This window comes from Chlorocebus sabaeus, chromosome 10 (assembly GCF_047675955.1).
Source record: "Chlorocebus sabaeus isolate Y175 chromosome 10, mChlSab1.0.hap1, whole genome shotgun sequence".
NCBI lineage: Eukaryota > Metazoa > Chordata > Mammalia > Primates > Cercopithecidae > Chlorocebus > Chlorocebus sabaeus.
In genome coordinates, this window is record NC_132913.1 from 63384103 (window position 1) to 63523169 (window position 139067).

Sequence of the window (139067 nt, forward strand, 5' to 3'; positions counted from 1 at the left end):
AAGAAGAAAAATAATGATGTTTCTGAAAGTGATGATAAATAATTACTTTTAAAGTGCTGCATATTTATGCAATTGAGAGATTATTTTTGTAGATGTAATGTCTGTGAGCTGGAATACATAGGCAGTGCTTCAGGCATTTAAAAATCACTTTTTACTCCTAGGGAGATGCCAATAAACAGAACTCTCTTGTTTCTTCTGAGTCCTTATACATTTGTTTTATTTTTTCAAGTTTGTGTTTCCTCTTGAAATGATTCTTATTTATTACAAAATCTTGATATCTTGAACACAGTTATGTTCTCTGTGGATGAAGGAAACTCAACACTAATTCTGGTTTCTGGAACCTTCATGCTCTCCACTTTTGCCCCCTTCCCTCCCTTTTGCCCATGACTTTAACGTAAGTAGTGATGTTTTAAAATGAGGATATAATTTGCAGTGTTTAAAATGATATTTTATACCAGGCCAGCTAAAAAAACAATAAAATTTTACTTTTCTTTCACTATTGTCAATTTATTTATATAGTTCTATTTATTTTTTTAATCCATATGTATTTGTATGCCTGTGCATAGAAAAACTTACTTGAAAATTTTTAACCTAGGAAGACCATTATAAATATCTGGACTAGGAAGGTCTTGAAATTAGAAAGACATATCCATATTTGGCAATCGAAAAAGAAACATTTCAAACTTATCCCATATCACCTTCTCCGGGCAGTCTGCACAGAGCAGTTGACAACTGAAAACATAATTATAAAATCTAAACTTTCAGACGCAATTTTTAGGCACTAGAATTTTCTGTTTGAGGCCTTTTTGCCACTCAGGGAAATGGCCGCTGAGGAACTGGATGACTCCTCACGGTTAGCTCCCCACGCAATCAACTCAGTTGTTGCTAACGTTTTCGTGTGTAAGTTAGTTACATACTGATATTTAAAACCTCACTGAGTGTGAAAACTCTCCTGGTGGGAGGGCTCCCTCATGACTTTGAGAGAGAAAACGCAGAGACCTAAGACTTGGAGCTACTTTCGTTTTCTCTGTCCCAGCTTGATTTCTTTCATATCTTACTGCCGACAGTGGACAGCTAACTTCGTTTTTGAGGGGGAGGGACAGAGACGGAGAGACAGAGAGAGAGATTTGATGTCGATTCAATCTCTGCAGAAGAAATAACCCATGTACAAGGGGCCACGCCATCCCCCACCTTACACTTCGGCAAGCATCGTTAGCGTTTTTGTGGTTTTTCTCAAAAGATATGTTTTCATCGGAAACGGGCACGTTTTTCCTTTCTCCTCATCGCCAACCTTCCCCTCCATTTTTTGTGAGTCCCACACTCCAGAACGTCACTCCATTTCCAGGTCTATTTCTCGGGTTTCCCATCGTGGGTAGGGGAGATTGCCTCGAGGTTTTCCTTTCATCTCTAGTTTGCATATCAGTTCCCCCACTCCCCCCGCCTTGGAGAAATAGTAGGTTTGCTGAAGATTAAAACTGTACTCAAACGCTTTCTGGAGGAATTTGGATTCAGAGCTAAATCAATAACAGAAGGAGGTTTTGTTATTTATATGCATTCCCTTTATATTCCAAATTGCGGAGAGAGGGAAGGAACTGGAAAGTGACCCAGGCACTGGGAGGGAGGCCCTTGGGGAGCCCGGGAGGCTAAGAGGGCTTGGAGAGAGGCCTTTCCTTCTGTTGGAGACAGGCGGCCGGAGGGCGCCTCAGAAACTGGGCAGGTTTTTAGAGCCGCGGGTGGGGGAACAAGGCCCCCGTGTCGCGTGATTCAAGAGGCGAAGGAAGCACTGGAGCCGGGACCCACGGCCAGACAAAGGGCGACTGCAATGCTTCCCCGCCTCTGGCAGCCCCCTGGGTCCCTCTGGCTCCGCTGTCAGGGAGCCAGTGTCAGGGGCGGCCTTGCCGCCAAGATCTCCGACTTTCGGAGGCGCTCGGCTGCGTCTGAAAGCGCGCTGTGACCGCGCGGGCTGGCGACCCCAGGGCGGCCGCACCGCCCTTCACTGTTGATCTTGACCGTGCGGCTGCGCCTCGATAGGCATGGAGCGCGCTCGCCATCTCCTGGGCGTTGAGCGGCATTGGCAGAGCTCGCTATTAGCTCCTCAGCCAAATCCTTTCCCATTCTCTAAATCACCAGCCAAGACGCCTCCCGCCACTACTTTCCACCCCGACCCTCCCTCGATCCGGGTCCACAGCTCGCATAAGACTTTGTCTGCCAGACCTCGAAAGTCATAAACCCGGGGAATGAAGTGGGAAGACTGGGCAAGGAGCAATGGAGGGAACCCTAGTTGTTCCTGTCTTTCCAGTTTTTCACTTAGTTCTTTTATGCCTTTAGTCCTAAGGCACAAACAGCTGTTGTAGGGTTGCCTAAAGGTCCGAAGGAGACACCCCTCGGCTTGGAAACAACGAGGAATCGTCTTGCACTGAAACGTGAGGAGCAGAGACTGCAGGGACTCCTGAAGCTGGAGCTTTCGGGAGTAACGAAGCTGCAGCTCCTCGAAAATAGGATGGGTTCCCCAAAATAAGAGCTCTTAGGGATCTGAGGCTTGTGTTCCCTTAAGTGTCTAGGAACTGGGGTTGCAGCTTGTGCTTGCCCCCACCTCCCAAGAGAGGACGCGAGAGAGTGAGTCTGTGTGCCTGAGCTCCTAAGGAAACCCTCTGGCAGAGCCAAAGGAGCCTCAGACGTCCCCACCCCCACGTCCTCACTCCCTCTCCCCGCCCCCCCCCCCCCCCCACCAGAGCAGGAGGAAGAGGCCGATTGCGTTCCCCAGAGCCACCCAATTGGTCGCCATAACTCACACAATAAAGTCGCAGCGCGGTGGTCAGTCTTGCCCTCCGGCGGCGCCTGTGTGGTCTCGGTGCGGGAGCCCGCGATCTAACCAATTCCAGCTTGGCTCGCAGACCGAGGGTCCTGCTGCAGGCTGAGACTGGCGCCGGTCACGGGGTCTCCAAGGGTCTTGGGATCGGAGGCAGGAGGGGGAGGACCCCTAGTCCGCTGACCGGACTAGGCAAGAGGGCCAGTGGCGGGGTCTGAGCACACCGCTCCCAGCTAAGAACTGCTGCCCTTCTCACTTCGCTGTTTGTCAGACCTGTGAACTCCCTATCCCCGGCACCCCTGGGGGCGCTGAGGCGAGGAACTCTGCTAGCCAGCTGCCTCCGAACGCCCGCTCTTCCCCGGCCAGGTGACTCTGGCTCTTCTGCCTTTCCACACCCAGTCAGGGGAGTTCGTCCTGCTTTGCCCTCCACTTGGTGGATGGGGACACCACGGAGTTCTGGTTTGCAGTGTGTAGTCCCGGAGAGGACTCCTGACGATAAAAGGAATGTAGCCATTGGCCACGATTGGTGGATCAAACTGATGGGTTCCCTGGCGGACATTCTCCATGGACCTGTATGGCAACTTCCCTGGGATCAGAGTTCTTAGCCATGGGGACACAAACCAGGAGTAGTGTGGCCTCCTTCCTGGATCCCAAACTTGGGTAGTTTGTGATGCCCTTTTTGTGTCTGCGGCCTGGGACTGAGGGCTCAAGCAGTGAATGGGTCTTTGCTGCCAGATCTCCAGGCAGAGATCTCTGGAGAAAGCCTTACTGTGGGAGTGATTGGGGTAGGAGTGACATTGCTTAGGCCAAGGGACAGAGCTCCTGGTGCCGCCGGACCGCGCCCTCTCCGGACAAGTCGAGAGGCGCCGGTTAATGGAAAATGCCTCCGCTGGAACTTAAAGCCGGTAGAAGCAAGCCGGGCCCAGAAAGCCTGCGGAAAACGGATCGCAAAGCCAATCACAGCCAAGAAGAGTCCCAAGGGACACTTGGGCAGAAGCACCCTCTTGCCCGATGTCCCCAGCTGCCGAAGCCGGGCTTGGAAACCCTCAGAGAGTTAGTCTTCGCTCAACTTGATTTGGCTCTTCTGGCAGCCTCGTCTTTCGCCATCGAACATTGCGGGTGTTATCATAATACTCTGAAGGGGGGGAAAACGGGTCGGGGGGATGTAGGCGGTGCTGAAATGACCGGCTTTGAAGAACCTGCAGGCAAAGTTTCGTCCAATCGTCTGAGCCTGTCCTCTTATTCCCGGTTGTAACTAAATACTGTTGCGAGCGCAGCCGAAGCCCTTTGTTGGAGATGTGTGAGCGCAGTCTCTACAGAGCGGGCTATGTGGGCTCGCTTCTGAATTTGCAGTCGCCAGACTCTTTCTACTTCTCCAACCTGCGGCCGAATGGCGGCCAGTTGGCCGCGCTTCCCCCTATCTCCTACCCGCGCGGCGCGCTGCCCTGGGCCGCCACGCCAGCCTCCTGCGCCCCCGCGCAGCCTGCGGGCGCCACTGCCTTCGGCGGCTTCTCGCAGCCCTACCTGGCTGGCTCCGGGCCTCTCGGCCTGCAGCCCCCAACAGCCAAGGACGGACCCGAAGAGCAGGCTAAGTTCTATGCGCCCGAAGCGGCCTCTGGGCCTGAGGAGCGCGGTCGTACCCGGCCTTCCTTCGCCCCCGAGTCTAGCCTGGCCCCTGCAGTGGCTGCTCTCAAAGCGGCCAAGTATGACTACGCGGGCGTGGGTCGTGCCACGCCGGGCTCCGCGACCCTGCTCCAGGGGGCTCCCTGCGCCCCCGGCTTCAAGGACGACACCAAGGGCTCGCTCAACTTGAACATGACAGTGCAGGCGGCGGGCGTTGCCTCCTGCCTGCGACCTTCACTGCCCGACGGTAAACGGTGCCCATGCTCCCCGGGCCGGTTTGGGCCGGGACGGGAGGTGGGGTTCAAGGGAGAGTGTAAGGGGAGGTGAACCGCCTGGGGGCGGGCAATAGACAGAGAACGGGCTGGGCTGACGTGGGTTGGGGCTGTGTTGCAGGCCTGCCGTGGGGGGCGGCCCCGGGGAGGGCCCGCAAGAAGCGGAAACCCTACACGAAGCAGCAGATTGCGGAGTTGGAGAACGAATTCCTCATCAACGAATTCATCAACCGGCAGAAACGCAAGGAATTGTCCAATAGGCTGAATCTCAGCGATCAGCAGGTCAAAATCTGGTTCCAGAACAGGCGTATGAAGAAGAAGCGCGTGGTGCTGAGGGAGCAGGCGCTGGCGCTCTACTAGCCGTGCGCATGGCCAGGGCCCGGCTGGGTCTGCCCTTTTGGACAGAGGCCTTGTTTGGGGAGGGGAATCTGGGGCTAAGGCTAAGGCTTTTCCTTTGGTTCCTTCTCTGCTAGTCCCAGAAGCCACCAAGAGATTTAGAGAGCAGGCCAGCTGGGCCTCCTTGCTTTCCTCAGTCCCTGAGAAGCCCGTGAGAAACGTGCGGCAGTACAGTGCAACTCTGGCTGGCCTTAAGGCTTCCACGTGGGGGCACTGAGGCCACCTCTCCTTGCTCCTGGCTGGGGCATTTGCACCCACCGCTCATTCTTGCTCCCTGGTACCTGGATTTTTCTGTTTCCACCCAATTCGTTCTACCTTTCCCCCTGTCTCCAGCCCCTTCAGCCTATAGCAGTTGCCTAGTTAAGGCTCAGAGTGGAAGGCCTCCTGAGGGAATGGAAAGGACGGTGGGCACAATTAGGTCTCTGCAGCAGAAGCCCTTTGTGGCAAGGCCAGTATCTTCACTCTGGAGAAAGGAAAGGGCACCATCTACCCTCCACCCTCCTGTCTGCCCTGGCTGATTTGAGAGGACAAAAGCCACACTAGATCTTCAGACTTTGGGAGGAAAAGGGAGAGAAGAGGAGGGGCTGGGTATTGGGGTAAACTTGGAGATATCTCGAAATGAGAAATGTGAAATAGGCTGGCCCCTCCAACTGGGTAGAATAGAGTGGAACCTTCATTTCCTGAGATTGGATGAGAGAGACTGGGGCTCCAGACAAAGTGCCATCTCCAGACAAGACTGGCAAATATTGCCCTACTCTCACCTTCTCATACATGCCTAGGCCAGGCCCATGAACCCTGTAACTGGATACCCAGAGCCTACCTCTGGGGAAAGGAGCTGCTGGTCTGCTTGGAAGCTCTGTTGCACAGGGAGGAGGGAGAGATATCCAGGGGGAGGAGAAGGGAGTGAACAAGAGGAGGAGGGGTGCTACACTCCAGCTGTAAATATGGCTTTCCAGTTGAGGTGAGTAAAGGTGTCGGCGCATCTTTCTTTCTTGAATTACCTTAATGGACTCTCAAAAGGGTAGGCAAAAGATCCTTCTCAAGAGTCAAGGGTTGGGGAAGGAAATCTCTTAGATTCTCCACCCAGCTAGCTGCTCTTGACAAAGCAAAGAGGACCAGAAGTTCCTCTCACCGTCTCCACCATCTGCCAACTCTACCAGAGGCCCAGCTACTGTGCCCCTTCTGAGGCATGTCTGGCCTGTCCCAGTGGAGACTTCAAGGCCCTGGACCCTGCCAGGCTTGCCTCAAGGAGGCAGGGGTTCCCAAATGCCAGGTGGAGTTGTTCTGGGTGTATTGGAGTGTCCCACCTTAATCTCAGTGAACAAAGCCTCCCTCTGGCCAGCTCATTCCACTATCCCTGCCTCTTTTCCCTCTCCTTCTGACATACAGCACTCCTCCTTCGCACCTCCTAGCATGATGCACAACAACCCAAGGATTCAGGATGCCTTCCCAAAGTCCAGTGATTTCTTTTCAGTGGAGGACCTGGCCCCAAACCTGGAGTGGGCACCTCACAGAGAGCCCTGAGCCTTAGCCCAACTGACTTCAGTTAATGTTTAGACTAATTTCATTTTCTAGGCTATCTAATAGTTATCATGCATGTTTTGTTTTGATTTTGTCGAAAACAGTAGCTTGTATATATCAGACACAATATATACAAATGTTTTGAGTGAAAATAAATATTCAGGTCTGAGCCAAGCTGTCAAGGGGCTGAAGTCAATTTTTCAAAGTGTTTTGGATTACCCCTTAATGTTTTTCAGGCCACCAAATTCGTTTTTCTTTTCTGACTGTTATTTCACCGCGGGTGTTGACTGTTCGTTAAATGAGAAAATGGCTTCCGAGGCGGTCAGGAAATGGTGTGTAAAAGCCTCGAACCAAATATGTTTGGAATATCCAAAAGGGAAGGACCACGGCAAATGTGAGTGTGTCTCACACATTAAGGGGACTCTCAGCTTGTTGCAAGCTGGGACTTCTGCACTTAGCCTAAATTCTCAAACTTTAAAGCTTGCTGTTATTCAGGGTCTGTAAAGATTTGAGGTTCCTCAAATTTCAAAACAAAACGTCTGTCTCCACAGAGTTTTGGTCCAGCTTCTCTGGAACCGGCTAGGTCCTGCTAAATCCTTGATACCAGCAGGTTTACCAGGAGCCCAGCAGACTCCCTTGGGAAATGGGTCCTCAAAACTCCCTAGCCCATCTGAACCTCTAGCTCAGTCCAGGAAAGTCAGGGCCTGCTTGCTACTCATCTTCTTGCAAACACCAGCTCCTAGCTGGTGGAGGTATAAACTAGCTTCTAGCTAGAGGAAGAATTAGCAAAACTACTAAATCGCTAATACTAAATATCCGACATTTCAACTCCCCTTCCCAGAAGCAAATTTTTAATTGTTCTTTATAATTAAATTTTTAATTGTTCTTTAATTGTATATACACACACAACTATATATACATATATGTATATATATTCAATAGGAGAGAAAGAAGCAAGAGCTGCCAAGGCCCTGTGGCTCAAAAGGATTCCCCACCTGGCTGGACACATAGAGGCTATGTTACCCAGAGCAGGATCTCCAAGTCTGACTCTGCATTCAGAGGTTTGCCTGCTCAAAAACAACTGAACAAAGGCAGAAGGCGCACTGAGCCCTCGGAAGGCTGGGGAAAGGAGGAGGAAAGCATACGTACTCAGATCCAGGCCTTAAGACAGACAACACGGAGGCCGTTTCTTTCCAAAATATATCATTAAATCATCGTGTTCTTTTCCTTTAGCCTGGGATGAGTGGGGGGAGGGGATATTCATGGAGATCACTCCTCACAGAAAATTAAATTATTCTAAATATAAAAGCGTATCTCTTGGTTCAGCAGTTTTTTCCAAATCTATCCCGTTTGCTATTTGACACAAATACAAAGACTCTGGTGTCTCCTTCCATAGCCCGGGTTCCCGCAGAGATTTGGAACCACTAAGAAATTTGTAAGAAAAAAAAATGCTGAAGAGAAAGGACGCTAAAATCTGAGTGCTCAACATTTCCTTCAGAAAGACAAATGTGTCCTCTGAAATGCTGCAGTCCAAGCGGGCCTCTTGACTAAGAAAACGGTTTTAAAAAGAGAAAAAAACCAGCTTCGTCTGTCATTCAATCAGTTGCGAACTCAGAGGGCGGCGGAGGACGGGGGACGCTTTTAAGGCCTGGGGGTTCTCCCCCAGGGAGGCGGGCTGGGGAGGCTTCCGGGATGCCCGCGGGTGGAAGAGAAATCCGGAATCGTTGTAAATATTCATGTGGGGGGGATGCCCCTTTACCCGCCTCTCCCAGCTGCATTCCCCCCTCGGTGATAGTGGGGGAGGGCAAGGCGACTGCCCCACTGTCCTTAGACAAAAGTGATCTCCTCATATTTTTGTTCTCCCCTCGCTTGACTTAAGGAGTCCATTCCGAAGACTCTGCAGGGAAGGAACTGGCTCTGGGTGTTTTCCCTGCGTTTCTCTTCTTTCATTTCTTAAAAGAGCATAAATAATTAAAGTTTGGCAGGGAGGAAAAGCTTTCTTGCAGAACTGTAGTGGCAATAAATGAAATGACTCAGAATCCCTTCCCCAGTCAGCTTTTACGAGAGCTGCCAGACAGTGTCTGTTCACGTTCTCCAGATACCAGGGGCGCCCTGACAAAGTTAAGGTCAAGTTAGTGTCTTATCTTGGGTGGCTCAAAATCACCGCATCGCGTCCCGTCTCTGTGCGGAAAGCTCTTCCTCGCGGAGCTGCTGGCTGCGACCCGAAGGCCTGGTGCGCTCCCTGCGTTTCGGGTGGGGCCGCGCAGGCAAGGACAAGGCCACAGAGCCGGGGTCTTCACGGTAGGTTCTCGAGCGGGACGCGCGGGTCCGGAGGCTGCGGTTTTCCCTGGGTTTGGGGAATGGGGGCAGGAACTAGGAGGGAATTGGGGCCAAAGAGCCAAGCGGGCTGGGACTGGAATGAAAGCGCTCTGGGTTGTGGAGTGGGTCGGGGGGCAAGGGTCCGCGCTAAGGAGCCGAAACGGACCGGCCGCCCCCTTCCCCTGTGCATCGGCGCGCCACTGCAGTTGGCTCACCCTCCCCCGCCAAATCGCTGCTCCCGCCGGAGCTGCCGTCGCCATGTCGTTGAACTTGAATGGTTCGTCCTCCCCATTTCCCTCTTTGGCGGTCAGCAGGCTCCACACTGGGGGCGCCGGGCTGCCTGCGCCCCACCCCGTGCTGCCAGCAGAGAGAAGGTGCGAGAATTTTTGCGAACCTCCAGACACATAAAGACCCGGATTGAAGTCATCGCCGCTGCCCTGGGTCCTGAGCTACCGCAGGGCCAGTGTGCAGCGTCCGGGGAGCCATTTTAGGAGAGAGATCTAGGGGCGTCGACCACGAGTCCTAAAGGGAGAGGCTTGGGCCTGGGATGGAGATGGGGAAGCAGATACGTGTGCTGGGGGTCTGGGTTGAGAAGAATGTCAGCTGGAATCTGGGCGGGGGTGCCAGTTGTGGGGAAGGAGCACACAAGATGGGCAGTTCTAGTTGGGGGAGGCTCGGTGCCCTCCAGTCGCCACAGACCTATTTGCGCAGTGTTGGGGGAGGGAAGCAGACATGGGAAGGGGCGGAGGAAGGAGAGAGGAAGGGAGAAAGGGAGGGAGGAGAAAAAGAGGAAGGGGGGGGACATCAGCCAGAAAATAGATATTAGCTCAGACCACCCGCCTTTTCTCTGTCTGTCCGCACGGTGGGCAGAGCGCACAGCACCGGCACTGCAGCAGCCCGGGCAAGGGAGGGAACCAGCATCACAGCCAGCGCCGCCTGCCCTGGGTATAGGACTGAGGCCCAGGCCCCAGCACTGGGATTGCCTGGGCGGAGGAATCTTGGGGAAAGGGGCAGCCTCATGCCCTCGGTTCTGGGATTTGGGTTTGGGAAGGGACGGTTTACCTTTGAAAAGCGTCTTCTCTCTCGGAGGTGGGAGCCCAGGCCTCGCCTGGACCCATGGGCTAGGAGAGGGTCGCGGCAGGCTGGGAGGAGAGTGAGGCCTCAGGGGAGTGGATGGGGTGCCCCGCGAAGAGTCTGCCTCAGAGCCAGGTGACACAGAGGGGCTTCAGTAGGAAGTCAGGCGCCGCTGAGAGCCCTCAGAGAGACAACCTATTTTGGGGGAGGGACTGAAGTGACCATGCCAGCCCAAGGGTGCCAGAAGAGCCTCGGGGAAACGCAGCGTGGATGCGCAGGCCTTGGCGGGGCTCCGAAGCAGTGAAGGGTCTGGATGTAAGGCGGACACCCAGGCCAGGCCTGAAAGCAGAGGGGTGAGGAGGACGAAGGTGCGAGTGTGAGGGGGTTGTCTCTTGTGGGGAGCCAGCGGGAAGCCAGGCACCCTGAGAGCAGGACTCCAGATCCTTTTGTTCACCAGACTCCCCAGATTCTAGGGAGGCCAGGGGCCACGGGCTGAGCTCGCTCCTGGCCTTAGTGCTAAAGGGGAAGGCAGAGAGGCAACAGGGAGAGAGACAGAGACAGTGACACACAGCTTAGGGGAAAGGAGGGGAGAGGATGAGAGGGCAGAGAGAGACAGGAAAAAGGAGACGGGAAAGCAAGAGGAAGGAAGAAGGAAAGCGGAAAAGAAGGGGAAGGAGAGAAGTGAAGACATGAGAGAGAAGGGAGAAGACTGAAGAGAGACCAAGCAAGGAGAAAGAGAGACAACAGAGAGGGAAACCAGAGAAGAGGGAAGAGAGCCGGGTGGGCACGAAGGCCCCGGCCTGGGTGAGTGCCTAGGCGGTGAGTGGCCTGGGTTTTTCCGAGGTCAGCCCTCGCACCCCTGGGGGCAGAACCGGAAAGAGCCAAGTCACTCGGCGCTGAACGCGCTGGGCAGAGAAATATGTAAATCAGGGCTCCCTGCGCCCTAGAGAGTGGCGAAATTACGCCCGCCCGGTGAACAAGAAGCAACAAGCTCCCAGGCGGGTGAGCTGCAGAGGGTGGCAGAGTCGCGGGGGAGGGAGCGGCTGCAGTAAGGGGGTGGGGTTCGGAACCTCACACCCTCACACCTAGTTTCTAGCTTCTAGGGAGCCTGGAGCCGGGGCTCCCCCCCCCCCTCCGCTCGCAGCTTCTCTCCCTTCCCCCTTCCTCCCCCTCTTCCCCCTCCTTCCTCCTCCCCACCGGCCTCGGTCCGCGTACTTAAAGCGGCGCGGGAGGGCGGACACGGGCGGGCGGCCCGTTCGGGCGGTGGCAGATGCGCCCAGCGGTGGCAGCGGCCAGCGACGCGCAGGTGACCGGCCTGAGGCGCAGCCTGGTCAGGGAGCGCCCTGGGAGAGCTGGCGGGAGAGGGCAGCCGATCCGCCCCCAGCGTCTCGGCGCCAGGAGCCGTCCCAGGGCGTGTTGGCGAGCGTTGATATAGATATAAGGACATTTCTCTTCATGGCGTCACGTGACATAATTACCACCAGAATCAATCAAGATGAATTGCACGTCAGCGCCCGGTGGGGATTTTTGCTTAGTTGATCCTGGCCCAAGCCTCTTGTGCAATCGATGGCTCAGGTTGGCTGCGCGGGGAGCGGCCAGGGGCTCGCTGGCGCGCACGCCGCTGAGCCATGAACGACTTTGACGAGTGCAGCCCGAGCGCAGCCAGCATGTACCTGCCGGGCTGCGCCTACTATGTGGCCCCGTCTGACTTCGCTAGCAAGCCGTCGTTCCTTTCCCAACCGTCGTCCTGCCAGATGACTTTCCCCTACTCTTCCAACCTGGCTCCGCACGTCCAGCCCGTGCGCGAAGTGGCCTTCCGCGACTACGGCCTGGAGCGCGCCAAGTGGCCGTACCGCGGCGGCGGTGGCGGCGGCAGCGCGGGGGGCGGCAGCAGCGGGGGCGGCCCCGGCGGGGGCGGCGGCGGCGCGGGGGGCTACGCTCCCTACTACGCGGCAGCGGCGGCGGCAGCTGCGGCGGCCGCGGCGGCCGAGGAGGCGGCCATGCAGCGCGAGCTGCTCCCGCCCGCGGGCCGCCGGCCGGACGTGCTCTTCAAGGCGCCTGAGCCGGTGTGCGCTGCTCCGGGGCCGCCGCACGGCCCCGCGGGCGCCGCCTCCAACTTCTACAGCGCGGTGGGCCGCAATGGCATCCTGCCACAGGGCTTCGACCAGTTCTACGAGGCGGCGCCCGGGCCCCCGTTCGCCGGGCCGCAGCCCCCGCCGCCTCCCGCGCCGCCACAGCCCGAGGGTGCAGCCGACAAGGGCGACCCCAAGACCGGGGCTGGTGGCAGCGGGGGCAGTCCCTGCGCCAAGGCGACCACTGGCTCAGAGCCCAAGGGGGCAGCGGAAGGCAGCGGTGGCGACGGCGAGGGCCCCCCGGCGGAGGCGGGGGCCGAGAAGAGCGGCGGCGCAGGTAGGCACCGGGTGCTGGGAGAGCGGTGGGCCCGGGGGCCGCGGGGGCGGGGGGGCGGCGGGGGCCTCCCTCTGCTTGCGCCGTTTTATGTGCTACTTTATAAGCATTCGAAGAGGTTTATACATCCTATAAGATTTCCCGGGCCGTTGTAAAGCGTGTTTATGGTAGGAAACCAATTTAGGTGGGCTTAAGGTAGACTTGGAGGAGGACATTAATCGCTGTAGAGAGCCTTTTCCCAGTTTTGGGCAGGGGGGTGCTAGAGACCATGGAGGGAGGGAGGGAGATTTCAAGCCAGTGTGAGTGCGTACACCCGAGCCTCCTGCTTTTAAGGGAGAGAGGCGGGGGGTGGGGAGGGGGGGGAGTTTGATCCTTGCACTGGACTTTATCCAAGCCGCTAGCTGACGCGCGCCGCTGGAGTCAAGCAGATGCCCCGGCGGGCCCGCTCTTGTCTCTCTTCCCTCAGGTTCCACTTTAGAGCCTGCCTGGCCCTCTGCTTCCCCACCTCCGTGCCAGGCTGTGTGTGTGTGAGTGTGTGTGTGTGTGTGTGTCCGGGCGTGAACACATGTCCACGCCCGCACTCTCTCCTGTGCCCGCCCATATATCATCCCCCACGACGCAGGCAGGGCCTTTCAGCCGCGGCAGAGAACGTCCCCAACGGGGCCAGGGTCTGGCCCTCGCTCAGTGGCCCGGGAGGGCGGATGGGGGCTGGCAGGCAGCGGCCTCTCTCATCCCTTGGTCTCTTTGCCTTGCAGTGGCCCCCCAGCGGTCCCGGAAAAAGCGCTGTCCCTATACCAAGTACCAGATCCGCGAACTGGAACGCGAGTTTTTCTTTAACGTGTACATAAACAAAGAGAAAAGACTTCAACTCTCTCGGATGCTCAACCTCACTGACCGGCAAGTCAAAATCTGGTTCCAGAATCGCAGGATGAAAGAAAAGAAACTGAACAGAGACCGTCTGCAGTATTTCACTGGAAACCCCTTATTTTGAGAGCTCCAGGAAGCGCCCCCTCCCCAGCCCCACTCACCCACCCTCCGTCCCACCAGCCTGCCCTCCGCAGGCCCAATGTCCTTGGGTTTAATGACGTCTCTTCTCTGTGGAACTTCACGATTCCTTCCCACGGTCAACTCGGGACCTCCCAGCGACCACTGCAGCCTGCGGACGAGGCCGGAACTTGGCCGAGCGGATCCTAATAAGGGGAAAATGGTAAATGCAAACGTCCCTTTACAATTTTACCGCCAATGTGCTGTCGTTCCCCCTCCCCCTCTCCGAGTCCTCGTGGGGACGCGGCGGGGTCTGTAGGAAGTTAGGCCGGGTTGGGTGTGCTAGAAGGCGCTGGTGTTTTGCTCTGAGTTTTAAGAGATCCCTTCCTTCCTCTTCGGTGAATGCAGATTATTTAAACTTTGGGAAATGTACCTTTAGTCTGTCATATCAAGGCATGAGTCGCTGTCTTTTTTTTTTTTTTTTTTTTTTGTGCGAATAAATGGTTTCTAGTAAAATGGAGGTTACAGCTTCAATACACTGTATGAATTCTCCTCTTCGAAGTTTAGTGCCTCATTAGGATATTTTAGTGGCCAGAACCCATGCAACTGAAAATCGAATGAAATACTTTTTAGTCCCACTAAAATAGTAGTCATTCCCTCCCACCACCTCTAGGTTACTGGTTTTAAAAATCATGTTAGTGATGAATTTCTGAATTGACGATGTGACCAAGAAATGCTGGCGCTGCCTTCTCCAGACAGTAAGGCTGGGGCAGCAGAAACCTAAGAAGCAAACTCCCACTCCTACCCCTAGTCTAATGTACTTGGGATTTCTGAAAAGACAACAACCATTTTTAAAAACTGGTTAGAAAATCCAAATGATCTCTTACAAGCTAACAAGGAGCCACAGTCCCTTAAAAGAAGAAACCAAAATTAGAACTTTCCATTGAAGGGAGAAGTTTTTGAAAAGGAAGTCATCAGTAGGTGAAGAGGGCTTGCTGGTATCATCAGTGAACCTGAAGCAGGGAAGGTAAACCCTCCCCGCCCCCACTGAAATAGGGCCAGGAGTTGCAAACCCTCTCGTGGCATTTATCGCTTCAAGTTAAAGAATGTGGTGAGGGCTGTACTGCACTTTATGTTGCAGGGCCAGGCAGGCTGTTTACAAAACCTTGAACTGTCTAGACAACACCATAAAAGCCAAAGTTCTAAACAGCTTAATTGGGTTATATTATACACCTTCTGGTGGACCCAAAAGAGATTTCCGCAATGTGCAATAAACTGGAGGAGTGAGAAAAGCTTCTCTCTCTCTGAAAAGAGTGAAGTGAATCTTATGACTCTTAACCTCTCCTAAGCCCAAAGACAAAATATAAATCTGTAAATGCACAGTATCCCATGCATCTTCCAAGGAGTCATGCATTTCAAAATGCAATTTTAAAAATTGCTAAGCCTTATTTGGGAAGGAAAAAATAAGTGCATAAATGTATGCCTTTGAACTTCCGAAATGTCAAGGTCATCACCTTTAACCTTTCTGAATAATTAGGCGCCTTAAGGTTCTTCTTGATTTTCAGCTGCCACCCACTCTCACACATACATGCTCACACATAGCCAGAGCCACACACACACTTATGACCACACAAAATCATACCAGGAGCTCACCATAAATCTAAGAAAATTCCTAATTTCAGGATCAATAACCTTAATTTCCCTGCAAACGTTTGTGTAATGCAATAGCAGTCAACTTCTTTTTAAAAATACTGATTAGATTAAAATGCCTGCTAGCTGCTTTCACTACAGCTAGGGAAGGCTGAGAATTTTGGCGGGGGGTCTTAAATAGTGATCCCCTTTGCTTTAATGAAGAACTGCAGTTTTAAAATCAAGCATTTGAAAGAGGGAGTTCTGTGCACCCTACACCTTCATTAAATTTGAAAGCAACTTGCCACCCTGTGAAATAAATTATTGCACTTTCTATAATAAGGAACAAAAGGAAATATAATTATATTGCTTTTAAAAGCATCCTTTGGTGAAAGATGCAATGGAAACAAAGCCTACAATCAAAAAATTTCGTTAAGAAGGGGATTCCTTTGTTTGGGATTCTAGATATCGGTTAAACTGTCAGTGCCACAATAGTATGATCGTTACATGAGCTTAAAACTGTTTTTTTGTTTCTTTCTGTTTCCATCTATTTTTTAAAAACTTCATCTAAACACAGCAAGCTTGTGTGCCCACCACCCAAGGCAAGCCGAACCCGAGATACCATTTCCCGTTTGCAGGGGCCTGGAGATCCACACGAGGGCGCGCTCACGTTCCAGAAACCGCGTTTGACCAAGAGGCCGCGGTACCTTATCTGTCCAATACTGGATTCTAATAGGCGACCTCAACCCCTTACAAACAGGCGGCAGCTAAGGTGTTTGCTAGTTTATTTGTTCTAAGCAGCCATGAGGTGTGAGAAGCTGTATAGAGACAGAAGACGGAGCAACTAGATTCAAGAAACAGATAACCTAATCTTTGTCTTTTTAAAGATAAAGCTATTGCAAAAGAATAGCTTGGTATAACTTGATGGTGTGGAGGAGAGTTTTCAAAGATAAATGTGTGCATTTTGAAATACACCATAGCCACTGCTAATTAATTAAATTAGGGAAAATCAGTTTTCTTGGTTTCAGTGTGGTGAGCCTTGTCTAGGGTTGGACACCCCCCACTTACATCCCCCTACCCGCCCCCCCCCCGCATAAACAAAAATACAAAAAACAAACAAACAAAAAAAACCCAAAAAAACCTTCCTCGGTTTTGCCCCCTCTCAGACCGCCTGGGATGATTAAAAGGCTTTTGTTTATAACAGATCAGGGCGCGGTCAACTTAACCAAATGTCTCTCAGAAAAAAATAAGACGAATGGAGGACTGGGAGAATCGTTCTGGTTTAGGGAGCCCGGGGCCGTGCCTGGCGTGCGCGGCTACCAGTGGCGACCAGGTGGCGCCGGCAGGACTGTGAGTTGGTGTGCCCAGGCCGGGCTGGGCTGATGCGGCCACGGGAGGCAGCAGGCACTCGGGGGAAACGTTTATACTTCAAGGCGTTGTGGAACGGGGAATGTATTTGAAGCAAACGGGCTTTGCGTTTGACAGAACACTCCACCCTTCCAAACTGCACGCCGGTCTTGAGCAGAGTTGAATTTTGACTCTCAAAAGCAGTGCATTCGTTGTGTGCCCTCCCTCCTCTAGCAAAGCCCCTGACCTTGGAGAGGGCCTGTGTCCCCGTCCAGAGTTCACAAGAGAGGAGACAGGGCTCCCGGACATTGGCCTCTCTAAGGGAGGATGACTGCCCCCTTTCCCTCTCCGAAGTTCATTGTGAAGAGCCTGCAACCCCCAGAATTAGCGCCAGCCTTGTTGACCCTCCAAGCCCTGGACCAAAGGCCCTGGGGCCTGCCGCTCGCCCGTCTCCCGGAGCTGGCCTCAGCTTTGGTGGGGAAGCTGGGGCGCCAGTGAGCCCCCCGGCGAGGCTCCAACGAGTGGTGTGGGTGTTCCCCGTGGGCAACCTTGGCTCCACCAGTCTGACCGCCGGTCCAGCTTGGCCATAGTGAGGCAGCCTTTCCCGAGGCTGAACGGGGTCCTCGGTCTACGTGGAGTGAGAACTGCCCTCCCTAAATGTCGTTGTGTTCCTCCCAAGGCGGCCCCAGCGGCTGCACATCTGGCTGTGCGGGGGCCCCTTGTACTTGGCTGGCAGCCGCCTGCGAAACACCGCTTCTCAGCGGTCTGCAGTCCTTTCCTCCCCGCGCCCAAGATGGGCCTGACAAGGGCCGGGAATCAGACCAGGACCTCTAGGGGCTGAAGATCTCTCCCTACCCCCATCTTTCAGAGTGTGTGGGGCTTGCGGAGAGTGGCCTTGGATCCTGAGGCGCCAAGGTCTCAGACTCTGAAGTGGAAGGGAAATGCGCGAAGTAGGAGTCTTTTGTGTCTGTGAAGAAAGAGGCTCTCAGGACGCCGGCCCTTGTTGCACGTCTCGATAGATCCCTTATTGCATTGGTGGTAGACTCCTCATTTGCCCACTAGATTTCCTTTCACCTTGGCTTGGAGGTGCACAGTGCAACCCGGAGCAGAGCCCTGGGAAGACAGCTTTTCATTGACCCCATCCGCTCTGTCCCCAAAGAGTGACACAGCCCAGAGGTGGCTCGGCACCCTAATCCGGGGTGACCCTAAGAGCCCACAGGTCCACTCAGGCCCAGGGCTTCAACTTTTCTTCCAGGAGACAAGAGTGCAGATGCAAGTCACTTTTTGATTACAAATGCTAATTTCTTGCTCAAGTTATTCTTTTAATTTTTCCCTGGAAAGAACTGTGGCAGGAAGACGGGCGTCTTGGTACAAATATGGGTATTCATCTCCTTTATGGTGCAATATTGATTTATTATTAATGGTAACTGCTCCAACTGATCTAAAGATGATCAAAACCATCAGCTACATTAAATACTCATAAGCAAAATAAAGGCTGGCCTTGAGAGCACTGCCTTTTTATTCCATTTGTCTCATCTCAGCCTTAGAGTCTTAGGCACACTTTCCATCCTTTGGGGCTCAGATCATTCTTTTGTATTATTTCTATCTTGCTCGATTTTTAAATGATAAAATATCTCAAAATATTGACAGTCTCTGGTCTCAAGGAGAGGGTATGAAGGCAGAAATTTTAAAGATAAAAATAGAATTTTTTTAGAACAGATTCAGAACTACATCTGATATACACATTTTTGTCTGTGAGTAAAAACCTATGTAACTCTAATATGGGAGTGACTTTGCGCTCAAAGTCACTGAAAGCTGAAATGGAAAGGTCCCCAAATTCTGAAGACACATCCTGCCTATTCACTGCAGACCTACCCGCCCGCAAGGAATTGGTTGTTTTTAGCCTGTATGTTTTCTTCATGTATAAATAAAGATTATGAAAGGGCATTTGATGGGCATAAAATTCCCGATTAGATTAAGCAGTCTTGCTTTGCTTAGGGTAGGGAAAATTGGGCAAACGAATTCCCAGCAGCTCTCTTGGCCGAGAGGCAAAAGGGAGACACTCCATACTGCTGGAGCGCCAAGCTAGTGTCAGGACGCCTGCGGCAAGCGAGTGCAGCGGGCACTTTATCCAGCCTTGGGCACGTTTAGCCCTGGCTCGGAACAAGATCTCTACTATGTGAGAAAGCAAATTTCAGGGCGCTGATCAGTGGTTGTTAGCTTTGAACAGTACCTTAGCAACCGAGAGTCAAAAGTTACAGGTTTTTTTTTTTTCCCTGCGTCCTCAACCCCCACCCCCAAGCTCAAAAACAGCCACCCCTGTGGAAAGGTAATGTTTAAACCTCAGGCTATGCTGGGATGCCGCAGCCAAAGCAGTTAGAGGCGCCAGGCTTTTAACCTGACAATGATGTTGTATTTGAACAGCTGCATAAAGGTTTAAAAGGTCTGTCTCATTGCCACCGCGGAGTTTTTTAAAAGAGGTTATTGTTTGGGCGAGAGCACTGAGAGGGAACAAGCGAAACGGTCCCAAGGCCGAAAATAATGTTCAATGCTTGTTTCCACCAGGCCAGGGGAGATTCCTTTTTGGGAAGAGGGACAAAGGGTTTGTTGGAAAAGGGTTTTGTAAAGGAGCGGGAGGGCTACTAGGTCCCCCAGAATGCTGAGGCGCTTTAATGAACATCAGGCCCCAAAGAAACGTTCTGTTGAGGCGGAAACCCAATTTACCCACAAGTTCAGTCTCTGGGCCTGAAATCCAAGGCCAGCCCATGCCCCAGCGAGTGTGGGGAAAAGAGAACACAGATGCCCTCCCAGACTGAGAACTGGTTCACGGTCAGAGTTTCTGGGGCTGCTTTAGTTTCTCGGCTGGCAGGAAGGGAACCTGGCAGGCTGAAGGATGGCTGCAAACCCTGGCCAGCCCCTCACTCAGGGCAAGTCTTTGGAAATCAAGGTTAAAGCTCCCCGCTGCTGCCCCGAGGCCCGGGCTTCCGCAGGGCGGCTCACCCGCCTGCAACCAGAGAGGGAGGGAGGAAGTTGTTGAAGTTTCTCATAAAACTCTGAGTTTCCATGGTGGTAGTGGTGGTAGTGGTGGTTCTTTAATGAGCTGGACCACAACATCAGACCATATCCTCTTTATAGAACTTCCCTCACCAAAGGAAACAGAGAACTAAGATTCCCACCGCCTTCCCTTCCCTTACCCAAGTAAAGCCTTGTCAAATAATTTTAGGAATTGTCCAAAACTGTAAAACTCAACTTCTGACAAAAGTACAGCTTTTAATATTTGACAATTTGTGTTAAAACAAAAATTGACCTTCTTGGTTAGCAGCGAAGGGAAAAAAATCAATAGTATAATTTTCAATAATTCATAAAGTGAACGCCATTATGCTAAATTTAACTATTAATCTTATCCTTTACAAAGTCTCGATTGATTTGTTAATAAAGTATCTTCCCGTGTGTGGCAACAGCAGGCATAACTCTTTAAAAACCTTCAGAAGCAAGAAAATTACCAAGTAGCCCAAGAATGTAGATGAGAATTTTATTGATCGCCCTGATTCTTCTTAATATGTATTAATAAATTCCACAACCTTTTGTACCTTGCACTTGTCAGAAACCAATGCTTTTACAAAATCCATAAAAGGAAAACATTTTTCTTTGCAGAAGAACCAAATGACACCTTTGCATTTCTCTCTGTCCTCCTTGGCCCAGTCAATTTTCTAAAACTTCTGGATTCTGAGGGTCAGACTTTCTCCTATTCTTAAATTTTTTTTTCTTTCTTCCTTCCTTTCTGCCCTCCATTATCAGGGTGTGGGGAGAGAAACCTCGATTTAGTTCTCCTGCCGGGAGCCCGAGGGACGCTTTCGCGGATAGTGAACTGTTAGCAAAGAATTGTCTCTGGGCTGAAAGCTCCCAGAGGTCCGGCCCGCAGAGGTCAGGGTGTGGTTCCTCTGAGAGCCGAAGGCTCGTGTAGCCCGCTGGGGCGCATAGGGACCGGGAGCCAGGCAGGAGGACCGAGGGGGAGGACAACGCCGGGACCCGACCCATCCATGGGGATCTGGGCCCGGCCAGCTGCTTGGCCTCCCGGCCCTCTCGGCCCTTTTTTGCCTCCACCCTCCGAGAGACACCTTGGCCGCTTCTTTGCCCCGACGGGTCTTTCCTTTGGACCCCTGAGGTGGGATGTCTCAGGACCCGCGGAATCCGACTCACCTTCCCCGCTGGGCTGCCCGGAACTAAATTAACCAGCCTGCGCCCCCACCCGCTTGTCCTGGACCCGGCCCTCTTAAGCGCGTTCTGCCTGGGTGTGTGTGGGGGGGATGCTTCTGTGCGCTGGCGCCAGGGCACTCTGGCTTCCCTCCCCGTCCGTGAGTGTCCACTTGGAGGCCCCTAGAGCTGAGCCTTTCCTTCCGCCAGTTGGGTCCAGTGACCGAAGCGGGGGACGCGAGTGGGGCGGGCTGGCCTGGCGTGCCCTGGAGAGGCGGACTGGAGGGCGGCGGAGAGCGCTGGGCCGGTTGTCTCCAGCGCGCACTATCGCGGGCGCGTAGTAGATGTCGCTGTTGTCCGTGCTTACGCGGCTGGCCGGCCAGGCTCTGGAGCACGTGACCTGAGAGGAGGCTGCGGCTCAAGGCCATTTTCAAATCTCATTGGCTTGGTTGTCATGTGGTCGGCAGAGGCATCCACAATTACACGGGGAATGTTTTCCTAGAGATGTCAGCCTACAAAGGACACAATCTCTCTTCTTCAAATTCTTCCCCAAAATGTCCTTTCCCAACAGCTCTCCTGCTGCTAATACTTTTTTAGTAGATTCCTTGATCAGTGCCTGCAGGAGTGACAGTTTTTATTCGAGCAGCGCCAGCATGTACATGCCACCACCTAGCGCAGACATGGGGACCTATGGAATGCAAACCTGTGGACTGCTCCCGTCTCTGGCCAAAAGAGAAGTGAACCACCAAAATATGGGTATGAATGTGCATCCTTATATACCTCAAGTAGACAGTTGGACAGATCCGAACAGATCTTGTCGAATAGAGCAACCTGTTACACAGCAAGTCCCCACTTGCTCCTTCACCACCAACATTAAGGAAGAATCCAATTGCTGCATGTATTCTGATAAGCGCAACAAACTCATTTCGGCCGAGGTCCCTTCGTACCAGAGGCTGGTCCCTGAGTCTTGTCCCGTTGAGAACCCTGAGGTTCCCGTCCCTGGATATTTTAGACTGAGTCAGACCTACGCCACCGGGAAAACCCAAGAGTACAATAACAGCCCCGAAGGCAGCTCCACTGTCATGCTCCAGCTCAACCCTCGTGGCGCGGCCAAGCCACAGCTCTCCGCTGCCCAGCTGCAGATGGAAAAGAAGATGAACGAGCCCGCGAGCGGCCAGGAGCCCACCAAAGTCTCCCAGGTGGAGAGCCCCGAGGCCAAAGGCGGCCTTCCCGAAGAGAGGAGCTGCCTGGCTGAGGTCTCCGTGTCCAGTCCCGAAGTGCAGGAGAAGGAAAGCAAAGGTCGGTATGAGCAGAGTTGCCACCCCAGCGGGGCGCGCAGCCCGGGAACCCGGCAGAGAGGGAGTGCCGGGGTGCCCAGCGCCGAGCCGGCGCCGACTTGGCAGGTGCTGCTCCGCCTGGCTTTTAGAGGGGTGATCTCAGCCCTGAAAGAGTCCCCGCTTCTCTCCTGCTGCCCTGGCCCTCCCCGCCAGTCCTGGCCCCACACTGATGGCGCCCGGGCAGAGGAAAAGCTTGCGGGTTTTATTTTTCCTGAGCTAGACCTGAAACACAACAAAAGAGCGCAAAGGAGACCTGCGGCTCGTAAACACGACCCCAGAGCCTCCTTTCTCCTGCTCAGAGTTGCAGTTCCAGTTTTGCCTTGAGCCCAGTGATCATGTTAAGGTGACCCAGGGCACCGTGTTCGTGTTCACGTGTATGCACCCCGCATCCTGCGAGCTCGGGGATGGTGAGGGGAAAGAGATGGCTGGTCTGGTTGGTGCTTGAGTTGGGAAACAGGGCTTACTGCCTTTGCTGGGCTAGGTAACCTTGGCTTTGTTTAGGAAAAGTGCTGCAGGCTTTGCAATCCGTCGGCTAAGAGGGCAAAGGCGGAGGGGGAGAGTGGAACCCGCATTGCCCACCCTGCAAGGCCAGCCTTAGTGCTGGGCTAAGGAAAAGAGCCAGGGATCTGGCTTTTTGAGAAGGAACCCCGCTCCTCTCCCCCAGTGCTTAGAGGTGGGCCACAGTAGGGGGCTCCATTTCTGGGGGAATGCTTTTGTGTGGGGGCAAGAAGACATGAAAATTAAGGAAATTCTGGGGAATGCAACAATACCCAGGCAAGGTGGGAAAGGTGCTCTAGCTTCCCCATTTATCTTTTGAAAGAGAATGAGCACCTATAAACCTGACTGTGGGGCTCCCTGACTGCCTAGGAGAGGTGGGGAAGAAGCGGCGGATTTGGGGACTTGAGGCAGCAGTGGGGTTGGTAGGCTTGTCCAGGTTGTGGCTTATTCCCCTCGGTCCCTGTTACGAGCTGAACCCTTAGAATGTTGCTGGGGTGATCTGGAAAGTTTACTATTGTACTAATGTTTTGTACAAGTCAGAAAGTTGAAAGAGAGAGAGAGAGAACCCAAATGCAGACTGTCCTGCCATCATGTCATTTATGTAATGAGGCATCAGTGTAAGATTCCCTTCCGGGGCCCACTTCATATGAGTAATGTTTAATACTAGCATTTTCCAAAGCGGCCTGGCTGCCAGCAGGGTCATGGCCAAGGGTACATTTGAACAGACTGAAGAAAAAAGCCAAAACCAAAAAAACACAAAAACTCTTGATTTTTTTTTCTTCTTCTCCCTTTAATTTTGTTAGAGGAAATCAAGTCTGATACACCAACCAGCAATTGGCTCACTGCAAAGAGTGGCAGAAAGAAGAGGTGCCCTTACACTAAGCACCAAACGCTGGAATTAGAAAAAGAGTTCTTGTTCAATATGTACCTCACCCGCGAGCGCCGCCTAGAGATCAGTAAGAGCGTTAACCTCACCGACAGGCAGGTCAAGATTTGGTTTCAAAACCGCCGAATGAAACTCAAGAAGATGAGCCGAGAGAACCGGATCCGAGAACTGACCGCCAACCTCACGTTCTCTTAGGTCTGAGGCCGGTCAGAGGCCAGGATTGGAGAGGGGGCACCGCGTTCCAGGGCCCAGTGCTGGAGGACTGGGAAAGCGGAAACAAAACCTTCACCGCTCTTTGTTTTTTGTTTTGTTGTATTTTGTTTTCCTGCTAGAATGTGACTTTGGGGTCATTATGTTCGTGCTGCAAGTGATCTGTAATCCCTATGAGTATATATATATATATATATATATATATATATACACACACATATATATTAAAAAACTTAGCACGTGTAATTTATTATTTTTTCATCGTAATGCAGGGTAACTATTATTGCGCATTTTCATTTGGGTCTTAACTTATTGGAACTGTAGAGCATCCATCCATCCATCCAGCAATGTGACTTTTTCATGTCTTTCCTAATACAAAAGGTCTATGTGTGTGGTTAGTCCACGAACTCATGGCATTTTGAATACATCCAGTACTTTAAAAATGACATATATATTTAAAAAAAAAAAAAAAAGATTAAGAAAACCCACAAGCTTGGAGGGAGGGGGACTTAAAAAGCACATTACAATGTATCTTTTCACAAATGAATTTAGCAATTGTCCTTGGTGAGATGGGATATTGATGATTTATGCCTTGTAGCCTTTCCCTTGTGGTGCATCTGTGGTTTGGTAGAAGTACAACAGCAACCTGTCCTTTCTGTGCATGTTCTGGTCGCATGTATAATGCAATAAACTCTGGAAACGAGTTCGCTCCCTCTGCTTTCTCAAATGGAAATATGTTATGGTGGAAAAGAAAGCCTATGGTGAGATTATCTTCTGGTTACACTCCCTTTTTGGGGCATTTGGGCAGGGGAGTGATAGACTAGTAGGGAAAGGGAGATGGGGGAGAAAAGCTGGAGGAGGCCTAGGGTATTGGATTTTGGCAGTGGTTGGGGGAGAGGAATGATAAGCTAGCCCGAGAGTGAAGTTTTCATAACTGGGAGGAAGGGGAGTCTCCTCTTTCCTTTCCTAGTCCCCAGTGACAGTAATATAATTGCACTCTCAATGGGTGTGAGCTTTCCTCTGGCCTGAACCTGGTAAGTAAGCCTATACCCCAAGCCACTTTCTCCTTAAAGCTTCCCATTTGTGTGTTTTTCTCCTCTTTGGTTTTGGTTGTGTTGTTTTTAATGCTTTCAGTGGCATCTTGGTGATTTCTGGCTGGCGAGCAATCATCAGGGGCTAGGTTGAAGCTAGTCTTGCCCACCTGGAAGTTGCCTGCCTTCATTACAGGAGCAAGGACAAGCAGCAGTGTAGCACTGCAGCGGATCCAATTCTGCCCCCTTTCCCTCAGCCCTACCCCCATCCCAAGCGCAAGACTGCCAGACCCCAGAGAAGCCGAGGATGGGTGAGTTTTCCCATCCGACTTTGCCTTGATCTCCTTGTGGACGGGTTTTATGCTCAGTCATTACCTTTTAGTGGCCCACATTAAATTTTTTTTAAAGGAAGAAATGAAAAGATTTCCCCCAGTCTTTCCTCTATTTAATTACAAAATGCTGGTGGCATCTGGGATGCAAGAAAATGCAGAAAGCGTGACTGAAAATTTTGCAAATGAACATAACTTCCTATGAAGTCTAATGTTCCATTCACTGCCATGGCCCGGGAGACTCCCACCAGCTTCCACCAGCTTCTACAGGATCCCACTAGAGAGCCCAGACTTATCTAGTCCTGTCGGGGAAAAGGGAGAAGAGGGCCTGCACGGGAAAGCTAACAGAAAATTCGTTACCCCAGGTCCTGCCTGCGGTTTCAAACAGCTTCCAGCAGTTTCACAAAACACATCCTTTCCATTTCTTCCTTTTAAATGTTTCCCTAAGAACGATCCATTTAGGTGCTGTAAGTCCTCATCCAGGGAGTCTTTGGGACACTAGCATTCAGAATTTTAAACTTCCTCCTCCAAACCAGGAACATTCCAAGACAGAATTCTTTTAGGGGGTCATTTCCTGGGGGTAGGGGAGAGGGCTTGGAATGAATGCTAGATTGAAAACGTTGTAATAGATTTGCCCCAGACTTAACACCGGTTGGGCAGGAGGAGGGTAATTTTTATTTAGCCGTTTCTCCGATCATGTGGGGAGCGCCATTAGTTGTTGATAGTGGGCCATGTCTCCGAGGAAAGCCTGAGCTACAAGGCAAAGGCATCCCCTCTGGAACAAAATCAGAAAGCTATTGGCAAAGGTAATCAATCAGGCCATTTACCCTCTTCCTTTTCGGGGCTGGAGGTGGGCCGGGAGCCCTCCAAGGGTGAGCTGGGCAACTTGTAGAGCGAGGAATATGCCCACCGCCGCCGGCGCCCCGGCCGCTTTTGTCTCGGCTCCCAGCCGGGCTTCCGAGGCTTTGTACCATGGATTTGGGAGTGACAATGGGCATTTCCCTCAGATTCAAGGCTGCTCAACCTCACCTCTGTAAGGGGGGGAAAAAAAATCAGAAGGGAGTGGCCCAACGACCTAGCCATTCGGCCGAAATTTTTAGACATTTTGGGAGTCTACTCCGAGGCCTCTAAGTGCGAACCACGCGAAGCGGCCCTGCCCGGGGAGACTCACTGAGGCAGGGCTGGGGCGGCGGGCGGGAGCAAGCTGCTCTAGCATTTGGGTTCTGCCCTGTGGCGTGTTCTCTTCCAGGGCTTTTCCAGCAGCACCGGAGAAGATGAGGCACCCTGGCCGCCACTGTCTGTGCTGCGCCAACTCTCCCGGCCGCCCGCCCTTCCGAGGGCAGGCAGAAGCCCCTCTGTGTCCTCCGCCGCCGCGCCGGGCCACCCTGGCTCGGCCATCGGGCCGCGGCGTGTGTCCAGCCTCACGTCGGGGTGTGTGTGGCCGCGCGGGCGTGTGTGAGTGTGGCAGGGGGAGGGGGGCCCTCCGAGCTGCTCCATCCGTCCGTTTTATTAGGGACACATTAATCTATAATCAAATACACCTCATAAAATTTTTATTGAAAGGCATAATATCATTACAGAGGTCTTCCACCTGTTTTAAACAACACGACAAGCTGTGAGCAAGCGTGTGTGTGGGGAGGGATGGGTGTGGGTAGGAAGAGAGGCAAGGGGAGAATAGCTCCCCTCGGGCGCCAGGGGCCGCCCCCGAGGGCCCTCCTGCCTCGGGCGACACCGGCCTGGCGAGCCCCCGGCCGCTCCCTGCGCCCATGATACGCCGCCCGGGCTCGGAAGCTGGAGAGTCAGCGCCGGGGCCGGACTGCCGGACCGAGGGCTGCAAGAAGAAGCGAACAAATAGTCCCCAGCGCCTCCTCCGGCTGCGGTCGCGTCTGTGGTCCTGGCAGCACCTGGGCGGGCCAGGACGGGCCGGGCCGGGCCGAGCCGGGCACATGGACCAGGCCTGCGGGCTCTAATTGCGGCGCTTATGTTGATGATTTTTTTTTTTTTAATCACAGCAGCCCCCAGTTTAGCGGACTGATTTACTCCCGGTATTGGTAAATATGATCACGTGGGCCGCGCGACCAATGGTGGAGGCTGCAGACTGCGAACTAGTCGGCGGCTCGGGCGCCGGCGGGGAGCGGCTCGGAGGCGGACAGTGTAACCTTGGGTGGGAGCGCGGGGCGCCTCAAAATGTCTTCCAGTGGCACCCTCAGCAACTACTACGTGGACTCGCTTATAGGCCATGAGGGCGACGAGGTGTTCGCGGCGCGCTTCGGGCCGCCGGGGCCAGGCGCGCAGGGCCGGCCTGCAGGTGTGGCTGATAGCCCGGCCGCCGCCGCCGCCGAGTTCGCCTCGTGTAGTTTTGCCCCCAAATCGGCCGTGTTCTCTGCCTCGTGGTCCGCGGTGCCTGCCCAGCCCCCGGCGGCGGCGGCGATGAGCGGCCTTTACCACCCGTACGTTCCCCCGCCGCCCCTGGCCGCCTCTGCCTCAGAGCCCGGCCGCTACGTGCGCTCCTGGATGGAGCCGCTGCCCGGCTTCCCGGGCGGTGCGGGCAGTGGCGGTGGCAGTGGTGGTGGAGGCGGCGGCCCGGGCCCCGGTCCCAGCCCTGGCCCCAGCGGCCCAGCCAACGGGCGCCACTACGGGATTAAGCCTGAAACCCGAGCAGCCCCGGCCCCCGCCACGGCCGCCTCCACCACCTCCTCCTCCACTTCCTTCTCCTCCTCCTCCAAACGGACTGAGTGCTCCGCGGCCCGGGAGTCCCAGGGGAGCAGCGGCCCCGAGTTCTCTTGCAACTCGTTCCTACGGGACAAGGCGGCAGCGGCGACGGGGGGAACCGGGCCTGGGGCAGGGATTGGGGCCGCGACTGGGACGGGCGGCTCGTCGGAGCCCTCAGCTTGCAGCGACCACCCGAGTCCGGGCTGTCCGCTGAAGGAGGAGGAGAAGCAGCATTCGCAGCCGCAGCAACAGCAACTTGACCCAAGTAAGTGCAAAAGAAATTGCCCCCTGATTTATTGCTGAAACCTGTAAGGCTCGAATGTGCAAAACTGATAGTTTTACTAACCTATAAAAACGTCTAGACGCCTACCCAAGCCTAGGCAAGCAACATGCATCCATAAAAAGAGCTTCCCATAACCACCTACCCTGGGCGCTCGGTTTGTACGGTAAACAGAGCGCTGGCATTAAGGCTTTTTATGATAATTCCCCCCAAGTTGTGAAAAGCGACCATCCTTGGTGAAATTAATTTAACGATCTCTCTTCCCCACCCTGTCATCTCTCCCTGCCTCCCCTCCGCCCATCTCTACCCGTCTCCAAACCCCCCTCTTTGTAGACAACCCCGCAGCGAACTGGATCCACGCTCGCTCCACCCGGAAAAAGCGCTGTCCCTACACCAAATACCAGACGCTTGAGCTGGAGAAAGAATTCCTCTTCAACATGTACCTCACCCGGGACCGGCGTTACGAGGTGGCCAGGATTCTCAACCTAACAGAGAGACAGGTCAAAATCTGGTTTCAGAACCGTAGGATGAAAATGAAAAAGATGAGCAAGGAGAAATGCCCCAAAGGAGACTGACCCGGCGCGGTGCTGGCGGGAGCGCTCAAGGGCAGCGGTTTTTGTTGTTGTTTTTTTTCCTTTGTGGGTGCTTGGTGCTTGATTTCCAGAAACTCTCCAGCGACTTGGACTTTTTTTTTTCTTTTTTAGATAGAAGTGACTGTGTGGTTGGTCTCTGTGAGGTATTTGGGGGACTCTGTATTTGCTCGTTTATGTGTTGGAAAAACCAAGTGGCTTTGGGGTTTCGCCCTATCCCACTCCCTTTCCTGCTCCATTGGTTCCTTAGGAAATGCTATATTTTGTGAGTGCACGCTGGCTTGGGGAGCCCTCTCTTTGTAAATGTCCCCCATGTTTCTGAAAAGTGCTGTAGTTTAGTCCCCTCACCCCCAGCGCTGCCCAAACAGGGGCCAAATGCGCCCTAATTCCAAGAATGAAGGCCGAGCGACAACAGTGCGGACACGCCGGCTGCTAGCCCACGCTGAAGCCCGGCCGGGTTGCCCACCAGTTGCGAAAGCCCCCTTTCCTCAGGGAGCCCGCGGGACCTCGGCGGAGATCTCCAGTGAGGCCTAGAAAGGAGCCCAGGGCCTCGGGCGGGTTGGGGTTTGTCCTCAGTGCATTGGACCCGCTACTCTCTCCCCCGAAGGCTGGGCTCTCGTGGGCGGCCGCGGATGGTGGCCGTCCCGGTTCCTGCCCGAGGACCAGTTGTAACTGTTACTGCTTCCTACTAATAAATGCTGACTTGATCAAATGGAGCCCAGACGCTGGCCCTAAACGTTGTGTGCCTGCTTTTTCTGTCTCTCTGCAAAATTTCACACTCGGAATATTTCTCCTCTACCCCTGGGAGGGAGACACTGTTAAAAATTCAGGGCCCTTCCACCTGACAGATCTCTCTGATGTGTCTCTGCCTCACATCCCTTTGTGCAGGCAGATGCGGCAGCACAGACCCTGGGGGGGGACATTGGTGACTCCCCAAACCTGGTTCAAGCTCCTCCACGAACTCTGTGCTTGGGCCCAGTGTTAGCTTTGCAGCAGCGCCCAGAGGAGCCAGTAGACCCCAGAAGCGAGGCACTTTCAGGCTAGGGCTTGGGTACACAGCACTCTAACCTTCCCTGGGCTCTTGGAGCCCCAGATGCCAAACCCCTCTCCAAACAAGGGAAAGGCCAACTCTGCACTCTGGAGCAACTGTCCGAGCTTGGCGCGGCTGACTGGCTCCGGGAGGTCCCAGCCGGTCAGTCTGTAAGCTTCTGCCCCTCCCACCAAAGCCCCAAAGTGACCTTAGCGATCAAAATGGTCAAGGCTTTCCTCCCCAGCCACCCCCATTTAACCGCCCCCTTCCCCTCACCCAGCTTCTGTGTATGTTTAGCCCCCAGCTTGGCCCTCTGAGGGCTACATTCAGGGGCTAAAATGAAGGTCATTGTAAGTGAGGGTTCGGGTGAGCACAGCCTTTGCAGGCCGAAGAGGCACCACCACCAGGTGGCCTGAGCTGGGTGGAAGGTGAGGGCAGTGGCAGAGATCTTGGGGGATCCCAATGAAAGAGGAGACTCGAAGAAAAAGCAGAGGGGGCTGGGAGGGAAAGCCAAGGAAGGCTCAGATCCGGCAGAAGGTGCTGCGTACCCCTGCCCCTGTGGCCAGCTCGGTACCTAGGGCTCTTTGAAAACAGGAAGAGCCAAGGTGTCATAAAGCCATCTAGCCGGCCAGACGTCTGGAGGTAATGAGTTTACGACAGGCCCGGCGCTTTGCTTTGAAACCATCTCATTTTGATGTTTGTGTTTGTGGGAGGAAAGGAAAAATGCAGACAAAACTAGGTCTTAAAATCTAGACAATAAAATATAAACAAGACTGTGCTGGACCAAGAAGGCAGGGGCATAGGAGCCCCCAGGTGAGGTGTGAGCACCTAGGAAATAAACATGAAAGAGGTAGGAAGGAAGAGGTGAATGAATTTCTGATTTTTGGAATGAACTGGATATTGGAAGTAGCCTAAGGCGATGGCATTTTATAATATTTTGACTATGACCACGGTTTAGCTGGTTCTTTAGAAATAAAAATATTGGCCTGTTACCTGTGGGTAGGGTGGTTACTGAGCTTAGGTCATTTACCCAGTTGAGAGTCTCCCAGAAGTGTGGTTGGTGGGAAAAGATGAAGTTAAATGCCTATTCACAAGAATTTCTGACCCTCCACTCCAAACTTTGAAGCAAAATATTGTTTGAATTTATGTGTATTCACTTATTTAAAAATACAATTGTTACACCTAAACGGGAGAAAAGCAGTTTTGAAGATGAGTAAAAAGATTAACAGGAAACACTTAAGCCAATTGAATAATCATTGCTTTAAAAAAAAATTCTAGTGAAATGCTTAGTTCAATGACTTTTGATAAATATTTTTAAAATCCCATTTACTGTCCATAGAAATTCAAACGAACCCAAGCCCGAAGGGACTTTCCAGACAGCCACTCAGAGATCCAGCAAAAAGCTTTTGATTTGGCTTCGATTCCCCAAAATTGCCACCTAAGTGGGCCCAAAGCATTACAGTGTTAAAATAGCAAATATTCATGATTTAATCCTAAAAGCAACAGCTGTAAGAGAAAAACAAAGAACATAACAATACTTGACTTCTGTAATTTCTTGGTTGCCAAAGTGTCTGGTTCCTCTGGAAAAGAAAAAGCCTCTTGGCAGTTGATATTTAGAAAGTTGAAGGTTTTGTTAAATCTAGCCTGTCGCTATAATTGTTTTAAAAGGCACAGCTGGGCGGTTACAGCATGGGGACTTTTGGTGTCTGGCAAAAGAAGGGCTGGAAGCTTTTGGAAAAGACACTACTGGAAGCTGTTGGGAGCACTGATTAGAATATTCTAGACATACAGGAGCTCCTGCTTGCTGCTCTTGAGTTGTTGACAATCACAGGAATGAAGCATTATTAGTGTCAGCAGTCCAAGCCCCAAACTAAAGAACGAGATTAGAATTGGTTTGAGATGAATAAAAGGAAGTTAAATTCAACGGACTGGAGGTGGCATTTGGCCACTAGAGAGCGCTGTTGCTCCACTTTCTGATCTCCTAAAGCTGGAATTGCTGCGGAGAAAGGTTTTGATTAAAAATATTTACAATCTTATTTTTAATCCTAAGTTAGGATAAATTTAACCAAAAACAAACAAGGTATACTATTAAGTTTTCCGGCAGTGTTTGCTGGGCATAAAATTTTGGGTCGGTCAGGGCTTCAGAAAATTTGGAGTATGGCACAGCTGAAAATATAAAACATTATGATAAATGAATGTGTTATATAAAACAGAAACCTGTAAAAGGCATAGATCTTTGCTTACCAAGTTAATCGCGCTCTTTTTCTACTCATATTATAAACGGAATGCTTAAATAAATGTTAAAAACTGTTCTGTCCCAAGAGGAAATGTGTTGTAACGTTTTCTAAATTTGGCCTGAATAGCTATAAATGAATTTTCTGGTGTTCATTTTTCTTTTATTCCCCCGAGGAATCACACAGTTCTAGAAGATACCTGGTATTGTTGAGATCCGGGCTCTTTCATTTTTTCCCCCATTCCATTCCAAAATCCACTCATTTATCCAGGGTTCAAACACGCGCGCGCGCGCACACACACACACACACACACACGCCAAACTGAAAAAAGGGGCACAATTACAAAGGTAGCTCCAAGGCTTTATTGACAATAATAATCTTTTAATTGGGCATTTGCAAGATTGAAGGACAAATCCTTAACTGTCAGAATCAATTTGTTCGCCTTCGGATTTAAAGAAAGTCATTACACTTGGCAATCACCAGCAGAAAAAAAACCCCACAAAAACAAACAAACAAACAAACAAAAAAGACCCTTGCTCTCCACCACCCCAAGTCTGCACTCCTTACTAATTTAAAAATTAAATAAAGCACGCCTTTATCATCTCCAGGTTCATTAACGATTCCTTTACCTTTCAGTCATTCCCAGTAGAAATAATTGAGTCAGACATTATCACCTTGCTATGTCAGTCTATCTCGATCTCATTTTCTCCATTTGTAAAAATGATATTTCAGTCCACCCGGACACAAGTCAGGATCGCGCTCGCAGGCTGGGCCAACCCACAAGGGGAGAGGGGTAGCTGAAATCACTCGCCAGCCTGCGGCATCTCTGAGGCGGTCTGGGGCTTTCGGAAATTTGCATTTGGTGTGGAAAGCCGGCGTGGTGCGTTTAGCTTGAGCAGGGGCGCCTTGGAGGTCTGTTTCCAAGGCTGTGGGCCTGGCGCCCTCAGGATATTGTACCTATCCCGAAGGAAACGTGGCGCAGTCACCCAAAGAACCCACGAAAAAGGCCGAGCAGGAGAGGGGAAAACACACACATAACAGAGAACCATTGCATTTATTGGACATTGAAACGGGAGCAGAGAGGGAAGGGAAGTGTGTGGGGAGGCGGCTGGTAGGTAGGGTAAAGCCAGACAGCTTTGGAGAGAGCTGCTAAAATCAGGAATATTTTGTCGATTCACACTCGACTGGGCCACATGACTCGGGCTACTTTTCTTCATCTCTGCTCACAAACTAGCCTGAGCCTTCCCTTTCTCTGCTTTGGGAAAAATTCGTAACTTTGAGGCCTGCGGCTCTCTCGGCAGTAATTTCACAGGCTTGGCGGAGGAACTAGGATCATTAGCAGAAGATGGGCCGCCTGCAGCTGCCTGGAACCGGTGCAATCTGAACGCCGGCTGGGAGGCTCCTGGGGGTATCTCGCTGGCGTCTGCCCCCAGCGCTCCTCCGGGAACCGCAGCCGGCCCTGGTTCGCTGCGCGCCGGGGCCGAGACCCGGGAGCCGCGTCCTGCCCGAGGAAATGTCACCCTCCCCAGCGCGAGCCCTTTTTCCCGCCTCAGAATGTTTGTCCGCTCTTCTATTTACTCGCTCAGCAAGCCTAATGCCCCTTCCTGCATTCTTCAGCCTCCCCCTGCGCCCATTGCTGACGTCTATCGAGGGTGAAATGATGGAAACTATATTCATGGGCATGATTTCCATTAAATATCAATTAACCTGAGAGCCTCGGCCAGGCTTGCGGTACGTCAAGGGTAAATGTACATCTCATTTCCACAGGGCCCACTCGGCTGGAAAAGAAGGGCTTTGATTTGCTTTGATAACGCCAGGATCTGGGGCCACACTCGCGGCTTTTAATCAAACCACTTCGATATGCCCCAAGTCAAATGCACGGTCTGGTCCTTCAACACCTCTTGTCCACGTTCCCTGGGCTGCACCCAAGTGTCAAGAGCTGCAAAAGCCACGGGCAACCTCTGCTGGGCTAAACCCAGGGGCTCGGGGAGGGAGTCATTTGCTCCGCAGCCTCCTGGGAGTGGCCTCCTTGCCTCCCCCAAGTCTAAGGCTCCGCTGCAGCCCCTCCCTGCCGGTTGCGGCCCGCGTTCCCGCGGCCCCGGGGCACACAGAGCCCTTGGCAGTGCGTCTTTATGGGCCCCCTTTAAGGCCGGCGGAGGCATCTCGGGCCGGGCGCGGCGCTCCGTCCGTCGGCAGTAGCGGTCGAACTGCGCGCGGATCCCTCCGCGGGGCTCCTCGCCTCCGTCACGCTGCCTCTCCGTGCAGTGCTGTGGTGCGAAAATGCCTCGTTGGTGCGCACCGGGGCGGCAGCCTCGGCGGCGGGGGCGAGAGCGGCGGGAGGGGGCCCCGGGGGGGGCGCGGTAAGAGGTGGCGGCGGACAGAGGGTGTTTTTTTTTCTTTTCTCTCCAGAGCGGGGGTTTGTAAACCGAGACCAGAGTGTCCCCGTGGGCCGGGCGCACTTTTTTCTTGTCCGGGTGCGCTCAGGCAGTTTTGGTGCCTGAGAGGAAACAGTGGAGGCAGCGGGGCAGGTCGCCCGGGGCGTCGGCGATTATATTGCGGCCGAGCCGGGGCGCGCCGGGAAAGGCCGGGAGGGCGGCGGCGCGCGGGGGTTGGGCGAGGCCTTGCGACCCGCGAGGGAGGCGGCGCGAAGCCGAGTCTGGGGCGCAAGAGCCGGGCATGAGCGCCCAGTAGCTGAGCGCCCGCGGCTGCCCGGCCTCAGAAGCGACGGTCGAGCGCGGGCGGGCGGCAGCAGCGACGTAGCCCGGCGGCCCTGGCGGCGTGAGCAGCCGCCCCAGAGGCCCCCGCGGCAGTGCGGCCGAGTCGAGGCTCGCTCCCTGCCTGCTTAGCGCCGCCCGCCTGCCCCGGGCCGCCGCCGCCGCCGCCCCAATGAGTTCGTACTTCGTGAACCCGTTGTACTCCAAGTACAAGGCGGCCGCGGCGGCGGCGGCGGGCGAGGCCATCAATCCCACTTACTACGACTGTCACTTCGCGCCCGAGGTCGGCGGCCGTCATGCCGCCGCCGCAGCAGCCCTGCAGCTCTATGGCAACAGTGCAGCCGGCTTCCCGCACGCGCACCCGCAGGCGCACGCGCACCCGCACCCGCACCCGTCCCCGCCGCCCTCCGGGCCGGGGTGCGGCGGTGGGGGCGGCCCGGGCCAGGACTACTTCCACCCCGGCGGGGGCAGCCCGGCCGCTGCCTACCAGGCTGCCCCCCCTCCTCCTCCGCATCCTCCGCCTCCGCCGCCGCCTCCCCCCTGCGGCGGGATTGCCTGTCACGGGGAGCCCGCGAAGTTTTACGGATACGATAACTTACAGAGACAGCCGATTTTTACGACCCAGCAAGAGGCCGAGCTGGTACAATATCCTGACTGTAAATCGTCCAGTGGTAATATTGGCGAGGACCCAGACCACTTAAATCAGAGCTCGTCTCCTTCTCAAATGTTTCCCTGGATGAGACCACAAGGTTGGGATGCATTTTTTTTTTTTTTTTTTTAAAGAGGGGAGAGGGGGAGAAATCTGCTTTCATCTCACGGTCTGGCTTTAAAACTCCCCTTCCCTCTCCCCTTCCTTTTCCTTCTTGTGTAGCCACAGTGGCTCTTATTCATAAAGTAATACAGACTTTTTTTTTTTTTTTTAAAGTAGAAACCATGTAAAGATGATGGGGACAGAATAATTGTGAAGACCTTCTCTCTGCCTCTCTTGCCTGCACACCCTATATATATTTGAGCTAAAAAGCGCTGTGTATATTTCACCCCGTAGGCCCCGTTCCACAAACCTCCAGCAACATGCAGAGGTACCATAACATTTTTAAAACGTTTATTCCTCCCCCCCCCCTTTTTTTTGTTTTAATCAGCAGCTCCTGGTAGACGAAGAGGAAGACAAACCTACAGTCGCTTCCAAACTCTAGAGTTGGAAAAGGAATTTCTTTTTAACCCCTATCTGACCAGAAAAAGAAGAATCGAGGTTTCCCACGCCCTAGCCCTCACCGAGAGACAGGTAAAAATCTGGTTCCAAAACAGGAGAATGAAATGGAAAAAGGAAAACAACAAGGACAAATTTCCCGTTTCCCGGCAGGAGGTAAAGGACGGGGAAACGAAAAAGGAAGCCCAAGAGCTGGAGGAAGACAGAGCAGAAGGCCCGACAAATTAACTTCTACCTTTAAAATTTTACCACAGACTATTAAAACTAATGATCACCATATGCTGTGGACACCACCTATTTTCTTTGTTGGAAAGGACCTTACCTGTGTTTCAAGCTACCTTCATGTCACTGCTCTTGAGGCTTCTGCGCTTTGAGAGGGATCTGAGTGTTTAAAAAAGTTTCTAGTATCACATAGAAGCAGTCCTTGAGCTGTCCTATGGAAGGGTAATTTGATACTGACCTTGTAGCTATATTTTTATAATGGTTTTTAATGTCTGAGCTGGTGATTTGCCTGAACAACGTAAACTTCCTAATGATTAGCACTTAATAATTGAATATAAAATGCTTTATTAATCAAACAAGTGCACTTGAACATTTTAATCTTTGTGGTGAGTAAATTAAAAGGAGTCTATTAATTTGTTTAAAAAATTATGTCTGCAGAATACTTTATATTATTTGATTATAATGTATTATTTATGGATTTTTTTTCTTCTTTTATAATGAATGGTTCGGGTGCGTTTTGTTTACTCCTAAAAGGTTTCTGTGCGTATTTTCTAAATGTTGTATCTCGGGGAAAAGGCTGGGCTAAACATTCGAAAAGCACATATTAGCTGAAGAGTGTAACGTATAGTCCAGCTCTGCAGCTTCCTTAAACTTAAGGAAAAGATTGGGCCAGTGACAGGAGTTTAAAGGCAATGTCCAAGGTGACAATTATTTTTCTATAGTCCATACAAATTAAATAATCTGGCAATTCTGGCAAATCGCCTTGTAAAATGCGTCTCATTTTTTAACTTGCTTTCGTTTTGAACCGCCCCTGAAATCGCCTGAAATCGCTAGTTCTTTATGCAGTGGCTGCCGCTGTGTTCCGTTATTTTCAGTAGGTGCCATATTTATTTGTATTGCCTTCGTTTTGTTCGCCGCCGGTTTTAAACTAGCTTGCTGTGCGCATCTTAGACGTCTGTTGGTACGTCCTCCGCTGTTCTTCAGGAAAGCGATAGCCTTACCTATTTGAAACAAGCCCTGAGAGGAAACGCAGAAAAACCTGAGTGTAAACAACTCCAGAATGTCGCTAGCTCCTTAATAAATAAATGAATCTCTTTCTGGAGTTAGTGTCTTTGAGCGCGGCAAATACCCCTTTTCCGTGAATCACTAACAGTCGCCTCAGGACTCACTCAAGGCTTCTGTTTAATAAGAAAGGGGTGGGGTTACACACATTCTGCGCTGTTAAAAAAAAAAAAAAAAAAAAAAAAAAAAAAAAGCCGCAGGGGCCCCTTCTTTTTCCAGAGAGGACTGGCTAGTCTATCTTGCTCTAAATAATCTTGCTAAGATGCTCTGAGAGCTTTGATCCTCTTAAAGGATCAAATTGTGGGCCCAGTGGGGGACAACCCAGAGTCCATGTTACACCACAGCTTATTCCACTGAGCCAGCGTTGATGCTGGGGTTTGGCATCTGTTATTAACAAGATATCCATTTTCCATTGGAGGCTGCTCCTGCAGCTGCCATTTTACAGGGGAAAGTAGGGGGAAGAGGAGTGGGAGAAAAGAGGAAAATTCAAGTAAAGTAACATTCATTCCCGAAAAAGGAAAAAGCACCTTTATTAGGTAGTCATCGAAGAGCTCTCTGCTTTCTCTAACCGTGTTTATTTTCAAAGGGATACGTTTTTATTTCCAGAGTTGCTTTTATTACATAGGTAAGAAAATGGAAATCCTATAGTTTTGCACCAGGGTCACCTCATCAGGTTTTGTCAGGCTGTTTGCCTGTGGCTTCACAGACCACAGAAATGTTGCCACTGGCCAGGTCAGAAGGAAAGCACCACCTGGCTTTACATGCTGGGAAGAAGTGATGGCTGTGACATTCTCCGACCTGAGCTAGGAAAGATAATTTTAAATCACAAGTGGCCCAGGACTTAAACATTTGCACTCCAAGAGACAGCTGCAAATGCCTATGCTGGATTTGAGAATGTTTTGCTCTGTGCGCTGCTTAAGATTCTGCTGTCGGCTGGTACAGAGTAAGGATGCCAAGGGCCAAGAGGCTGGGCCTCCAGTGTAAACCATACAAAGACCAGTGCTGGCTGAAATCCAGCTGCCCTGGATTTAAGGGACTCAGGACTCCTTTGTATATTAGTAAAACTGGCTGTCTCCTGTTCAAGGATGCTCACCAAATTCTTTTAGAACCCTGAAATAATGTTGGCAAGACTGTCAGGTGGGAGCACTGTGTATGGGTGGGTATGGAAATCAAGGAAGGAAGAGGAGGTAAAATGTCATTTCTTCAGCATTCTGTGCTGGTCTCGAAGTGTAACTTTTTTTTTTTTTTTTTTTTTTTTTTTTGAAACGGAGTCTCGCTCTGTCGCCCAGGCTGGAGTGCAGTGGCCGGATCTCAGCTCACTGCAAGCTCCGCCTCCCGGGTTCACGCCATTCTCCCGCCTCAGCCTCCCGAGTAGCTGGGACTACAGGCGTCCGCCACATCGCCCGGCTAGTTTTTTGTATTTTTTAGTAGAGACGGGGTTTCATCGTGTTAGCCAGGATGGTCTCGATCTCCTGACCTCGTGATCCACCCGTCTCAGCCTCCCAAAGTGCTGGGATTACAGGCTTGAGCCACCGCGCCCGGCGAAGTGTAACTTTTGGCCCCACTGGCCCGCTAAACCATGGTAAATTCATACCTCATGTACAGAGAAAGACTGTTGCAATAGCTGGTGTATTTTAGAATATGAATTTGTATGTATACATAGCTTACACACCCAGAGTGTTAATTATACATGTAGGTAAATGTTTCCTTTTGTAGCTGGGAAAGAACATAGATTTGTGTTCAAATAAAGACCTTGGGGAATTACACATCACACACATTCGCCACCTTCTTTCTTACACTGACTAGACATCCCCACCCTCCATCATGGTGTTTCATGCAGACAGACTGGCAGTGACTTGCGCACAAGATGCCCTTCTAATTGGCTCAAATGTTTCAACATCCAAGCGTTGAGGCAACAAGCAAACATTTTTTTGCTGCAGAAATTAGCATAAACCTTCAGAGAATGCTTTGCCATCCCGGACAGTGCTTTTCAGCCCTGGACTGCAGCAGTCGGCTTAGAGAGGTCTGTAAACCATTTAGAGAAAAATAATACTCTCCAATGTTAACACTGAATGAAAGAACCAAGCCTTCTGAGTGATTTAGGCTCTCCATTTGCAATGACCAGAAACACACAAAAGAGGATGTGGGTCTCAGTGGTTTTCAGAGAAGTCAGTTCAACGATGCCATTTTGTGAGGTTCCACAAAGCCCAGTACATCGCTTACCTCTGGGCACAAGAGGAGAAAATGCAAATATGGCTGCTTTTTCTGTGCAAAGTCTCTTTGCAGCCCTCATTCCCCAAATTGAAAAGGAGGGTCATAAAGCTCTGCTTTTATCTGGGTAAGATGGGGAGAGGATAATGAGGCAAATTGACTACTGAGATTATTTCTCAAAAAACTTTGGAATTAAACAACTTCTTTGCTCAGTTCCACATGTATATACCAGTATACCTGTGTGAAGTCTTCTGGGCTTGTGAGGGCCCAAAAACTTGCCCCATCTGCTTGTATAATTTAAAATATTGTTTTATTCTGTAATACAGAAGGAAGTGCTATTTCACATCCAAGTTTCTTGTGTCCTCTGCTTCCCCAGTATTTGCTGAATCCTTGGGCATCTGGGGGTGGACAAGGGAGGAGAGAGAACATTTTAATGGGCCCTGGCTGCTGCTGTGGTTCCTTCCAGCAAAGTTAGGGCCCACTGGCTTTTTTCTAGAAAGAATATGACTTTTGCTGACAGATGGCAGCAAAAGTCCTTTAATCAAAAACATCCAAGGTCATCAGAACTTTTTCAAGGGATAACAAATGGCCTGCTCCAGAGGGTGCTGTGCTGCTTCCTGCTTCAGTCCACATCCACTTAGGTACTTACTGGGTGTGAAGATGTTAATAGCAGAGAACTTATACACAGATATCCAATGCAAATATTTGTAACATAGTATTGGAAGTTTAAAGACACTGTCTAAAAGGATGGGGGGTGGTGTTACCTCTTTCAGGAAGGTTCTGAAGGCTGCATGGCTATGCCCATGAGGGGAATGCTGGAGGCCAGCCAAGGACATTTACTTTCGGGAGTTCACCAGAGCAGCTCCTGTGAAAAATATAAAGGGAATGTGACGCCGGCCTTTGAGGAAAAGGAATTATTCTTTTTTCTAGGCTGATCTGAGGAAGTCACTCTTTTCCTGAACAAATGTCTTTTCAGTATTGCATTGAACACATTTTTCAGTTGGGAAATATTTGGGGGCAAGAGGAGAGGGGAGAACTAGAATTAAACTCCATAAAAATGAAAATTGCTCTTAGTGGGGGACGTAGAGCAAGGAGTTTCAGAAGGGATCCAGGAACCATAACCCTGTCCGTCCAGAAAGATGTTTCTGTGGAGAAAGATCAGGTGATGGACTTTCAAACGGGTGTTTCGGGTATTTCGGAGAGGTTGACAAGTACCTAAAACCATTTCCAGCCTTTAGGCTGGTTGGTGATTATCCTACTGCAGAACCTCCCGGGAATGGGAGGGACCCCAATTTACGATGGAGTGGTGTGGGGGGGGGGCACACTTTCTTGGCCTGCAGAGCCCGCATTTTCTTCCCAAGATAACTGGGACTGGCTTGCAAGGAGATGAGAGGGAGGAGGGGAAACCGAAAGTGGTTGGCTGCCTTTGGGGACAGGCCTTTTCCTGAGGGGAGAGGAGGAGAAGCCAAGTGACTGGCACAGGGTGAGAGATGGGGGGAGGTTGCTGTGGGGATCGCTTCCCCAGAGCGTGAGCAGTACATTGAGTTCATTTCCCTCCTTCACAATGGCCAACTGCGCAGAGGTTTTGAGCCAAACCAAAGAACACACACACACACACACACACACACACACACACACATCCTAGAAAAAGAGAGAAACAGAGGTAGGGGTGAGGGAAGGAAGAACCACGAAGGGAAGAAAAAAGGGAAAGGTGAAGAGGGACAGAGAAAGAGGAGGGAGGAAGGAGAGAGAATGGGGAGAGAGGAGTAGGAGAAGGAAGAGAGGAGGCGGGGGAGAGAGAAAGCAGGAGAGGAAAAAACATGGCGCTTGCGAGCTGTATGTGCAAAATCCGCAAGGAATTGCAGTAAATTCCTTTTTGTTTGAAGAAAATTTACAACTTGGTAATAGACCTTTTTATGACCTATTTGCGGCCGTCATTGGCTGCGGCTGGTCATGTGCAGGCGCCGTTCGCCTTCACGGCCTTTTTCCTGATTTCCCAGGCGAATTTCCCCCCGCATTCTGCTTTCCCAGAGTCTCACCCCCTCTTTTTCTAACCTTTGTCTCTGCAGAGGTGGGCTTCAGTCGCCGGCTGCGGGATTGCGGAGTCTGCCGCGGCCTCGGCTCCCGCCCGGCGCCCGGCCTGGCCCCACCGCCGCTCACTCGGTCAGCACAGCCGCCACCTCCGGAGCTGGTGGGGAGCCCGGCGAGGGAGGGCCTGGAAGGGGCCTTGGGCGCCAAGCCCCCCGCCGGCGCGGACACCGCCTGCCAGGAGCAGCCGGCCTGCTCGAGGTGACTGCAGCCGCGCGATTCCGGCGCGGTTTCTTCACCAACATGAGCGGGTATCTGCCGCCGAGAGCGCGCGCAGCCGGGCAGCGCCTAGTGGATTACGGCAGACGCCCGGACCGACCGCCGCCTGCAGCTCGGCAGCTTTCGGGTAAGAGTCGCCCCCTCCCCGCGCCCCAGCATGCCACCAAGAAGCCTGGGGCGCCGACCCCCTTGGTCAGCTCAGTTCGGCTGCTCCCCTACATTTCCCGGGGAACTGGGGGTCGCTGTCTAAGCCCCTTCCCCCCATTACTTGGTTCCTAGGGCGTCCCCTGCGGCCCGGGGCGGGGTCCGGCTGGGTTCAGAAGTCTAAGGGGACAGTATTATTTCTTCCAGAAATTCTGAGAGATGGGTAGCCACAGACAGGATCCCAATGTCTAGATGGAGAGCCCCTCAATCCCACCCTGAGAAAGCGTGTAGACGGGTTACTACTGAACATCTCCACTTGCTGGGGGTCACTAAAGGCATTTTATACAGAGCTGTGGTTTTTGTGGTTTATCTGTGGTCGTGGCCAGAGGTTCCCGGGAGAATAACAGGTGTTTTTTGAGGGTTGGGGCTTGGGTGGGGGTGGGGTGAATTCTCTGTTCCTAGGATGTGCTTGGTGTTTGAATCTAGGCTTTAGTGACTGATGCTGGTTAATTTCTAGGGTTGATGGTTTATTGGGCCTTGTGTTGTATGAGATGGAATTTTAAATATTTTTAAATGTTTCTCTAGTTCTTAGAGAAATTTTTAAACAACTCAAGATAGGTTCTTCCCACATATGATAATCTGTCAGGTGAATTTGGATTATTTTATATCACAAAATGAATGCATGTTTTGGGAAGTAATGGTATCAGACTATAGGGTCCAGATCTTGGTAAAAACCCAATAAATCTTTGAGAAATACAAGACATCTCTGTGTTCAAACATCGTGTGTTTCTTATTTGCCAGAGTAGGAAAAGAGTAGATCTTTTTGCTCTCTAAATGTATTGATGGGTTGTGTGGTTTTTTTTCACGCCTACTAATAAATATTACATTGTAACATTCTTCCCTCAACTTCAAAACTGCTGAAATGAAACAATATGCATAAAAGAAAATCCTTTGCAGAAGAAAAAAAGCTGTTTTCTCCCTCTGATTTTGAATGGCACTTGAGGATGCAGTTCGCAAATCCTATTGCCTATTCCCGTCATGAACATTGTGAAATGAAACCTTTGGACAATCTGCCGCATTGCGCATGAGACTGGCCTGCGCGAGGCAAGGGTATGGTTCCCAAAGCACCCAGTGGTAAATCCTAACTTATTGTTCTCTTAAAATTCCAATGTAACAACGTTGGCCATAAAAGCGTTTCTGAACAAAACATGTCATCTTTGTAGAAAGGTGTTTTTCATAATTAATGATGGAATCATGTTCATTTCAAAATGGAGGTCCACGATTTGTGGCCAGCTGATGCCTGCAAATTCTCCTGGATCACTAATTCTGATCACTTACAAATAAGAAACTTGAGTGATTCTTTTTTTTACTTGGAGTGTTTGTATTTTGTAATTATTTCTCTATTACGGTACAATGGTCTTTGAGGTCGTTGTTTGATCGGGGTAAAAAATATTCCCCATTGAAAAGCAGGCACCTGGACAGTGGCTTCTAGGCCCTGCCGGGTAGATCTGGAGCAGGAAGAGTCCCTAGGTTGGATGGTACCCGGCTGGGGGTGGGGGTGTGGCCCTGATGGCCAAGCTCTATGTTAAGAGCTTCAGTGCTTTTCCCTGGGTTCTGTAGCCCAGCGCGCTTGGGTGACTAAAAACCTGGGTTGGGTGCAGGTCCGATTATGCAGCAGAGGTTGATGTCATGGGCAGATTTGGAAGATTGAGGGGTTCTTTGTAAGCCCCGTGGTAGCATTAATTCTTATTAGAACGAAATGGTCGATTGCATCTAAGGGAAATAATCCGCAAATCACAGAAACTTTCGGGCCATTAGTCTTCAAGGAGACTAGTTCGTGCTGTTGCCACTACCGGAAATAACCCCATTGTTTCTGTTAACCTAACAAAAAAAATGAAACGAAAATTTAAAACGCTGGGACCCTAAGAGCTGAGAAGCCCGGAAGTATAACTCCCGGTGTCCTTGGCCCAAACCTCTGTTCTCTCATAGAGCAGGGAGCTGGTAGCATGTCCTGACCTTGGTGACGACGGGTCAGGCCATGAACTGGGCTTGAGATCTCTGCGAGGATCAGGAGAAAGAGCGAAACTCGAAATTATAAATGTGGCCAAGCACGAGAGCTGAAAACAAAGCGTATTTTCTCGTCAGATGTTTCTACAAACAAGTACATTTTGCCAGAGTTCTGTTTTCTGAACCAGAAAGGCAAGGGAAATCGAACAAAGACAGTATTTCACCCTGGGCTGGCAGGCAGCTGTTAGAGGTATTTACGGCCTTGCCGCAGTGCGGCGGCCAGGCAGCCGGGCAGGGTATACGGGGGCACCGGAAGCTGGGGAGAAGCCACCAAAAACTCAGAATTCCAACTTAAATTCAATTTAGGGTCACGTTTTCGGAAATGGTGTGAACAGATGCCCTCTTTCTAGGGACTGGTCCTTTAGACTTGATAGTTTTGCAGAATGAGGGAGAAGTTGTGCTCTCTGAATGTAGGGTGGTTTTCCCCGCCTTGAAGAACGACTCAAGGAAAGCGGTGCCCTGTATGTGACATTTCTGATCCACATAACAACCTTCAGAGTGTTCATTGGCAACGAGGAGATACTGCTTGTTCGGCGGAATAGGGCTTGCAAATCAGAAAGGACAGCTGAAGCTTTTAATACAGGTTTTACTGAAAAACAAAAGTATGTTTCCTGCTTCTTGAGATGAGGTTCCCAAGCTCCTCTGCATCCAGGCATAGAAGCGGTGCGCGGTGCCTCATCCGTACTGCGCGGTGCACGCCGGCGGCACAGCTCAGGGCCCCACAGTGCCCGCCACACACGCGCGCCAGGCGTCCAGCGCATGTGCAGTTAAATTGTCCGGCCCGAGGATTCGATCGGCAAAGCACGGGTTGTGGGGGAGGGGACGAGTGGACTCGAGCAGGGAGATACACCCGATCTTTCCATTCTCCCTCCGTCAAGGCTCGCTACTCATCTTGTCTTTATCTCAGCCTTCCCTGTATAGCTGAACAGTTCTACCTTTGGCTACATTTCCAATCATTATGACTCATCACCTCACCCCAATTTAAATGTACGCTAGACATAGGCTGCAAATACGAGACAGGGGCCAAAGGAAACATTCTTCTTTCCAGTATATATATAGCATATATTTGCCCCTCGGGGAAGGGTATAGATTTTTTTTTCGGCCTGGTGCTACTGCTTTGGGAAAAGGCCTTTCCTCCTGGCGCCTGTTCAAACCGCCAAACGTCGGGCCAATCCTTCAGCCCGACCATTCCCGGATCTTGTTATGCCAGCACAGCACATTCGAGGGCTCTGGGGCGCAGCAGCTTGGCAAAGAGTAGTCAAATAAATAAATAAACAAACGGACAAATAAGGGCTTTTCCCGCCTGGGTTCGCTTAATTAATGGGACCCGAGCTTGTTGTTTGTGCTGGGGTGGGGGGTAGGGGATGAGAGGTGGCCTCAGGTCCCTCTTGCTCCTTTCAGCCGCCCCAGGGGACACTGTAGAACCAGCCTCTGGTGCCGGGAGACCTCCGCCCGCTGGAGGAAGTCCCAGCCTCAGGTTTCCGGGGCTGGTGGTCGGCCTGCTCGGTTGTCTGGCGCCTCGTCCAGAAGGAGGCGCTGTAGGACAAGCGTCTCGCCGGCTGCTGCGGCCGGGAAGGGCGGGAGCGGAGGGATCGCTTTCCGCGCTTTCCGCGCTTTCCGCGCCTCCCGCGCCTCCCGCGCCTTCCCCACCGATTCCCTCTACCTCCGCGCGCAAAGTGTGTGGGGCCTAGAACAAGGGTCGATGGTGCTGCGCCCCACACCCCCAGGGGTTCCCTTCTCCAGACCCGCAGTGGAGGCAGCTCCGAGGCCTGGGAGCCTAGGACCGTTCCGGATTGGCAGACCACCTCGCTTTCTCCGCCCTCCCGGAGGGGGCGCGATTTCCTCGTGCTGCGCTTTCGGAGCAGCAAGTTGAATCCTGTATGGGGCAAGCTGGGCCCAATCCGCGGATCCCAACCAGCCCCTCCCTCTGGGCCGCGGGTCCTGTCATTTACCTTGCCCAGGATTCCTGGTACCCAGAATGGACAGCCTTGAAAAGAACATCCTTTAGTACCCCCTCCAACAGGCTGATGGGCCTTGCCCTTGCTCACTTAGAACAGGGCCTGGGTCCTGGGACTCTCTGAAGACTCTTAGAGCTTAGGTAAATCCCATTTGCTCTGCAGCTTGAGAGAACTAGCCAGATGCGCATGTCTACTCCACACCACCCAACCACTCTTCTACCACCACTTCGCGCATTTCAGGCCTTTTGTGGGCTCCACTGGGTACTCCTCGCACCAGCTTCAAGAGCTAGCGACACCTTACTTAAATAATGCTCTGACCCAATCCCACTGATCCTCCATTATCTCTTGGCAATGCAGTCTTTTGTCCCCCTCTCCCCACTGCCTTCTCTAGGGTAAGGATTCTCAGTGGAGACCTGCATCAAATTTCCTGTTTATAATGCAGGTTTCTGGGTCCTATCCCAGATCTACTGAATCAGAATATCCAGATACGGTACCCAGAGACCTGCATTTTGTAAACATCCTCCCCCCAGGGCAGTTGAGAACCACTGGTCAATTATCTCTCCTGCTCCTTTTATGATCCTTTGTTCTCCAAAGATCAAGTTCCCTCTACCCCTACAACTAGGCATCCCCCAGAGCTCCTAGGCTTCCATCCAGGGTTGTGTTTTTTAAGGTCACCACCCTATAGGCTGAGTACTTTCATTTTAGGGAAGGGGCCATGGATCCCTTACTTTTGGCTTGGAGATTTCAAAGACAGTGGGTTGTGGGTTCAGACTGCCATTGTCCCACTTAACCTGTTGTGTGACCTTAGGTGAGTACTGCAACTCTCTAGACGTGTTAATTTCTTTGAAAAGGAGGGATAAGAGTACCTTCAAGGGTTGCTATGAGAATTTTTACTTACTTGCAATACTATATGTCAGGCACTATTCTAACTGCTTTACGTACTTTAACTCACTGGTTAAGTACTTAAACCAGTGTTTTGCCACATACCAAGTATTCAATACATACATGTTTCTTATTATCCCCCTCTTGCTGAGTAATCAGGCCTAGACTTTTAGAGCAAAAGACCCCTGGTTCACTCACCAAATTTTTAAATTCTATGGAGGACAAGACAGGTTTGAACACACAGGAAGTAGCAGACTCAGGAGAACATAGTTCTGGGACCTAACCTATTGCTGTTATGGGCCACATAGTCCTGGCCCACTGGGTCTGAATGGCACCTAAATGTATCAGCATTACACCAGGCAGAAAGTGGCCCTAACTCCTCAGTGGGCAGGTGTCAGGTAGGGGAGGCCTCACACTCACACAGACACATCTTCCACTCCCACAGATGGCTTCAGGTCTTTCCTGAGAGCAGGCCCGTTTATCCAGCTCCTGCAATCACTTTCTCCATCACCACCCTGTCCTGTCAGTCACACCCACTGGGCTGGTTGTTCCTCCTGTTCTCCTATAGCCCCAGGGCAAGGACCCTCCTTGTCTCTTAAAATCTAGGGCAGGGTAGGAAAGCAAAAGACCAACAACAGCCAAGGAAGCTGAGGAGCCCCACCTCCACTTTCCCCAACCCTCCTCAGCCCTTCAACTGCTTGTGCCCCAGGATCTGGGCTCCAGGGCAGCAGCTGAGCCTCTCCCCGCAGCATGTGTAGGGGCTGTAGCCAGAAAGGGTATTTTTATAATTCTTCATAAAACATATATGGAATTTCAAAGAATTGGAAGGGTCAATGGAGAATTGAGGGTTAAGTCCTCACCCTTAGTTCTGGGTCCATGACTTCTGTCTACAGACTTTTTTCATAAGAGCCTTAGTAGCTCTTGGCCAAGCTACTTTGCTTGGTTTAACCAGGAAGTCCTCCTGGGTCAGATTTTTCTCTCAAAACATACAGTTTCTTCTGCTACCAAGCTTGTCAGGCAGTGTTCTGCCTACAGCCTAGGGCAGCACCTCCTGTTCGAACAAATCTTGGTTCTCCTAGTACTTAGATGGCCACCTCAGCCTCTTCTGCCCTTCTTGGGACCACTGGAACCTTATTTCTTGCCTCCCTGCTCTCAGACATCTTGCCCCAAGCCCCCTCCCCTTTTGTTTTGGTCTCTTCTCTCACTATTGGCCTTTTTGTGTGGGGTCACCTCTGCCTCCCTGGGTCCTCAAGCCAGAGCTCCAATGAGTGGTGACTCCACTAGGGTGGGGGGAAGTGGGCAGGGAGAGAAATGTTTCTGTTTTGGTGATAGAGTATAGCGCCAGGAATTTAGAGTTACATTTCTGTCATGCTTGGGACTCCCTGTTCAATCCTTCTCTGGCTATACCCCCAGACTATGTCCTTAAATACCAGCCCTGGGCAGTCTTCTTTCTCCACATGCACCTGGCCAGGGAGCGTATTCAAAGCTCCACCTATCTCTTCTGGTTGTACAAACATTGAGTTTAAGAGGAAGGCTCCACCCTCTTCAGGCAAAAGGCCTCTTAAGAGCCAAAATGAGACTATTCTTTCCTGGAGCCACCTAGCAGGGGCCCTTAGGGTGGGCAGAGGGGTGACTTTCATTACTTTTGGAGTAGAGCTGCTCCCTCCTGGGACCCCTTCACTCTCTCCTCCTTCCTGTGAGCTACTTTGACTCCCAGGTGTTGGAGGAGCCCTACAAGGTGCCCTATCTCATGGGAGCTTGCTAGGCTCTTTTTAGCCACATGGGGAAGGACAGTACCCACAGTCCCACATTACCTATAAATTAATTCCTTCCAGATTTTTAAGAAGGCTCAACTTGCCCTTCCCCACTGCCTCTTCATTATCACCACAACCATTGCAAGCTCTTGGGAAACTCCCCAACAAACTGGCACACGCTAGCTCTGCTTTTCCCACCACTCAGCTTCTCTCTCCATTCCACTCTTTCTTTCAACTACAGAAGACCAGGAGGAGGGGAGGAGAAAAGGAAGAGGGGGAGGAGAAGACAAGAGAAGATTATGGGAAGGTGGACACTTTCTCTTAAATCACTTTGCCTCGCTTTCCTAAGATCAAGACATAAATGATGTCTGCCTCAATATATTCCTTTCGTCTCTCCTTTTCTTTACTCACAGCTACTTTTCTGTTATTATCTAAATATACAGAGTAGGCTATGTAATTTTATCTTTTTGTGTAGGCCACAGTAAAGGTTGCAGGCATGTTTCAGTCACCAGGCTTCATCACCATTTGTTCAAAGAATGTCTACCTAGCCCTGACTAGGTACCCATCACTGTTTCAAACACTGTTTCTCCTCAATCTTGTCTTCTCCTTACCCCATTCTCATAAAAAGCTCATCACAATTGCCTGGAAACTAATATGTACTGTGGACTCCTCTCTCCTTCCCTCCCCTCCCCTCCCCTCCTCTTTCTTTCTTTCTTTCTTTCTTTCTTTCTTTCTTTCTTTCTTTCTTTCTTTCTTTCTCTCTCTCTCTCTCTCTCCTTCCTCCCCTCCCTCCCCCCCCTCCCCCCTCCCTCCCTCCCTCCCTCCCTCCCTTCCTTCCTTCCTTCCTTCCTTCCTTCCTTCCTTCCTTCCTTCCTTCCTTCCTTCCTTCCTTCCTTCCTTCCTTCCTTCCTTCCTTCTCTCCTGACAGAATCTAGCTCTGTTGCCCAAGCTGGAGTGCAGTGGTGCGATCTTGGCTTACTGCAACATCTGCCTCCTGGGTTCAAGCGATTCTCCTGCCTCAGCCTCCTGAGTAGCTGGGATTTCAGGTGCACCACCACGCCCAGCTAATTTTTGTATTTTTAGTAGAGATGGGGTTTCACAATGTTGGTCTGGCTGGTCTCAAACTCCTGACCTTGTGATCTGCCTGCCTCAGTCTCCCAAAGTGCTGGGGTTACAGGAAAATAAAGATAGCTCTTCTCAACCCCTCAAACTATTATTATTATTATTATTTTACAGCTGCTCATCTGGTGCTAACCAGAATCAGAAACTATGTTTTGAAGAGTTTATCCATTTTTAAAAACAGATGCCATCAACCATAAAAGAAAAATATCTTTCTACATGGCTAATGAAACAGAAAAAGGAGAAATGGATGCCTTACAATCCAGGCTAATAACCCCCTGCTTTCTAGCTAATGACAGTCAAATCAGGAAATGGGTTTGGAAATGCATGTAGAATGGGTGGAAATTGGGATGCAAAGAGATCTTTGTATGAAGGGATCTCTTTTATGGGTTTCATGGGTCTTTCTGATGGGAACAGTTGCAACTGAATTTGATTTAGAAATCATATGTGTGTGTGCTCTACAAATCTCCACAGAACATCCATTATTTTCATCAGAATAGTCAAAACCACACATGTTTTTACACTGTTTGGTGGCAACTCTGGTGGGCTATTGAAGGGTGCTAGGGGGTCAGTTCTCTTTTTATTTATGCTCCTTGGTGGGAGCTGAGGGCATCTTTCCCTCTCTCTTACCCCCACCCCAGCCTCGCCCAAGCAGAGAATGCCACATTCTCCTAGAGAGTAGCTTCAGGCCCAAGCTGTTTCCTTGGTTTTCTCAGCAGGACAGCGGCAGTGTACTACTCCCTCTTCCTCTCTTAGGCTCTCTCCCTGGTGGGGGCAGCAGTGTGGGTGTGGAGGTAGGCCTCCTAAAACTCCCACGCAGTTTTGAGCCCCCAAAGCTCCTGAGCCTTAATCCCTGTGCTTGGAGACACTATGGGAGTGGGGACATCTGACTTCCTAGGTTTGAGAGTCTCATTTGCTTCCTCACACCCTTTCTCCTTCACACCAGGGCTGTTTTATTGTTTTATTGTTTTACTTCTTTGGAGTTTTAGTTGCCAAAGATTCTAATGAGGCTATTCTCCACTTTCTCACTTTACCAAACCCCAAGTCTTGCTGTTTTAAGCAGTTTGGTCACTTGCAAAGGCTTCCCTTTCAGATCTAAGCAAATTATAGAAACCTCTAGGCATGTGGCTACCTTCGACTTTCTCCAAGCCCATCCACAACAACACCGAGGGGGCCAAGTGTTAATTCCAACTGCCACTCCCACCCCCAAACCCACCGAGCCTCTCCCTAACCACCCTTTCTCTATTGAAACTTGAACAAAATCTCAAATAACTTCCAACTTCTGTCATAAGCAAATAAGAAGTGGCTTTTGACCTTTCTCTATCACATCTAGAGCTAGAAAATTATTGAAATAAAGGGGTTAATGGTACTCACAGTGAATGCAGCCAAAGAATCATGAGACATGCCCACCAACCAGCCTTATCCAAATAGAACTATCTCCCAACTTAAACAGTTTCTCTGAAAAGATGCTATTTGAAAAGTCTGGGGTATTGATATAAATATGAACTCCCTTGCATCTTGGATATTTGGAACTATTTAAATCTGAGGAAACAGTTGCAGCAAACCTTTATTTAGTGAATAAAAGTTTAAAGTCAAAGGTTATTTATGGTTCTGTAGAGATGGGACCTGAGTGGCTATTTATGAGCACGTGATTCCAATAAACTTTGTTTTATGGCTTGAGAGTTGACAAGCCAAAATATAATTCCCACCATAAATTAGGTTAAGAGCATACAAGTGCAGATGCTGGGTTCCTGGAGCAGCAATAGGAACGTGAGAGGCTCCAGCCAGCGCCGGGCTAAGAAGGAGACAGTTCTACTCCCAGCTCCCCTGCCCACTAGGAAAGAAAAACAGTAAGTCACTTATTACTTTTTCCACAACAACTTCAGAGGTGGGAGATTTCTCTATTCCTGACTTTTCTGCCTAGGATGGGGATAAGTCTCACCGAAGTTAATTCTAATTTTAGCCTAAACCTAAATTAACAAATAGAATAAGCATCTCGATGTCCTATGCCCTCCCTTCTGGATAGGGACAGTTAGGAATTGAGGGCTCTCACCTCACAGGAAGGACTTATTGCCCCTCTCCTCCCCATAAGAGCATCTCCTTCAGAAGTGGAATAAAACAGTGGTATTCTGGGTGGGGAAAGAAAGAGAGGATGAGGGTGAAGATGCTTTGTCCCCCAGATTTCTGATATTGCCTTCCTATAATAATATCAGGAAAGACTGAAAACTTAAAACTGGACACCAGCCTCTGGGAGGACCACTGCATAGTAAGATTGTCTTCTGGGCTCTCAGCAGCAATCCTGAAAAATTGATGTCACACCCTAAGAGCTGGATAACAATCTAAAGCATTACCATTCACCTTTAAACTCATTGATTTTCCTCCTCCTTGGTTATCATTTGGGTCCTCATTTTTCCCCCTGGAAATTGCTCTTTGTTTTGAATTGAAGTAGAAGTGGCAAGTCCCAGCCATGCCTGATTCTTCTTTGAGGAGGAGAAGACAGGTTTGGGGGGCACTGGTTGGGGCTGAGGAATTTGAAACCAACCTGAAGCTGGAATGGGAGGCTGAATTGCTCCCAGGGTGGGAGAGATAGGAAGCTGGGGTGAGGGGCAGATGGAGCGGCTACCCCTCCCCAGTGTACCTGCACCCACCCAGCCCGATTGCGCGGAAGGAAACACACAAAGGCCCATTTTCTCTTCGCTTCTTGTTTTCCCACTGGGAAAACCCTGTTACGGGCGACCTGACTCGGACCAAGTAACCAGTGAGGTTTTGCCCAAGGGTGCGTGGAGTGGGGCAGGCGATGGAGACGCGGCTCTCCTCTTGAGCGACTGCGGTCTTCGGCTCCGCGGAGAACTTTGCGCAGTTCCCGGGGGCGGGCACCTGAAGCAGGGAGGTCTGGGTATTGGTGGGGTATCTGGGCCTTGTCATTTTTCTGTGTGTTATGTTTCTGCTTTATTATCCTGTGGAAGTTAAGTGATCCCCGTTTTCATTGCAACAGGTTCAGGACCATGAGAGAGCGCCGCTGTAAGTACCTTCCCGCTTCTTCCGAATCGCGAAGAGGCGGTACTGATCGCGGGGAAGTGGTGGGCTAAGGGCCGAGCCAGTGGAGTGGGCGGATTTGGAAGAAAGGCCCTGCCTCCACCACCCCACCCCCACCCCACCTTCCATCCCCGGCCTCGCTCTGCGAGGTCAGTCCGCTTCGGGAGGTGGAGGCGCTAAATCGAGGTCCTGGAAAGCTCTTCTGGGGCCTGGTTCACAGACACCTGCCTGAGGCAACGGTCCGCGGGGTCTCGCCCTTGTCTCCTTGAGCCTTCCTGGACCTTCGCGGCCTTTCCCTGCTCTGCACAGGTGCAGCTCCGCCAAGGCGCTCGCTTCTGTTAAGAGCTTGCTAATTAGCAGCCCGTCTTATTAGCGGCATCAAACCAACGCAGTAAACACCAAGGCAATGCAATCCCCTCCGCAGCCCAACCCTTAACCTGTTCTAGCCTGGCCAACCTTCTGTTTTTAAAAAAATTCACTGAAAACAAAAACTCAATCCTCTATGGCATGGGTGTGTTGAGCTACCCGCTTCTGAGCTTTACGTGGACATTCCTTCCCCGCCCCTCCCCCGTTCTGCTTGCAGCGGTGTGGGCCCTGGGCTTGGGACACTGGCTGAGCAAGGAGGGATACGGACCTTCTTTTCACCTCTGCTTCTCTGTAACTGCAGCTGGAGAATTTCTGCCCCAGAGGCGCTGGTGCTGCAAGGAGGCATAGGACGGTGGAGTGGGTTGGGTGCGGAGGGGTGGGGCCAGAGACTCGTGGGGTCCTTGGCTTGGATGTTTGGATCTTTCTGAGCTGCCTGTGCCGCGAAAGACAGGTACATTTCTGATTAGGCCTGTGAAGCCTCCTGGAGGACCATCTCATTAAGACAATGGTATTGGAGGGAGAGTCACAGAAAGAACTGTGGCCCCTCCCTCACTGCAAAACGAAGGTGATTTTATTTTAATGGGAGTTGGAATGCGAGGGCTGCAGGAACCGGGCTCCCTCCTTCATGGTTGGAAAAGCTACGGCTGGACTCAGAGACAGGTTTTTTGGCCCCGCTGGACTGGGCAGTCTAGTCGACCCTTCGTAGGCTGTACACACCCCTAGAAGAGCAGTTACCCCTATACACCAGGCTGGCTCAAGTGAAAGGGGCTCTGGGCTCCAGTCTGGAAAATCTGATGTCCTGGGGACCTCCTGGTCTTGCTTCTCTCCTCCCCTCCACTGGCTCTGGGTGCTTATCTCTGCAGAACCTGCTCGCTAGCAAACCCACATTCGGCGCCCTGTAGCTGAACACAGCACAAAAAGCCCGAGAGATCAAAAGCATTTAGTATGGGCAGTTGAGCGGGAGGTGAATATTTAACGCTTTTGTTCATCAATAACTCGTTGGCTTTGACCTGTCTGAACAAGTCGAGCAATAAGGTGAAATGCAGGTCACAGCGTCTAACAAATATGAAAATGTGTACATTCACCCCAGTCCCCAGCCGGCTCAGCAGGCTCCCTCAATTTGTCTGGATAGAGCCTAGGCCCAGTGTCCCAGGAAGGTGGATACTTGGGAGTCCTTGGCATTCCGGGAAACTGGGGGGACTCTCCCGGGATAAACAGATTCTGCAGCCTCATAGCCCTTGTTAGAACCGGCACCCCAAAAATCCCTAGGAAATAGGTAAAGTGGTGGAAGCAAAGGATGGGGGGATGTAGTGCCAGGCTTGAAGGGGAAGTATCCCTGCCCCACCCCACCAGGCCCAGGCCCAGGCTTAGGCTTGAAACTAATTTTTGAATTATGTTGGAGGTAGGAAGGGCAATCAAGACAGTAAAAAACAAAAAACAAAAAACTAATACCTTCAGCCTACAGTTAGGCACCCAAAAGCCCCATTCGAGCCAGGGCATCCCTGTTCCCCTGAAATCCATCCAGGCTCTGAGTGAGTCTGCGCTCTCCATGCCCTGAACTGAGGAGCAAGCACTGCACAGTGCCGAGGCGCTGGGGCGGGTGAAATTTGTGAACTTTTGTACTCTTGTGTGCTGCTGTCGGCAAAGCAAAAATAATGAAAGTTTGTGGTATGTTTGTAAATGATTTCGAATGACCCCTCGCCCTGCCCTTCACCATTAGCGCGCCGGCCTCAGCCCAAGGCGGCTCGGTGCCTGTGAGCAGCGCCTGCCTTGGGGTCTGCAGCAGCAGCCAGCAGCGGAACGGAGAGGCCAGCCCGGATCAGGACCCATGAAGGTAAATGTGCGACTTCTTGGAGAAGTAGCTTTGGCAGACAACCTGGCTTGGTCAGGCAGTAGGAAAAGGAGTGGACAGATGATATTCCCCTCTCGCTTCTTTTTCTTCTGCCGCCAAGGACATTTGTTCTTTTCTGGAAAATACCACTTGATAAGGAGGGGGGCGGTATTTGGATCCTGGGGGAGGGGGTTAATAAAGCTGCTATCCTTGGGATGGATTATTTTTCTTTCTTTCTTTCTTTTTTTCTTTCTTAAGAAGAATATTCTGGTTGATCCCGTTCTTGGTAACCCTGACCCTGGCCGAAGAATGAGGAAACTCATTGCTTCAAATTGTCGCCAAGCCCATCAGGCTACCTGAACTGTTTCAGAAAGTGCGGGTGGCTGCGTCCAACGGTGGTGGCTCAGAGGCAGAGGCTGGGGCCGGCAGCAGCCTAGGTACCTCACTCTGGGTGGGACCAGAGGTTGTAACGTTGTCTATATATACCCTGTAGAACCGAATTTGTGTGGTATCCGTATAGTCACAGATTCGATTCTAGGGGAATATATGGTCGATGCAAAAACTTCACGTTTCTTCGGAATAGCCAGAGACCGAAGTGCGAAGTGGAGACTAGAAGCAGCCGGCGCTGGTCAGCCTCCTCTGTTTTATTACCTTGGACTCCAGGAGGATCAGCTGCGCCTAGTGACATAGAGCAGCCTTTTCCTCTCCGGAAGCTCCTCACCTTTAAACAGAGGATCCTCTGGGTGCTGAAAAGACTGAAAGAGAAAGAGAAAGAAAAGGAAAGAAAAGAAAAGAAAAGAAAAGAGAAAAGCAAGCCTAATTGGTTGCATGGATGCAGGGCCAAAGGGCTAGGTTTTGGGGTACTAGGGAGTGAGGTGCAAGGCCAGCTTGCCTAGTCCCAGCTCTGCCCTCCAGGAACATGAGGTGCAAAGGTACCCAAATAGGGGCTTGCTTGTATTTGGGGCCCTCCTGTGGGAAGAAAGCAAGCTTCGAAGAAGCCCAGTGGGGAGCTCTAGGGTGCAATTTGGCAAGGTGGGGGTGCCCTTGCCACCATCCCAGCCCACCCCCAGCTACATGGGCAAGGGCAGCGAGGGCCCCCTGCTATTTTGGCAGGGCCCAGCTTTGGCTGGGAACCCCTGGGCCTGGGCACTGGTAGAAAGGATGGCGGTTACTCATTGCCTAATTTGATTCAAGCTGGCCAGATTCTGGTAACTTTTGGGTGACCCTGATGAAAACAAAGCCAGGACGGCGGCCTTTGTATGGCAGAGTCCCCGCTCCCGCCGGCTGCAGGCAGGGCAGGCAGGCAGGAACCCTCCCTGCCTGGGGCACTCTGCCCAACTCAAAGGCGACTTCACCCACCCACCTTTTATTGCTCTGTACCCCAATAGGAGGATTCATTCTTCCTTGAGCTGTGCCTACTTGGTGTGGGGGGGGGGTTGCATTCAGCTGGGGGTGAGTGGAAGGGGTACGGAAGGTTGGCAAAATCAGTGGCAGACAAAGCTGGGATTACCTGAGGGGAATGGGGTGCTGGGGACTGGAACTACATTAATATCTGGCAGGGCTCTCAAATGTGCTACAGCTAGCTACTTGATTATACGTATGTTATTTAGTTAAATTTGTGAAAATTATGAGATGCTCACCAACCCGGTGATAAACTTGCTCCCTCGCCATTGGCTGGCCTGGTCACATGGCTGCCCAACTTTATTCAGTTGACAGCAAGTAGGAGGGCCCTATGGAAGGAGAAAAAAAGACAACACGAGAAAAATTAGTATTTTCTACCTTCTGAAATTAATGGTCATGAGTTCGTATATGGTGAACTCCAAGTATGTGGACCCCAAGTTCCCTCCGTGCGAGGAGTATTTGCAGGGCGGCTACCTAGGCGACCAGGGCGCCGACTACTACGGCGGCGGTGCACAGGGCGCAGACTTCCAGCCCCCGGGGCTCTACCCACGGCCCGACTTCAGTGAGCAGCCTTTCGGAGGCGGCGGCCCCGGGACTGGCTCGGCGCTGCCTGCGCGGAGTCACGGACAAGAGCCAAACGGCCCCGGTGGTCACTACACCGCCCCGGGAGAGCCTTGCCCAGCGCCCCCGGCGCCTCCGCCGGCGCCCCTGCCTGGCGCCCGGGCCTGCAGTCAGTCCGACCCCAAGCAGCCGCCCCCCGGGACGGCACTCAAGCAGCCGGCTGTGGTCTACCCATGGATGAAGAAGGTGCACGTGAATTCGGGTAAGGCTCGGATCCAGGAACCTCTCTATCTACATCCCAGCCCGTTGGCCTGGGTCGCCTGGAAGGGGTTGCGTGTAGGTGGGGGCGTGTGTAGCTTCCGTGGGTGCCACAATTTCTCTCCCCATAAATTTTTATAGCTGAGGGAGCAGGTCAGGACCATGTGGCTGGCTGCTCGGCTGTGGGCGCAAAAGGGGGTGGGGATGGGGGTGGGGTGGGGGAGGACTCCATTTTCAGAGCAGGGGGAAGGCTGTGGAGGAGCGGGGGATTTCCAAAATGCTTGAGGGTTCCGGACCTGGTGGTGGGCCCGGAAGAAGGAGCACATCTGGGGATCCCGCAAGCCTGGGGTATGTGGGTGTGTTTGAGGAGGTGGGTGGGAGGGAGCGTGTGCGCTGGGGAGAGGGCGGGAGGGAGGAATCAAGCGAGCTCAGGAGCGCGGGGAGGGCCGCGGGCCTCGGGGCGCGCCAGGAAGTGAGCGGCGGAGGCGAGGGGCCTAACTAGTGGCCAGGCTCTGACCTGCCTGTCCTGTCTGTTTTGTCTCGCAGTGAACCCCAACTACACCGGTGGGGAACCCAAGCGGTCCCGGACGGCCTACACCCGGCAGCAAGTCCTAGAACTGGAAAAAGAATTTCATTTTAACAGGTATCTGACAAGGCGCCGTCGGATTGAAATCGCTCATACCCTGTGTCTGTCGGAGCGCCAGATCAAGATCTGGTTCCAGAACCGGAGGATGAAGTGGAAAAAAGATCATAAGCTGCCCAACACCAAAGGCAGGTCATCGTCCTCATCTTCCTCCTCATCTTGCTCCTCCTCAGTCACCGCCGGCCAGCATTTACAGCCCTTGGCCAAAGACCACCACACGGACCTGACGACCTTATAGAAGTGGGGACCCTGGGCCCATCTCTCCCTGCGCACCAGGCTGAGCCGAAGCTGCGGGGGCAGGCCGGGCCTGCTGTCACCTCGCTGGGCTCTAAGGTACTGTGGGGTGGACCTGGGACAAGCAGGCCGCCCTCGGACTAGGTTAGCATCCTTCCCGAGGGCAGCCCCCTCCCTAGAGCGGGATGGGAGTGGGGGGGGCGGGATTCTCTCTCTATTATATGGCAGGAGCTACTGAGAACATAAAATATTGGCGAGTCATTAAACTCATGAAAATCACCGCTCTTGGATTTTGAATTTGCAAATGAAGGATGGATGCTGTATCCCAGTGTGAATTTGGACATTCTCCCCCACTCCACCCCTCCAGGGAGCTTTGTGGCCTAATAATGTGGGGGAGTTGAGGCAGAAGGTTGGCCACCCCTGTGCTAGGTGCTTTCAGTGTAAGCCGGAGAGCTGGGTCAGGATTTCTGAACTTTCTGGGTTGTCTATGGAATTTCGTGTGATTAAAAATATATATATTTTGCTCCCAGTGGCCCCATGTCCAAAGAAAAGGGTCTAAGAAGGAAGTAAAAACGGGTTATTTTATGTTTAGATATTTGCTTAAATATTTATTTGTTGGGAAATGTGGTACAGAAATAACTGACACCTTCATGCCAAAAATCTTAAAAAGGTGAAAGGGGCTGAACTTCAGGTAGCAGAATCAGAGATATGTGCACTTACTTCTGAACTCCACCCCTCCCCACTCTCTGGAAATGTGTGTGTGGGGGGGGCCCTTAACCCTTCCAGAAGGAAGCAAAGGATTCACTCAAAGTTGTGTTCTTGAAAATATATTTCCACATGTTTTTTTTTCAGCACTGCGCTTACAACCAGTTCTGGGTGATTAAAGGAAAGGGAAAAAAAGCAACAAATGGTCCAACATTTTCCTTCTGGGGAAAGAAAACAAAACCTCTATGCACTGGGTGGTTAGATAATGACTGAATTTTCTGTTCCAACTGGATTCCAAATGCCCTAAATACCCCCATATAGCAATGTTTTACAGGAATTACTATATGGCCTGTGTAGGGGAGGGGCTGTGCGGTGGGGAGAAAGTGGGAAGGTGAGGAACTCTTGCTTTAAGAAGGAAAAACAAAAACAAAACCCTAATTGAATCTAGAAAGCCACAAAAGTTAGCCTTAGAGGTTTTTTCCCCTTGAAGTTTTAATTTTTTAAAAAACAAAATCTAAGGAAGTTTTCCTCAGCTCATTAATTAGAAGCAGAATTTGTAAAAGTATAAAAGTTTTCAAGCACTCATCTTTGCCTTGAGAATAGTGGTTTTTTAAGGAATCACTCTCAACAGGGGAGATGTCTTTTAGTTCATTTTTCTAAAATGCTGACCCTCAAGCATAAGGAGGAAAAAGTCAAAATTAATGACCAGAGGTCATATACTGAGATGAAACCAGTCTTCCCAAGGCCTCAGGCTCCAAAAAATGTTGTAGCTATCAAAAAGTGACCAAGGTGGGAAAGGGAGAAAGGATAAGCTTAAAACTTAATTTTAAAATCCAGAAGGGGGTATTTTTTTCAGTACTTCAAAAACACTTTAGAGGGTTTCTGTGGTAATTTAAAAAATATATGTAAGTGGGAGGGAAAAAAGAGTTTCTCTGTAGGCGTGTTCTTTGGCTGTGTCTCCTGAGAGCTGAGGGCAGGTATTCGCTGCAGTCTCTAGGCTGAAATTCTGCTTCTCTAAAGTGTCTTCCAAGCCTTGGTCTTTTGTATTAGACCCTGGGGACTGCTCTTTGTTCCTCCTTGGGGTGAGCCTGGCTCTCAGACTTGCACATGGCAATACTTGAATATCACCATGTCGGGATATTAAAGATGGATATTCCTGCATTATTCACATCATTGTTTCTATGACAAAAAGCACAGAGTTCATACATAGTCAAGACATCTTTTTTTCTGACGCCCTCACGTTGAGAAGCTGAAAAGGTATTTTACTGAAGTCCGGGTAAATTACAGAATCAGGTTCATCCAGAGGACAAATTTTCTATTCGATTAGCTGTATTTCAGCCGGGAGGACTGACCTCTAAACCCTTAACCTTTTGGACTCTAACTACCCTTCTCTTCTTTTTTCCTCTCTAATATGGAGAGCAGTCTTTGGATGTACCATTTGAAAGGAGCCGCTATCCTTAGGCAAATTGGAAAGTTGCTAAGCTGCTTTCCTAAAACTCAAATCTGTGTATACATTGAACCTTCTCCTTGGGAAACGGAAAAAGGTATATATTTTCACAACATCCAACTACATATATATAATAGAGATTTGTTATATAGATTTTCCCCCACCTCAGAAGTTCAGGTTGCTCACCCCCAGCTTCATACCAAATGCCACAACAGTTTAACTGACTTCATCCCTGCCCCAGAGGAAAGCCAAGAAACATGTTTTCATAAGGAAAACCCAAGCTTCTTCTCAAACGTAGCCCCACTACTTTGGAAAGTAACTTAATCAGAGAAACAACTTCTTTGTTTATAAGTCTCAGCTCTCCTTCTCAGCTTCAAGGGATTCTTTTGAAATGTTAATGGAGCCTGGATGGCCCAGAGTGCAGCCCCCAACCCTGAGGTCCCAGCCGGACCCCAGCATCCATTTGGGCCCACAGGAGTGGGCCAGGGAAGGGGTAGGACCCGGCAACCACTTAGGGCAGGGAAGGAAATGGGTTTCCATCTGAGAACGTGCTTTGGAGAAAATTAGGTGTGGAAAGCCTCCAGTGCCCATTTGCTATTATTTGTTTCCAGTTTGTTCCTTTAAATATGAGCCAGAAGTGTTTGTGTTGGTGTTTTAAAAACAAAAACCAAAACCGTGTTGGGGTCCTGACCGGGGGAGGGGGAGGGGGAGAGTGAAGTGTTTGCTGAGGAGGTTGCTCCTCTGACTCCCATCTCACTTTGTCCATCGCAGCCTTTTGTTGGGAGATGACATTGTCAGTCAGCCTATGATGTCTGTTCACACGAGATGCTTTTTTAATAGAATTGACCAATGTTTTGCTGCCACTGATTAAAGTATTATTTATACTAATTGTTGCTTGTAGTTTTGATGTAATTCATTGATCTATATTTAAAATAATAAAAAGTGTAGCAAAATCTCCCTCCTGTTTGGTGCCTTAACAGAAGCATTCATTCTTTGTTAAGTCTTCTAAAAGCTAACACTTAACATAAACAATTTATTATTTTCTGCAATAAATTAGGCACCATTTTTTGGGGGGTGCCTAAAATGTGAAGGTTAAACCATGTAAGGCTTAGCAATTCTATTATTACCCCCTCCCTCATATACACATACTCCCAATTGGCCCTCATATTTTGTGAGCATTGGGAAGTCTGGGGTTGAATTCAGGGTGCAGAGTGTTGGGTGTTAATTTTTTGAAGAAAAAGAACTGCCCAGGTTAATAAGGGGATCCAGATTGGCATTCTGCTGGGCCCGGGCCAGCCCCCAGCCCCTTTTGGTCTGGAAGCCCTTAGAGGAAGTCTTTGTGAAGTGGTGGATGAGACACCTTACTGGTCCTCCATCCCCAATGCAGGGAGAGTGCTCTGGGTTCTGGGCTGACCTGAGGCTCCTGGGTGGCTGCTCTGACCTGATCCCTGGCCTCCACTCTTGGGCTTCTACTTTTCCGGTGCCGCTCAGGTCCTGCACCTGCCCCTCCTTCTCCCGCGCCCCCTCCATCCCTCGGGCAACAATAAACACTCCCCACTATAAAAACTGCCCTGCACTACATTTACCGCAAGGGCTTCTTCACATCTTGGCCTCGCCTTGAAGAAGGGGCCAAGACAGGAGTCCCAAAATAGATGGGGTGCTTGTTCCAGACAGGAAATGAGTAGAATGCATAAAATCAGACATGTGTCCTTAATACATGGAAGGGCTCGCCCCAGACGCGTGGACATGTGTATTTATAAGTGCACAGGCAGAAGTTTTAAATATTCAGACACATTTTATGATTGTCCTCTGCCCGTCTTCTGGTTAATGGCTCCTCCCGTGCCCACCAATACATCAATAACGCTGTGTGTATTGAATCGCAGGCAGGGATGAGGAGGAAGCGCGTCCATAGCACAGCCCGCTGAGTATACAGTACAGTAAATCGGGACCCTCGGCAGACGGCGCTTCCCGCCCGCCTGCCCGCCATGTTGGGGAGCACTCCCTGCCCCCCGCGCCGGGTTGGGCGGCCGGGGGCTCGCTGGCAGCCGGGGGAGGGCCTTTCATAACCCGGAGAATTTTCTAAGTGCGAGGAAGATGATAAGAATAGATTTCTACAAGTCCCGACCACGTGATTGGCGAAATAATTAATTCAGCACGTCTCTTAAGAAACAAGGAGTCGTCATTAATCTGCCACGCAAAGGGCTCTCTCCGACTTGGAAAGTGCAGGGATCCCAAGAATATCACCCGCCCAGGGGGGCCGCGCGGTGCCCCCGGCCCTCCACCCCCGGCCCCCGGCGGGCGCGGGAGCGCGGCCGCAGGTAAATATTTTGGCAACTTTTATTTCATCAGATTTAAATCCTTAATGAACTTAGCTGTCACGGCCGCTGACAAATAGTTCCCTTTGCTTCCTGATTTGGAACTGCGCGCCGGCGAGAAGTTGTTAGTGGCTTGGATGGTGACCTTTGGTTCAGCAAAGCTTTGCACTTATGAAAAATTACTGAGAGCGGCCGAGTGTGTGTGTGAGTGTGCGTGCGTCCGCGCGCGCGCTTGTGTGTGTGAGAGAGGGAGAGACAGACAGAAACAGGGAGTGGGTGTGTGTGCGAGGTGCTAGGGTGCCAGGGGGCGAGGGGTGAGGCGCGAGGTGCAAGCGGGCTGCTCCAAGACAACAGGAGTTGTAAAAAACCGGCCCGGCTGGGGGACGCGCCTGGCGCACGCGGGCTGAGGTTGCCCGGTCGCCTGTGTCTACCGGGAACAATGGTCGCTGTCACGGCATCTGCCGCCTATTCTTAAACCAGTGAGAAAAGGCCCTGGCCCTCTTTTCAAGCGAGGGTCGTAAATTTTTCTTTGCGTCATAATAGAAGGCTATAAAATCGAGTTGAAATTTTACCCCAGGCAGATTTTAACCAACAGATAATGATTTCCGAGTTGCTTCTCCCCGGCTCCTCTCTCCCCACCCAAGCTCTGCTGCCTCTGTAACCCCAGCGAGTTTCCTCTTCTTTCCCCTTTGTTTTTGTGTTTGAATTTTTTATTTCTATTTTGGAAGAGCTAAAATAAACGCGAGGAAAAGTCCCTGCAGCCCGACTGGGAGACCCCGGGGCGACTGGAAGCCTGGGGAAAGGATGATGGGGGAGAGGCCAGGGCGGGCTGCAGAAGGCTGTTTCTCTGTTCGCTCCCGTTTCTGCCTTTTTTCAACGGCACTGCAAGAAAATTGGGTGTCCTAAGAGCCACGCCGCTCCGTCCCACCCCACCCCCAGCTTGCCAGGGACCTGGGCTGGGGCAGCAGCGGGCATTCTTTTCTTTCAGCTTGCAGCTCCGACCCGGGCGCCTCTTCATTTGCCTCCTTCCCTCTTGCTGCTGTGAGATGCCTCCATTGGCTTTCAGAATCATTTCAGCGAGCAGGGGCTGGCTGCGCGTGGTGGTTGTTTTGGAATTGTGTGTGTGTGTGTGTGTGTGTGTGTGTGTTTTCATTTCTTTTTTGGTGTGTGTATATTTCCCCGTCAGGACAGAAACAAAGTTTCCCCCGTTATGAATTATACATTCAAACAATAACACATTAATTCAATTATTCAAAGATGACAAATGTTTATGTGCTTTGCGAGTGACTCGGGCGCAGATTCTGGGTGCTTTCTCTGAGATGCTTGCATTTTTCTCAATGAGAATCGTCTCCTCTCCCACCCTCATTCACTCCAACCCACCTAGATATCCCCTTGTAGACCCAGGAAGGAACCCACAAAAAGCTTCCCCAGCCCTGCTGTCAGCCCGGCAGCCAACAGGCTCCCAAGGCCCCGGCTTGGCGGGCACCGGCCCGGGCTATTTTATCAGTGTGACAATTGCCCGGGTTGGTGTGATAAATCATCGTAAGTAATTCCTGAAAGGGTGCGAGACTGTTGGGGGCCGGGCGAGGACTGTAAATCTTTCCGGTTTATTGCTCTATGAACATATGCTCCGATTGAAGAAGGCTTAGATCCTTTCCTGGAGACAAATTCCCGCAAAGTAGCCCCCCTCTTTGACTGGGTATTAACACTTGCTGCTGACCGTCGGCTTGGCCTCTGGCAAGAGACTGGGGCGGGGTCCTCCGGGTGGGGGTGGGCTGGGGTCACCCACGATCCGGCTTCGAGAGACGCCCCGAGTGGGCCTCTGGCCAGGCCCGGCCAGGTGAACAAAAGGATGGGCTCGTGGAAGGTTCTGGGGGCTCGGGCCTCCGGGACATTCCTGCGCCTCTGGAGTGGGGATGCGGTGGACCTTACCCACTCCTCCCGGGCTCGTCTATGGCTGCGCTTTCACCGGTCTCAGACCCTGCAATCAGCAACAGAGCATTTCACTGTGCCTGATGCCGCTGAGCAGAGCTGGCAACGAAACCAAGACTTCAGGGATAGGGTGGAGAGTTCCCCGTGGTGCCGGATTCCCGAGTGCGGGTCCGGCTGGGGGAGGGTCTTGGGCGCTCATTACAGGCCAGGAGGTCCGCTGCTGGCTCTGGCACGCTTAATTCTTTTTCCCACATTCACAACTGTTCCCATCAGCCACTCGGAGAGTGGTGGGAATCTGTCTTGATTTAATATTTCTAAAATATAAGTTTCATTGTCCCCCAGGTTAGCCCAGCCAGGACTCATTCCGCTGTCCTCCTCGCCTTCCTGGAGGCGCCGCAGGAAGCGGGAAGTCGCGGCTTGGCGATCGCTGGGCCTATGGGATCTGCGGGTCCTGCCCAGATCTGGAGTCGCACAGATCACGGCGGGCAGTGGCTCAGCGCCTAGGCGGCTCCAGGCCTCGAAGGACCAGGTTGGGGTGCTCAGGGGTCAGGGAGGGGAGGTCGCTTTGGGTCTGGGCCGCCTGCTACGCGCCTTTTCTGTCTCAGAAGTGGCGGTGCCTCGGCTGCTGAGTCCGCAGAACGAGCCACGGAGTGGTGGTGGTGGCAGGGTTTTCTGAGGTGACTGGCCAGTGCTGAGAGCCGCGGTTTCCACCTTAGGGCCGGAGCGGGTCCTCGCCCTGGGAGGAGGAGAGCAGGGCTTTGGCGTCGACCTCGGCTGCGGGGAGGCCGCCTTGCCAGGGTGCATGCGGCTGCGGAGTACTCCGCGGGCCCGGGAAGCTAGGGGTACCCTCAGCCTCTGCTGCTCCACGGCCGTCTGCAGAGACGCTTCTAAGAGAGGAAGCTTCTAAAATTTCCAACTCCCGGGCCAGTCTGGCAGAAGGCCCAGCCAGGGTCAGAGGTCGTTGTGGGGAGAGACTCTCAACGCCCCCAACCCACTGAGGGCGGCCAGGCCAGGACTGAGTCACCCCGAGCTGCGAGAATGAGTTCTTTCCTTCCTCCCCACACCCATCTGCGTCTGCCCTAGGAATGGGGCCCAGGTCCCAAGCGTCCTGCGCCCTTCCTTCCAGCCCCCAGGCCTGGCTGCGCTCCGGGGCTGGCTGGCGTGAAAGTTTCAGCTTCAATCAGTACAATCTTCCCTCGGGGTCACGTGAACAAATATGCTTGCATTTGAAGGCAGCGTCTGTATTTCCCGACTCCGAGGGGGTTTCCGGGGCTCTCTCCAAATCCAGAAACGACCACGTTCCGCAAGCAAAACAAATCCCAAGCTCTGGGGGGCCTGGGAGGGCTGGGCAGAAACCCAGGAGTGGGTGGGGGCGCGGGTGGCTGCCTCTCTGGGCCCGGGAGCGGACCGGCGGGCGGGCGGGCGGACCGATGGGCGCGCAGCGCAGGCGAAGCCAGCTCGGGGACTACGAACTCGTTCCTCCTGCGTTTATTGGTAGTTGAACCTCAGCCTGGTTCCGTTCTACCGGGAATTCCGTGTGCTCGAGTATATGGCAGTGTCTGCGAGCGCGCGAGACCAGGGTTGGGACAGTGCTGTCTGCAGACAAAGGGGGAAGGCTAGCTCTGCCCCCCACTGGCGCCCACTCTGAGGCCGAGAACACCAGGTTTATGATAAATTGGGATCCAGGTAAGCAATTGCATGACAAAATGGAAATCTTTGGGCACGGGGCTGCTTGCTGCCCTGAGCGGGATACTAAATATGATTTATTTTGTGTAATCTGTGATCTTGATTATTGCCAATTGGTGAGGCAGCCCGCGTAGACCTAGATACACTGCTACATATACATCGAGGACGGTGATTAATCGTAACAAGGCGCGCTTTGTGGGGACGTTCCCCGCCTACCAAAGGGTTAGGAAGATGCTACCTTGCCAGGCTTGGAGGGTGGCCGGCAGCATTGGGGGTGGTAGTAGCAGTTTAAGAAGGGGATACGGGTGAGGGGATTGGGGCTGGAGGAAATATTTGGGGGCTAAATGTGCAGTTAGGAGAATGGGCTGAAAAAGAAATTAAAACTTTTTTACACTGTCACTGCCAAAGTAAGATGGAGCGTCATATTAATTCTGTGTCTTGAGCTGCCGGGCTGGGTGCAGGCGGGTTGATTTATATGTATTTAAAATAAACTCGGTAGGCAGCCAGCTCCCTGCATTGTTCAGGTAGCAAGCTCTACACACAGTCTTTACCACTTGCTGTTGGCTTAATTTTTTCTTGGGAGATTAAAATGCTACTGAGCTTTTCTCCCCAAAATTTGAGAGAACCCCCAAACTACCCAGAAGAGTTTGGGAGGTTCCTCCACACTTCCCTTTACCAATCTAGGCTTTTGATTACCATAGTGTCAGAGAAAAGGTTTAGGGTTCTGGGTTCTCCTCCCCAAAGAGCCCTGAATGAAAGCTAAATCGTATATTGGTTCCTGAATCCCATCTCTCCTTTTGTTTACTTGGCCTCTGTGGCTGCTGGTTGGGAGAGGAGAAGACAACCCATCCCGGGTCTTTTCGGTCCAGGGACGGAGTGAGCAGCTCCATGAGCTCCAGCGAGTGGTTCTATGCTCATGGTAATGCCACTGGGCCAGACCCAACCAGACCTCTTATGGGGAAGGAACCTCAAAAGCAAGGAGCATTCCCTTAGCTTAGGTTGGGACAGGCCCCAGCAGGAACCGACTTCCAGGGGCTTCACCATCATAGGAGAGCAGTAAAGTTGTTTTGTCAATCGCCTGCGCTTGGCTTCATCAGAACTTAAAAGTCGCTGGACATTTTTCTTTGCTAGCTGCCTTGAAGCTGCGCGCCTGCCAGCTTAGTCAGCTGAATCCAATTACCGCGAGTAGCATTTCATTTGGCCCCATGGAGCACTCACTTATAACTTCCCCCGAAAATTTCAATAATCCCTACCAAGGCTCCATGCTGGCCCTATCCTAAAGAGTTTTCCTAGGGTGCTGCTGAGGAATGAGGTGTAGGGTTGGGGCTGCCTGGACTCAGCTCTTCCTTGACAGCTTGCGGAAACAGCTCCCTCCTGCTCTCCCCGTTTTTGGCTCCAGAAAGGGCACGAGTGCTGGTGGCCCAAACCCAGCCCGGTTAAGGATGAGAATCTGGGCAAACAAGGAGCCAAAGTTGGACTCGCGTGGGATGGTGGGTGGGCAGGGTAGGGAGCGTGGGAGAAGGTGCTAAAGGCTTTTCTAGTGGTCCAACTTTGGTCAACTTGGGGTCCTCTTTCCTTTCTCTTCCCAAGCTTCTTACGCCAAGAGCTCAAAGCGCACCACGCACCCAGGAATCCCGAGGCGCAAACTTACCCTGTTCCTCCGCGGCTGGAAAAAGAAAATCTAGCTAGAGGCATAAGGGGATGGCGGCCCCAGGTGACCTCCCAACTTAGCTCTTCTTTTGAGGGGATGCTCCCACTTCTAAAGAACTCTTTTTAAAAAATAAATAAATAAAAAATAATCAAGCGGCGAAAGTTGACGTCCGCCCACGTGAATGTATTATATAAAGCAGCTTCAGGACCAGCTGGCTTGAGAGCCCTGGTACCTCGCACCACCCTCAGGGCCCGGCCCAGCCAAGAGTGCTTGGGGGAGGGGGGCAGGCAAGTGGCGTTTCTCCCTGGGTCCAGGCCGGCTGGGAAGCTGAAGCTGCGGCGCGAAGTTAGGAGCCCTACCGGGCTGGGATCTCTTCGAGGCGCTTCTGTTGGGTGTTCATTACGGGGTGAGTTATTGCGGTGCAAGCCAAAGGTCACTTCAAAGGCTTATGGCTGCGCGCTCTAGTCTTTAGAAGCGCCGGGAACGCTTTGTGTGAGGCTTTCCCGGGTGTAGTTTAGTGTTCGCAAACTACTGAGTCGACAAATTGCACAGGGCAGATGCAAGAGGGGGACTCTGTCTCTCTCCTTTCACCTGACGGGGGTGGCACCCGCTGAGCGGTGACAGTGGTGGGGGAGCTTGGTCTGTGGCTTTGGGTGGGGGTGGAAAGGATATTTGTTTCTTAGGCGATTTGCAGTCTGATCCTGACCCAGAAGTGGGCAGCCCAGGGCCAAAAGTGTGGTGGGTACTTACCGGAATGAATAAACTCAGGGAAAGCATATGAGATATTTAATGTATAAACAAAGAATTAGCGCCCAGGTCTTCTTCACTGAGGCTCTGTAGAGCAGCCCCTGACCAAGATCCACCCTATTTATCTTCCTTCCTGGTGTCCTAGTCTGCAGCCTCCCCTGCCAAACCCCCACCTTAATTCTGCACAGTCTCTCTCTTCTGCCCCTAGAAGGGTGTTTGGCTTCCGGGATTGGGACCTGGAGGAGCATTTAGAATTTGGTGGGGGCAGAAGGAGAGCAGACTGGCTTCCCGGCACCTCTGACCCACCTGGCTAGAGGGTCTGGTGCTTCCCTCAGGTCCGGGCCTTCCCCTCCCCCGTCCAGCCATGGATTTTGGCGTTAAAGGGGCCCTCGCTCCCCAGGAGCCAACTGAGTCTGCTTTCTGCTGGGGAGAAGGCGTCTGGATGGTCACGGGTACCACATACAATAATCACATTGACTATGACATACTTCAAGTGGGAAAAACCCTTCAACATGTAAGTGTTTGTAAGCAAGAACCGGCTGCTACTGAGAGTTTTCCATTTTGTTCCAGATTCGCCTCCACAGATATCAAAAGAAACCTGAAGAGCCTACAAAAAAAAGAGATAAAGACAAAATTCAAGAAAACACACACATACATAATTGTGGTGAGTGGGCATCATTTAAAAAATAATTTCCACTACATTTCCATCTGTCCTGCAACTCAAGGTGGCCATCTCAAAATTCATACATCAAGACATAGAACAAAGGGCAGCTTTGAAGTGGGTCATTTCAGTACGAACTGCCACCCATTACATGAAAACCGATCATTGGTCTTCAAATTTATGGCGCTTTAATGGGGCAAGCCCAGTGCCTTAAATACAGGGTGCATTACAGTATTGAGTTATCTGGGCTAAATAAGAGTGATTTAGAAGGCGCGTCCAGGGCTTCTTATAGAGCAAAAGAGACTCAAGCTTAGAGATGGGAGAACTTGGGCAGAAAGCAAAGAAGTCCCCTTTCGAGCAAACCCGAAAACCAGTGGTTTCGAATCCCGAAGTGGCAAAGCCAACAGGAAAGGAAGAATCGTTGCTCGGTTCCAGTGAACTCGTGGGGATGCTCAGCAAAAGTGTTGGCCGCCAGAAAGAGATCTGTGGGCTTCTGACCCTGTTAGGCAAAACGGGGAGAGACGCCAAGACCAGCTCGAGCACTAGCGGATTTTGAGAGAAACTGACCGCAACCTCCATCTCCTTCCCCCTCTCTTTCAACTTGGATGGGCTGACTCTACCCATCCGTGATTTACAACGATTGCAGCGCTAGTCACAGCCTGGTGCCTGGCGCCCCCGCCCTTCCCAAGCCCCCTCAGCTTTTCCACTGCCACGGGCGGGCGTACTAGCGAGCCCCAAGCCGGCCTCCGCGAGTCAGACTAGCCTCCCGGCGTCCGAGGTCACGACGGGCAGCAGATTTTTGGTCCCCGGCAAGGGTGCGCATGTTCGTCCCGCCTCCGGCCGCCGAGCAGAGCTGCTAGCAGAGGCAGGCCGCAGGTCACTTTATATAATCCTGCTGCTCGCAGGGTGCAAGAGCGGGAAAAGTGCGGAGTAGGGAATTCTTTTGCTGTGCTGCCTCCTACGCGGAGCCTGCTTTCCACTTCTGAAAAGTGCCGGGCCTTGGGAAGTGTTTTTCTTTTCATTCCTTACTGAAGCGTTTACTGCTGCCGTGGTCGCAGTCATAAATTTTGCTACAAACCACAATGACAGGTGCATTGATATGCACCGTGAGAGCTCCAGCTGCTTAATAACCCCGTCCCCTGGTCGCTGTGAGCGCCTTTTATTTATTTGGTATCATATTAGGTATTGATCTCTGGTAGAATTAAGTGCAGTGAGCAAGTATCAGGGCTCGGCTGCTTCGGAGACGCAGTGGTTGCGGCGGACCGGCGGTGCCGGGGAAGCGGGTGGTGGTGGCTCAGAGTATACCTTCCTTCCGGCGGGAGACCGTTTTGCCCTGTATTCCCGGCCTGCGGTTGGGCCTCCAAGCTGAGTTGGGCAACTTCCCAGCACCGCAAGAAAGGGCGAGCCAGACCTATTTGGCACCCCTTTCCCAGGAGGAGCAGGGGATGGCGCCGGCGGATTTTGGCGAGGCTGCCCTGGCCAGTTCCCTGGGTTAGAGGGTGGAGGTGAGGAGGAGGGAGAGGAAAGGGCAGCTGAGGACTTGGAAGAAATGCGAAGTCCTGCTCGACCATCCCTCCCCCAACACTGGCTCATCTTCACCCCAAGGCATTTGGGTCTTGGAGCCCAAATGAGCAAAGGTACCAAAGGGCGAGAAAAGAAAGGCTTTAAAAAAAGGGTGAGGGGGTGATCGAAAAGATGAGCCACTGAACAGTTGACCATTGTCCAAGTGATTTATGACCCGTTCCTGCTTTTTAGGTTCAAGCAGAGTTCACAAGGAGTAGGGATTTTTGAAAAGAAATAAGCCTTTTTACCAGTTTTGTAACTATATTCTCAGGTTTTGTTTTAAGAGGGATCACTTTTGGGAAGCTGCATTTTTGGGGGGCTGCAAAGCCATTTCCAGTAAGGACAGCACCACCACTGGCTCTTGCTTTTGGGGAAATGGACATTAAGGTGGTGGATTGTCATTGAGTGGGAAATTTCTTAAGACAGTGTAAACAGGAAAACAGACTGATTTTTCAGGAAGCTGCCCAATATTTGTACTTTTGAGGTCTGTACACAGAACTTTTTCTAGGAATATGCCATAGGAGCAAATATATATATAAAGCCATCTGTCCCAGAAGAACTGGTCAGTTCCTAAATAAGCTATTTTAACGTGACTGGTTCACCTATCTATATCAACTTTGTCAACTTGGGAGGCAGGAGGGGGGATGTTTTGCTTCCACAGTTGTAAATGGAATGACAGAGCAGCAGCAAGTTCTGGTGGTCTGAGTGTCTCACCATTAGGCTCCAGAGGGTTAAGACTGAAAGCAGGATACCAGAAAAGCCTGAAACACAACCAAATTCAGAGTGCCTCTTTTTTTTTTTTTAGCAGGGGGCAAACATATGTAAATATTAGTCACAGAATGAAGACTTAGCTGTCCATTTGACACCCAGTAACTGTTAACAGAGTATGATATACAAAATTAATCAAAAGAAAGATTAAGTCCTGCTTTGTTAAGTAGATATCCTACCTACATACATTTAAGAACAATAATGGAAACAATTTCTACAACATAATATCTTGGTATTAAGAGCCTGTTCCTCATCAAGACAAATGGCATACTCACTTATATTCTAAAACCAAAATAAAAAAAGGGCAACAACACTACCTACCAAAGACTATTTAGAATAATTTTAAAAATTGGGTTAGGCTCTTTGGTGAAGGTGGAGGGAAAACTAGTGAATCATTTTGGTACCTGTGGTCAAATCCACTAGGTCACATAAGCTGTCTAGATGATGTGGTCCATCACGATGACCAGGATGGGAACCAGGAAGTTTCTAGGAAGGAAAGTTGCCTGAAAGACAGATAAAGAATTGAGACCAGGGAGCTGACCTATGAGTTTTCTTTATCAAACAGACAAAGTGATTGAATGGTATTAGTTATACTTTAACTCTTTAGGAGCCTTTCAGAAGAAGTAGGGAGGGAGGGTGAGAAGGGAAACCCCCATCAAGAAGGGAATACAAAAGGGGTAGAATTTTTCTTAGCTTTTTTTTCTTCTTCTAATTCTGGGTCCATTCATCATGTCATGAAAGGTTCTCTCATTGGTTGTGGTTTGGGTGGGAGGTGGGGTAGAATAGATTATCCAGAGCAGATGTCAATAATAATATCTATTTATACAATAGATCCAAGGCAAAAATAATAAAGTTATAAAGCATTCTCCATTCACCCATGTTCCATGCATTTCAAATTCTAGATCTCTTTGCCCATTTTCAGTGGTATCCATTTAAAAGTAGTGGGAGGTCAAAAGTAAAAGGTCTAGAAAAATGTAGATGAAAGAGAAGAAACATTTTCTAGCCTCAAAATGAGTCTGGAAGTCTGCAAGTCCTCCTGTTGGTTTTTATCCCCTAGTTTCTACATTATAGATTTTACACTGCTGATTCATAGAGCTAACTCAGCTGATTTTCACCCTGTCATTGCTAAGTGGACTATCTGGATGATTTCATGAAAGATGCTGTGATTTTGAAACAAGGTGGGGGAGACACTTTTTTTTTTTAAGTTCTGGCTGTTCTGAGCATGTTATAGGACTTTCATTTCCCATCAAAACTTTGTGCTGACCCAATGATTGACTGATTGATCCACTTATTAATTCACCTATTCAATAAGCATTTATTGCACTAACTACATGCAGGGCACTGTGCTGGATGTCCGAAATATACAGACGAATGACACAGTCCCTCCCTGCAAGGAGCTTACAGTTTAGTGGGAGAATCAGCCAACAAAATGTCTGAGGCTATCAGTGCTTTTCCGCACAGAAAAAAGACTAAATGGACAATCTTGAAGAAAGTAAATTGTATCTGGAGGTAGAGGGAAGCCCTTTCCCTCAGCTAGAGTTGAGCTAAAAAGGAAACTCTTCTTACATTTAGGAAAAATTCCTTCTGATTTTTCCAGAGGTTCAAATAAGTTAAACTTCATAAAATCTGCCAGATGCAGTGGCTCATGCCTGTAATTCCAGCACTTTGGGAGGCCAAGATGGGTGGATCATGAGGTCAGGAGATTGAGACCATCCTGGCTAACTACGGTGAAACCCTGTCTCTACTAAAAATACAAAAAATTAGCCGGGCGTGCTGGCGGGTGCCTGTAGTCCCAGCTACCTGGGAGGCTGAGGCAGGAGAATGGCATGAACCTGGGAGGCGGAGCTTGCAGTGAGCCGAGATTACGCCACTGCACTCCAGCCTGGGCAACAGAGCGAGACTCCATCTCAAAAAAAAAACTAAGAGCCAGGTGCAGTGGCTCACACCTGTAATCCCAGCACTTAGGGAGGCGGAGGCAGGTGGATCACCTTAGGTCAGGAGTTCAAGAACAACCTGACCAACATGGCAAAACCCTGTCTCTACTAAAAATATAAGAAATTAGCCAGGTGTGGTGGCAGGTGCCTGTAATCCCAGCTACTCAGGAGGCTGAGGCAGGAGAATCACTTGAACCCAGGAGGCGTAGGTTGCAGTAAGATGAGATCATGACACTGCACTCCAGCCTGGACAACAAGAGTGAAATTCCATCTAAAACAAAACAAAACAAAACAAAAAACTAAGGCATGTAGCCAGACGTGGTGTGCTCCTGTAGCTACTGCAGAGTAGCTGGGACTCTGAAATACTCTGAAATAGCTATTAATACTGCAGAGTAGCTGAGACTTTGAAATACTCTGAAATAGTTATTAACACCAGGCTAAAGTGGGAGAATCGCTTAAGCCCAGTAAATTGAGGCTGCAGTGAGCCACGTTCAAGCCACTGCACTCCAGCCTGGGCAACAAGCAAGACACTGTGCTAATAAATAAATAATAAACTCAGATCCAGCACCTTGCCTGTCTCCCCACCATGAAGTGGGTGGGAAGCAAAGAGCATGGGCTAGTCCTTTTATATTGACTGGTCTTGCCAATGACACTCCCTCTGGGGCCTCTTGCTTTTCTTCTGACAGGTCACCTGGAGCCTGGGGGCTGGCCCAGCTCTCTCAGGATTTAGCAGACATTGGAGGTGGCAGTGAAGAATACAGTGGTAGTCAATGTTATTTGAGCAGGGTCAACAGGCCCTGGAGCTTCCTGAGTGCACAATGCAGAAGGCTGCTTACTATGAAAACCCAGGACTGTTTGGAGGCTATGGCTACAGCAAAACCACTGACCCTTATGGCTACAGCAACCCCCACCAGCCCTACCCACCCCCGGCTGCTGCCAACTCCCTGGACACTGACTATCCAGGTTCTGCCTGCTCCATCCAGAGCTCTGCCCCTCTGAGAGCCCCAGCCCACAAAGGAGCTGAACTCAATGGCAGCTGCATGCGGCCTGGCACTGGGAATAGCCAGGGTGGAGGTGGTGGCAGCCAGCCTCCTGGTCTGAACTCAGAGCAGCAGCCACCACAACCCCCTCCTCCACCACCGACCCTGCCCCCATCTTCACCCACCAATCCTGGAGGTGGAGTGCCTGCCAAGAAGCCCAAAGGTGGGCCCAATGCTTCTAGCTCCTCAGCCACCATCAGCAAGCAGATCTTCCCCTGGATGAAAGAGTCTCGACAGAACTCCAAGCAGAAGAACAGCTGTGCCACTGCAGGTAGCTCCCTGAGGTGGCTCACCCCCAGACCAAGCCCCCTCCAGATTGACCCAAGGAAGCCTAGTCAGGGCTGGAAATGCAACCTTGGAGGTTATATGTCTAAATTCCTACTTATGTCCAAATGTTCTTTTTTTTAGTGTTCCTGATTGGGGTCATGACCTTGCAGTGACAGGGTGCTCCCTTCCATTCCAGGCTGCTGGTGCTATTGGTGGACAGGTCTTATAGCTATTAATAGAGAGTGCTTCCTTATATGGGCATGTCTGTTTTCCTGGGCTGCTAATTATAACTCTGTTCCCTCTTCCACCCAACAGCTCTTCAAGATTTGAAGATAGGTATTACAATCCCCAAGACTAGGTGGTTATATAGCCCATATCACATGAATCTCATTCCCTTAAACTCATAAAAACTAAAGTCTTAGAAAGTACTATACTAAGTACTTTCTAAGCATCATCTAATTTAATTTTTCAAAGAAGTTTTTGAGGTAGGTATATGATAACATCCCCATTTTACAGATAAGAAAACTGTTAGAGAGGACAGGCAACTTGCCCAAGATCATGAAACTGCAAAGTTTGAATCCAACCAGTCTGGCTTTAAGGGCTGCTAAGCATAACCACGAATCTCTATTTGGCCCACCTTGGCCCAGTTCTCCCACTCCAGCAAATCCATAATGGGGAGGTGCCTGTCCTAGTAGGAGAGGATATTCTGGAAGAAATAACAGCCTTGGATTTCTCTAACTGGAAAGGGAGACCCTCCAGTTGGGGCCTTCTCTAGGTCCACCCTATCTTGTAGAAGATAGGCATGGCCAGGAGCTCTGAGGGCCATTCCTTCTCTCTGCTTAGACTGCTTGGTTCCTGAAATTTTCTGACCTTGTGGTATCTGATGTGGTTTATCTTCAGGTAGATGAACTTGCTTCCAGGTCCAGGGCAAGTTTGGGGCCTGGGGTGTGGCTTGTTATCAGGGATCTGGTTTGCCTGATGCTTTCTGGGGCTGCTGCTCCTAGGGGGAAGGTATTCTCCTGCCTGCAACCTCCTTCTCCTGCCCCTCCTTCCTCAGCTGCAGGCTCAGGCCCTCCCTCCCAGGAGAAATCCATTTGTCTTCCCTGGGAGGGAGTGGACAAGCAGCTGAGAGGTGGCAGGGTAGTAAAAGCCAGTGTTGAGGCTGCTGCTTCTAGCACTGTGAATACTCAAAACGCTTCCAGCCTGGCCTTGGACTCCCGAAAACACCCAGGCAGTGTTTTTGCTTGTTTATTTGGTTGGTTGGTTTTTATTTTTTTATTTTTTATTTTTTGGTTTGTCACCTCCCTGGCTTTGGGAGCAGTTGGGCTGCAGTGGGGTGCCAAGATCTCCATCCCCATACTTTGCTGGGGGTTGGTGGGGGGCTTTGCCCAGGAGCCAGCTCCTAAGCAAGGCAGGCTGGAACTATTTCCTCCTCCTTTCCTTCTCCACACTCCACCCCTGGCAGCAGAGGCTGGGAGGAGTGTTCAAAGGAGTCTGGCCCTTCTTTGACAGGGGGAGGCCTTACCAGCTGTCCCTGGTCTCTCATTAAACTCTTTCATGGCCTTTGGGTGGGTATGGGATGATGGACTAGGCTGCAGGGGAGAGGGTGGGCAGAGTGAACCGGATCTCAGAAGGTTGATGGGGGTTTCAGGTGCGACTGATAGGTAGGCCTAGTAGGGGGTTGGTAGGTAGGTGAATTCCCCCTTGGAATCATACCTCTCAAATAATACCTCCCCACCCCAGCCAGGATTGGAGGTGGGGGGAGGGAGGAGGAAAAGAGAACCAGGGAAGCACCCCTCTCCAGTCCTGAGGGTCCCCACCCACTCGCTCAGCGCCCTCCCTCTCTCCTTCCCTGCCCAGGAGAGAGCTGCGAGGACAAGAGCCCGCCAGGCCCAGCATCCAAGCGGGTACGCACGGCATACACCAGCGCGCAGCTGGTGGAATTGGAAAAGGAATTCCACTTCAATCGCTACTTGTGCCGGCCGCGCCGCGTGGAGATGGCCAACCTACTGAATCTCACGGAACGCCAGATCAAGATCTGGTTCCAGAACCGGCGCATGAAGTACAAGAAGGACCAGAAGGCCAAGGGCATCCTGCACTCGCCGGCTGGCCAGTCACCTGAGCGCAGCCCACCGCTCGGCGGCGCCGCTGGCCACGTGGCCTACTCCGGCCAGCTGCCGCCAGTGCCCGGCCTGGCCTACGACGCGCCCTCGCCGCCTGCTTTCGCCAAATCACAGCCCAATATGTACGGCCTGGCCGCCTACACGGCGCCGCTCAGCAGCTGCCTGCCACAACAGAAGCGCTACGCGGCGCCGGAGTTCGAGCCTCATCCCATGGCGAGCAACGGCGGCGGTTTTGCCAGCGCCAACCTGCAGGGCAGCCCGGTGTACGTGGGCGGCAACTTCGTCGAGTCCATGGCGCCCGCGTCCGGGCCTGTCTTCAACCTGGGCCACCTCTCGCACCCGTCGTCGGCAAGTGTGGACTACAGTTGCGCCGCGCAGATTCCAGGCAACCATCACCATGGACCGTGCGACCCTCATCCCACCTACACAGATCTTTCCGCCCACCACTCGTCTCAGGGACGACTGCCAGAGGCTCCCAAACTGACGCATCTGTAGCTGCCGCCGCCGGCCTGAACTCGCGGCGCAATTACCTCTCTTGCTGTAGTGGTGGGGTGGCGGGCGGGGCCCGCGGGGCAGTTCGGGAACCCACTTTCCCGCTCTTGCCCTGCCTCCGCCTCCCGGGTCTCAGGCCTCCAGCAGTGGAGGCGCAGGCGACCGAGCCTCCCCTGCATGGACGTCTTCCTTTGGGTGACTCGCCATAAATCAGCCGCAAGGATCCTTCCCTGTAAACCTGACAGTGCCACATACTGCGGACCGAGGGACTCTAATCTGGTAATGGTGTCCCAAAGGTAAGTCTGAGACCCATCGGCGGCGTGCCCTGCAGAGGGACCAGAGCTTGGAGAGTCTTGGGCCTGGCCCACGTCTAGCTTAGTTTCGGAGATCTTAATTTATATTCTCCTTCCTGTCCTGTAAGGATTGCATCGGACTAAACTATCTGTATTTATTATTTGAAGCGAGTCATTTCGTTTCCCTGATTATTTATCCTTGTCTGAATGTATTTATGTGTATATTTGTAGATTTCTCCAGCCGATCTTAGAAATTCGCTTCCAGGCCGTGGGGGCCACATTTTACCTCCTTAGTCCCCTTTGGTCTGAACTAGTTGAGAGAGTAGTTTTGAACAGTCGTAACCGTGGCTGGTGTTTGTAGTTGATGTAAAGCATTAAGACCGAAAACTGTCCTTCATGGGTAGAGTCAGGAAGCCCGGTGGCGTGGCACAACACACGTTGGTCATTTCTCAAAAATCACAGCCCTCACCACAGCTTATTGATTTCAAATTGTCTGGTACTATTGGAACAAATATTTAGAATAAAAAAATTTCTCAGTCGGAAGTGTATCTGTGTTAATCACGCACACTTGCAAGCAGATCACTATGCCTTTATCTCGCACAATCCCCATGGAAGGCCCCAAAACAGACTGACACTTTGAAAAAATTATTTATTTGGAGTCTAGTGCATAAATTGGTTCTGGGGATACTTGATTACTTTCCAGCTATTGAAATTAGGGGAGGGGGAAATGAGGATGCAAACCTAAAGAGGTTCTGGGCAGGATGATTTGGACAGGGCTTTTTGAAAGCAGCGCCTGCTTTGCTGTTTTTACTGCCCTCTTTCTAGACACAATTGACTTTTACACTGGGGAGGCCAGAGCTCACTTTTCTGCATTAAGTAACAAAAAATAAACTTTGAAAGAAAACTGACAATCAAAGAAAAAACACAAGAGAAGTTGTAAGAAGAATTGAGCTATGAAAAAGCTAAGGTGTAGAAAAAGAAACCATCATTTGGAGACGCGCACCTAAGCTTTTTCTCTAGGAAATGCTGTCATGAATTCTTCCTTTGTAGTGATCATTAGTTCATTTCTAAAGAAAACAAACATTCCCCATGATGTAAAGTAATAAAAGTTTCATTAATGAAACATAATAAGTATAAACACCTTGTTTACTCCTGTTACTTTGTACAAAATGGGCAAAAATGTCTTCAAGGATTTATAACCATTTTGTAAATAATATGGCTTCTGCTAGGGGTGGACAACTTCCCTGCTTCTATGGGAGGGGCCACTTAGAAAACGCCTTCTGATAAGGTTCAATTCTTTTGTATTTCAGCAAAGTCAGCCCACGCATCTCTATTTGGTTTGACAAATAATGCAACTCCTACTACATCCCCGATGACACAAGGTGAAATTCCTATTGTGTGGAAATAATTTAACTTCTAATCTTCTGGTGGAACAACAATCGTTTCTATTTGGATGTTTGTATTTCACTAAGTAATGATGGCTCAAAATAATATTTAGTTTCCTTGTTCCTTTGTGCTGTTTTTAAAATGGCATGTTAGATTTGAGGGTGGGAGGGGATATCCTTTTGCTAAATTTTACTCTGTCTGAGCAGGTTTAAAATATATATGTTGTAGAAGTGTATCAACAGAATAAATGACTTCAATCGAAGGCATATTTTACCCACTTTCAAGGCTTAACATTGTTTTCTATGAAATTTGCATCCATAGGCAGAATTTCTAATTGTCTTGTAAGAAATTATTTTTTAAGCAATTAGCGAAATCAAAGAAGAGCTCACTGCCTTGCAGAGATTACAACCACCTTTCTTAACTGGCTAAATATTAAATAGTTGAATTGTCAGGCTGCTTAGATTCAGCCCGATTTTCCCTCATCTCCTCTTCCTACCATAAATAATAATAAAAATACATAATGTATCATGGCTCCAGGCGTTTTCCAGCACAGTGTGTTACCGCAGGAGTATCTGCTGAGTCTGCGGGTGTCTGCAAAGCCCCAAGTGTCATTTGCGGCTTAGGGTTTCATGGATTAGACTTTAAACGGTGTCTAGCCCGGCTGACATCAGCTTCCTCTCACACTCAGGCTCCAAGGAAGTGTGGGATCGGGGGCTTCCTCTCTGGGCAGCCGCAGCCTTCCCTGATGCCCTCCTCTCGAGTGGGGTGAGGGCTTGGACCAAATCTGCCACCTTCTCTCACCTTTGGAGGTTCCCGAGACTTCTAAGGATGGCTCGGATCTGTTCCTGTCATTGGCGTGCGACTTATCTGAGGGGCGTGGGTGGGGGTGGGCGGCGAGCCGTGGGAGGGCTCGTTTCCGCGCGGCTGCCAGCCCAGGAGAAAGTTGGGGCCCGCGGCACAGCCATTTAAAACTTCATAAATTATAAACAAGCCGCCTTGGCCTTCGCTATAAATTCCGCTCCTTTTGAGCCTGCAATTAGTGTTAGAAAGCACCCGAGTCTAAACACAACCAAACGCCTTCTGAAGGGCCCAAGTGCCTGAGGTTGCAAACCTTTATTTCCCAGTGCCACCCCCTCTGCGACTGAGGTTTGCACACACAGTCGCCTCCTCCCCCGCCACCGCCGGCGGTACACACTCGGCTGGGTTCCCGCTCTGCAAGGGAAGGTCACAATAGCTGCTCTATCGGCTGTGGAGGCGCCTGCCGCCTCCCTTCCGAGTCTCAGAAGCAGAAAAACAAGAGAATGGGGGAGGGGAAGCCTCAGCAACAGCGCCCTTTTCGGGAGGCAACTTCCACCCTAGCCAGGGTCTCTCTCCCGGGACGGGTGCTCGCGGAGGGTTAGGGGGAGGGCAAAGGGAGCGCACCAAGACCACCAGGCTGCTTCAGGCCTTGCCGTAGGGCGCTGGGTTGAGGGTGCCCGGAGCAGCCGCGCCATTGTGTGCCAGGTTTTCCCACGGGTTCCGTGATGGGGGAGGCCATATAAAGGGTGATCGGGGCCGGGCCTCTCCGGCATTGGTCTCTGGGAGGGTCTACCTCGTTTGCCCAAGGGGAAGAAATGGCTCTGTCTCAGGCCTTAGCTAGCTCTGCTTTTTTCCTATAGAGACCACTCTGGGGAAGGTGGGGATCAGGGAGACTGTGGGTCCTCCTGGGGTCTGAAGAAAGGCATCAGGGCAGGATCTCAGGCCCATGGGTGAGGGGTGGCAGTCGTCTGGACATTCTTGGTAGTTCTGTCCAGGCAATCAAATGTGAATTAAGGCAGAAGAGCTGTGAGGCAGCCAGAATGGCCAGCTGCAAAACAGAAGGTGGGGGTGGGGAAGGAGATGCAGACAGTGAGAGCTTTCCCTGCAACCAAGAAAAACCCAGGATCCCACCAGGAGTTGAAGTGCTGAGACCCAGCTGAACTAGCCAGGGAGAATGAGGAAGTGGCAGCAGCAAGGCCTGGAGAGTAGTCCTGGCCACTGGTAAGCTGGTCAGAAAGGGCAATTAAGTACATATTCTGCCTCCTGGCTTTCAGATCTGTACCTCATCCAGGGACCTGACAGAGAAAAATCTGCCTCTGATGGAATCATTAAGTTAACCATCCATTTGTACCATTTCTTTGTACAGGCTTTCAAATGAGAGAGAGGAGAGAATACAGGAGGAGAACGTTTCCCCTTGGTTCAGCCCCAAGCTCCCTATCAGAGACACATCAGCCAAATTAGTTTCTGAGGCTCCAGAGGCTGCTAACCTTGCTGAACAAGATTTTTCGAATTTCTGTGTGTTAGGAGTATTAAAAGATAGTGATTACCTATACTAGCAGCCTTTGTCCCTTTTCCCTTCCCTAGTCTGTACCAGCCCACTGGCCCTTGAGTGAAGTGCGCATCTTCTCAGCCTGAGGACTTGGGAGCTCAGGCTCTCCATCTGTTGAGGTTTTTCATTAGGGAGACTAAAGAGGATGTGTGTGGGTGTGTGTTTGAATAACAAAGAAGTAACCCTTCATTCTAATCAAAAGTGTTCCTCTGCTTGACCTGGGGGAGCCAGAAGCTTGTTTATACCTTCAGTATTGGAGGGACAGTCAGAGGCCTGTTTTGACCTTTTCCTGAGAATTAGCTGAAACTTCCCTCTGAAGTCAAGTAGTGAATCTGTTACAGGTCTAAGGAAAGTCCTCTTCATCTGGGAGTTCTTGGCATTACTTTGGTCCTTCTTTCAGAAACTGAAAGAAAAGAATAGGAAGAACAGAAGTTTGTGAGCAGGCAGGAAGGGACATGGACGACCCCAGTCTTCACAGGCCTATGGCCTGATCACTTCAAGGCACTGCAACTTCCCAGAGAGAGTATATATGTAGGGCTTGGGTGAGTGGCCCTATTCCTAGACATTTTGGGCACAGGGAGCTGAGACTGGGTTGTCACTAGCTAAGCCCATATTACTATCTTTGAGGGCTGGTTCTTAGATCTCTCTTGCAGAAGGCCTGGATAGGAAGGAGAAAGGTTGGGTATATTGGGAGGCTGAGACAGGAGAATCGTTTGTACCTGGGAGGCAAGGTTGCAGTGAGCTGAGATCACACCATTGCACTCCAGCCTGGGCAACAAGAGTGAAACTCTATCTCAAAAAAAAAAAAAAAAAAAAAAATTGGGTACATATTCTGCACTCTCTGCACTGGTGATGCTGGAGAAGAAGGATAGTGAATGATGAGTACCATCACAGAGGACGAAATCTTAGTTCTCATGTTCCCTTGTTTTCCACTCCAGCTACAAATGCCCTTATCTTTGGAGTCCAAGGTTAGGAACAAATGGACTAAGTACCTGGCCTAAAGCCTATTCCTAAAAACTTCCCTCAGGTTTCACACCTACCTTGGCAAGTTGGAAAGTGCAAACACAACATAAGGGCCCATTTTCAGGCCAGGTCCAGCATGAAACAGAGTGAATAAAATTATTTCCACACATGAGGGAAAAGCCAAGGCAGATGAATATCCAATCATTTGCAGTAGCAGAGGCAGGTGAAGGGCCCCCAGATCTGTAAGGCAGGAGTTACTGCATGAGTCTTCCTGTCCTAGATCTTGGGCAAAATGTCCTGATTGGTTCCTGGATTATTTTAAGGAAAGACTATCTGGAGAATCATAAAAGCTGTGTTTTAATGTTAGTAAGGGCCAGAAGAATTTAAATCCTAATTTAAACCAGAATACATGGAGAGTTCTGGTACAGAGTGTTTTTACCTGGGAAGCAGGGCTCAAAACCAGGCCAGGAGGGCTTGTTGGGCCAGGAATGTGCGTGGTTGGTGAGGAGGCTGGTAGAATGCCTTTTGATGGCTCCATTGTTTACAGCGCTGCCCTACAAATACCATACCCCTCTCCACCTCCTCTGCAAGGGCCGAGCCGAAGAGTAGGTCTGGTGAGTTGAGCTCTAGGGAGCTGGTACCATCTTCCCTCAACCCCCCTCGGTTACCCCTTGCGGCAGCAACGATGCCATCCCAGCCCCTTCCAGAGAACACACAATGGAAGCCCCACCCGTCCTCGGACCTGAGGACACGCTGGGGAGGGGGTTGGCGTGGACCCCGTTTCAGGGCGCCCCGGGCCCCGGCGGGGAACAATAGCCGCCGCCTCTTGGGCGGTCTGGCCGGCGCGCGGCACAAAGGTCCGCGCCGCCATGTGACGTGCGCGCGCGCTCGCTCCGCGCTCTCCGCGCCTCCGCGAGCGGCCAGGCTGCGGGAGGGGTGGGCGGGTGCTCCTGATCCACCTGGAGCACTTTTGCAAAGACAGACGGTGAGTTAATCACCCTACCGGCTGGCGGCCGCATCCCCTCTCGCCCGCGAGGAGGACTGGAGAAGGGGCTGGGGTGGAGGATTTCTCTGTGTGTGTCTAGGGTGGGGGGCGGGAGAGGTTAGTTCTATTAAGAGTTCATCAATCACCCGGTGTGCACTCTTCGCTCGACAGCGGTTCCTCCTACTTCAGAGCATGTCTGGGCCAGCTGGGATCCGACCAACAACCGCAGCGGAGGAGAGGCAGGCGCGCAGGCTGAGCGCTAACTGAAGGCGCGACCTGAGCCCGGCGCCTGCTGGGGAGCTGCGCAGCCAGGACAGTGGTCCACAGCGCAGGGCCTGGGCACAGGGCCCGCCGTCACCGCCTCACGTCGGGGGCCAGCACTGCCACCTGCCAGCCCTGCCGCCTGCCCTCGGACTTCCCAGGGAGCCCAGGGCCCTCCCAACGCGCTTGCACCCACATCTGTCCCTGACCTACAGTGACCCTGCATTCCCCGCCCCCTGCCACACTTCCTGCGTGCCCGAGTGTCACCCTTAAATACCGCTCTACACCTAGAGAGGAACGAATCCACCTCAGAGGGCAGGGCAAGACTAATTTCAATGGGTCAGAAGGTTCTCGCAGGCACTGTTTTATTTAAGAGTGCCTATTTACTGGCAGGAGTATTTGTGTGGGAGGAAGTAGGCTAAGACTGCTGTTGAACTTGAAGCTAAACTTGAATGCCATTTAACATAACAATAAAATATACTTAAAACACCAATCACAATGATATGACTCACCTCTCCTTTCCAGTGTGGAGGAAACACTCCAGTATTTTTACCTCTGTTCTTTCCGGCTTATTTTAAGAACACCCTAAAGGGATAGACAGAAAGTTTCTGAGGGTAGTCACTAGAATTAGAGCTGTTTACAGCAGGAAGGTTTGGTGGAGTTAGTGGTGGAGAACTTTTATAACCCTTCTGGAGTGGTCATACTGTTCTCTTTGTAAATCCTAACAAAGTTCCAGCCTAGTTCCCCTGTTACCCTTTTTTGCTTGGGGACATCAGCTGAAATGTTTCTGAAGTTAGTAAATGTGTTACCTCAGCCCACAGGAAAGAGTCCCTGAAGGACAGAAAGCCTTAGCTTTGCCCTCTCTTCCTTCAGGCTTCTCTCCCTTCATCCTCTTGGGTGGAAAATTAACTTGCTTGGAAAAATGTTCTATCGTCTTGCTTCAGATAGATATAAGATGAAGTATTAAGCCTCACACAGTGTCCTGAACTCACTGAGCAATGAAACTACTGGTCCTGCTGTCCTTGGTTCAGTCTGTTTCTCCTCCTTGCCTTTCACCAATTCCTAGTAAAGAGCTCCTATGCACACTGTGCTGGGCTCTGGGATACAAAGACGAGTCACTGTTGGTGTGTGCCCTTCAATCTAGTGGGGAAGAGAAATAATCCTAAAACAATATGACAGGTGCTATAACAGAGGTGTGGTCAAAATGTTCCTCTAATAAAAAAGGAGCCACTAATAGTACTACAATGTCAAAAAAATAGTTTCAGAGGAGGTGAATTCAGGCTCCTGAAGCATAAGCGTTTTTCAGGTCAAGAAGGGAAAGCCATACCAGGTAGAAAGGACAACTCATGCAAAAGGAACGAAGGAGGAAAAAGCAAAGTCTGGACTCGGAACAAGGAGAGTACTTTGGAGTGTGGTCATTCTGGCTAAAAAGAGAGGTTGCACAGGGCTCACGTGAAGGAGTCTGGACGTACTCTGTAGAGAGTGGGGAGCCACTACAGGTTTTAAGCTGGGATGTGAAGTTATGTATTTTGAAGCTAGCTCAGGGATGCTGTGTCTGATTAGAGAAAGGAGAGGTAGGAGGCAAGAAGAACAAAATAGGAAGCGACTGCAACAACACAGCAGAGACATGAACTAAAGTAACAAGAGTGAAGAGAAAAGACATTTAGAGGTAGAATTCACAGGACTTAGTGATCAACTGGATGAGTAAAAGAGGAGTTGTGGATGTTAACATCTAGATTTGAAGGACTGAGTCACGTCATTCCCTAAAATGAATAGAGGAGGAAGAAGAGAAGGCTTTGCAAGGAATCTATTGAGTTCAGTTGCAGTCTACATTGTATTTTCTGCTTTGCTACTGATATACTGTGTGGCCCTAAGCAACCCACTTAATCTTTCTGGACTTCAGTTTCACCAGTGAAAGAGTCAATAAAGATATCTACCTCATAGGTTTATCATTAGAGTTGTATGGGAATGTGTGTTAGGTATTGGTATCTTCACCAGGTCCAAGTGAGTGTTCTATATAAAGCTAAAACCTAGGAAAAACACACCTGCACTCACACCATGCTGATGAATACTTAGATCCTGGGTGTCAAGTGAGAAATGTCTTAGAGAAATTAAAAACAACAACATCCTATTGCTTACTAGATATTGAATGCAAGCTAATGTTTAGGACTAGGTCAGATCAAATTGCTAATCAGAGCCTTCTTCAAGAGCAGTATTCACTGGAGGATTCATGCAGAAATGTGTTATTAGTTATCAAACCACTAAAGAAGAGAGGTCTTTTAGCAGATGTCAGAAAGCTTCCATGCTTTTATTTTTTTTTTCTTTAAATATCATGTGTCTTTCAGGGAATGCTTGAAGCCACCTACTCTTTTCTGAACCTCCTTGAGCCCTGTGTGGAATGGTGTAGTATAGGGAAGAGTGCTGAACATCTGACTTTGGCCATTTACACTGGGCATGATTACAGCAAGTTGTTTATCTTTTCTATGTTAGTATTATCATTTGTAATACAGAATTATGAAAGGCTCAAGATAAGGAAGAGAGATATTTTGGGAGATGTTATAAGGATAAGTAAAAGGTATTATTTTTCACTTATCAGATTGGCAAACATAAAAATTTCAACATCCCATTGACTCGGCAAAGGCATAAGGAGACAGGAACTCTCATATATTGCTGATAGAGGTATAAATTAATTTATTTCTGTGGAGAAGTGTATTAAAACTGACAGTGCACATACCTTTTGACTAAATCATTTCACGTCTACAAATTTTTCTAATAGGTAAAAGCTTGACCATGTGTTTGTAATAGCAAAAGGTTGAAAACAAGATATATGCCCATCGATAGGGAATGGCTAAATGCACTGTGGCAGGTGTATACAGTAGAACAGTATGAAGTTATAAAAGTAAACCAGGGCCAGATGCTGGGGCTCACATCTGTAATCCCAGCACTTCGGGAAGCCAAGGCTGGCAGATCACTCAAGCCCAGGAGTTCGAGACCAGCCTGGTTTTGTAGAGATGAACCCTTATCTCTACAAAAAATACAAAAATTAGCTGGACATGCTTGTGCATGCCTGTAATCTCAGCTACTCAGAAGGGTGAGGTGGGGAGGATGACCTGAGCCCCGAGAAAGTTGAGGCTGCAGGGAGCCATGATTGCACCACTGTACTCCAGCCTCAGTGACACAGTCAGACCCTGTCTCAAACAACAACAACAACAACAACAAATCCAGGAAGTTATGTGTGGATATATATGGAATGGTATGAAAGATACAATGGGGGAAAAGCATGGTGCAAAAAAGTCTGCCTAGCATGCTACCATTTGTGTAAAAATCTGTGGAGTACACACATACACACATAAAAATGATGCTAGCAAAAAGTGTCTCTGGAAAGATATACAAGTTGGTTGCTTATGTGAAGGGTAACTAGGTAGCTGGGAACAAGAGTGGGAGGAAAACTTTTCACTGTATACTCCTTTGTACCCTTTGAATCTTGAAGCAGGCACATTTAAATTTATTACCCTTTCGAAAAAATAAAAGAAGCCGGGCACAATGGCTCTTGCCTATAATCCCAGCACTCTGGGAGGCTGAAGCAAGTGGATCACCTGAGGTCAGGAGTTCGAGACCAGCCTGGCCAACATGGTAAAACCCCATCTCTACTAAAAATACAAAACTCAGGTGGGCGTGGTGGCGCGCATCTGTAGTCCCAGCTACACAGAGGCTGAGGCAGGAGAATCGCTTGAACCCAGGGGGTGGAGGTTGCAGTGAGCCAAGATCATGCCACTGCCCTCCAGCCTGGGCAACAGAGCAAGACTGTGTCTCATAAAAATTAAAAATAATAATAATAATAATAATAAAGGAACAGAGCAGAGGATGGGGGTAGGGAGATCAGGAAAAATAACTAATGGGTACTAGGCTTAATACCTGGGTGATGAAATAATCTGCACAACAAACCCTCATGACACATGTTTATCTATGTAACAAACCTGCACATGTACCCTTGAACGTAAAACAAAAGTTACAAAACAAAACAATGCCATTAAAAAGAAACGGAACTCACCTTGAGTAAAATAATAAAGGAACAACAACAAAAAAATGGTTAGTACAAGTAACCTGGGTGTGCCTGTGTGTGTTCATATGTGTCCTTATTTATACTTGTTCTATCCAGCAAAATTAATCTTGGGATACCTGTTGTTTTGTTCCCCCGGGGCCCTGATGCTGATCTACTTCAACGATAATAAGGGGATTCTTTACTCTTGCTTGGTGGTGGGGTCCCAGGTCTGTCTCTACCCTCTCTTCTAGGAGGACTCAATATGAGGCTACAGAAGTCCAGCAGAACAGCAGGCTTCTCAGAACCACTGACTGTGTGGCCTCTCAGAAATGAGTGCACCTTCTTGAACGCTGCTCTGCTTGCTTGGGATCGAGGCCTGCCACAATGCCAAGGAGTGGCTACTATACTTCTTCCTCTTTGCAGACTGTGAAGAGGCAATAGACCGTGGAAAGTCATGAGACCCAAGGTGGTTCCATTTTTTGCAGGATGGCTTTTAACCTCTTTTAACCTCTGAGTAAAGTGACTTCCTCTCTAAAATTAGGGGTTTGATGTAGCTTATCTGGAAGGTGTTTTCTAGCTTTGACATCTTAGACTGTGAAAGGTCAGCCTTTAGCCAGGGATAGAGTTATTGCTTAGGCTAAGGGACATTTGGCCCCCTCTGGATCCCTGGGACTCAAAGGCATATTCCAGACAATTTGAGAGATAGAAGGAAAAAAAGGCTGAGTCCTCTCTCTTCAGATGCCCATTCTCACTCCTTCCTTCTTCCCATTGCCTCAGAACCACTCTAAATTTTCTCTGAAGAGACTGGGAGACACAAATCTCTTTCTCTTCCAACCCCTCTGGCATAATCAAAGCCAAGGTAGGGAAGCGGCAAGAAGCAGAAGTGAGCCCAGTCTCTGCAAAGCACGAATTGGTCAGCAAAACTTGGGAAACTTCCAACTGACCACTTCTTAAGGATATGTTCTAGAACTTCAGCCCAAGTAGACTTAAGTTTTACCTTGACATTGACCTCTACAACCCAGCAAACCTTTGGATACTTTTTAGGTATACTCATGTACCAGCTAGCCATGACCTCTCATCATTCATGGTCCCTCCCATAGGAACATCTCGTTTATTCCCACCCTGCCCGCTCCCACCCCAACTCCTACAGCATAATTTTTCAAAGTGTGGTTCCAAACAATCTTGCCTTAGGATCATCATCACAAAAAAAAAAAAAAAAAAAAAAATGGATTCCTAGGCCAGGCACAGTGGCTTATGCCTGCAATCCTAGCACTTTGGGAGGCTGAGGTGGGTGAATCACTTGAGCCCAAGAGTTCAAGACCAGCCTGGCCAACATGGCAAGACTTCATCTCTACAAAAAAATTAAAAATTAAAAAAACATTTCGGAGTCAGACTATTAAGTAAAAGTCTCTGGGGGTGACCCAAGAAACCTGAACTTTTAAACAAGATTCTATGGTGATTTCTACCCACCTGATGTGGTTTTGGAAGGCAACAATCTAAAGATATCCTTCAGCCAGTATTAGTCACGGTAAAGACACACCATTCTGTCCACTCTGCTTATGTCCAACAAACACTTTTGAATGCCTCCATATGTCAGTCACTGGCTTGACCAGTGAGCCTTTCATTCACAAAATTCTCAGGGAAAGGCACAGCACTTTAAATGGTTTTCCTCAGGGAAGGTCACATTGTCAGATTTCCAAAAGGTTTAGAATTCTTGTCCTTAGGACTCCTTTGCATCCCTACCTCCATCCTAGGCTGACTGAGGGATGCTACAGCGAACTGCATCTTAATCTGCACTTTCTCTTAATGTGGCTTAAGAAAAAAAAGACACCCACTCTTTTTTATCCCAACAAACAAGATTTTCTGTGACTTGGGGTTAGGAAGCCAAGAGTTTCAAAGTGGTCAAGTGCCTCCAAGCAGTAACATAGTGGGAATTGTCTAGAGGGCTTACCCGGAGCTTCTTGAAAACAACTTCAAACACACAGAAGTAATCCCTGTACTTTGGGAGGCCTAGGTGAGTAGATGACTTGAGGTCAGGAGTTCGAGACCAGCCTGGCCAACATGGCAAAACCCTGTCTCTACTAAGAATATGAAAATTAGCCGGGTGTGGTGGCGTGCGCCTATAGTCCCAGCTACTTGAGAGGCTGAGGCACGACAATCGCTTGAACCCAGGAGGCGGAGGTTGCAGTGAGCCAATATCATGTCACTGCACTCCAGCCTGGGTGACAAATCGAGACTCCATCTCAAAAATAAAATAAAATAAACACACAGAAAACCAGACTCCCACCCTCTATCACTTCTGTCTGCAGAAAAGAGGCTAGTTATCAGAAAGGGAGAGAAAGGTAGTCATGAAAGGGATAGGGAGTGGGTAGGGGGTGGCTGCTGTGGTGAGTAGGATGGGAGAGATTTCAAAGCATTCCGACATCAAACACAAGCTGGTAGTTGGGCCCCTCTGCTGTCACCTCCTGTGGAGAACTCAGCACCAGGACCCAGCAGGGCAAGTGACCCTGGGGAATTCATGGCTTGACAAGTAATAAAATTAGTAAGACATTTCTCCCATACTTTGTGAACATCTAAGAGACAAACTTTAATGTTACTCAAAATATGCTATATTCACATCTTTCTACATTTCCCCAATAATATCTTCCAACTTTTCCTTAGATAATTACACATTAAGATTCCTCTAGAGTAGATTTATAGTATAGCTAAAACCTGTGTCAGAAATGAATCTCTAGCTCCTTTGGTTTGAGAATGTCTTTTCCCTAGCCTAACTTTCTCCTAATAAAACGTCATTACATAGTAAATCCTTGTCAAACATCTGTTGAATTTGAGTATGAGATGACTAGAGTCTTGACTTCCAACCTGACCAAGTCAAGAACCAGTCCAAGAATGGAGATGCCAACTCTAAGCCCCAAGGTGTGGGATATGCCAAGGATTTGGAGATTAAGGGAGTGGAGAGAAGGATGAACAGAATATAGCTTTTTCTTTTTCTTTCTTTCTTTTTTTCTTTTTTTTTTTTTTTTTTTTTTTTGAGACAGAGTCTTGCTCTGTCACCCAGGCTGGAGTTCAGTGGTGTGATCTCGGCTTACTGTAACCTCCACCTCCTGGGTTCAAGCGATTCTCCTGCCTCAGCCTCCCAAGTAGCTGGGACTACAGGCATGTGCCACTAATTTTTTATTTTTATTTTTATTTTTTAGTAGAGATGGGGTTTCACCATATTAGCCAGGCTGGTCTTGATCTCCTGACCTCGTGATCCACCCACCTCGGCCTCCCAATGTGCTGGGATTACAGGCGGGAACAACTGCGCCCGGCCAGAATGTAGTTTTCTGCATTCGATTATCAGAGAAATGCTATTGGGTCCGAACAAATATTGAACACCTCTCCCTCGCTCTCACCCACGGTTGTGAAAACAAAACAAAATAGTATTTTTAAAAACTTCATTCTTTTTTAGGACACTTTCTTCCCTCGGAAAGGCTAAATCTCCAAAATTTTACCTGATGGAGCTAGTGTGGATAGCTCATGGGTGCATCAAAGTCAAGGCCTAATTATATCAGGAAGGACCCACCCTTTGCCCCAAATGCCCAGCAGGAAAAACTTAGTCTTTGTTGCCATGAAAGCTGCCAGGACACCTACGCAGCCTGATTTTTCTGAAACCTTAGAGAAAAGGCCCTTAATTTGAGGGGTTTTGGTCAGACTTGCCAGACAGTCAGGCTGACTTTCTGCCCTAAACCCTGGGTTGCAGCTGGCTGGATGTCTTCCCCAAAGAGGTTTACAAAGCCGTCCTACCTTCTTGATCCATGGGGCCTCTAGGCTTAGGAGATGTGATAAGTATCATTTGAGGGAACACTGTGAGAGCTGGGACATCTTGCAGGTAAAAACTAGCTATTAAAATCTAGTCAGAGGTGGAGGAGGGGGCATTGTGAACTCAGCAGCATCTTATTTGCTGTTACTTTTGCACAAATGGCACAGGAGAGCAGTGTCTACATTTATAGAGCTAGTGCTGAGGAGCTCTATCATTTTCTAACTGGGGTGCTAGGGAAGAACTTTTATTTTTCTCTTCTTAAAAATTTAGGGCCGGGTGCAGTGGCTCACGCCTGTAATCCCAGCACTTTGGGAGGCCGAGGCGGGTGGATCAGCAGGTCAGGAGATCAAAACCATTCTGGCTAACAGGGTGAAACCCTGTCTCTACTAAAAATTCAAAAAATTAGCTGGGCGTGGTGGTGGACGCCTGTAGTCCCAGCTACTCGGGAGACTGAGGCAGGAGAATGGCGTGAACCAGGAAGGTGGAGCTTGCAGTGAGCCGAGATCACGCCACTGCACGAATAAATAAATAAATAAATAAATAAATAAATAAATAAATAAATAATTATTTACGACCTTTGTCATCTGACTGGCTACAGCATAAAACTGAAATAGCAAAATCAAGATTGAAGGGCTTGTTTCAGCCCAGGTATTCCATTTCCAATCAAACTCAAGAACTCCAGCAGTGCGGGAACCACAGATCTCTTTAACTTTGTGGTCATTCCTAGGCATCCACCCTCTACCGGCTCCCCTCAAACTGGGGAAACCCCTCCCCTATCTTGCAGCAACTTCAGGTCCATCAGTAGTTCACATTTTGGTAGGGCTTTGTTTATCCACAAGTCCACAACCCTGGAAGGAACTGGCTTCCTGGGCTGTGATGGCTCCTATTCTAAAAACTTCCTCAGAGTGGAATTTTAGGCAACAGCTCAATCGCTCTTTTATGACAAGTGGATCAGTAAAACAATAATAAAACCTCAGTTACCATAACTTAGAGGCTGTAATAGATTAAGTTTTCAAGGGCACTTGATATAAGCTTTGAGTAGACTCTTTAGAGTCTTTATTCACACAGGGTTTTAGGAAACCACCATCTTTCATAACTACTGTGCGTAAACAACCTCTATTTATCTAATTTGTAATTTTCCTACAGTCCCCCAAAAAAGGGAACATTAAAAGAAACACTATAGGAAATTGGAAAGTTTGTCAATGTAAAGCTGGTCTTTGTAACCTTTCTACTCTACATTGCCTGTGCCAATTGCACTTTTATTTCCCGTCTCTCTACACTCAGTAAACAAAACCATATTATCAAGGGAAAGACGTGAGCCCATTAACATTGTGAGCCCTCAAATTTCACTCGCAAGAGACGATGCAGCACTTATCTGATGGAGCAGAAGCTCTAATTGCTTCGAGGTACAAGTCCATCCAAACCTCTGAGATCTCACCCGTCCCCGGGAAGCCTTTGCGCCCTCCAGACAAGCTCCTCAGTGAAAGCAAGCGCCGCACGGGTGCCTGTGCCAGCCTCCCAGATAGGAGCACAAGGAGTGTTTCACCACGACTCTGGATTCTTTATTCCAACAACCGAGCCGGAGGGGAAAATCTGCTAAACTACCCCATAAGGCAGAAACTTTATCAAAACCTGGCACTACAACACTGGCCCTCACCACGCCGCCACAAATTGCGAGGGATAGAACAAAGCTGCAAAGTCACGTTAAAAGGAAGCCTAGTCAAAAAGTGAAAATTTTGTCCCGCCCTAGGCACACGGCACTCAGCATAAAATGTAGTTCCATGAGTCATAGGAAAGGGGGAAGAAAGGAAAAAACCAAACATCTGCTCTAGGTTTAGAAGAGGGATAACATCAGTGCCAAGCAAACCGAAAGCGCAGAGGACTCAGAAGAGGGGAAGAGGAATAACTTTACCTGTCCTGGAGGTAGGCGAGAAGCAGTCTCCACCGCTCGAGAGTCACGCTCCCGTTTAACCTTTTCCACGCCGCGACGCCCATAGTCAGCCCCCGAGGGACTTGTCCCCCACGATCCAGAGCAGAAGCGGCTCGCGACCCTGCATCCCCTCACCCTCACCCAAGCGGCCAATCCTGCCTTTCTCCCCCCACCTCGCCCAATACCTGTCCAAGAGAAGGCATTCTGCACTCTCGCCCCGCCCTTGCCCAGGCAACCCCGGGTCGCGACGGCTCTCCTCAGGGCTCCGGGACGCTGGGCGGCGGCCCTGGGCTGCTTTGGCTAAGTTGGCTGCGGGGCAGGCGCGAGGAGCGGCGCGCCAGTCGGGACCCGGGCCGTGCGGGGAGGTCGCCCATTGGCCGGCCAGCGCCACGTGGCTGCCCCGTCGGTATATTAGGCCACTATTTACCTCCGGCTCACTCGCCATGGCTCGGCGAGGGCAGCTCGGGTAGAGAGGGCTGGCGGAGCGGCGCAGACGGCGGCAGTCCTGCCCAGCCTCTGCCCGGCTCCGCACTCCGGCCCCAGCCTGCGCCCTCAGGAAGGTGGGGCCGGAACCATGAGCTCTTACCTGGAGTACGTGTCGTGCAGCAGCGGCGGCGGGGTCGGCGGCGACGTGCTCAGCTTGGCACCCAAGTTCTCCCGCTCCGACGTCCGGCCCGTGGCTCTGCAGCCCGCCTTTCCCCTGGGCAACGGCGACGGCGCCTTCGTCAGCTGTCTGCCCCTGGCCGCCGCCCGACCCTCGCCTTCGCCCCCGGCCGCTCCCGCGCGGCCGCCGGCACCGCCTCCGGCCGCGCCCCAGTACGCGCGGTGCACCCTGGAGGGGAGCTACGAACCGGGTGCGGCACCTGCCGCTGCAGGGGCGGGCACGGACTACGGCTTCCTGGGGCCCGGGCCCGCGTACGACTTCCCGGGCGTGCTGGGGCGGGCGGCAGACGATGGCAGGGCTCACGTCCACTACGCCACCTCGGCCGTCTTCTCGGGCGGCGGCTCATTCCTCCTCAGCGGCCAGGTGGATTACGCGGCCTTCGGCGAGCCCGGCCCCTTCCCGGCGTGTCTCAAAGAGCCAGCCGACGGCCACCCTGGTGCTTTCCAGACCGCATCCCCGGCCCCAGGCACCTACCCCAAGTCGGTCTCTCCCGCCTCCGGCCTCCCCGCCGCCTTCAGCACGTTCGAGTGGATGAAAGTGAAGAGGAACGCCTCTAAGAAAAGTAAGTCCGCGGGCCTTGGATGGGGTCACCTGGGGTTGGGGACGGAGGCTCCCTCGCGGAAATGCGCTGGGAGCGTGGTGCCGCTGCCTCTCCAGACAGCGGTTTGGGTTTTGTGGAGAAGACGCGTTCCTGGGCGAATTCCATTGAGTCTGCCTCGAGTACAGACTCGGAAAATGTGCCAGGCATTGAGAAAATTTCAGGAAGGAGCTCTCCGTGAAATTTCTCCTGGCACAAACTGTGTTGCTAGGAACCCAGGAGGGCTGCGCTGGGACTTTGATTCTAACTAGCTCCACTGCTCACCCACGTTCTGTCCCCGGCCTCTGGCCTGGCTGACGCCCTGTCTTTACGTTGCAGGCAAACTCGCCCAGTATGGGGCCGCTAACCCGTCCAGCGCGATCCGCACGAATTTCAGCACCAAGCAACTGACAGAACTGGAAAAAGAGTTTCATTTCAATAAGTACTTAACTCGAGCCCGACGCATCGAGATAGCCAACTGCTTGCAACTGAATGACACGCAAGTCAAAATCTGGTTCCAGAACCGCAGGATGAAACAGAAGAAGAGGGAACGAGAAGGGCTTCTGGCCACGGCCATTCCTGTGGCTCCCCTCCAACTTCCCCTCTCTGGAACAACCCCCACCAAGTTTATCAAGAACCCCGGCAGCCCTTCTCAGTCCCAAGAGCCTTCGTGAGGCCGGGACTTGGGACCGAAAAACTGTGGCCTGCAGAAGTCCCAGGTCACCCCCACCCCTATCTAGACTTAGGAGCTCAGTTTGGGATGGAGGTAGGAGAACAGAAATGAATAGGGGTTTCACTTGGGAAATGAAGTACTTTAGTTGGCTTCTGAATCCCAGACTATATGTCCAGATATTAATTGGCTGTCTTGTAAGCCACTTGTTTGGTTATGATTTGTGTCTTATCAGGGAAAAGGTGCCCAGTTGCCAGCCCAGCTCTGCTGCTATCTTTGTCTCACTTAGTCATATACAATTCTCGTTGCAGAGTGGCAGACCATTAGCTGCTGAGTTCTGTCAGCACTCTGATGTGCTCAGAAGAGCACCTGCCCAAAGTTTTTCTGGTTTTAATTTAAAGGACAAGGCTACATATATTCAGCTTTTTGAGATGACCAAAGCTAGTTAGGGTCTCCTTGATGTAGCTAAGCTGCTTCAATGATCTTCACATTTGCACTCCATTTTTTTTTTTTTTCTTTAAAAAGCGGTTTCTACCTCTCTATGTGCCTGAGTGATGATACAATCGCTGTTTAGTTACTAAACAAATCCACAGAGTGGGTAAAGAGTAGAATCTGAACTATATCTTGACAAATATTATCAAACTTGAATGTAAATATATACAGTATGTATATTTTTAAAAAAGATTTGCTTGCAGTGACCTTGTAAGTGACATTTAATGTCATAGCATGTAAAGGGGTTTTTTTGGTAATAAAAATTGTAGAATCTGTTGCTGTCTGTTTTTCTTACATTCTTTAATCATGATTCTCTTTCTTTAAAGTTGATTCAGTTTCCTGTATTTGAATTTTCTTGATTCTGCTATGAGAATTTGTTTATGTTGATAACTTTATTTATTTATTTATTTATTTTGAGATGGAGTCTTGCTTTGTTGCCCAGGCTGGAGTGCAGTGGCACAATCTTGGCTCACCACAACCTCTGCCTCCCAGGTTCAAGTGATTCTCCTGCCTCAGCCTCCCCAGTAGCTGGGATTACAGGCATAAGCCACCATGCCCAGCTAATTTTTTGTATTTTTTTTAGTAGAGATGGGGTTTCACCATGTTGGCCAGGCTGGTCTCGAACTCCTGACCTCAGGTGATCCGCCCACCGTGGCCTCCCAAAGTGCTAGAATTACAAACGTGAGCCACGGCGCCCGGTGGATAACTTTTAAAAATAATATTTCCTACAGGTTGTGTACACACCCAGCAAGTTATGGACAATTATCTCAGTAGTTTAAGAGAGAAAACTACTCTGCCAAATCTCCAAGTAACTATGGAAATACTTTCCTTGCCTTGAGTGTCCTAGTTTTATGGTAGGTGAGTAGTCTGCACATTAACTCAAGTGTTAGGTGCCTACTGTGGAATGTTGTAAAGCCAAGGAGACACTTCAGGGAGATCTTGTACTTTTGTCTTCTGTCCTCACAAAAGGAAGAGGAAAGGTGACCTAAAGACTGTTTCTTGGTTAGTGTTCCCTGAGAAAGGCAGCTGCACATCAAAAAGTTCTCAGTGGCTGAATTCCCATTTCCAAAGTCAAGAGTTGCAAAAGAGGCTGGGAAAGGCTAATAGTCACAAATTTCTACTTCCTGTAACCCTGACTGAGTGTCTGGCTGAGAGCACAGACAGTGCCTTTCTGATTTCAAAAATGAAATATTTTCAAATGAATTCTTTGGAAGAGGTACAAGCACAAAATTTGAAAGTTGACAAGAGAGTATGTGGTTTAAAAAAACCACAAAACCTATTCTCCAATCTATTTCCACCCAACCTCCCATTTCTCATCATGGAGGCATTCATAATTGACTAGAGTTTATATAACCTTGCAGAAATATGAGAAAAAGATACAACATAAACACACAGAATCAAGTGGATACTTGAGACAATTTTGGGGAGTAGGTTATTTTCCTCATTTTACAGCTGTATCTTTAAGTTCTTTCTTTAGTTCAACAGAAAGGCTTAAAGGCCCAAATAATTCAGATAAGAACCTCAGCTCTTTTCGCTATATTTCTAGATTCCAGCATAATGCTTTAAATCTAAGCAACTGTGAAAGATTACCTTTTCTGTAAAACAGCAATGTGATTAGTTCTCTTAGAAAATTGGAGTTACACTGAAGTTCTCATTCTTTGCACCTATAATTGAATGGAGTTGAAGAAATGATCAGCTCTAACAAACTCAGCTGATTAGAGGGAAAAGATATTGCTTAAAAAGCAGGTCTGTCAATATTATTCTTATGTTTCCCCATCTGCCCTTCAATAACTTGATGCTAATTGAATCTTGTTTGAAACAACAGCCCCCCTCTGAGCTCTGCTGCTATTTGAAAGAACTTGTTAAAGGACTTGTGATCTGCTTGCTTACAGCCACCTCTGGGCTTCCCTGCAGTGGTCTTTGACATGACAATGTTTCCTTTTTGATAAGCATTTAAATGTACACCTAAACAACAACAACAACAAAATACCAACATGCTTGGTCATTTCCTTAATCTACCACCATTTTCTCTGAGAAAATAAAGCTTTTCCTTCTGAAGCGAGTACTAGCACTTATCCCTGATGGATGTCTTTCTTGATGAGGGTGGCTATTATGACATTCGTATAATGCTGTTCCATGAATCAGGCCAATATTAGCTATTTTTTGCCCAACCCCAGGGATCTTTAAAAGCTTTCTTAATGCAGATCACTGTACAGCTATGTTCAGTATTAGGAAGAGTCCTGGCTGGAGATCGGGATGAACTAGGTGACCTCTGGAGGTCCCTCCCAGCAATGAAAATGCTACAATTTAATGACTTCTGCATATTTTATTTTAGACCTATCATTTGAAGGGAGTTAGGTTCTAAGAGAAAGCAAATGTACTCTCTAGGATTACAGTGACACTGTGTTTATACAGGAAAAGAGGATTTTAGACACTATCAAATACATCTTGTCAGTGGAGTTACCTAGGCAATGTGGATCATTTACAGAGCATTCCTTTTCCCATTTTTTTGAGCCTTGTGTTATTTTGAGTCAGATCTCCATGAAGTGTGAGGTTACTATGTAAACTGCAGCTACTCAAACAATCCCATTTCTATTTTATAAGATTTCTAACTAAATATGCTAATTTACCCTCCAGAAATCTGTTACAAGGATGAATACGCTGTGGACAGTTCTGGCTGTTGTATAATTAACTATTCAATGTTCCTTGGTCTTCACATAATGACCATGTGTCTACTTTTCTGGATCAGGATAATTGGGAGTGAGGAAAAGGAAAGCATTTAATAATATATAAAATTCCCATAAGTTGAGTACTAGAAAATGAAGGCTTTGCTGATATAAAAACCTAAAGCAATGTCACCTAGAGTTTCAAAAGATTGTGTGTGATTTATGCTGTCTCAATCTCAAACGTGGTGAGAAGCAACACCAGAAGAGGCTGTCTGATTATCATGTCATCCAAAAAAACAGAAGCAGGCTCAGGAGAGTTGCATTAGCTCTGAAGTTCTTAATTATTTCTTTTGGCCAAAGAAATGATCTATATTTGCTGAATATTGAATTTGAAAACCTCAGGATCTAATCAGGTTCCGAGAGATGTTCAGTCTGACCACAGACCTCTCAACAAGAAAAATGCCCATTGTTAAAACTTTATTTGTGGTTTTAAAGTAAAACCATAGTGGTCATATCTCACAAATAAAGATAAATATCCGTCTAAATAGAAACAAAGATGTTCATGGTTTTTACCTCTATCTAATGTTTTCAAGTCATGAACATGCAACATAATCTGCAAAATAACTCTATGTCAACATCTCATTTGTAATTGCTTATTACATTGTACGTGTTATTCAGAAATAAAATTTCTATAGAAACTGTTTGACTAGATTCAATAATGAACTAAGAGGATGAAAATCTTAAATATTGGTGTGGAAGGAAGGTCTATTACTTAGCTTGTAAAGATTTCAACACAATTTCTTCGCCTTCTGGAAATCTTACTGATATATTTTGGAAAGAAGGGCCAAAGAGAGTCATTTGGACTTGTAATAGCTAATAAACTATTACAAGTTTATTAAAACTGACATTTTTGAGGCATTTCTAGAAGGTACTAGACTCTTTAGCACACTGAATTCTTAGGGATTTTGTAGAGCCTAAGCTTATACAATTTGGGGAAGCCTCTTTAAGGAAAAAAATACAAAATTGTTAATACAAAATTCCCAGGATGTGGAATGGTTCAGGTTAGTGAAGTTTAAATTTCACTGGGTTCATAGTAAATCCATATCTGCCCCTTCCTTGAAACCATTGCTTTTTCTCCACTGCCATCATTGCCTGTGAGATAATAGCAATGACTGCTTTTCTCTAACATCTTAGAGACAGAGTCACTGTTTCTCTTCAAATGCATCAAATAGTGGATAATGGGGACAAGGGCAAGTTGGCACTCTGTTCTACTGTCTTAACATCTCAATCTCACTGTGCTCTTCTGGGCTACTGGGTGGCTGACTTTAACTAGTGGTCTTACTTCACTGCGTTAGAATGGGAACCTTACCTCATCCTAGAGGTCCTCTTCTGTTGCGTTTTCTTCTCAAAGATACGAACAGAAGAGAAAGATACAGCTGGAGACAATGCAGCCACATTGTTAGCATCTAAACATTTCCTAGAATGGAACCACTGAGGCTGAAGTAAAAGACCCTGAAAAAATAACATTATTATTTTTCTTTTCTTAGAAATGGGATCTCATTTTGTTACCCAGGCTGGTCTTGAACTCTCGGGTTTAAGTGACCTTCCTGCCTCAGCCTCCCAAGTAGCTGGGAATTTAGGCATGCACTGTCATACCCAGTAAGAACATCATTCTTTTCTTCTTTTTTTTTTTTTTTTGAGACGGAGTCTCACTCTGCTGCCCAGGCTGGAGTGCAGTGGCGTGATCTCCTTCACTGCAAGCTCTGCCTCCCGGGTTCCGGCCATTCTCCTGCCTCAGCCTCCTGAGTAGCTGGGACTACAGGCGCCCGCCACCATGCCTGGCTAATTTTTTGTATTTTTAGTAAAGACGGGGTTTCACCTTGTTAGCCAGGATGGTCTTGATCTCCTGACCTCGTGATCCACCCACCTCGGCCTCCCAAAGTGCTGGGATTACAGGTGTGAGCCACCACCCCTGGCCAAGAACATTATTCTTAAGGGAGGAGACCTGGATTTCAGTACCAGTTGTATTTTCTGATTAAAAGGAAAAATAACTTGCCTGGTCTTAGATTCTCCTATAAAACAAAGTGGGTTGGATGATGATTACATTCCCTTATCACCTTAGCATTTCTTCACAATCCTTTGTTGGTTATTACTGAAGAGTTTATTTAGTAGTACTGTAGCTCTGTAAGATTAATGTCAACAAGAGGCTGGTATTGAAGTAGTTTCTGAGACTTTAAAAATTATCTGGCTTTAGAATCTGGGTTTATGTGCATATGTATATGTGAACTAGGTAACATTCCTCATTTGTCTACCTGATGAACTAAAAGCTAACGATGGTGAGAGCCTCCAAAAAGACCACTTCTCTTTGAAGAAATAAACTAGAGAATTAACAAGAGATTTTTCAAATGGGTGTCAGCGCTTCCTATTTGGATTCTCAATCTCCTTGTCCTTAATTCCATACTTCAAAGTTGACAACTTTCAGAATAGAGAAGTGATATTGGGTCTTTTCTCTTACTTTCAGATAAATGAGATTCTGAAGTGAATGCTCCGTTCTTTTGAAGAAAAGAAACATGGATAAACAAATCTCTCCTCCTTTCCATTAGTCACTAAATCCTGTCTATTTCTCCTTCTCCATTGGCTCAGTCTTTATCATTTCTCACTCAGCAATGCAACTGATGCCTTCCTGGTCTCCTTGCCTCCAGTCTTCTTCCCAGTCAATCCATTCGAAAGCCCTGCTTTCATTGTATTGTTGCACTTTGAACTCTCAGTAGCTCCTGGTAGCAAGTAGAAGAAACTCAGATGTTTTTAACTCGGGATTCAAGGCCCTCAACACCTGTTTCCAGCCATCTTTTCCCTGATAATTTCCCACCATTGCCTGACACACAAACTTTACCCCCAGTTAGTGTGGACTGTTTATACTCCCTGCAAGAAATTTATGCTTTCCTGCCTCTGAACCTTTTCTCATGTCATTCCTCTCTCATACTTCTACCTTCTCTCTGCCTATCCAAAGTCATCCTTTGTGGCACAGCTCAAACCTCACCACCTCTACAAAACTTTTTTCTTACATCATCCAAACTTAAAGCTAACTCCTCTGAGCTGCTGTAGTATTTATTATTTGTATCACCTGCTTAAGCACTTAGACTCTCCTGCCATATTATGAGAGGTCTGTTTCTCTTTCCACCTTTCTTCCCCTCTCATTAGTTCTCCCTCCATGGGCATATGTATATTTAATCTATCATTGAGTATTTTATACATAATAATGGTCCTATACCATTTGCTGAATGTTGAATGTGGATCAAAGCTTACAGTGCTGCTCATCAAGTGCTTTCTACCAGGTGAGGAACACTCTGATGACTTATTTGCTAAGTATTCTCTATATTTCATTACTTATAATAGAATACAAGTGATTTTTGACTACACAGTAAAATACAAATAGGAGGCTAGAAAGCTGAAGGAGGGAGAGCTTATAGACTTTCCTCCTTATGCATCTGGTACATTCTTTTGATTAAATGCTTTGTATACCAATAAAGTGTGAATGTTATCGAAAACAATCCCTTTTATTCTTTTTTTTTTTTTTTTTTTTCCGAGATGGAGTGTCACTCTGTTGCCCAGGCTGGAATGCAGTGGTGCGATCTCGGGTCACTCACTGCAACCTCTGCCTCCCTGGTTCAAGCAATTCTCCTGCCTCAGCCTACTGAGTAGCTGGGATTACAGGCCCCCACCACCACACCTGGCTGATTTTTGTATTTTTAATAGAGACGGGGCTTCGCCATGTTGGTCAGGCTGGTCTCAAACTCCTGACCTCAAGTGATCCACCCGCCTCAGCCTCCCAAAGTGCTGGGATTGCAGACATGAGATACTATGCCCGGCCAATCCCTTTTATTCTTACAGAATGTAATTTATAATGCATTTTGGTTGTTGTTTGAGGCTTTTTAATATATTGTATTTGTTACTTGTTATAGTTGTTGGAGTACCTTATGGAAACAGAACTCCTGGAGAAAGATTGATGAAACCAAATGAGGTCTAGCAGAGAGTTTTTGGAGACAATTAAATGTAGTAGTTATTACAGTGAACCTTGGAAGCAGACAGGCTCGGGCACAAATCCTGGGACAGATGACTCAGTGTCATTCAGCTCTACATTCCTCCCTTAAAAATGGGAATATTAATGTCTCTACTTCATTGACTTGTGAGGAAGAGCAGAGATAATACATGTGGATCATTTAGCACAATGTCTAGTGTAACGTTTGCTAACTATTAAGACAGAATGGGTAATGAGCATTGTGATAGGCATCTAGGATGGAAAGACAGGGACTGAGGGAGAGAAATATTTACATATATGACAAATATGTACTGAGTTTCCAGGTGCCATGCACAGACTATTACCAACTAGGAATGAAGCGATACTGGGAAGGGAAGAATCATTGCAGCGGATATGGCTGGAGAGAATAAGTAAAGTCTAGGGTTATCAATACGTTTAGCAAAATACTGGTGGTACATAATAACAGAGGAAAGGAAAGTGGCAGTTAATGAACGCTTGATGACTGCAACGGCTGGGCACTCACTAAATTAAGACTCCAAGATCTTAGAAGAAGCCCGGGAGAAATAAAGGATGGAAGAGGTGTCAGGCCATTACCCACTGCTTCTAGTTTACTGGCTCATTCTGAGTGCAGAAAACTTAAATCCATCACACTTTTGTTCAATTTTTTCCTATCCAAAAGGACATGTGAATTCACATGCATGGCACTTTGGAGGTCAGGTGCCATAAATTAGAATGCAATAATGATTTACATACATTTCCTACATTGTAGCACCTCCCCCGGGTTGAATTTATCATTCTGTAAAATAGAGAGGCTCAGGTTACTGTGTTCTGTGGACATCAAAGTGAAAACAGGGGTGATCAACCACATTAACTCTTGTTGCTGCAGAAAGAAATTCTTCTCTCTACCTACTTTGGCAGTGGGGAATTATGAATTTTCTCAACTGTGCATAAAATTGTAACTATTTCTACTGTGGGTCTATAAAAACCTACCCTTAAACTGAAAAAAATAAATAAAAACTTTCTGCGAAAAGGACACTTTGTGGTCTAATTAATGGCTGAAGGACAGTTCTATGTAAATAGAAATTACTCTATTTTTCCCAATTGCTTATGACCTAATTGTCAAAATAGTGTTAGTATTCAATTGCCTGTATGAGTAATTACTCTATTATATGTAAATGTTTACACTTCCTCTTACATTTGAAACTTGAGTCACATTTTGAATATGTGAAGTGTGTTAGCTTTATACAGAGGGAAAAAAAGAAACTACTAGCTTATGAAATAATTGTAGGCCAGGCGTGGTGGTTCATGTGTGTAATCCCAGCACTTCGGGAGGCCGAGGCGGGCAGATCACCTGAGTTTGGGAGTTTGAGACCAGCCTGACCAAAATGGAGAAACCCCATCTCTACTAAAAATACAAAAAATTAGCCAGGCATGGTGACGCACGCCTGTAATCCCAGCTACATGGGAGGCTGAGGCAGGAGAATTATTTGAGCCCATGAGGTGGAGGTTGTGGTGAGCCGAGATCATGCCATTGCACTCCAGCCTGGGCAATGGGAGCGAAACTCCATCTCCAAAAAAAAAAAAAACTGTAGACAAGGTAGATTCAATGTGAATATATAAAATAAGCTTCAAATGATGAATTAAAACGATAATATTTCTTATTCAGACAAAGATAGCATACTATTTGTCCCTAAAAATCTTAAATAGATTTAAAATTTAAACTTCCTTGGGTTAACCTGCCAAGGAAGTCCAATATGCTTCTGTTTTGACTGCAAATAAAAGCACACATACAACCAGAATCATCCATTTTTCTAGCAGCATACGATTCCTTTGGAAACTTCAGAAACAGCTGTGTTTGTATGTCTGAAGATGCTTCAGAATTGTCACGTAGGGAGGCTATCTGAGAATTGTCAAAGCCTCTTTTTATTAAAGGTTTGTAATTTGGGTCTTGGCCCTTGATTTTAAAAAATGTATATATTTTAGAGGACAATGTTATCTCAACTCGTTCCACGTAAACACAAACAATTGCAGTTTAGATATTTTATTACACCGATGAAGTGAATGAACTTTGTTCTGAATGAACTAAGAGGAATAAAGGTATTGCTTTATACCTGTCCCTAATTCAACAAGTATCACAATGACAAAGGTAAGCTAGCTCCAATTCATATGTAAATAAAGACTAAAGGTTTCGGACGTTCCATTTCTGCCTCTTTCCAATTTTAGTTGTAAAACATATAATTATCATTTGGAACTCAAGATGAATAGATTTAGCTTAAAACTTTCTCAATTAAGATTATGTAGAATTAGGGTCACTTGTTTATTTATTTACTTATTTTTTTTTAAAATTAGAGACAGGGTCTCACTATATTGCCCAGGCTGGAGTACAGTGGCTATTCACAGGCACAATTATAGATAACTAACTACAGCCTCTAACTTCTGGGCTCAAGCCATCCTCCTGCCCCAGCCTCCCGAGTAGCTGGGACTACAGGTGTGTGCCACCATGCCCAACCGGTTTATTTTATTTGTTATATTTTTAACTTTAGGAACACTTTAATAAAGTTCAACAACACATTTGGGTTGCTAAAAAATCCAAACTTGTAAATATTTTTCTCCCATACTCCTAGAAGGCTATTAGTGAAGAAGAAACAGTTATCTGTTAGTTTCATCTGGTTTCTCTCTCTTATTACATTTGAGTCAATGTAAATTTAATATTTTTATTTAAAAATAGCATGCATGATATGTATCCAGTTTTATAAAATTATTTCTGTGTACCAAATTATCTATGTACCTATCACTCCTAATATCTGAGTGTCTGCATAAAGCTATCAAGAAAGATGTTCAACCTAATATTAATGATGGTTAACTTTTACATAGTAAGATTTTATTGACTTTTTTCTTTGTAGTCATTTTCTGTTTTGCTTAAAATTTAAATCATTAAATGTAGAAATAATAAAGTCATTACTTACAAATATAAGAAAAAGGGCAAAATTCATCTGGTAGCCACAGTCATTGCATTTATTTTTGCCAGGGGAAGGTCCCAGAGGAATTAGATAATGCTTCTCATGTGCCGATTCTTGAATAATTAAATAAAAATGTCTGCGATATACATGGGTGTACACATGAGTCAAATAAATGATAGATAGGGTCTATCATTCATTTCTTCAATAGGAAATTAAGCATTTGAGTGTCACATATGTTCAATTTTCATCCTACCCGTTGGAAACAAGTTCTGAATTGTGTTGATAAAAGCAGAATTCACGATTAGCAAAGTAATACGAAAAGTATACCTTTAGCTTAAGTAAAATGGAGAATCCAAGAAACGTGGAAAACTATTCTGTTTATCACTTTTCTATACTTACAATAATACAAAATTAAAGAAATGTTAAAAGCAAGTATATAAAGATATAGGCACACTTTTTAAAGGATGCATAGTCTAAGTAAGCTTTGCAGTTTTCTAGGGAGCAACACTAAAATATTCTTTCATTTTTGTTGTAGCAAGATTTATAAAATTTGATAGTGGTCTGTGTAACATACATACAAACACCAGTCTAAGTAAGCCTCAAGAAGGTTAGTAAGGGTTAGGTAACCATGATAAGAAAATGCTAGTCCTTCCATTACTTTTATTTGGAAGTTGGTTTATTTCACTAGCAACTTGATCCCTCTGAGTATGCCTGAGAGGACTTAAAACATACATATTTTCAGATAGGGTCTCACTCTGTTGTCCAGGCTGGAGTGGAGTGGTGTGATCTTGGCTCACTGCAGTCTTAACCTCCCAGGGTGCAGGTGATCCTCCCATCTCAGCCTCCTTCCTGAGTAGCTGGGACATAGGCGTGCGCCACCACACCCAGCTAATTTTTTGTAGAAACGGGGTTTTGCCATGTTGCTCAGGCTGGTCTCAAACTCCTGGAATCAAGCGGTCTGCCTGCTTCAGACTCCCCAAATGCTAGAATTACAGGTGTAAGCCACCTCGCCTGACTGTCAGATATATTCTTTTTCTAATGGTATTAGGTATCTTCATTTGGCTGAAATTATTTAAATCCTGTGGAGGATCTACTACATAGCTGCCATTGTTTTGGCTTGCCCAGTAGTCATTTACTGTCCCTCTAACAACTCGACACTTTTTCTGTGGGGAAAGGAACAGCTGATTCCCGTGCCTGTGATAGTGATACCTGCTCTGGGGCCTGTGCCAGAGTTGCATTCCAGGTGTTGCTGTTGTCTCCTGGGTGTGGAGTACCCTTCGAACCTAGTTTCCTAGCCCTCCTAGAGATAACTAAAGTTAATCATTTTTCCTTTTTAAGCTACCTTTAGTGGGTCCAATGTTTGCCACTCAGAACACAGTGTGATGCACTGCCCTCAAGGAACTTACAAACTCAGTAGAAAGGAAGATTAGATAAGTCCGAAAATAATGTTAAGTGCTTTATTGACACTTCACATGCCACGTGGACACACTGTGTCCACACAACACAAAATGAAGCGGCAGGCTGGCAAGCATCCAGTTGCTTTAACAAATTTGGCAGTGCATTGAAAACATAGGGCTACAGAGTCGATCACAAGACCTCTGGAGAAGGGAACTCCACAACTTCCACGGGTAATTTGCTGCTAGCTGCTTCAGAGACTCTGGCAATGGAGAAGTGAAGTCATTTTTTTCCCCCTCCATCTTTTTTGATTCCTAAGAACTTTCCTTCTCAGCTCAAAGTGGGAATTTTGGACTAAGTGATGACAAAGATCCCAATACTAATTGCTTCTGGCTTAGTTTCATGGTTGAATTAATTTTAATTCCTTCTGTTTCCAAACCCTTCTGTGCTCCACACTGCACTTTGTATACATCTTTATTATATAACAATTGCTGTTGATTGCAATTATCTGTATCCATGTCTGTCTCTTCCAGGGCAGGAGCTATAACATATTCATCTTCCTAGCTCTAGCTTCTCTACCATATTCACTTTTGCTGTATTGGGTATTATGTTCATTTTACATATTGTAAGTACTGAGAAGAGTTTTTAAAAAGGCTTGTCTGTTTTCCCACTTTGGTCCTGCTAGAAGGTACTGCATCCCATGCTTGGGTTACAATGATGAAGTGAGAAAGTCTGTCTCTGTCTCTTCTTTTTCTGAGACTCTTCCGGCCACTAACAGCCTCTCTGTACAGGCCTACCGATACTGTCCAGTCAGTAGTGGATTAAGGCAGCTCTAGGTTCTAATTAGCGTGTTCTAGCTTAACCTCTACTTTTTAAACTGTATACAAAGTTTAGTGTACTCTTCTGCATTTATGTTACATTTTATAATGGAAAGAAGTGAAATAATGCACATTTAAAAATAGGTCCTCTCCTAAACATACCAGGTTTCCCTCTGAGTGAGAGATAAGGCTGTATCGATATGTTTTAAACTTCTAGAGACAAGAGTGAGACACAGAGTTTAACATCAGATGACATAGAAAGCAGAATTATAAGATGGATTAGACTGGAAGAGGCACAAGTCAGAGAGGCCATTTAGGGATTCATATCAGTGGCCTTGATGAGAGATGATGAAGGCTTAAGGCAATGAAGACAGAAAAACATAAAACAGTCACTCTGGAGGAAGAATGGGAAGGAGTTAGCAACTGATGCAAAAGAGGAGAAAGATCAGATGCAGACTTTAGAGCCCCAGGAACCAACGATTTTTTAAAGAATTTATCATGCGAAAACATATACAAAATAAAACTTACAATTTTAATCATTTTAAAGTGTATAATTCAGCGGCATTAAGTTCACCCAACATGGCGAAAACTGTCTCTACTAGAAAAACAAAAATTAGCTAGGTGTGGTGGCACGTGCCTGTAATCCCAGCTACTCGGGTAGGGGCTGAAGCATGAGACTCACTTGAACTTGGGGGACGGAGGTTGCATTGAGCCAAGATCGCATCACTGCACTCCAGCCTGGGCAACGGAGTGAGACTCAGTCTAAAAAAAAAAAAAAGAAGGATTTACTGCAGTTTTTGACATATAATAAATACTAACTCTATGTAAGTCATCTTTCATTTTAGTCTTGAAGAAAAATGAGGCACAGAGATGTGGCCTGATGACTCAATGTACAGCCAGGATTGAAGCTACAATCATCAGAACTTTTATGTGCCTAATAGCTATCTGGGTTTCTTGAGCTAGGAGGAGGGGAGAACATCAGGTTATAATTAAGAATCTCTTGGCTGGGAACAGTGGCTCACGCCTGTAATCCCAGCACTTTGGGAGGCTGAGGCAGGTGGATCACCTGAGGTCAGGAGTTTGAGACCAGCCTGACCAACATGGTGAAACCCTGTCTCTACTAAAAATACAAAATTAGGTGGACGTGGTGGAGGGTGCCTGTAATCCCAGATACTTGGGAGGCTGAGCAGAAAAATCGGTTGAACCTGGGAGGTGGAGGTTGCCGTGAGCCAAGATCACGCCATTGCACTCCAGCCTGGGCAACAAGAGCAAAACTCTGTCTCAAGAAAATTTAAAAAAAAGAATCTCTCTGTTGAGGTCTGAGTGATAAAAAGTCACCTGACACCAAAAGCACTGCAGTTTATGTCCCCACAATAGAAAGAAAGATGGACTAAATGAGAAGGAAAGGGCTTCCTGGGGACGGAGGGACAGACCACAGAGGGACCCTTTCCCACCCACCCACACTCTGTCAGTCATTTCACCATTTTTTGGTTTTGTTTTAGTAAAGACTCTGGTTAAAGTATAAATATCCCTCAAGAGGAGTTACATATTAACCTACTATATTAGTTTTCCATTTCCCCCCAAGCTTAGTGGCTTAAACCAACAGTAAGCATTTGTTAAACTTCACAGGTTCTGTGGGTCAAGAATTCTGGAGTGGCTTCGCTGGGTGATTCTGGCTTAGGATCTCTCAGAAGGTTATAGCCAAATGTCAGCTGGGCTGCAATTTGACTGGGCCTAAAAGATTCACTTCCAACGTGGTTCACTTACATGGCTGGCAGGTCAGTTCTTTCCATTTGGGCCTCTCTGTGGGGCTGCTTGAGTATCCTTGAAACATGGCTACTGGCTTCCTTCAAAACAAGCAATCTGAAAACACAAGGTAGACGTTGCAATGCCTTTATGACCTAGCCTCTGAACTTGTATACTATCACTTTGGAATATTCTAGCAGTCACACAGGTCAGCTCTGATTTAGTGTGGAAGCACCTAGACAAGGACCTGAAGATCCAGGATTGAGGATCACTAGGGGCCATCTGGGAGGCTGGCAACCACACCCACCTTTAGCTCCAATTTTAGTTATGAGTTAACTCAGGAACAGGAGAAACATGGGGTGGATTGAGGTATGGAGGGAGACTTTAAAGTGGCCCCAATGAGAGTGGTAGAAAGACCCAAACGCAAGCTTTGTTAGCCTCTCCTTGCCCTAAAGCCAGCTTCAGTCACGAAGAAACAGCCTTTGAAGGAAGTTACAGACCTCAGAACACACCCTTGCCTAAAAAGTATAGATAATATGATTCTTCTTTTAAGCAAATTTGGTACAGCTTTGAAACTCTAGATGAATTTCATGATAATCACTGTTATCTGACTGGGCAGCAGTTTTAGTGGCTGGTGCCTCTACCAAGTCACAGTGTGCAATAGCAATGTGATCTCCTTGTGACTTACTGTCTCTGTCTTCAGAATGTATTGAACAATATTAATTCATTGGTGGTTGTTTTGAAAAACAGGTTTGTCATTACAAATACAATATAGGTTGGGTGCGATGGCTCATGCCTGTTATGTAATCCCAGCAGTCTGGGAGGCTGACGCAGGAGGATGGCTTAAGCCCAGGAGTTTAAAACCAACCTGGTCAACAAAATGAGACCCTGTCTCTACAAAAAAAAATTTAGAAAATTAGTCAGGTGTGGTGGTGCGTGCCTGTAATCCCTACTCAGGAGGCAGTGGCAGGAGGATCCCTTGAGCCCAGGAGGCTGAGGCTGCAGCATACTGTGATTGCATCACTGCGCTCCAGTATGGGCAATAGAGGGAGACCGTGTCTAATAAAAAAGAAAGAAAAGAAAAGAAAATAGAATAAAAACAAACATACAGTATACCTGTTTCGTGTTTTAATTTTCTTTAAAATGTTTATTAGTCTGTTTAAAAGCTCGTATAAGATCCTCATAGATGCATTAATCAACACATTCACTTGCTCATTTTTCTTTTAATTTTAGTTTTCAAAAATACCCAAAGGCTACATCCATTACAAGGTAATGGACTGCAAAATCTTATTTAATTGCAATGAACATATTTACTGAAATTACAGAAAAGGAAAAATATGTAATTCTATACTTCTATCAATTTAAAAGAATCAAAATAACCTCTGGTAATGAGCAAGAGAGTGATTCTCCATGCTCTCTCTCTCCATCTCTTCCTTCCTTCTCTCATCATTCTAGTTTTGCGGATTTTAAGAAAGCAGGAGACCCTGGGCCAGAGCATCTTTTGTATTCAGAAGACCCTGGAGACCTGTCGTTGAAAACTCCTGGGAGATAGATGTATCTAACACTCTCCTTGATTGTTATCTAACACACTAGCTTGATTCTGATACAGGGCTTTAGAGTGACTCACCAATAGCAATTTCCAGAGCCTTCTGCAAACTGAGAATGCTTAGCCGCTTCATTGTGCTAGGGGATCCTTGGGCCTTGAGCAGTTGCACTGGCTATGAGTTATTCTGTTGCATTCTCTATTCATTTCTAAGATGGCGTGAGCCTTTTTTGAGGTGACTAACTATGGCCTTACTCAAACCAATGGTCTTATTTATGATTCCAGAATTGTCTTATTTTAATAAAATATTTTTCCCAGGAATTTAAAAGTAATAATTAAAAATGGATAAATCATACAAATTCAGGAACACTTTGTACACTCCAAATTTTCTAGCAGATCCTGATACCATTACAGATAAAACTATATTTAATTCAATCTAAGAGGGTTACTTCAAACTGAATTTTCCTGCTGTCTAATTCTGGTTCCTCAGGGATCCTATAAAAAAATCCAAGGAAATTCCTTGCTGATGGCAGAGATATTAGACTGCAACATATGGTCCACACATGTCATTAGTATTCCTCTAAGGAAAAATGCAAAGGATTATATTTAGAATACTGGGTATGTGACCCAGGAGATTATTATATTCTTCTTGTGGAATTTTCTATAGTTAAAAGATGAATCCAGAATTCTGACTGTCTGGTGTGGACACGAGTCTATCTGTAAGTTTTTGCAGGTGGGAGGCCTGCCAAATTTTCATTATTGGGTGGTGTCTTAAAACCTATTCGTCCTCCTCTTAATGGAGAAGAGTTTTCAAGTTTCAGAGTTTCTCAGATATATTTTAGAGGAGTCTTTAATATATTTTATTTATTTTTTATTTTTTAGAGACAAGGTCTTGCTCTGTCACCTAGGTTAGAGTGCAGTGGTGTGTTCATAGCTTACTGAAGTCTCAAACTCCTGGGCTCATGTGATCCTCCCATCTCAGTCTCCTGAGTAGCTGGGACCACAGGTGTGCACCACCATGCACGGCTAATTTTTAAATTTTTTTTTTTTTTTTTTTGGAGATGGAATCTTGCTCTGTCACCCAAGCTGGAGTACAGTGGTGCAGTCTCAGCTTACTGCAACATTTGCTTCCCGGGCTTAAGCAATTCTCTTTCCTTAGGCTCCCGAGTTAATAGAGATGAGGTCTCACTGTGTTGTCTAGACTGGCCTTGAACTCCTTGGCTCAAGCAATCCTCCTGCCTTGGCCTCCCAAAATGCTGGGATTACTGATTGAGCTACTGTGCCTGGCCTAGAGGAGTCTTTCAACACAGGTACCTTCTAAAGTAAAAAATTAATTATTCATGAATTATATGTCATTGGCCCCTAAATACAATGAGTTGAGCCTATAATAGTATTGCTAGTTTTGCATCTACCTTAAATAATTCTAAATTTCATTTTTTCTTGTCCTGATGCTTTTTAAAAATTTTTTAATTTTATTTTTTTTAGACGGAGTCTTGCTCTGTCACCCAGGCTGGAGTGCAGTGGTGCAATCTTGGCTCACTGCAACCTCCGCCTCCCGGATTCAAGTGATTCTCCTGCCTCAGCCTCCCAAGTAGCTGGGATTACAGGCGCCTGCCACCACGCCCAGCTAATTTTTGTATTTTTAACAGAGATGGGGTTTTAATACATTACCCAGGATTGTCTTGATCTCCTGACCTTGTGATCCACCCGCCTCAGCCTCCCAAAGTGCTGGGATTACAGGGGTGAGCCACAGCGCCCGGCCACCACAATTATGTTTGACCACATACGATGGTAGAACTAGAGAATGAGTATCTTAGTCCATTCCAGCTGCTATACCAAAAGTGCCATAAACTGGGTGGCTTATAAACAACAGAAACTTACTGCTCACAGTCCTGGAGCCTGGGAAGTTCAAGATCAAGGAACTGACATACCGGTGACTAGTAAGAGTCCTCTTCCTCATAGGTGGTGCCTTCCTTCCAGCTATGTTGTCACATGGTGGAAGTGGCAAAGAAGTTTCCTCAGGCCTCTTTTAAAAGGGAATTAATCCCATTCACATGGACTTTGCCCTCACGGCTTAATCGCCTCCCAATGGCCCTACCTTTTAATACTTTTACCTTGGAGATTAGGTTTCAACATAGGAATTTGGTGGCAGGGAGGAGGGGAGCACAAACATTGAGACCATAGTAATGGGATATGATTTCTGATGAAATTCCGACACAAGATCAATCGTGGGAGGCCATGGCTGATAAGCCAGGATCACTTGCTGCTTTGGTCCAAGGCCTTGGCTAATGAGACCACCTCAGAAACTCCACTGTATCTTCCCCATTTTCTGGTAAAAATGCCCTGTTCTGCAATATAAACTTGTTTTGCCTGTATCCAACTTAAACCATTAAAGTCCTGAAGAATGTAAAGCCTTCCAACAGGCTATACTTGGCCTTTTCACCTGAATATCCTACTCTCAACTCAAAATCAGTTATCTCCTGCCCATTTCACACCTCCAATAAACTTGCTCCCCTTCCCAAAGTTGCCCTACTGCTGTCACTTGAGTGACAACTATTTCTCCTCACTTCTAGTCACTCAGGTGCCAACTGTGGGGAACTATACTTTTCTTCACTCTCTTACACTGCTTCTTTTTAAGTTCTTTTATTTTTCTGTCAACGGTCTGTATTTGCTTTCTATTTTCCTCTTCTTTAATATCACATGTGAAGTTTTAATTATAGCTATTTTCTACAACTTCACGTCCTCATCCAATTCAGCCTCAATCCCACTACCAGTGATTCATCATAAACCATCGGCTTCTCTCAATTTTGCTACTGTCCTGGACTTTAGGCATACTATAAAAAGCTCAGTTTATTTTATTTCACTCTCAAGGGCCCCTTCTTGTAAGAATCTTCTCAATCTGTCCAGCCGGATTTCTCACTACTGCCAAAATAAATCTTTTACTCCCAAGTGAAGTCATTTTTTAGGATGGGATCTCATTGTGTTACCCAGTTTGTAGTGCAGAGTCACAATCATAGCTCACTACAGCCTCCAACTCCCGGGCTCCAGGGATCCTCCCTCACAGTTGGGACTACAGTCACATGCCACCACACTGGCTAATTTTTTTGTTTTTTTTTGAGACGGAGTCTCGCTCTGTCACGCAGGCTGGAGTGCAGTGGCCAGATCTCAGCTCACTGCAAGCTCCACCTCCCAGGTTTACGCCATTCTCCTGCCTCAGCCTCCGAGTAGCTGGGATTACACGCGCCCGCCACCTCGCCCACACTGGCTAATTTTTAAGGCACTTTGTAGAGATGGTGTCTTGCTATGTTGCCCAGGCTGGTTTCAAACTCGTGGGCTCAAGCTGCCTAGGTCTCCCACGTTGCTGGAATTTCAGGTGCGAGTCACTACACCCAGCTTTAGTCAGGTGAATTTTCCATTGCCTTTTATTCATATTGATTCTGTTGCCGAGGCTGGAGTGCAGTGGTGCGATCTCAGCTCACTGCAACCTCTTCCTCCCAGGTTCAAGCAATTCTTCTGCCTCAGCCTCCCAGGTAGCTGGGATTACAGGCATGCGCCACCACACCTGGCTAATTTTTTCGTATTTTTAGTAGAGGTGGGGTTTCACCATCTTGGCCAGGCTGGTCTTGAATTCCTCACCTTGGCCTCCCAAAGTGCTGGGATTATAGGCGTGAGCCACCATGCCCGGCCTGACTCTGATTTTTTAAGGATTTTTTTTTTCTTTTTGAAATATTCTTTTCCCAACCTTCCAAATCCACAAATTGAGACTTCTGACTATCCTTTCTTACAGCAGTTTCTCCTTTCCATGCACTTCAAGTCAACAAAACAGAGCAGAACCATAAAAATGTCTTCACATCCTTTGATCTAGTAATGTCAGTTCTGGAACTGTATCCCAAGAAATTAACAATTGACAAGTTAAAAAAAGCTCTTGTGCACAAAGTTTCTCCTCCTATCCAATATTATTGATGATAGTGTTGAAGAATTGCAAACAAATTACATGTCCAATAATGGAAAGAGATAATTATGGTACATCACTCTATGAAAATTTTGAATGCACAAAATGAATATGATAAAGACTATGTGATTGGCCGGGCGTGGTGGCTCAAGCCTGTAATCCCAGCACTTTGGGAGGCCGAGACGGGCGGATCACGAGGTCAGGAGATCGAGACCATCCTGGCTAACACGGTGAAACCCCGTCTCTACTAAAAAATACAAAAAACTAGCCGGGCGAGGTGGCGGGCGCCTGTAGTCCCAGCTACTCGGGAGGCTGAGGCAGGAGAATGGCGTGAACCCGGGAGGCGGAGCTTGCAGTGAGCCGAGATCCGGTCACTGCACTCCAGCCCGGGCGACAGAGCAAGACTCCGTCTCAAAAAAAAAAAAAAAAAAAGACTATGTGATTATATAAATTAAAAAATGTAAGTTAACTCAAAAGTAGAAGCAATGTAATATTTTATTTGTATAAATACTTTAAATAATGGAAATCTTAACAAGCTTGATTATTCTACTTTTAAAATGGTGAATAAAGATAATTTAACAGTAAAGGTCAGGGGCAGGCATGGTGGCTCATGCCTGTAATCCCAGCACTTTGGGAGGCCAAGGCGGGCGGATCACGAGGTCAGGAGATCAAGACCATCCTGGCCAAGATGGTGAAACCCCATCTCTACTAAAAATACAAAAAAATTAGCTGGGCCTGATGGCATGTGCCTGTAGTCCCAGCTACTTGGGAGGCTGAGGCAGGAGAATCGCTTGAACCCAGGAGGTGGAGGTTGCAGTGAGCTAAGATCGCACCACTGCACTCCAGCCTGGATGACAGAGCAAGACTCTGTCTCAAAAAACAAAACAAAACAAAAAATAAAACAGTAAAGGTATTTCTGTCAAAAGAAAAATACATCCATAACAAGTTTTTTAAATAAATAAACTCAAATTTTTGTTTAAAATATTTAAGATCTCTTATATGCCTGTAACATTCTAGTTCTTTTATATGTCACTTAATCCTTACAGTCTACCTGGTGAGGCAGGGATTATTTGTTACATTGTATTAATGAAAAAAAAAAAAAAAAAAAAAAACAGAAAACAGAAAAACAGGCCCAAATAAGTTAAATAATTTTCCCAGGATCACATAACTAGGAAATCATAGGTTCATAATGTTCAGCTGATTCTGCTGCCTGACAATCTGATATGAAACAAATTTCAACACATCTTCATTCCTAGTGAAATGTCCATTGTTGAGAACTTAATTATTAAGTAGTGTGACTATTATAAACTCTAAAAAGTAGAGGACAAGAGAATGAGATAGAGGAGAGAAAGAGTTTTAGAATTATTGACATGGACTTCTTTCTAAGATTAGTCAGAAACACTTGGTGAACAGGGTGCCTTCTGGGAGCTCTGGTTCACCATTTTAGCTTAAAGTTTATGATTCAGAGGCAATAATGATAAAACTGTTCAAACCCTTGAGTGATTTGGTTAAGATATAACCTACCCACAAAATCAGACAGAAGATTAGATGCTACCATCTTACTGTGGACCAGCAGTTCAGCTTGGTACTTCATGACACTTTGGTCTCAAGTAATCTTTCAGCTCCAAAGGTAGTTGCCTGTCCAGTGGAATAGCTATGCTTTATATATGGCTCATAAGAATCTATGGGATTTTGGTAATCTTTGACTGCAAATAACACTTTGTTCTGCAAAATAATCTTATTAATGTTTGTAATAAGCTAATTTTACTGAACTCAAGCACTGCTCACCACTTGGAAAAGAGTATTTTAGAGACCCATGCATTTTCCTCCGGGATTTAAAAATATGGATTCCTGGTTGAAGAGAGCAGATGAAATATTGTTGAGCTTCTTCCATGCAATTCAAGTTGTAAGAGATGGCCTAGACACCTATGGATTAAGTACTAGTGAGAATCTGGATCTCACAGTAATTCAGTTATTAGGTCAACCTTTCTTCATCCAAACTGTGCTGTATTTTTCAGAGCTTACTGACAAATAATGTCATTAATCAACAAGATAAGATTTGCATGCCTAAGTGACCCAAAATTTATTTCACATTGCTGTGGGCAGAAAAAAGTTTGGTGGTTAATTTAGTTACTTACCTAACACCAGCAGATAATCCTCAGAACAATCCCTGGGAGTAGAGTGAATTGGGGCAATAGTTCTTAGAGGGCCCTTTGTTGCTAGAGTGACCAAGATGGCCAAGGAAGGAGTGGGTATCTGTTGTGTGAGAGGAGGGTTGAGTTAAGAAGGTGGCACTGAAGCTCATGTACAGCCAACTCTTACCAAGGTAAAGGGAAATGGAGCTGCCTCTCTCCCTTCCCCTGCACACAATGCAGGCTTCCTGTTGCATTGTTTTGACTTCTTTTTGCTCTCAAGTCTCCCTACTGGGTGGGGTGGTAGTAGAGACATCTTAACTTTCCCAGAGATGATCTTAGATGTTGTTGCATGCTTGGAGAGGCAATGTACTAGTTAAAATGGGTGGTTTTGTGAAAACCTTTCTTGTCACAAAGTGAGAAGTTCAAGGTTTGGAAGTGCCTCATGTCCACCAGCACATCTTAGCACTGTTACTAACACCTCGTTAAATAATTCAGTTGTGAGGTATTAGGTAATGTGGCATTAAAATCCCAGACAATTTAAAAAAAATGAACAACTATTTAAAAATTATATATAAACTACTGTTTTTCAAAATGAATTTCTTCCTAATGGTAAGATCATCTATATCTTCCCAAGTTTTTGAATTTATGTTTCATTACAGTTGGATAATCTATAAGTCCTGTTCAAGACAACCTATATTTTAGACAGACTTATTATTGTCACCATTTCAGATATTCCTTCATTTTAAGTTAGACACTTCTTTATTTTAATTTGCAGTTCTTAATGTGAGCTGCTTCAGGGAGATGGGAAATTATAAAATTAGCAAAGGTGCACGAAATGACTAAGAACATTCACCAACTCTTCTATCTGAAAATCTTTTTTTTTTTTTTTTTCTTTTTTTGAGATGGAGTCTCACTCTGTCACCCAGGCTGGCCGGATCTCAGCTCACTGCAAGCTCCGCCTCCTGGGTTTAGCCATTCTCCTGCCTCAGCCTCCCGAGTAGCTGGGACTACAGGCGCCCGCCACTTCACCAGGTTAGTTTTTTGTATTTTTTAGTAGAGACGGGGTTTCACCGTGTTAGCCAGGATGGTCTCGATCTCCTGACCTCGTGATCCGCCCGTCTCGGCTTCCCAAAGTGCTGGGATTACAGGCTTGAGCCACCGCGCCCGGCCTTGAAAATCTTAACTCCGTGGTAAGAGGAGAGGATTGAATCTCTTTCTTTGTTACTTTTTAAAAATCATTTTAAGCCTACCTAAACTCTCTTTTTCTATGAAAATTTAAAAACAAATATGGATTTAAATGTATATTTGAGAATTCTACTCATTTGGATCATTTTCAAGCTAGATAAATACTGACTCAACTTAGGTGTTTTCTTAGCTTATTTATGCTAAAAAATAATGCAATATTTTACTTTTGATATATATCACATGAGCAAAGTATAGGTTATAGGCCTAAGTATGCTATTTAGGGACTTACAATATTATGAGGAAATTTTGGTTTGTCCTGTCATATGGGTTGTAATATTGAATGATGTTATTTTTAATGAAAGGGTGACTTTTGGCCATCAGTTTATTTCCCCTTCACTAGGATATAAGTAGAGTCAGATAACTTTCCTAAGACTGTGAAGAAAAAAACCCTATTATTCTATCAGTGACCTTTGGCAAGCAACTGATCTCTTGAACTATTCTTGTCTCTGGAGTGTTTGACCAAGGATTCTTCTGGTCAAGCCATCGACAATCCAAATGTCAAACAACAGTGTGGCCATTTTTCATCTCAAGATAAGTGTTTCTCCAATAAGAAGATCAATTAGTCTTATTCACATTACAACACACCTCTCTGTGTATTTTATGTCATACAAAGATCTCTATAGTCCTATTAGCTTCTTATTAAAAAATATCTTCATTTAGATTTCAAGCTATTGGAAGATAGAATCAATCCAAGCACACCTCATGTATGACCTATGGGTACTGACATTATCATTATACCAATACATTCTACAAAGGTGGTATTATTTTTAAAAATTATCTGTTCTCAAGAATATGAACTGAAGTCTTTCATAGAAAATGTCACATACATGACAAAAAATAAAGTTCTAGGAATGGTCTTTTTACTGAAGCAAAACAAATTTTATTACGATTCCTTAGAATTCTTTTTTTTTCACTTGGAAACAAGGCATTTCATGGAATGTTATATGAGAAAAAAATCAGAAATTTGTCTTTTTTTTTTTTTTTGCTAGAAAGGCACTTAAGAAACTGTACTTTCTTCTAGAGAAAAACCTAATATGGGAAATATTAGGTGTACATTTTGAGAAGAACTCTCAGAGCATCACTCTGTATTACTTCTGGAAATTTTTGACTGCTCTTTGGGGTTGGGTGGATACGGATAAAACCACTACTTCAAATGCAGCCTGATTTAAAATATGAACTACTGAAAAAAAATCTTGTTTATGGTAACATCATCCACATGTTTTACCCAAGGTTTGAAATTATTCTCTATTACAGTTGGGCAATTTATAAATCCTGTCCAAGAGGCACTACATTTTAGAGAGGTCTATGAATACTATCATTTTAAAGGTCTCTATTTTATTTATTTTTTAAGACAGAGTCTCGCTCTGTTACCCAGGCTGGAGTGCAGTGGCTTATCTCGGCTCACTGCAACCTCCGCCTCCTGGTCTCAAGCAATTCTCCTGCCTCAGCCTCTTGAGTAGCTGGGATTACAGGCGCCCACTACAACACCTGGCTAATTTTTTTGTATGTTTAGTAGAGATGGGGTTTCGCCACGTTGGCCAGGATGGTCTTGAACTCCTGACCTCTTGTGATCCAGCCACCTTGGCCTTCTAAAGTGCTGGGATTACAGGCGTGAGCCACCGTGCCTGGCCTTCTTTATTTTAAATTAATGGAATTTTGGACGGGCACGGTGGCTCACGCCTGTAATCCCAGCACTTTGGGAGGCCGAAGTGGGCGGATCACCTGAGGTCAGGAGTTTGAGACCAGCCTGACCGACAAGGTGAAACTCCATCTGTACTAAAACTACAAAATCAGCTGGGCGTGGTGTCACACACTTGTAATCCCAGCTGCTTGGGAGGCTGAGGCAGGAGAATCGCTTGAATCCAGGAGGCTGAGGTTGCGGTGAGCTGAGATCACGCCATTGCACTCCAGCCTGGGTGACAGACTGAGACTCCATCTCAAATAAATAAATAAATAAATAAATGGAATTTTTAAAGGCTCTTTCTAAGAATGTTACTGGATAGGTCAGAGTGCTTACACCCCTGAATTTAAACTGTTTCAAATCATTTTTGGAGGTGTAATAAAAATATATGACTAAATATATATGTATGGTTTTATCTGTACATAGTGAGAGAGAAAAATAGTTCCATGTTCATGTCTTTCTTAATAGAAGTCAGAAATTTGAAACATTTAACATATTCAAAGTTGGCTTAAAATAATAACATAATACTTTCTTATATTTGAAAGTGAAACAGCAGTTCCAAAGAGCATTATAAATAGAACAATCTTCATTGATTCAGTGGTTTATTAATTCTCTCTTTCCTATGATGAGCCAGTGACAAGCACCTATTCTGGGCCAGGTATTGTACAAGTTACTAGAGATACAAAGATAAATTGCAATCTGTGCCCTCCTGGAGATTTTTTCTTCCTGCAGTTTTAATGTTTAATTTCAACAGTGCTTTTATTAGGAAGGAAAGGCAAGAGAGGAGAGGAGGAAAATGTCTAAAAAAGGGATGGAAGCTTGAGTCAAAAGCTATTTGATTTTCCTTGGGAGGTTCTGAACCTATTCCATTATTATAATTGTCTCACTTCTTTACTTTTCCAACTGAAATGAAACATAGCCCTTTTCTCTCATATCAAGGTAGGATTAATAATCAAAAGACAGGTATGTGGGATCTGGATTCAGATAGGTATGGGCAGAATGTTGATCCTGCTACCAACTCAATTGTACCTTTCTTAATTTACATAATTAGTTTATCTGTGTATTAGTTTCCTCATCACAGAATGGGAATAAAAATATCAGTTGGTCGTTGGTAAAGGCTGATTCTTTCCCCTTCTAGTTTCTTCTTTTCCCTTTGAGCACTGAATAGCATTGATTTGAAAATAAGGCTCCAAACAAAATTTAAAACAATTGAAACCTAAGAATTGTATCTTTCAAATGATGTAGCATAATTGCTAATCTTTATGTTTTGTAAGATGCTGGACTAAAAGTAAAAAAGGTCCTTGGTCTGGCTGTGAATTTTTGGCACTGATCCAGACTAAATATAGCAAGTCTTGCTTCTTGGGTCAATATAATTTCTAATCCCTAGGTTGAATGGGCAAACCTTCCCAGACAAGATTTAATTCACAAATCCATTTAGGTAGATATTGGATATATGTAACAATGCATCATCGAGTAAAAACTGGTCATCAGCATTAGCTCGGCTAACTAAAAAGAAACTTGCATTAGGAAGCCAGCAATCTCACTAACAAACCCTGCTGGGGATTGACTAAACATAACTGTTAATTGAAAAAAATTAAAAATAGAGTGCTAGGGATATATTCTCTCACTGATAGTTGCACATAATTCCCCTAAGTGTTAATGGAAGCTGCACAAATGCATCACCGGAAGAGTATACCTCTTAACAGCCACAGTCATCTGTCAGTCTTCCATTTCACAGACTCTTAAAGGTCGGTGGAAAAGGAAAGAAAATCTCATAGCATTTTCAAAGCTTTTTAAGCAAGAGAAGTACATCTTTTTATACTTACCAGTTCACCACACCATAACCTTAGCTTTAAAAAGGCTAAACTGTTTGTAATCACAGGTTCTCATCCCTGGAGAATGGATTTTGCCTTTATCTTTCTAGATAATGTTAATGGGATTTCCTCTAACTTATTTTATGAAGGACAAGCTTTAAAAAGACTGGCCTCTCTGATTTACATGGGCATTAAAGGACTTCTTTCTTTTTTTTTTTTTTTTTCCTGGCCTAATCCAGAGTGTCTCTAAATTGCAGGACTTAAAGAAAGCTGAGAGCAGGCTTTGTGCTCTCAGAGTTTTAGTAAAGGTTAAATGTCTTTGTTTCTCCCTTCATTTTTCAATGAAATAAACAAATCTGTATTTTCCAGTTTCTCCACTAACTGAAATCAATTTCTACAGTGGATGATAGTTATTATCACAATTCAGCGTGAAAAGTCAATGAGATATTTAAGACTGCTGTTTCTACGACCACTTCTAATGATCACCGTGGCGGCTTAGACTGCTTAAATAATATTCCTGCAAACCGGGCCAAAACCAATCCTTATCCATTTCTGTGCAACTTCTCCCAATAAAACAACCATTCAATCTGAGACTGAATAAGCTATACTTTAGCAATTTGTTTGGCTTGTGATTGCTATTAGTTTTCTATGATTGCCTTAGCAAATTACCATAAACTCAGTAGTTCAAAACAACCCAAATTTATTACCTTGTAATTCTGGAGGTCAGAGTCTGATTTGGGTCTCACTGGGCTAAAATCAATGTGTTGGCAGGGGTACATTTCTTTCTAGAGGGGCTAGGGAGAATCTTTGTACTTTTCTTCCCAACTTCCAGAAGCACCATACTTCTTGGCTTATGGTCCCCTTTCATCTTCAAAGCTAGCAACAGCTGGGCAAGTCTTTCTCACATCAAATCACTCAGACACTTATCTTCCACCTTCTGTTTCCACTTTTTTATTTATTAAGTCTCACTCTGTCACCCAGGCTGGAGTGCAGTGGTGCGATCTTGGCTCACTGCAACCTCCACCTCCTGGGTTCAAGTGATTCTTCTGTCTCAGCCTCCCTAGTAGCTGGGACTACAGGTGCATGCCAACACACCTGGCTAATTTTTGTTTTTGTATTTGTATTTGTATTTTTTAAAATTTCATTTTATTTATTTAGTTTTTGAGATAGAGTCTCGCTCTGTTGCCCAGGCTGGGGTGCAGTGGTACGATCTTGGCTCACTGCAACCTCTGCCTTCTGGGTTCAAGCAATTCTCCTGCTTCAGCCTCCTGAGTAGCTGGGACTACAGGCATGTGCCACCACACCCGACTAATTTCCGTATTTTTACTAGAGACAACATAGGCTTTTGCCATGTTGGCCAGGCTGGTCTCAAATTCCTGACCTGGTGCTTCGCCCACCTAGGCCTCCCAAAGTGCTGGGATTACAGGTGTGGGCCACAGTGCCAGGCAATTTTTGTATTTTTATTTATTTATGTATTTATTTTTTAAATTTATTTTTATTTTCTTTTATTTTTATTATTATACTTTAAGTTCTTGGGTACCTGTGTACAATGTACAGGTTTGATACATAGGTATACATCTACCATGCTGGTTTGCTGCACTCATCAACTCGTCATTTACATTCGGTATTTCTCCTATTGCTATCCTTCCCCCAGTCCCCCGCTCCCTGACAGGCCCCAGTGTGTGATGTTCCCTGCCCTGCGTCCAGGTGATCTCATTGTTCAATTCCCACCGATGAGTGAGAACATGCAGTGTTTGGTTTTCTGTCCTTGTAATAGTTTGCTGAGAATGATGATTTCCAGCTTCATCCATGTCCCTGCAAAAGACATGAACTCATCCTTTTTTATGGCTGCATAGTATTCCATGGTGTATATGGGCCACATTTTCTTAATCCAGTCTATCATTGATGGACATTTGGGTTGGTTCCAAGTCTTTGCTATTGTGAATAGTGCTGCAATAAACATACGTGTGCATGTGTCATTATAGTAGCATGATTTATAATCCTTTGGGAATATATCCAGTAATGGGATCCCTGTATCAAATGGTATTTCTAGTTCTAGATCCTTGAGGAATCACCACACTGTCTTCCACAATGGTTGAACTAATTTACACTCCCACCAACAGTATAAAAGCGATCCTACTTCTCTACATCCTCTCCAGCATCTGTTGTTTCCTGACTTTTGAATGATTGTCATTCTAACTGGCATGAGATAATATCTCATTGTGGTTTTGATTTGCATTTCTCTGATGGCCAGCGATGATGAGCATTTTTTCATGTGTCTGTTGGCTGCATAGATGTCTTCTTTTGAGAAGTGTCTGTTCATATCATTTGCCCAGTTTTTGATGGGGTTGTCTTTTTTTTTTTTTTTTTTTTTTTTTGTAAATTTGGCTGAATTCTTTGTAGATTCTGGATATTAGCCCTTTGTCAGATGGGTAGATTGCAAAAATCTTCTCCCGTTCTGTAGGTTGCCTGTTCACTCTGATGATAGTTTCTTTTGCATGCAGAAGCTCTTTAGTTTAATTAGATCCCATTTGTCTATTTTGGCTTTTGTTGCCATTGCTTTTGGTGTTTTAGTCATGAAGTCCTTGCCCATGCCTATGTCCTGAATGGTATTGCCTAGGTTTTCTTCTAGGATTTTTTATGGTTTTAGGTCTAACATTTAGGTCTTTAATCCATCTTGAATTAATTTTTGTATAAGGTGTAAGGAAGAGATCCAGTTTCAGCTTTCTACATATGGCTAGCCAGTTTTCCCAGCATCATTTATTAAATAGGGAATCTTTTCCCCATTTCTTGTTTTTGTCAGATTTGTCAAAGATCAGATGGTTGTAGATGTGTAGTGTTTTTTCTGAGGCCTCTATTCTGTTCCATTGATCTATATCTCTATTTTGGTACCTGTACCATGCTGTCTTTGTTATGTAGCCTTGTAGTATAGTTTGAAGTCAGGTAGTGTGATGCCTCCAGCTTTGTTCTTTTGGCTTAGGATTGTCTTGGCAATGTGGGCTCTTTTTCGGTTCCACATGAAGTTTAAAGTAGTTTTTTCCAATTCTGTGAAGAAGAAACTTTCTTCACAGAATACAGGTAGCTTGATGGGGATGGCATTGAATCTATAAATTACTTTAGGCAGTATGGCCATTTTTGCAATATTGATTCTTCCTATCCATGAGCATGGAATGTTCTTCCATTTGTTTATGTCCTTTTTTATTTCATTGAGCAGTGGTTTGTAGTTCTCCTTGAAGAGGTCCTTCACATCCCTTGTAAGTTGGATTCCTAGGTATTTTATTCTCTTTGTAGCAATTGTGAAAGGGAGTTCACTCATGATTTGGCTCTCTGTTTGTCTGTTATTGGTGTATAAGAATGCTTGTGATTTTTGCACATTGATTTTGTATCCTGAGACTTTGCAGAAGTTGCTTATCAGCTTAGGGAGATTTTGGACTGAGATGATGGAGTTTACTAAATATACAACATGTCATCTGCAAACAGGGACAATTTGACTTCCTCTTTTCCTAATTGAATACCCTTTAATTCTTTCTCCTGCCTGATTGTCCTGGCCAGAACTTCCAACACTATGTTGAATAGGAGTGGTGAGAGAGGGCATCTTTGTCTTGTGCCAATTTTCAAAGGGAATGCTTTCAGTTTTTGCCCATTCTGTATGATATTGGCTGTGGGTTTGCCATAAATAGCTCTTATTATTTTGAGATATGTTCCATCAATTCCTACTTTATTGAGAGTTTTTTAGCATGAAGGGCTGTTGAATTTCGTCAAAGGCCTTTTCTGCATCTATTAAGATAATCAAGTGATTTTTGTCATTGGTTCTGTTTATGTGATGGATTATGTTTATTGATTTGCATGTGTTGAACCAACCTTGCATCCCAGGGATAAAGCCAACTTGATGGTGGTGGATAAGCTTTTTGATGTGCTGCTGGATTCAGTTTGCCAGTATTTTATTGAGGATTTTCACATTGATGTTCATCAGGGATATTGATCTAAAATTCTCTTTTATTGTGTCTGTCTCTGCCAGGCTTTGGTATCAGATGATCCTGGCCTCATAAAATGAGTTAGGGAGGATTCCTTCTTTTTCTATTGATTGGAACAATTTCAGAAGCAATGGTACCAGCTCCTTTTTGTACCTCTGGTAGAATTCGGCTGTGAATCCGTCTGGTCCTGGACCTTTTTTGGTTGATAGGCTATTAATTATTGCCTCAATTTCAGAGCCTGTTATTGGTCTATTCGGAGATTCAACTTCTTCCTGGTTTAGTCTTGGGAGGGTGTATGTGTCCAGGAATTTATCCGTTTCTTCTAGATTTTCTAGTTTATTTGCATAGAAGTGTTTATAGTATTCTCTGATGGTAGTTTGTATTTCTATAGGATCAGTGGTGATAATCCCCTTTATCGTCTTTTATTGCATCTATTTGATTCTTCTTTCTTCTTTGTTAGTCTTGCTAGCGGTCTATCAATTTTGTTGATCTTTTCAAAAAACCAGCTCCTGGATTTATTGATTTTTTGAAGGTTTTTTGTGTCTCTATCTCTTTCAGTTCTGCTCTGATCTTAGTTATTTCTTGCCTTCTGCTAGCTTTTGAATGTGTTTGCTCTTGCTTCTCTAGTTCTTTTAATTGTGATGTTAAGGTGTCCATTTTAGATCTTTCCTGCTTTCTCTTGTGGGCTTTTAGTGCTATAAATTTCCCTTTACACACTGCTCTAAATGTGTCCCAGAGATTCTGGTACATTGTGTCTTTGTTCTCATTGTTTTCAAAGAACACCTTTACTTTTGCCTTCATTTCATTATTTACCCAGTAGTCATTCAGGAACAAGTTGTTCAGTTTCCATGTAGTTGTGTGGGTTTCAGTGAGTTTCTTAATCCTGAGTTCTAATTTGATTGCACTGTGGTCTGAGAGACAGTTTGTTGTGATTTCAGTTCTTTTACATTTGATGAGGAGTGCTTTACTTCCAATTATGTGGTCAATTTTAGAATAAGTACAGGGTGGTGCTGAGAAGAATATATATTCCGTTGATTTGGGGTGGAGAGTTCTGGAGATGTCTATTAAGTCTGTGTAGTGCTGAGCTTAATAGACAGTGTGAGGTGGTGCTGAGAATGTATATTCTGTTGATTTGGGGTGGAGAGTTCTATAGATGTCTGTTAAGTCTGCTTGGTGCAGAGCTGAGTTCAATATCCTTATTAACATTCTGTCTTGTTCATCTGTCTAATATTGACAGTGGGGTGTTAGAGTCTCCCATTATTATTGTGTGGGAGTCTAATCTCTTTGTAGGTCTCTAAGGACTTGCTTTAAGATTCTGGGTGCTCCTGTATTGGGCGCATATATATTCAGGATCGTTAGCTCTTCTTGTTGAATTGATCCCTTTACCATTATGTAGTGGCCTTCTTTGTCTCTTTTGATCTTTGTTGGTTTAAAATCTGTTTCATCGGATACTAGGATTGAAATTTCTGCTTTTTTTTGCTTTCCATTTCTTGATAGATCTTCCCCCATCCCTTTATTTTGAGCCTATGTGTGTCTTTGCATGTGAGATGGATCTTCTGAATACAGCACACTGATGGGTCTTGACTCTTTATCCTATTTGCCAGTCTGTTTCTTTTAATTGGGGCATTTAGCCCATTTACATTAAAGGTTAATATTGTTATGTGTGAATTTGATCCTGTCATTATGATATCGGCTGGTTATTTTGCCCATTAATTGATGCAGTTTCTTCATAACATTGATGGTCATTACAATTTGGCATGTTTTTGCAGTGGCTGGTATTGGCCATTTCTTTCCATGTTTAGTGCTTCCTTCAGGAACTCTTGTAAGGCAGGCCTGGTGGTGACAAAAATCTCTCAGCATTTGCTTGTCTGCAAAGGATTTTATTTCTCCTTCACTTATGAAGCTTACTTTGGCTGGATATGAAATTCTGGGTTGAAAGTTCTTTTCTTTGAGAATGTTGAATATTGGTGCCCACTCTTTTCTGGCGTGTAGAGTTTCTGCTGAGAGATCCGCTGTTAGTCTGATGGGCTTCCCTTTGTGGGTAACCCGACCTTTCTCTCTGGCTGCCCTTAGTATTTTTTCCTTCATTTCAACCTTGGTGAATCTGACAATTATGTGTCTTGGGGTTGCTGTTGTAGAGGAGTATCTTTGTGGTGTTCTCTGTATTTCCTGAATTTGAATGTTGGCCTGCCTTGCTAAGTTAGGGAAGTTCTCCTGGATAATATCTTGAAGAGTGTTTTCCAGCTTGGTTCCATTCTCCCCATCACTTTCAGGTACACCAATCAAACGTATATTTGGTCATTTCACATAGTCCCATATTTCTTGGAGACTTTGTTCGTTTCTTTTTGCTCTTTTTTCTCTAACCTTGTCTTCTCGCTTCATTTCATTAGTTTAATCTTCAATCCCTGATACTCTCTCTTCCACTTGATCGAATCGGCTATTGAAGCTTGTGCATGCATCACGAAGTTCTTGTGCCATGGTTTTCAGCTCCATCAAGTCATTTAAAGTCTTCTCTACACTCTTTATTCTAGTTAGCCATTCATCTAATCTTTTTTCAAGGTTTTTAGCTTCCTTGCGATGGGTTCGAACATGCTCCTTTAGCTCGAAGACGTTTGTTATTACTGACCTTCTGAAGCCTACTTCTGTCAACTTGTCAAAGTCATTCTCCATCCAGCTTTGTTCGTTCCTGGCGAGGACCTGTGATCCTTTGGAGGAGAAGAGGCGTTCTGATTTTTAGAGTTTTTAGCTTTTCTGCTCTGGTTTCTCCCCAACTTTGTGGGTTTATCTACCTTTGGTCTTTGATGTTGGTGACTTACAGATGGGGTTTTGGTGTAGATGTCCTTTTTGTTGATGTTGATGCTATTCCTTTCTGTTTGTTAGTTTTCCTTCTAATGGTCAGGTCCCTCAGCTGCAGGTCTGTTGGAGTTTGCTGGAGGTCCACTCCAGATCCTGTTTGCCTGGGTATCACCAGCGGATGCTCAGTTGGAAATGCAGAAACCACTCGTGTTCTGCATCGATCATGCTGGTAACTGCAGACCAGAGCTGTTCCTATTCGGCCATCTTGGAACAGATCTCCTCTGTATTTATTTTTAATACACCTGATGCTTAACGCATGACCAAATGGACTCATGAAAACAACTGTCTTCCTTGGGTAAGAAGAATTCGAACAGAAGCCATGTCTCAGGCGGCAGTGAGGCCAGATACTGGATTCCTGTCAATTTTTGTATTTTTAATAGAGATGGGGTTTTACCATATTGGTCAGGCTGGCCTTAAACTCCTGACCTCAGGTAATCCACTCGCCTTGGCCTCCCGTAGTGCTGGGATTACAGGCATGAGCCACTGTGCCTGGCTGCTTCTACTTTCAAGGACCCTTGTGATTCTTGGATAATCCAGAATAACCTCTCTATTTTAAGTTTAGCTGATTAGCAACCATAATTCCATCTGCAATCTGAATTCCTCTTTGTCCAGCGACATAACATATTCACAAATTCTGAGGATTAGGACATGGACATTGCCTACCACAAGGCAGAAAAAAAAAAATCTTCCCACGCTCCCATTAAATAACAACAACGTCCCCAAACAAAACACAAACAACAACAGAAAAGGCAATCCATTTCTCTTTTTCAGGAGAGTGAAATAAAAACCCTTTTCAGCTGGACAGATTTGTCATTTGGTTTGAGGATTGGGAGCAACTGTTTTTGAATCACATATTCCAAGTGAGCCTTGTCTAGCTTGGGGAAACTTCCCAGATTTGTGACAGTCACAGAAGCAGAATTGAGGTTTGAGTCCTTTGGGGGCTCACTTCATGTTTCAAATAGTAAACTAAGGCCAGGCTCGGTGGCTCACGCCTGTAATCCCAGCACTTTGGGAGGCCGAGGTGGGCAGATCACCTGAGGTCAGGAGTTCGAGGCCATCCTGGCCAACATGGTGAAACACCGTCTCTACTAAAAATTAAAATTAAAAAAAAAAATAGCTGGGCGTGGTGGCACATGCCTGTAATCCCAGCTACTTGGGAGACTGAGGCAGGAGAATCGCTTGAACCTGGGAGGTGGAGGTTTCAATGAGCCAAGATTGCACCAATAATCCAGCCTGGTCGACAGGGCGAAGCTCCATCTCAAAAAAAAAAAAAAAAAAAAAAAGTAAAGTGAGGCAAACAATAACTTTCTTGCCGTTGTCTGAAGGGAATAGTTGAAAGATGTACCATTGTAATCTGACCTGGGCTGAAGAAAGCTAGACAAGCTTCCCCTTTCCTCAGAGCATACATTATAATCCCCTGTTGGAGACATGAAGACATTAACTACAGTACTGACAGACCCTGGGTAGGTAATTTCACAGACAGTGGTTTTTACTGGTATCTGGGGCATAATTAGATACTAACACCCCATCATTGATGCATCTTTTTCTTTCTCTTTCTGACTATTTTGGACGAGGGGATCAACTTTGTCTTCCCCATTCTTCCTCCCACCTTCCTGCACATGTTTTTTGTTCTGTCAGGGATACCCAGTACCTCCCAGTGAAAAGGTGTAAGTTACCATTCTGTAAAATGCGTGCAGCTTTTATAGTAGAATTCTATGTAGCTGTGATGAACTGCCAGATCGGGGTTGGCTAGAATTGTTGTTCTTTATTGCCTTTTAATTCCCCCTCTGATCCTTTAAAAAATATAGTAGGTCTTTCCTAAGTCAATAGATTCAAAGACATGCTGGTCAAGAACAAAACATAATGAAATCTTTTAGGATTTGTAGAGTTAGGGGAGGGTATCATTCTATTCCTAGGTAACAGTAGCAGTCTGTTTCTGCACTCCTCCATTCCTCAGCCTCCACCTCCATTCCAGCCCTTTCAGAAAGGGCCCCAACGGGCCTCTTTACATGCCTACAAGCATAAGCTTTTCAATATCAAAACACTTCTGATGATAATTGCTCCTGCTGATACTCACATGAAAAGGAGTTGCTAAATCCTATTCCCAAAGAATAATGGGCTATGAGTTGATTTCATATCCTGCTGGATGATCAGAAGAACAGCTGTGTGTGTGTGTGTGTGCATGTGTGTGTCTATTGGAGACAGGGTCTCGGTCTGTTGCCCAAGCTGGAATGCAGTGGCCAGATCACTTCTCACTGTAGCCTCAACTTCCTGGGCTGAAGTGATCCTCCCACTTTGGCCTCCCATGTAACTGGGACCACCGTGCCCAGCTAATTTTTAAATTTTTTTGTAGAGATGGAGTGTTACTTTGCTGTCCAGGCTTATTTCAAACTCCTGGCCTTAAGCCATCCTCCCATTTCGGAGGATGGAAATCCCTTCCAAAGTGTTGGGATTACACACATGAGCCACGATGCCCAGCCCAAGTGCTCTTATTTCATCCTTTTTTTTTTTCCCCAGTTCTAATAACTCTTGTGGTGGGCAGCCTTTAAGATAGTCCCAATAATCCCTAACTTCTTGAGTATGGGCTGGACCTAGTAATTTGTTTCTAACCAACAGAATAAGGCAGAAGTAATGAGATTTTGGTTCCGAGATTGGGCTACAGAAAGACTTTGGTTTCCATCACACTTGCCCTTGATTGCTCTTTCACATATTTGCTTTGATGAAAAAACAGCTGCCATGTTTTGAGCTGCCCTATGGAGAGGTCATGTGACAAAGAACTGAGGTAGGCTTCCAAGTGACAGCTAGGGAGGAACCCCAGCCCTCAATATGACAGCTGCAGAGGAAGTGAATCCTGTTAACAACCGTTAGAAGAGAATATTCCCTTAGTCAAGACTTGAGCTGACTGCAGTCTTGAGGCTACGAGAGCTGGCAAAGCTTATGCCTGGATTCTATCCACAAAATCTGTGAGAAAATTTGTGCTTGTTGTCTTAAGCTTCTAAGTTTGGTGGTGATTTGTTCCATAACAGTAGATAACTAACACAACAATGAAGTTTATCATTAAAGAAAGTTTGGAAAATAGAGGGGAAAAATCACCCATAATTTCACCACTGAATCACAAACATTGTTTTAGTTTTTGCATGTTTTATTTCAGTCTGCACACATATTCACACATATATTTATAGTGTAAGCATAATGTGAATAAAATTTTGCCTCCTATTTTTTATTTAACATTAAGCCATAAGTATTTCCATGTGGCTACAAAAATCTTCATAATTATAATTTTTAATGGCTGCACAATATTCTCTCAAGTGAAGGTACCATAAAACAGCTAATTTACTCATTCTCTGTGGGCATTTCAGTTACTTCCTATAGTTCATTTGCAATTAAAAATAATGTTGCAATCAGAATCTTTGTTTCTATAGTACTTTCCTTTTTATCCTCTCCATTTCAATTTCTCCCATGCCACTCTCTTCCTTGGTAATTGCTGTAATAACTCCTCAGATAATCCTCTGTGGTCAATGGATAGCAAAATTTGGGTCAGATCATATCCAAAGCTATCTTTGTTTGTCTCCTCATTAAGTATTAGCTTAGACAGCTATTCATTTTATATTGAAAATTGTCATGCCCAAATACATGGCAATATCAAACTTAAGAAAAATTCCATCTCCCCAATAAGAATATAGTTTTTCAAAGTTTTTAACCAGCTTGAATATACAGTTTTATACATAGAAACAAAGTAGGTAATAGATATTTATGATATTTAATTTCATCATTAATTTTAAAGCAACCTTGCAAAGTTGCTTTATTAGTTTGACATAATGCTTTCTTTTTTGTTCCTGTTGATTCTTACAAATTATTGTGGTCCTTATTGTGGCAAAATATGCCTAATATAAATTTTGTCATTTTGACCATTTTTAAGTTTGCAGTTCAATGGTATTAAGTACATTTACATTGTTGTGCGACTATCTTCACCATGTAACATCAGAATGATACTGTTTTTCTTTTAGGTTAGGAAAAATGCTCCTGAGTGTGATTATAGGGACAGAGGATTTAAATCACGCGCCTGTTAACTTTTAAAATTCAAGCAAATTGCCGTGTCTAAGAGCATGAGCTATAGAGTTAGACACACCTGGATTTGAGTCCTGAATCAGTAATACTTTACAACTGTGGGGAAGTTACTTAACTTTCTAAGCCTCATATTCCTCTTCTACAAAGTGGGGATAATAATTACACTTAATAGTACCTATTAATAATGGCATAAAATTACATGTGCAAACTACTTAGTATGGTTCCTGCCACATAGTAAATACTAATTATTTATTAGTAATTTGTAAACATATGTAATATATAAACACCTATTGACTAATCATTGTCATTATCATCACAAACACAATCCTACAGAATAGGTTGTTCTTTGGATAATGCAGCTCCTGGCATTTTACTGTCTCTGTCATATTCTGCAATGCAAGGAGATTAGAACAATATTTGTGAGCAATATTTGTGGTTTGAACAAGTTGCAATAAAATTATCATTGGGATGATTCAACATGAATTTGAAGGATCAGCTTTTTACAGAGCTAAACAATAACTACAACAAACATAGAATTAAACCACAACACAGTATTCACAGTACACCACAAGGCAGACTTCAATATGAGATAAAGTACGGTGGGAGAGAAGAGAAAATGAGAGAGAGAGAGAGAGAAAGAAGAAATGAATACAAAGAGAATCAAGGAAGCACCTGGTAGTTATGCTATAAAGGAAAGTGATTGAAGAAAAAAAAGGAGGCTGATACATATTCAAGTGCTGCAAATATCCTCACAATACTCTCAAGAGATAGTGAGCAGCATACAAACAAAGAAGCCTAAATGCAGAAAACTTACTTTTCTCAGCGTCACACAACAAATTACTGGTAGAAATGGGATTAGAATGTAGGGTCTTTTTCCCCTAATTCTATTTGCTTTTGGTTCACTGTATTAGTCTAAAGGAGATCTTTTTCACTTGAAATGAGTGGGGTTTTACAGACACAGTTTCTTGGAGAATGGATAAAGCATAGCTGTGCTGGAGAGCTTCCATTTGCCCCTGAGATCCACTCTCACCATTGTCCATCTTGCTCTCTGCACCAGTCTCATCTAGACAGCCTCCATCAAAGGGCTCCCTTGCACTCCAACTTCCTGTGAGTATTACCAAATAAGACTGGTGGGAGGAGAGTACTTATTCTTCTGTTTCCTCTCTGAGAGGTTTCATCAGCTTGGTGCCTCCGCTCCCATCTGGTGATCCTCTGCACATAACCTTTCTCTCTTGAGGTTCCAGTAATTTCTTTATTCCCTTGCATGTATTGCAGGGTGGCAACAGTCCTGGGGCACTGCAGTGCTATCCCTTGTTAATTCTCTTTAGCCTACTCACACCCTTGTAAATAGTGCCCTTACCAAACTCTCCTTAAATTATCCATTTTTAGTGTGCCATCTGTTTTCCACTGGGACTTTGAGTGATACACAAACTTTATTGTCACAAACCAGAACTTTTAGGAAAGAAAGAGGGGGCATCTTGACCAAAGAAGGATCTGGTTTCTCATTACTCCGGACTGGGTTTGGCAGATGCTAATGCTAAAGGGAGATAAGTTATTCCAACAACGATGAGTCTAAGAAAACTGGGCTGGGTGTGGTGGTTTACACCTGTAATCCCAGCACTTTGAGAGGCCGAGGCAGGAGGATTGCTGGAGCCCAGGAGCTTGAGACCAGCCTGGCCAACATAAGGAGACTCTGTCTCTACAAAAGAAAAGAAAAATAGCTGGGCATAGTGGCATGCATTTGTAGTCCCAGCTACTCAGGAGGCTGAAAAGGGAGGATTGTTTGAGCGCAGGAGGTCAAGGCTGCAGTGTGCCATGATTGTGCCACTGTCCTGTCTCAAAAAACAAAAAACAAAAAAGTAAACCAGATCCTTCCCCTTCCAGTCGAAGGTGAAGGGGCATTTCTATCAGTTTCAGCATATCATGAAAAGAGTCCTGGGCTGTGCAGTGAACTTTTGTCCTGGGCTATCCTAGGGAGATGACAGTCACATTCCTCCTGAGTATAGCCTGGACCGCTGTCAAGAGTGGCTAGGCAATCTGGGGCTGAGCTTTCCAGACATCTATTGATTCTTAAAAATTATATAACTAAAAGTCAACCAAATCCTCACTTTTCAAGCCTATCATTCACACCTAAATTACAGTATTATAATCAAGCTTTGCATTTGTCTTAGTCTACTTTGTGTTGCTATAACAAAACACCTGGGGCTGAATAATTTATAAAGAAAAGATGTTTCTTTAGCTCAGGGTTCTGCAGGTTGGGAAGTTCAAGGGGCATGGTACCAGCATCTGCTCAGCTTCTGTCTCATGCTGCTTCCATTCATGGCAGAAAGCAGAATCAAAGCAGGCATGTGCAAAGAGATCAAACAGCAAGAGAGGTAGCAAGAGAGAGAAACTGAGGGAGCCATACTCTTTTTAACAGTTCGCTGTCTCAGAAACTAATCCATTCCCATAAGAGTGAGGACTCACTCAACCCTTTGGTGAGGAATTAATCAATTCATGAGGGGCCTGCTCCCATGACCTAAACACCTCCCACTAGGCTCTACCTACCAACATTGGCACATTGGAGATCAAATTTCAACACGAGTTTTGGTGGGTGCAAACCACACCCAAACCAAAGCAGTATCTCAGGCATTCAGACTTTGAATTCTTTAAAGAACAGTCTAGTGACCAAAGAAAGTGTTTTTACAAAGTGTCATTTGTTTGGAGATCCCCAGACTCCAGATAAGAGATTGTCCTGAGAACCCCTATCAAGATACCACTGTTGTTTTATATGGGAAAGATAGCCTTGACATTGGAGCTGAGGCATTTGCCACTTTATGTCCTCTCTTGAGAATGCTTTATACATTTGACGGGGCAGAGGCAAGACCCCAAAATCAGGCTCCAGTCAGCTGAGATAACTTCTATTCTGCAGGTAATGGGAAAGACCAACGCTAATCTCACTTTTGTTTGTTTGTTTTGTTTTTGAGATGGAGTCTCACTCTTTCACCCAGGCTAGAGTGCAGTGGTATGATGTTGGCTTACTGCAACCTCTACCTCCTGGGTTCAAGCGATTCTTCTGCCTCAGCCTCCCGAGGAGCTGGGACTACAGGCATGTGCCACCACATCCGGCTAATTTTGTATTTTTAGTAGAGATGGGGTTACACCATGTTGACCAGGTTGGTCTTGAACTCCTGACCTCAGGTGACCTGCCCACCTCGGCCTCCCAAAGTGCTGAGATTACAGGCATGAGCTACTGCGCTTGGCCTAATCTCACTTTTAAACCCGCTGACTGTCTACTTAGCTATCTTGCTTTCTCTAACTGCTTTTAGCTTTAATTGTCTACCTTTCTCTTTGGTATATAACTATGTAGAGGCTTCCTTGTATTGTTACTTCAATGGCCCATGCTTATTCATTTATTGGATATTTATTGAGTGGGCAGGAACTGGGTTATTATGTGCAGTTGTAATATGATAAATACAGACCCTACTCTCACAGAGTTTACAGTCTAGGAGAGGTCATGGATACATGAAGAGATCATTACACGTATTTGTTCCTGGTTTTGCCAACTTCCTCTTAGGGATAGGGCAGAACTCATATCTATTCTTTTGTATCCATTGAGTACCAAGCATATAGGTAATATTCAGTAAATACTTTTTATGTTTCTTGATAGTAAGTCAGAGTTTGTTACTCTGTCTGCCGTGGTGTTAAAGGCATCACAGGTACCTAGCCTCAAAGTAAAGAAGGAAATGAGATTGGGAATAATGCTTGCTTAGCTCTCTGTACACTCTGAAACAGTTGTCAAATCAGACTGTATAGCTCCAGATGTCTGATAGACTGGGCCAGCTCCTGCATTTCAGTCCTTCTTCCTGGGGCCTCAGATGCTCCCGGTCTTGGTGAGCCACACTACCCCATTGTGAAAACCCTTTTCCAATAAGGAGAAGACCAAAGAGGAAAGAACAGGGAGCTCTGTGGCTAAACTGACTTCAACTCTCAGGGATGAGAAGACTTTTTCCAACCCATCTCATTAAAGAGAGTGGGAAAGTAAAGACTTTATCTGAGGCTCACTGGAGTTCAGTCACAATCTATTGTTTTAGTTTTCTTACTAAATTCTTGGTATTTATTGCCACTGACTGATATATTTTACCATTGCTCTCTTATGAACTAAAGTGCCCAGTAATTCAAACGACTATATTCTGAGATTGTTTGGGAGTGGTTCACTTCAATTCCTAATTTAATTTCCAACACTCCTAGTCTTTTTGACTTTGAGTCAAAGGGAATGTTATTTATGAATTCATCAGGATTTTCATGATGGAAATAGTTTTGTTTAGGGAAACTGAGTAGTTTAAAATGGACAGTAGACCTTATATTGGTCACCATCTCTTGGTATTAACGTCATCCCATCTATCTAGGTACCCAAAAACTCAAATTAAAAAGTTACACCAATTAAAGCATGGTAATTTTGTCCATAACTTTCTTCAAAACTTTTATTTTTATGTAGTTATCTATTTAGGAACCTATTTTTATTCCAGCCAGCATGTTCTTCTCACATTTGTAGTAATTTGCTCATGATCTTAGGTCTTCTTTTTAACTTTTAGGCCATTGGAACATCCTCACTTGTGTCTGCAAGGCACTCGGTAATGCCCCCTCCCCACCAGTGCTTACTCTGCTGCTGGACTAAGTCCTAAACTGCTTTTGTAGACCCAGTCTGGTGTTCCCCCATCCCTCTGAGATTCTCTCTGTCGGTGACTCTATAACTCATTTGTCCATCGAGTTCTCACCTTGTCCTTTGGATTGGAAAGACACCAGTAGTCTTCAGATTATAACTTCAGCATCATCTCCTGGCTCCCCCATTCTAGCAATTCCTTAATGTCATCTCAGGACATGCTCTCCCACGTTCCACTTAGAAGGAGACATGATGCTCCCATCAGACTTGATACAGGTTTGAGGTGGTACTCAGATGCTCTGTTCCTTAATTTAATTAGTTAATTAATTTATTTTGCTAATTAAACATTGATTTGTGGAAGCTGGTGGAATGGGTAGGACCAGAAACCAACCCAGAGGTGGGCTCAGTGCTGAGTGCTCTAGATAAGCCAAACTCAAAGTCTTAGCAGAATTAGAATATGCATTGACAGAAACCAGTAACTGCTACTTACAGTTATTACTTCAATATTTATAGTTCTTATGTTGTTTAAGTCATTTTTATAACAAAGATGAATTAACTGAACTGTGAAAAACATAATATTCCTTAAGGATTCTCTAGCCAAATGAGCAATAAATTTCAAGGTAGAGAAAAAAGAATAAAATTAAGACTGCATTCACCTAGGCAGAATGAACAAGGAATCTGTAATAAGTTATCAGTTAGAATTAGGTTTAGCTGCAAGTAACAGAGACACAAAAAGTAATATACTGGCTTTAACAAGATGGAGTTGCACTTTTCTTTCATGTAAAACTACAAATCAGCCGGGCGCGGTGACTCACGCCTATAATTCCAGCACTTTGGGAGGCCAATGTGGGCAGATCACCTGAGGTCAGGAGTTCGAGACCAGCCTGGCCAACATGGTGAAACCCCATGTTGTTTCTACTGAAAATACAAAATTAGCCAAGGGTGGTTGTGCATGCCTGTAGTCCCAGCTACTCAGGAGGCTGAGGTCAGAGAATCGCTTGAACCCTGGAGACAGAGGTTGCAGTAAGCTGAGATCTTGCCATTGCACTCCAGTTTGGATGACAGAGCAAGACTCCATCTCAAAAAAACAAAACAAAACAAAACAAAAAAAACAAAGTCTAGAAGTAGGCAGTCCTTGAAATCATCAGGGATTCAAACTTCTGTCTTTTTGTTTTCCTATCTTTGATGTTCCATCTTATAATCCAAAATGGCTGCTAAAGTTCCAGCTATTACATGTGCATTTCAGCTAACAGGAAAGGATATTATATAAAGCTTAGTCATGTGGCCATATCTAGCTGGTGGAGAAGCTGGGAAATGTCTTTATTCCACGTGGCTATATTTGTTCTGGTGGGCTTTATTCTGGGTTGGCTAGCTAAAAGTCAGTATTATTGCAAGAAAGAGGGAGAGAATAAATGTTGGGGAATAGACAAATATGACGTAACTGGGAACTATTGGGAGTAAAGTATCCATGAGAATTTCATGAAAACAAGTCTCAAAAAATTTGTCTTTCCACATTAAATACATAATTTAAAATATACATTAAACCATTTTCAGGAAGAGTTTTCTAATAAAGCCAAAAGCACAACTCTCAAGAACCTGGTGTCAGAAGCACATCACAAGTGATCACTCTTAATGTAGGTATTAGGAATGAAGAAGAGCGAGTGAATGTTGAAAACAGAGGGCCTCAGAGACGTATGGATAAATGAACTCTGGAAGGATAAAAGCAGCCTGCCACGACTTGAGAAATGATTTTGATCGTTGTCAGTGGAGTTACTCTGAATCACAGATTTGGGACTTAGGGAGTTTTATTTTAGTCTCATTCTCCTAAACAGCCTTTCTGTACTTGGCTTTAAAAATCAGGGAAAGAAATTTCAACTCCAAAGGTCAACAATAGTTTTTTTCAAAGGGGCATTTCTTCCTCTAAAATGAGTCAGTTTCAATTCAATTCTGACTTGCCATTTCCTGCAGCAATAATATAACCAGTGGTGCTCTAAGTTAACTTAATGGACTTACCTCACTATTAGGTAGTGATATATGTACCACAAAGAATAGAGTTCACTAGTTTGTGTGAAGAAAAAAAACAAAACCCAAAGAACTTTTCC

The 139067-nt window shown here is 47.2% G+C and overlaps 9 protein-coding genes and 1 long non-coding RNA gene across 16 annotated transcripts in view; 9 read left to right on the forward strand and 1 right to left on the reverse strand.

Moving 5' to 3' along the window:
- Positions 1-199, forward strand: part of HOXD13 (homeobox D13) — a 3348-nt gene extending 3149 nt beyond the window's left edge. The window contains exon 2 of the mRNA XM_007965425.3: positions 1-199. This exon is cut by the window's left edge and continues 1270 nt beyond it. The gene's annotated coding sequence lies outside the window, so the exon portion shown is untranslated.
- A 3435-nt stretch (positions 200-3634) lies between these two features.
- Positions 3635-6795, forward strand: HOXD12 (homeobox D12). The gene is made up of 2 exons (XM_007965428.3): positions 3635-4679; positions 4826-6795. The coding sequence occupies exons 1-2, from the start codon at positions 4106-4108 to the stop codon at positions 5062-5064; spliced, it is 813 nt and encodes a 270-aa protein (XP_007963619.1). The 5' UTR covers positions 3635-4105; the 3' UTR covers positions 5065-6795.
- Positions 6796-11553: 4758 nt separating this feature from the next.
- Positions 11554-14042, forward strand: HOXD11 (homeobox D11). The gene is made up of 2 exons (XM_007965427.3): positions 11554-12423; positions 13176-14042. Exons 1-2 carry the CDS (start codon positions 11643-11645, stop codon positions 13409-13411), a joined length of 1017 nt encoding a protein of 338 aa, XP_007963618.1. The 5' UTR covers positions 11554-11642; the 3' UTR covers positions 13412-14042.
- A 5735-nt stretch (positions 14043-19777) lies between these two features.
- Positions 19778-23854, forward strand: HOXD10 (homeobox D10). Its single transcript, XM_007965426.3, has 2 exons — positions 19778-21873; positions 23213-23854. The coding sequence occupies exons 1-2, from the start codon at positions 21129-21131 to the stop codon at positions 23488-23490; spliced, it is 1023 nt and encodes a 340-aa protein (XP_007963617.1). The 5' UTR covers positions 19778-21128; the 3' UTR covers positions 23491-23854.
- Positions 23855-26939: 3085 nt separating this feature from the next.
- Positions 26940-29183, forward strand: HOXD9 (homeobox D9). Its single transcript, XM_007965429.3, has 2 exons — positions 26940-27842; positions 28191-29183. Exons 1-2 carry the CDS (start codon positions 27053-27055, stop codon positions 28430-28432), a joined length of 1032 nt encoding a protein of 343 aa, XP_007963620.3. The 5' UTR covers positions 26940-27052; the 3' UTR covers positions 28433-29183.
- Positions 29184-32699: 3516 nt separating this feature from the next.
- Positions 32700-36949, forward strand: HOXD8 (homeobox D8). Of its 2 annotated transcripts, none has more exons than XM_007965435.3 (2): positions 32700-35174; positions 35565-36949. In XM_007965435.3, the coding sequence occupies exons 1-2, from the start codon at positions 34598-34600 to the stop codon at positions 35858-35860; spliced, it is 873 nt and encodes a 290-aa protein (XP_007963626.1). In that variant the 5' UTR covers positions 32700-34597; the 3' UTR covers positions 35861-36949. The 2 variants fall into 2 exon arrangements, with proteins under 2 accessions (XP_007963626.1, XP_007963627.1); XM_007965436.3 differs by having other exon boundaries at positions 35568-36949.
- A 526-nt stretch (positions 36950-37475) lies between these two features.
- On the reverse strand, positions 37476-41290 carry LOC119625335 (uncharacterized). Its single transcript, XR_005241514.2, has 3 exons — positions 41183-41290; positions 39892-39992; positions 37476-39525 (listed from the first exon to the last, which is right to left on the reverse strand). It is a non-coding gene; the product is annotated as an uncharacterized lncRNA (long non-coding RNA).
- Positions 41291-41470: 180 nt separating this feature from the next.
- On the forward strand, positions 41471-79517 carry HOXD3 (homeobox D3). Of its 4 annotated transcripts, XR_490992.3 has the most exons (5): positions 57689-57787; positions 68742-68835; positions 73784-74408; positions 76265-77315; positions 78623-79517. XR_490992.3 is itself a non-coding variant. In XM_007965432.3 (4 exons), the coding sequence occupies exons 3-4, from the start codon at positions 73868-73870 to the stop codon at positions 77020-77022; spliced, it is 1299 nt and encodes a 432-aa protein (XP_007963623.1). In that variant the 5' UTR covers positions 41471-41561; positions 68742-68835; positions 73784-73867; the 3' UTR covers positions 77023-79517. The 4 variants fall into 4 exon arrangements, 3 of the variants coding, with proteins under 3 accessions (XP_007963623.1, XP_072875934.1, XP_037857828.1); XM_007965432.3 differs by lacking the exon at positions 57689-57787 and adding an exon at positions 41471-41561 and having other exon boundaries at positions 76265-79517; XM_073019833.1 differs by having other exon boundaries at positions 76265-79517.
- Positions 41473-60795, forward strand: HOXD4 (homeobox D4). 3 transcript variants are annotated; one of them, XM_038001903.2, is made up of 4 exons: positions 41473-41561; positions 52354-52379; positions 54481-56815; positions 57358-60795. In XM_038001903.2, the coding sequence occupies exons 3-4, from the start codon at positions 56383-56385 to the stop codon at positions 57690-57692; spliced, it is 768 nt and encodes a 255-aa protein (XP_037857831.1). In that variant the 5' UTR covers positions 41473-41561; positions 52354-52379; positions 54481-56382; the 3' UTR covers positions 57693-60795. The 3 variants fall into 3 exon arrangements, with proteins under 3 accessions (XP_037857831.1, XP_037857829.1, XP_007963625.1); XM_038001901.2 differs by having other exon boundaries at positions 41480-41561; positions 51078-56815; XM_007965434.3 differs by lacking the exon at positions 41473-41561 and having other exon boundaries at positions 49147-54594; positions 54850-56815.
- A 14085-nt stretch (positions 79518-93602) lies between the features above and the next one.
- HOXD1 (homeobox D1) lies at positions 93603-95706 on the forward strand. Its single transcript, XM_007965430.3, has 2 exons — positions 93603-94254; positions 94609-95706. The coding sequence occupies exons 1-2, from the start codon at positions 93603-93605 to the stop codon at positions 94941-94943; spliced, it is 987 nt and encodes a 328-aa protein (XP_007963621.1). The 3' UTR covers positions 94944-95706.
- Positions 95707-139067: the final 43361 nt, after the last annotated feature.

What these genes read in the sequence shown, in the direction of transcription:
- HOXD12 (XM_007965428.3), top strand. Translation starts at nt 4,106, where the DNA reads ATGTGTGAGCGCAGTCTCTACAGAGCGGGCTATGTGGGCTCGCTTCTG. An exon ending in GCGACCTTCACTGCCCGACG is followed by an intron (nt 4,680 to 4,825) that starts GTAAACGGTGCC and finishes GCTGTGTTGCAG; the next exon opens with GCCTGCCGTGGGGGGCGGCC.
- HOXD11 (XM_007965427.3), top strand. Translation starts at nt 11,643, where the DNA reads ATGAACGACTTTGACGAGTGCAGCCCGAGCGCAGCCAGCATGTACCTG. An exon ending in CGAGAAGAGCGGCGGCGCAG is followed by an intron (nt 12,424 to 13,175) that starts GTAGGCACCGGG and finishes TTTGCCTTGCAG; the next exon opens with TGGCCCCCCAGCGGTCCCGG.
- HOXD10 (XM_007965426.3), top strand. Translation starts at nt 21,129, where the DNA reads ATGTCCTTTCCCAACAGCTCTCCTGCTGCTAATACTTTTTTAGTAGAT. An exon ending in GCAGGAGAAGGAAAGCAAAG is followed by an intron (nt 21,874 to 23,212) that starts GTCGGTATGAGC and finishes TAATTTTGTTAG; the next exon opens with AGGAAATCAAGTCTGATACA.
- HOXD9 (XM_007965429.3), top strand. Translation starts at nt 27,053, where the DNA reads ATGTCTTCCAGTGGCACCCTCAGCAACTACTACGTGGACTCGCTTATA. An exon ending in GCAACAGCAACTTGACCCAA is followed by an intron (nt 27,843 to 28,190) that starts GTAAGTGCAAAA and finishes CCCTCTTTGTAG; the next exon opens with ACAACCCCGCAGCGAACTGG.
- HOXD8 (XM_007965435.3), top strand. Translation starts at nt 34,598, where the DNA reads ATGAGTTCGTACTTCGTGAACCCGTTGTACTCCAAGTACAAGGCGGCC. An exon ending in TCCCTGGATGAGACCACAAG is followed by an intron (nt 35,175 to 35,564) that starts GTTGGGATGCAT and finishes TGTTTTAATCAG; the next exon opens with CAGCTCCTGGTAGACGAAGA.
- HOXD4 (XM_038001903.2), top strand. Translation starts at nt 56,383, where the DNA reads ATGGTCATGAGTTCGTATATGGTGAACTCCAAGTATGTGGACCCCAAG. An exon ending in GAAGGTGCACGTGAATTCGG is followed by an intron (nt 56,816 to 57,357) that starts GTAAGGCTCGGA and finishes TTTGTCTCGCAG; the next exon opens with TGAACCCCAACTACACCGGT.
- HOXD3 (XM_007965432.3), top strand. Translation starts at nt 73,868, where the DNA reads ATGTTATTTGAGCAGGGTCAACAGGCCCTGGAGCTTCCTGAGTGCACA. An exon ending in GAACAGCTGTGCCACTGCAG is followed by an intron (nt 74,409 to 76,264) that starts GTAGCTCCCTGA and finishes TTCCCTGCCCAG; the next exon opens with GAGAGAGCTGCGAGGACAAG.
- HOXD1 (XM_007965430.3), top strand. Translation starts at nt 93,603, where the DNA reads ATGAGCTCTTACCTGGAGTACGTGTCGTGCAGCAGCGGCGGCGGGGTC. An exon ending in GAGGAACGCCTCTAAGAAAA is followed by an intron (nt 94,255 to 94,608) that starts GTAAGTCCGCGG and finishes TTTACGTTGCAG; the next exon opens with GCAAACTCGCCCAGTATGGG.